This window comes from Ranitomeya imitator, chromosome 5 (assembly GCF_032444005.1).
Source record: "Ranitomeya imitator isolate aRanImi1 chromosome 5, aRanImi1.pri, whole genome shotgun sequence".
Lineage (NCBI taxonomy): Eukaryota > Metazoa > Chordata > Amphibia > Anura > Dendrobatidae > Ranitomeya > Ranitomeya imitator.
This window is the reverse complement of record NC_091286.1, coordinates 58,237,534-58,381,712: the sequence shown is the minus strand read 5'-3', so window position 1 is coordinate 58,381,712 and position 144,179 is coordinate 58,237,534. Positions and strand designations below refer to the sequence as shown.

Genomic DNA, 144,179 nt, shown 5'->3' with positions numbered 1-144,179 from the left:
GACTCCAGCTAGACAGCAGACATACCAATATTGCCAAACTGAGCGATACTACAGGTCCCAGCTGCTCAAATTTAAGTGGTCGGCTTCTGTTTCAAAACCCTCTATCGCAGAATGAATATGGCGGCGCCTGATGACAGAAGCAGGTGACACAGGAATGGGTCCAGGTATACACGTGACTCTGGTTGGCTGCAGTACCGATGATGTGAAGTCAGCTGTGGAGACAATAATATACACTACAAGCAGCAGCAGAAACTAAGCGCTGGACCCAAGGAGGGTGAGATACATAGTTATATACAGTGAGGGGTCCCTTGTTGATTATGTAAGTTTGCCCACTGACAAAGACATGAACAGTCTATAATTTTAAGGGTAGGTTAATTTTAACATTGAAAGATAGAATATCAAAAATAAAATCCAGAAAATCACATTGTATAAATTATATAAATTTATTTGCAGAGTGTTTTCAAGTTGCCCTTTCCTCAGTTCAAAATTTAATTAAGAAATGGCAGTTAACAGGAACAGTGGAGGTCAAGATAAGGTCTGGAAGACCAAGGAAAATATCAGTGAGAACTGCTCATAAGATTGCTAGAGAGGCAAATCAGAACCATTGCTTGACGGTTAAAGACCTTCAGAAAGATTTAGCAGACTCTGGAGTTGTGGTACATTGTTCTACTGTTCAGAGACACCTGCACAAATATGAGGAGTGCATTATACTATATGCAATATATGGGACCTGCATTATACTGTATTGAGGACTATCTGTCCCCAGCATTTTTCTTCTGCCGGTGTAAAGAAACTCGGGAACAAGCGTTAAATTACTTCAATATTGTCGATCACGCTCATTTAACGGCCTGAACTCAGCGCATGTAAACACAATCTACATGTTTCTGTGTGATGGTGCAATATGTGAGCATTTGGGCCCCACTTTAAACTTTTACCCAGGTCCCCACTTTATCTAAAACTGGCCCTGACATGCCCCAAAGAGACATCTGCGTGGATGAGTCCCTAATACATTTCAAGGGAAGGCTCAAATTCCAGCAATATCTGCCCAGTAGGAGGGCTAGGTACAGAATCAAGCTTTACAAACTGTGAGACTACCTCAGGGTGCACCCACAAGTTTAGGGTTTATGAAGGGAAGGACTCCCAGACTGAGCCCCCTGAATGCACCCTGTCCTGGGAGAGAGTGGGAAAATTGTGTGGAATTTGGTGCACCCACTGCTGGATCAAGGTTATCACCTCTATGGAGACAACTTTTATACCAGCGTCCCACTGTTCAAGTACCTCTCTGCGTGACCTACCACAGCCTGCGGTGCTGTTTGTAAAAGTCAGAGAGGCCTCCTTAAGATGCTAATTGGGCAGCTGTTCAGAAAGGGTGAGAGCAGAAACCAATATAGCGACAACATGCTGGTGGTCACATACAAGGACAAGAGGGATGTCCTTTTTTTGACCATCATACATGGTGTCGGCAGCACCCCCAAGACCCCAGGTACCTCTGCACAGGTCTGCAAACCGGACTGTGTACTGGGGTACAATAAGAACATGGTGGGAGTTAATCTCTCTGATCAAGTCCTCCAGCAGTACAGTGTCATGAGAAAAGCCAAGGTGTGGTACAAGAAGCTAGCCATGCACATCATACAGATGGTAATGTACAACGCTTTTGTGCTATCACGATGTGCAGGACAGACCTTTATGTTGTGCCTTCAGTTCTAGGAGGTAGTGATCAAGGCCCCAATCTTTGGGGGTCAAGAAGGAGCAGGCCACAGTATTTCCAGAAGTCAAGGTGCCTGTATCGTACCAGGCCGTCATTTCCTGGGTGAAGTCCGCAGAGTTTCCCATGAGTTTACAGTACAATGTAAACTTATGGGAAACCGAAAACGCTGTGCCCATGCTGCGGAAAAAAACGCGTGGAAACGCAGTGGTTTACATTCCGCAGCATGTCACTTCTTTCTGCGGATTCCGCAGCGGTTTTACACCTGCTCCATAATAGAAAACCGCAGGTGTAAAACCGCAGTAGAATCCGCACAAAAAACGCAGTAAATTGGCACTAAATCCGCGATAAATCTGCAGGAAAAACGCAGTGTTTCTGCGGAAAAATCTGCAGTGGACCATTCTACGTGTGCACATACCCTTATACACATGTTCAGGAAAAATCGCACTACAAATTTTGCCAGTCATATTTTCCTGTTACCCTTGTGAAAATAAAAAAATTTGTATCTAAAGTTAAATTTTAGTGAAAAAACGTTAAATGTTAATTTTTTCCTTTCACACTCCATTAATTCCTGTAAAGCATCTGAACGGTTAATAAACTTCTTGAATTTAATTTTGAGCACCTTGAGGGGTGCAGTTTTTAGAGTGGTGCCACTTTTGGGTATTTTTTGTCATATAGGCCCTTCAAAGTCACTTCAAATGTGATGTGGTCCTTAAAAAAAATGGTTTTGTAAATTTTGTTGTAAAAACGAGAACTCGCTGGTCAACTTTTAACCCTTATAACTTCCAAACAAAAATTTATTTATTTTTTTTAAATTGTGCAGATGTAAAGTAGACATGTGGGAAATGTTATTTATTAACTATTTTGTGTGACATATCTCTCTGATTTAAGGGCCTAAAAATTATAAAGTTTGAAAATTGCTAAATTTTCTACATTTTTGCCAAATTTCCATTTTTTTTACACAAATCAACGCAAGTCATATTGAAGAAATATGTTACAAAAAAATAATCACAAAATCAGCGGGATCGTTAATCCTGCTCTTCTGTTCGGGTCATAGTGACCCGAACAGACTTTTGCGGCCCTGTAGATTTTTTTCTGTAAGTCTATAAAACTTGAGACTCCTTGACTTTTCCTCATTTGGGGGGACCTACCTATGAGTATTTTTTTTTTTCGCTTACTTTTTGCTACACGCAAAAAGTTACACTTGTTTTGTTCGGATCATAGTGACCCAACATCGTTTTTTACAGCTGTGAGGCCATATTTTCAGTGAAATAAAGGAGTTATATCCTCAGTTGGGTCTATTTATTGCATCTACTATTGTATATAAATTGATTTATTTCCTAAATTATTTCAATGGGGTCGTACACGCGCTCTACCGGGGGTATGCATTGAGATCTGCGCACCATAAAAATGGCTTTATATTGATTATTTTTGGTGCGCAGTCTATTCTAAAATGTAGAGTGCATCCAGAGAGATCACTAGGTGTGCACTACACGTGTATATTATGCGCAGAAAGGACTGCTCAGAACGTGCTGTCTAAGACATTTTTTTTTTTGTAAAGCTGAGCTGTAAAGTCTTGCAAATAATTTTTTTTTTGCTAAGTAAGTCTGTCTTCCTGGCTTATCTGCTTGTTTTCAGAAGGGTTCTTATCTTCTCTGCTCTTATCAGTACACATATGCTAGCCCAGACATGTTACCTTTCAGTTTCTTTGGAGAGCAGCTGTGTACATACCTCTGTTCCAGGATATCTCTGTTCCAGGCAGTATCTTTGTTTTCTACAGGTATGTTGCTTATTATGCTTTTACTAATCAATTCTATTGATAGATTGTATATTGTAAAGGAATACTTTTATTTTATTTTATTACATGTAATTAGTGTTACTACTGTGTGATACACTGCTCTACACTTAGCATGATAGATTGCTGGATATTGAGCACTGGTATGCTTTGATGTAGTATAGAAGCTCTTATTGTTTTTGAAGCTGTTTTTTTTCTCAGACTTTATTATTATTGTTTACTTACAAAGGGTTTTTTTATTACAAAATATGTGTAGTTTTCTATTTTCGTTTTGCTCATTGATCTGTTTTTTCAGAATAAAAACAAAAAAAAAAGATTTCTAGTTCATTTTTCTTGTTTTTTTACTACCAAACATGTTCACAAACAGTCTAGTAAGCAAAAAGTATTAAAAAAATGGAGTTAGAGTGTCTAAAATCAAGGTTTAATAAGCCGGGTCATAGTGACCCGGAACACTACAAGTGTATAGTAAATGCGAACAAAACAGCAGGGTTAAAGTGTTCCAGAGTTCTTACCACATAAAGTGACACTGGTCAGAATTGTAAAAATTGGCCTGGTCATTAACATGCAAACAGCCTTAGGGAGTAAAGGGGTTAAAATGTAAAAAATGAAAATAAATGTATTTTTTTGCCTAAAATACAAAGGAAATGTGTCATCTTTAACTGTATGCCTTTTAGAGATCATTTCTTCAACTTGCTTAACCCCTTAACGTCCAATGATGGATAGAGTCCGTCATTGGATGCCTCCCCTCATTTTGTGCGGGCTCAGCGCCGGAGCCCGCACCTTTTCCGGCACATGACAGCTGATATGATCAGCTGACATGTGCCCCTAACAGCCGCAGGTAGAATCGTGATCCAACTGCAGCCGTCAAACTCTGACAGCAGCACTTAACATGCACACGCAGTAAGTGTGTCATTACCTCTTTCCATAGGCGCCCGTGTCACATGACCGTGGGTCGCCGATGGGTCAGCATTACAACTAGAAGTCTCCTGGAGACCTCTATGGTTGTCACTGTAAGTTTGCTATGAGCTTCACCTGGTGGTCGGCAAGTATGTAATTCTACTACATATAGGTGATCTGATCATCGCCTGTATGTAGCAGAGCCGACTGAGTTATGGCAGCTTCTAGCCTCCCATGGATACTATTGAAGCTTGCCAAAAGTAAAAAGAGTTTATAAAAATATAAAAAAAATAAAAGTTCAAATCACCCCCTTTTGCCCCATTTAAAATAAAACAATTGAAAATTGAGAATCACCGGATCTATCAATAAAAAAAGGTTTAACCCGATCGCTAAACGGCGTAGCGAGAAAAAAGTAAAAACGCCAGAATTAAATTTTTTTTGGTTGCCACGACATTGCATTAAAATACAATAACGGACGATCAAAAGAACATATCTGCACCAAAATGATATCATTAAAAACATCAGCTCAGCGTGCAAAAAATAAGTCCTCACCCGACCCCAGATTGCAAAAATGGAGATGCTACGGGTATCGGAAAATGGGACAATTTTGTTTTGTTTTTTTTTACAAAGTTTGGAATTCTTTTTCACCACTTAGATAAAAAAGAACCTAGACATGTTTGGTGTCTATGAACTCGTAATGATCCGGAAAATCAAAATGGCAGGTCAGTTTTAGCATTTAGTGGACCTAGTAAAAAAAGGCAAACAAAAAACCAGTGTGGGATTGCACTTTTTTTTGCAATTTCACTGTACTTGGAATTTTTTTCCCGTTTTCGAGTACAAGACATGGTAAAACCAATGGTGTCGTTCAAAAGTACAACTTGTTCTGCAAATAACAAGGCCTCAAATGGCCACTTTGACCAAAAATTTAAAAAGTTATAGCCGTGGGAAGAAGGGGAGCAAAAAATGGAATCGCAAAAACGGAAATACCCCCGGTCCTTAAGGTGTTAATAACAGTAATTGTGACCACTGGTGCCACTGTACATAGGTAGAGCATAGTCTGTATTTCTAAATTTGCAGCATGCTTATTCTTGTACCAATTTTCTCTATGGATTTTACTATACACAATGATTTGTAATGGAGTAGGGGGGATCTACAAGTAACACATGTGGAATTATAACCAAATTTGCAGCGAATATTTTCCACAATGTGTGAACATAGCGTTACTTCAGTCTTGGTTACCGATTACCTTCTGTTTATCCTTCTCAGACAACTCTCTTCTTTTCCTTCTCTTTTTCATATGGAATGTAATAAGCACAGTGACGCAAAACGGCAGAGTGACTTTTCAGGTTTGTGTAAGTGTCAATCACTGAAGCAATAAAAATGCCTTTCTAACAAGATAAAAACTAGGAAGGAAATTTCTGTGTGCCTTATCTCAGTAATCGCACCATTTATTGTCTGTTCATTCGTTAGGCCATTTCCAGGGTAAGTGCACATTATATATTCCCCGTGTTTAGAAGTCTTTGCAAACTTTGCAGGCTCTGAATTTGGAGCATAGGTGAAAGGCGGAGAAAGGTGCGGTCACTATTGGAAAGTTCCACCTATAAATGTCAATATGTGACATTAGCCTCAAGATAAAACTACTCTAGGAAGAATCGGAGACCGGGGAACCAGTAATAATGTTCACATTTATTCCCAGTCTTACTTTTCACATTTATACTGGTGTTTTATAATATGGGAATAGCATGAATCTGGCCTCGCGTATTTTTAATATTCTTGTGTACAATAAAAATAATCTTTACATAATAATAAAATTTGGTTCCCATTAAGTTTTGTTTTACAAATTAGTTAATTAAATTAATATAAGTGTGTGGGCCGGTGTCTTATATACAGGTAATGAGTCCGAACAGGTGCAATTAATACAGGTAATGAGTGCAGAGTAGGAGGCTTCTAACAGGTCTGTGAGAGCAAGAATTCTTTCTGGTTAGTCGGTGATCAAATACTGATTTCATGCAATAAAATGCTAATTAATTAAGTAATTTTCTGGTTTTTAATTTTAGATTTTGTCTCGCACAGTTGATATGTACCTATGATAAAAATTACAGACCTCTCCATTCTTTGTAGGTGGGAAAACTTTCGAAATCAGCAGTGTATTATTATTATTATCTATTATTATAGCGCCATTTATTCCATGGCGCTTTACATGTGAGGAGGGGTATACATAATAAAAACAAGTACAATAATCTTAAACAATACAAGTCATAACTGGTACAGGAGGAGAGAGGACCCTGCCCGCGAAGGCTCACAATCTACAAGGGATGGGTGAGGATACAGTAGGTGAGGGTAGAGATGGTCATGCAGCGGTTTGGTCGATCGGTGGTTACTGCAGGTTGTAGGCTTGTTGGAAGAGGTAAGTCTTCAGGCTCTTTTTGAAGGTTTCGATGGTAGGCGAGAGTCTGATATGTTGTGGTAGAGAGTTCCAGAGTAGGGGAGATGCACGAGAGAAATCTTGTATACGATTGTGGGAAGAGGAGATAAGAGGGGAGTAGAGAAGGAGATCTTGTGAGGATTGGAGGTTGCGTGCAGGAAAGTACCGGGAGACGAGGTCACAGATATATGGAGGAGACAGGTTGTGGATGGCTTTGTATGTCATGGTTAGGGTTTTGTACTGGAGTCTCTGGGCAATGGGGAGCCAGTGCAGGGATTGACAGAGGGGAGAGGCCGGGGAATAGTGGGGGGACAGGTGGATTAGTCGGGCAGCAGAGTTTAGAATAGATTGGAGGGGTGCCAGAGTGTTAGAGGGGAGGCCACAGAGCAGGAGGTTACAGTAGTCGAGGCGGGAGATGATGAGGGCATGGACTAGGGTTTTTGCAGATTCTTGATTTAGGAATGTACGGATCCGTGAAATATTTTTGAGTTGGAGGTGGCAGGAAGTGGAAAGGGCTTGGATATGTGGTTTGAAGGAGAGATCAGTGTCAAGGATTACCCCGAGGCAGCGGGCTTGTGGGACTGGGGAGAGTGTATCAAATACTTATTTTCCCCACTGTATATCTACATATAAAAATGTATTCAGGATGGGGGTGTCCCAGTCCATATCTTGCATCGGGGCCCATAAGACTCTAGTCTGCACCTTTAATTGAAAAGGAAGAGGATTTTATCATTCATGTAGTGAGTTCAGGGTTCGATCTTTACACTTGGATTTTGGTAATGATCTAGACATAGTCAGTCTTGTAGAAATTCTGCAGAGAATATAGGTAAATCTTCTGCTGATCAATGCCATCTTCTGCTTGTGTCCCCAAAAGTCCTGCACCCATTGTCAAGGGGTTGGGGCTTAGATATGATTGTGTCCCGCTGCAGACAGGGCACAGCAGGAACAGAACAGTGAGGAGGAGGAACATGGCTGATCTTATGATACAGAGAAGATTTCTTTAAATATTTCTAAGTTTTAATAGTAATAATAACACACAAGAAAGGATAAAAGAAAATAGAAAAAATAAGGGAGAAAGTACTGGAATATTTTTTGTGCATCTCCTGTGTTTACTATTCGTTTACAATATAGACTGAATAATCATGAGAAGTAATGAGGAAAAGTTTTTGTTTTGTTTTTTTCAAAAAAAAGTATCGCAAAAAATGTCCAAAAGCGACACTAACATTTCCTAAACTTGGCAAGGTCACAACCCCTAGATCAGGTGTACAGTCATTTCTGATTTCTACTTCCTAAATGTAGACCACTACAGAGCTTGTACATCTGCCATCAATGGGTAAGTTCATGGAAATAGGATCAAAGGTGCAAAGATTTTTGACAGTCGAGACTATATTCATTGTACAAGATTTTTGATTGCCAGTAGAGTTGTGAGTATATTGAAAAAATATATATTTTTGCCTCATTACCCTGATGAAGACCATAAGGGTGAAACATATTGGGAAGGCTCCTTCTCTATTTTAATAGCGATTTGCTCCTCTGGCCATTAGACAGTACAAAACAGGATGCAATCGCTGGTGATTAGATAATGGACGGCAGACCTTTTGCTTTACACTAGTTATACAAGTTGAGCCCATTAGAGTTGTACACCAGTGTAGCTGCAGATAGATCGATACATACGTATATTGCAAATGAATGTAATATACAACTAGTGCAACAATTTCACCACTAGGGATACATCTAAACATAGATAGGTCCAATAAGAAACAGAGTGTAATTTGAATGTGTACTTTAATATATGATTTGCATTAGTTCAATTTAACAATTAAAATCTATGTTTTAGTTATGATTGAATAAAATGTATAAATAAAGTATCTACATAAATACCTTAGGTCTCCAGTTTCCCTATCTAATATATAATTGCCTAGAATACTACTTCCTGCAATTTGTGCCAACTTCCGTGGCTTTGTCCGGAGCTAATGTCCGGAGCTAATGTCCGGAGCTAATGTCCGGAGCTAATGTCCGGAGCTAATGTGCGGAGCTAATGTCCGGAGCTAAAGTGCGGAGCTAATGTCCGGAGCTAATGTGCGGAGCTAATGTCCGGAGCTAATGTCCGGAGCTAATGTGCGGAGCTAATGTCCGGAGCTAATGTGCGGAGATAATGTCCGGAGCTAATGTCCGGAGCTAATGTCCGGAGCTAATGTCCGGAGCTAATGTCCGGAGCTAATGTGCGGAGCTAATGTCCGGAGCTAAAGTGCGGAGCTAATGTCCGGAGCTAATGTGCGGAGCTAATGTCCGGAGCTAATGTCCGGAGCTAATGTGCGGAGCTAATGTCCGGAGCTAATGTGCGGAGATAATGTCCGGAGCTAATGTCCGGAGCTAATGTCCGGAGCTAATGTCCGGAGATAAGTGACGTCAACAGTGTCCAGTGTCTGATTGGTTGCCGCCTGCTGCGAGCGACCAATCAGAAACGTGCCGTACTGTGACACACTCCGCCCACCATTTTGGTGTGATTTTTGAATTTTTACCTCACAGCAAGTTTCTACTGCGTGGAGGCGGGCCCAGTGACGTTGCTCTTCAAGCTCCTGCCGAATTTCGTCAAAAAAATGATAATACCATTTACCAAAACTATATATATTTAGTTGTGAAGTGGTTCAGTGACATTTTCACACCAATTTTGAACTTTTGTTTGGTGTTTTCTCCATATACTGCCTATTATTTTTGTTCTTTCTTACTATTATTTATTAATTGTATTATTCTTACATTTGAATAAATAAAGTATACAGTGGGGCAAAAAAGTATTTAGTCAGTCAGCAATAGTGCAAGTTCCACCACTTAAAAAGATGAGGGGCGTCTGTAATTTACATCATAGGTAGACCTCAACTATGGGAGACAAACTGAGAAAACAAAATCCAGAAAATCACATTGTCTGTTTTTTTATCATTTTATTTGCATATTATGGTGGAAAATAAGTATTTGGTCAGAAACAAACAATCAAGATTTCTGGCTCTCACAGACCTGTAACTTCTTCTTTAAGAGTCTCCTCTTTCCTCCACTCATTACCTGTAGTAATGGCACCTGTTTAAACTTGTTATCAGTATAAAAAGACACCTGTGCACACCCTCAAACGGTCTGACTCCAAACTCCACTATGGTGAAGACCAAAAAGCTGTCAAAGGACACCAGAAACAAAATTGTAGCCCTGCACCAGGCTGGGAAGACTGAATCTGCAATAGCCAACCAGCTTGGAGTGAAGAAATCAACAGTGGGAGCAATAATTAGAAAATGGAAGACATACAAGACCACTGATAATCTCCCTCGATCTGGGGCTCCGTGCAAAATCCCACCCCGTGGGGTCAGAATGATCACAAGAACGGTGAGCAAAAATCCCAGAACCACGCGGGGGGACCTAGTGAATGAACTGCAGAGAGCTGGGACCAATGTAACAAGGCCTACCATAAGTAACACACTACGCCACCATGGACTCTGATCCTGCAGTGCCAGACGTGTCCCACTGCTTAAGCCAGTACATGTCCGGGCCCATCTGAAGTTTGCTAGAGAGCATTTGGATGATCCAGAGGAGTTTTGGGAGAATGTCCTATGGTCTGATGAAACCAAACTGGAACTGTTTGGTAGAAACACAACTTGTCGTGTTTGGAGGAAAAAGAATACTGAGTTGCATCCATCAAACACCATACCTACTGTAAAGCATGGTGGTGGAAACATCATGCTTTGGGGCTGTTTCTCTGCAAAGGGGCCAGGACGACTGATCCTGGTACATGAAAGAATGAATGGGGCCATGTATCGTGAGATTTTGAGTGCAAACCTCCTTCTATCAGCAAGGGCATTGAAGATGAAACGTGGCTGGGTCTTTCAACATGACAATGATCCAAAGCACACCGCCAGGGCAACGAAGGAGTGGCTTCGTAAGAACCATTTCAAGGTCCTGGAGTGGCCTAGCCAGTCTCCAGATCTCAACCCTATAGAAAACCCTTGGAGGGAGTTGAAAGTCCGTGTTGCCAAGCGAAAAGCCAAAAACATCACTGCTCTAGAGGAGATCTGCATGGAGGAATGGGCCAACATACCAACAACAGTGTGTGGCAACCTTGTGAAGACTTACAGAAAACGTTTGACCTCTGTCATTGCCAACAAAGGATATATTACAAAGTATTGAGATGAAATTTTGTTTCTGACCAAATACTTATTTTCCACCATAATATGCAAATAAAATGTTAAAAAAACAGACAATGTGATTTTCTGGATTTTTTTTTCTCAGTTTGTCTCCCATAGTTGAGGTCTACCTATGATGTAAATTACAGACACCTCTCATCTTTTTAAGTGGTGGAACTTGCACTATTGCTGACTGACTAAATACTTTTTTGCCCCACTGTATATGGATTCTAGACTCCCGATTCTTTAGAATCGGGCTGCCATCTAGTTAATAATAATAATAATAATAATCTTTATTTTTTATATAGCGCTAACATATTCCGCAGCGCTTTACAGTTTGCACACATTATCATCATCGCGGTCCCCGTTGGAGCTCACAATCTAAATTCCCTATCAGTATGTCTTTTGGAACTTTTCCTATTTCAGATCTTGGGAATCGCTGCGTGTCTCAAAGGTCAGACCACAAGGGATCATCTAGCCATAGGACAAGGGATAACTACTTATTATTTTGAGAATCAGTATTATCAAAGTATTTTGATCAACCACCTAAGCCATCTATATGGGCACGTAGATCATAAGAAGCTGAATAAAATGATACCTTGATATCTGCACTTCGATGTCTTATTTCGGAGAATTCCACGTGTTGTCTTACATGTAAATGAGCTGTTAAGATCTACAGGTCGGATATAGATCTCCCCAAAAATCTGCCTACAGCTTATTTTAAATAATGCAGAGCATTATCAGTCATTCAAAATAAACTCTGGAGGCAGATTCTCAGTGAGATCTATGTCCGGCCCATAGATCTTAACTGCTCATTTACATATAAGAAAAATGTGGATTTCTCCGGAATAAAACATCAGATTGCAGATATCAAGGTATCATTTCATTCAGCTTCCTATGTCCTGCATGCACATATGGAGGGTTGATCCTACTGCCCTTTAATTAGTTATGTATTCTCATCGTGTATGAAAAAAGAAGCAGAAAAAAAAGTTTTCAGTGATGAGAAGCTATTAGTGATTACATTAGGAAACAACATTTTGGGGAATATTTACATGCTTTGGTCATATTGTGCTATTGCCCTGGCTTTTATAAACATTCTCTGACACAATTGTAGTATTTTACTGCAATCTTAGCGCAAAATGGAATATCAGCACAATGTAGGATTAGACCAATTGGAGCCAATTCATCAAAGTGTTTAAGTGATGTAAAACACTTTAAAAAGTGGCAACATTTTTGCACAGTGTGAAGTTGCACAAAAATTTGCAAATGTTGGCATTTCCAGTCCTGGCCATCTCTGCCTCAGTGGACGAAGCACGAGTGGGATGGTACGTGGCAGCACCCGCCTGGAAAATTAACTTACGGTTACTCCAGTCCCTGAATGGAATAGCATTTCTGTCGAGGCGCACACCACTGAGGAGATGTGCTGAATTAATTAAGGCTGTGTGCACACGCTGGGGTTTTTGCTGCGGATCCGCAGCGGATTTGACCGCTGCGGATCTGCAGCAGTTTTGCCAAAGTTTACAGTACCATGTAAACCTAAGGGAAAAAAAACCGCTGTGCACATGCTGCGGAAAATGCCGCGCGGAAACGCTGCGGATTATTTTCCGCAGCATGTCAATTGTTTGTGCGGATTCCACAGCGGTTTGCAACCAGCACCAATAGGAAAGTGCTGGTGAAAAACCGCAGAAGAATCCGCAGAAGAAACCGCAAGAAAATCCGCAGTGAAAAGCGCAGTGGTTTTGCACTGCAGATTTTCCAAATCCGCTGCGGAAAAATCCACAGGAAAATCCGCAGCGTGGGCACATACCCTAAGTGGCATGTGCAATTCCCCTTAGTTAAGGCTGGTGTGTACAATGCCAGTCTTAATTAATCTGGCCCTTGGACTTTGACGCTGATTAGTTATAGATATTAGCTTTATATTACATGGCTGATAATCTTTTTGTTTGAAGAACTGAACAAAGACTGAGCTTACAGGAGACAGAACAAAAGACTTCACCTAAGAAGCACCGTCAGGTTTTGTGGGCTTTTTTGGCTACAGGTACATTCTGAAAATGATTAAAATGGATAGTGTCCCAATTCTTTCTCATCTGGGTGCGAAGTGTCCGTGAACTAGTTTTCATCCCTAGTTGATGAAACCAAGTATAAAATCTAGTTCATATCGATGTCAATAGTCACACAGTACTCTTTCTGCAGCTTCAATGTTACTCTTCAGAGCTGGAAAAGATATATAATTGTAGTCTGGCAATAGTTTTAGGTTAGAAAAGTAACATTAAATAAAAATTGTACTTAAAAAAACCTTTTGATACATCAGAAATTAAAAACGATGGGGGTCTGGTTGTTGAGACTTCCTCCAATTGCTAAAATAAAGTAGCATAAGTGTTAAAGAGGTTGTTCACTACTTTACATTGATGGCCTATACTTAGGACAGGTCTTCAACGTCTGATCGGCTGGGGTCCGGCACCCGGCACACCCACCAGAAGGGGCTTGGTGCTGCACATCTGCCTCCTATTGATTTGTATAGGAGGCGGAAGCGTAGTACCCTGCAGCAGCCACAAGAAGATGGCTAGCTCCGCAAGTAAGTACTTCTAGCTGGCGCGGCCACCAATAACAGCTGATCAGCGGGGGTGCCGGTCCCCGGTTGATCAAACATTGATTACCTATCCTAAGGATACTCCATCAATGTAAAAGTAGTGGATGAGCTCTTTAAGTTTAGTGCTGTTCTCCCCCAACACTGGCTTCTCCCTGCCCGACTCATTTGTAAAAATGTGTGTACATTTAGTAAGATCTGTCAGCCACCTGGAGGGAGAATCTGGCAGGTTCTCCAAACTATGTTTTCTATAAAAAGCTGCAGTGGTTCAGAGATCACCATACCTAACGTTAGTCATGCAGCCAGGTTCTGATTCATGTTCATGGTTCGGGCAGCTTGAATCTAGTGACAGTTTCCCTTTAAAGGGAACCTGTCACCCCGAAAATCGCGGGTGAGGTAAGCCCACCGGCATCAGGGGCTTATCTACAGCATTCTGTAATGCTGTAGATAAGCCCCCGATGTTACCTGAAAGAGGAGAAAAAGACGTTATATTGTACTCACCCAGGGGCGGTCTCGCTGCTGGTCAGGTCGGATGGGCGTCTCCGGTCCGCTGCGGCGCCTCCCATCTTCATTACAAGACGTCCTCTTCTGATCTTCAGCCACGGCTCCGGCGCAGGCGTACTTTGCTCTGTCCTGTTGAGGGCAGACAAAGTACTGCAGTGCGCAGGCGCCGGGCCTCTGACCTTTCCGCCGCCTGCGCACTGCAGTACTTTGTCTGCCCTCAACAGGGCAGAGCAAAGTACGCCTGCGCCGGAGCCGTGGCTGAAGATCAGAAGAGGACGTTTTGTAATGAAGATGGGAGGCGCCGCAGCGGACCAGAGACGCCCATCCGACCTGACCAGCAGCGGGACCGCCCCTGGGTGAGTACAATATAACGTCTTTTTCTCCTCTTTCAGGTAACATCGGGGGCTTATCTACAGCATTACAGAATGCTGTAGATAAGCCCCTGATGCCGGTGGGCTTACCTCACCCGCGATTTTCGGGGTGACAGGTTCCCTTTAAAGCATAAGGGCTATGCACACTACTGTAGGCAGTCTGTAAGTAGATGTATGGAGCATCCATAAGCACTGTGTTTACCTCCTTTATATCAGAGATGATAACGTCTACATGCCTCTGTAAGGCTGATACTTGACTAGGGGTTCACAGTTCATAATCAAATGCATGCTTTCCTTATGGGAAAACCATCTTGACGTAAACTAGGGTCCACTGGGTGTCCATTTTGAGATCTCTTACGGAAGCTCAAGGCAGAGTTTTCCAACACAGATGTGATCAGTGTATAATACGTACACACATACTATAGGTGCAGTATGGTCATAGGCCCAGTAATAAAACAAATGATACATTCATAATCAGACAAATTAGATTCTCGGCACTAAAGACATATTCACGCTAAGGTTGGTCAAACTACAATTTATTTCTGCCATAACTTTTTTATTTTTCTGACCACATAGACATATGAAGGCTTGTTTTTGGTAGGATGAGTTGTACTTTTCTTTTTAACCAATAATTTTTAATTAAATTTTCAGAAAATTTTTGAACACACAAAGGGTCAAACAAAATCCATAAACACATGCAATAACAAAGTACAATAGGTACCTGTACACATGCTACGTATACTCATTAAAACATGACTTCTTCACCATCCAACAGTGACATCACGGGAACTCCCGGGTTAAAGCATGATGACATAATCCCAATAATGTAAGTTTCATAGGGCCAAATAAGGTTTTACATCTTCAGTGAAAAGTGGCTGACTTCTGGCTATCCAGCCATGGATCCCATATACCCTGAATTCTCTTTTTGGCTGAGATGGAATTCATATTGGCAGTGTATATTAACTTTCTCAATTACGGTACCTCTTTTATGGATGGCAAACTCATCCTCCTCCACCTAGCCGCCAGAGCTAACCTGGCTGCAATCATAATATGTGAGAAAGAACCTCTAAACACCTGCGGTACTTTATCTGTTCCAATATCTAAGACTCCCATATTGGACTCCAAAACCAATTGTACCCCAAGGACCGCTAGTATTAGATCACCAATATCTACCCAAAATTGAGCTATAACCGGACATGACCACCACATATGACCCAGTGACCCCCTTTTCCCACAACCTAACACACCTGAGATTGGTTAGGACCAAAATGAGCTAACTCTGCCGGACACTGGTACCACCTTAAGTGCACTTTTTTTAACTGTTCCAGGTGATTTAGGCAAGATGATACTCTTTGCACCTCTCCTAAATCCTCTATCTATGTCTCCAGGTCAAGGGTCTATGCCTAGCTCCCCCTCCCATTGAATCATATATGGTAATTTAGTATCAACAGCTGGTGTATTCAAAGCACTATATAAGATGGAAATCCCTCTAGATACCGACTCCGGTCTTTTAGATTTTTTTTTATTTTTCTGTCGACATAGACATATGAAGGCTTGTTTTTTGTAGGACGAGTTGTACTTTTCAATGACGCTATCCATTTATCTATAGCCTCCCCATAGTGTGCTGGAAAGAGTGAAAAAACATCCAAGTATGGAAAAAATTGCAAAAAAACAACAATTCTGACATTGTTTTTTGGGAATTTTTTTCACGGACTACATTGTATGGTAAAAATAACCAGTCTATATAATTCTACTCATCAGTACGATTGCTTGCCCAGTTTTTCTTCTTATTTTAATGGTGAAACAAAAATCAGAACTTTGTAATATATATATATATATATATATATATATATATTTTTTTTTTATATATATATATACAGTGGGGCAAAAAAGTATTTAGTCAGTCAGCAATAGTGCAAGTTCCACCACTTAAAAAGATGAGAGGCGTCTGTAATTTACATCATAGGTAGACCTCAACTATGGGAGACAAACTGAGAAAAAAAAATCCAGAAAATCACATTGTCTGTTTTTTTTATCATTTTTTTTGCATATTATGGTGGAAAATAAGTATTTGGTCAGAAACAAACAATCAAGATTTCTGGCTCTCACAGACCTGTAACTTCTTCTTTAAGAGTCTCCTCTTTCCTCCACTCATTACCTGTAGTAATGGCACCTGTTTAAACTTGTTATCAGTATAAAAAGACACCTGTGCACACCCTCAAACAGTCTGACTCCAAACTCCACTATGGTGAAGACCAAAGAGCTGTCAAAGGACACCAGAAACAAAATTGTAGCCCTGCACCAGGCTGGGAAGACTGAATCTGCAATAGCCAACCAGCTTGGAGTGAAGAAATCAACAGTGGGAGCAATAATTAGAAAATGGAAGACATACAAGACCACTGATAATCTCCCTCGATCTGGGGCTCCACGCAAAATCCCACCCCGTGGGGTCAGAATGATCACAAGAACGGTGAGCAAAAATCCAAGAACCATGCGGGGGGACCTAGTGAATGAACTGCAGAGAGCTGGAACCAATGTAACAAGGCCTACCATAAGTAACACACTACGCCACCATGGACTAAGATCCTGCAGTGCCAGACGTGTCCCACTGCTTAAGCCAGTACATGCCCGGGCCCATCTGAAGTTTGCTAGAGAGCATTTGGATGATCCAGAGGAGTTTTGGGAGAATGTCCTATGGTCTGATGAAACCAAACTGGAACTGTTTGGTAGAAACACAACTTGTCGTGTTTGGATGATAAAGAATACTGAGTTGTATCCATCAAACACCATACCTACTGTAAAGCATGGTGGTGGAAACATCATGCTTTGGGGCTGTTTCTCTGCAAAGGGGCCAGGACGACTGATCCGGGTACATAAAAGAATGAATGGGGCCATGTATCGTGAGATTTTGAGTGCAAACCTCTTTCCATCAGCAAGGGCATTGAAGATGAAACGTGGCTGGGTCTTTCAACATGACAATGATCCAAAGCACACCGCCAGGGCAACGAAGGAGTGGCTTCGTAAGAAGCATTTCAAGGTCCTGGAGTGGCCTAGCCAGTCTCCAGATCTCAACCCTATAGAAAACCTTTGGAGGGAGTTGAAAGTCCGTTTTGCCAAGCGAAAAGCCAAAAACATCACTGCTCTAGAGGAGATCTGCATGGAGGAATGGGCCAACATACCAACAACAGTGTGTGGCAACCTTGTGAAGACTTACAGAAAACGTTTGACCTCTGTCATTGCCAACAAAGGATATATTACAAAGTATTGAGATGAAATTTTGTTTCTGACCAAATACTTATTTTCCACCATAATATGCAAATAAAATGTTAAAAAAACAGACAATGTGATTTTCTGGATTTTTTTTCTCAGTTTGTCTCCCATAGTTGAGGTCTACCTATGATGTAAATTACAGACGCCTCTCATCTTTTTAAGTGGTGGAACTTGCACTATTGCTGACTGACTAAATACTTTTTTGCCCCACTGTATATATATATATATACAGTACAGACCAAAAGTTTGGACACACCTTCTCATGTAAACATTTTTCTGTATTTTCATGAATATAAAAATTGTACATTCACACTGAAGGCATCAAAACTATGAATTAACACATGTGGAATTATATAGCTAAAAAGTGTGAAACAACTGAAATTATGTCTTATATTCTAGGTTCTTCAAAGTAGCCACCTTTTGCTTTGATGACTGCTTTGCACACTCTTGGCATTCTCTTGATGAGCTTCAAGAGGTAGTCACCGGGAATGGTCTTCCAACAATCTTGAAGGAGTTCCCAGAGATGCTTAGCACTTGTTGGCCCTTTTGCCTTCACTCTGCGGTCCAGCTCACCCCAAACCATCTTGATTGGGTTCAGGTCTGGTGACTGTGGAGGTCAGGTCATCTGGCGTAGCACCCCATCACTCTCCTTCTTGGTCAAATAGCCCTTGCACAGCCTGGAGGTGTGTTTGGGGTCATTGTCCTGTTGAAAAATAAATGATGGTCCAACTAAACGCAAACCGGATGGAATAGCATGCCGCTGCAAGATGCTGTGGTATCCATGCTGTTTCAGTATGCCTTCAATTTTGAATAAATCCCCAACAGTGTCACCAGCAAAGCACCCCCACACCATCACACCTCCTCCTCCATGCTTCACGGTGGGAACCAGGCATGTAGAGTCCATCCGTTCACCTTTTCTGCGTCGCACAAAGACACGGTGGTTGGAACCAAAGATCTCAAATTTGGACTCATCAGACCAAAGCACAGATTTCCACTGGTCTAATGTCCATTCCTTGTGTTCTTTAACCAAAACAAGTCTCTTCTGCTTGTTGCCTGTCCTTAGCAGTGGTTTCCTAGCAGCTATTTTACCATGAAGGCCTGCTGCACAAAGTCTCCTCTTAACAGTTGCTGTAGAGATGTGTCTGCTGCTAGAACTCTGTGTGGCATTGACCTGGTCTCTAATCTGAGCTGCTGTTAACCTGCGATTTCTGAGGCTGGTGACTCGGGTAAACTTATCCTCAGAAGCAGAGGTGACTCTTGGTCTTCCTTTCCTGGTGCGGTCCTCATGTGAGGCAGTTTCTTTGTAGCGCTTGATAGTTTTTGCCACTGCACTTCAGGACACTCTCAAAGTTTTCCCAATTTTTTTGACTGACTGACCTTCATTTCTTAAAGTAATGATGGCCACTCGTTTTTCTTTACTTAGCTGCTTTTTTCTTGCCATAATACAAATTCTAACAGTCTATTCAGTAGGGCTATCAGCTGTGTATCCACCAGACTTCTGCACAACACAACTGATGGTCCCAACCCCATTTATATGGCAAGAAATCTCACTTATTAAACCTGACAGGGCACACCTGTGAAGTGAAAACCATTCCCGGTGACTACCTCTGGAAGCTCATCAAGAGAATGCCAAGAGTGTGCAAAGCAGTCATCAAAGCAAAAGGTGGCTACTTTGAAGAACCTAGAATATAAAACATAATTTCAGTTGTTTCACACTTTTTTGTTAAGTATATAATTCCACATGTGTTAATTCATAGTTTTGATGCCTTCAGTGTGAATGTACAATTTTCATAGTCATGAAAAGACAGAAAAATCTTTACATGAGAAGGTGTGTCCAAACTTTTAGTCTGTACTGTATATATAGATTGTATGCCATTTTCCCTGATCACTAACATTTTCTATTTTGGTAGGTGGAGCTGTGTGAGAGTTCCTTTTTTTGTTTTGCAGGGCAAGCCAACAAGTTTATTGATGCCATTTTTGGATAGATATGACATTTTGATTGCACCTTATTCCATCTTGCAGTGACCAAATAAAAAATGCAATTGATCAACGTCAAATCCTATTAATCAGTTCATGGCTATAGGACATGGGACATCCTGTGGATACGTCATAAATGTTTGTCACTGGGACAGTCATTGAATATTCACACGTTAAATTTTAAAATAGTTTTTCTTGTCTTCAACTGTCTGATACTTTTGGCTGTCTAATGTCTGCAAATGTGTCCCAAATCTGTAACATCTCTGACCCGCTACTACTTGAATCAAATTCACAGTCATCCGTGTACGTTTTGGATTTGATGCAAATCATACGCAAGTTGCAAAATTCCTTCAGTTTTTCTTTTCTTTTTTCTTTCTTTCTTTTTTCCTAATTCTTATATATATATACAGTATATACACAATGTGTTGCTTGAGTTGCTAGTTATTGAGTTGTGATAGCCATTGTAATGCAGTAGGGGGCGCTCACATAATTTACAAAGTACACGCAGGCTCCATGTTGTCCTCAGTTAAGGAGTTATTATAATCTCTCTTTGCAAGAGGGTAAAAAATAAAGGAAGCAGTGTGTATGCTACACAGTGCACTTCTCCCAAGAAAGACGTTCACTGGGAACCATCTTTTCCCAATCATGGGCCTCTTACAGATGAGCAGGCAGGTTTATAATCCGTATTTCATCTGTTTGTTGTTGTTTTTTTGGCAAGAAAAAATATGGTGCTAATGTAAATGTGTAAACCATTAGGGTTTTACGCAGTCATTTTTTTTTATTTCCATTTTGTAAAAATGCAGCATGAGCTACTTTCATCTGTTTTCTGGCTAGAATTTGCCCATTAAGTTCTATGGAGACTGCGTAAAGTACAGAAATGTCCGCATTCCATCAGTATTTGGATTAATTGCATCATTAGACAAATGGATCTTTGGCCAACAGGAAATAAAAGCAATGTGTGTAAAATACTGATCAAACTCTGGAAGAATACTGATCAATCCTGTTTAATAATACGTCCATTTGCCTGAAAAAGGTCATAGGCAGAAACAGTAATAGTTTAACAGAGTGTTCGGAAGGTTAAAAAGTATCCATGGGAGAGGGAAGAACTTTCCTATCACTGGGGTCCGACAGCCGTGGTCCCCACCGATCATAAGAAGTGGGGTTGTGAAGAGCTCCAGCGGAATAGAGCGGAGGTCGCGCATGCGCTCTACCTGTCTATTCACTCTAGACAGGTACGTGGCAATCTCCGGCACTACCATTAGGAATGGATGGAGTGGTAGTGGGCATGATTGGTCTCCGCTCCAGAGTTCTCGGATTGGTTTCTCGGGAATGATGGATGTCATGGCAGTCAGACTCACAGCAATTGGAAACTAATACCCTATCCCGTGGATAGGGGATAACCTTTAAGCTTGAGAACACCCCTTTAAATAAATAGTGGGGTATTTATTTTTATTGTTAATTAGTAGTGACAAAAATTCATGGAGTATCCATAGATTATACCAAAAATGTGTTATGAGCGAGGTCCGACAACTGGGACCCGACCAACGGGCATCACCTATCCACAGTGTAGGTGATAAATGAATGATCCGTGGGAGTCTGTGCAGTAGGACCCCCACCAATCATCAAAATGGGAGTCTTGTTACCTCTGTGTTAATATAGTGGTTATGCACATGTCTGACCATTGCTCCTTACACTATTATGGGAAGGTAATGTGCATGTGAGACCTGCACTCCCATAGATAGTGAATGGTAGTCGACCTTGTCTAGTACCGCTCAATTCACCCTGGGAACACATGACTATTGTTCCAACAGATGGACCCTCATGATCACAGTCGTGACCTATTATGAGGATAGTTTTATATAGACTAACCCTATCAAATGGTTACTTTCATGCTCAGAAATGGTTAAAATTGTAAAAACAAGCAAATTTGCAAAGGAATCCCGTTTTCAGTTTACAACGAATAGCTCACGCTACTGGCCATCTCTGCAGTGGCTGGTTTCCTCAACAAGGAGCGTACGCTGGTAAGTGCTGCTCAGAAGCTTGCAGGATCGCTGAATCCGGGTCGCTTCAGAACCCTTGTGCTGCTTCGTTGCCTCCACTAGAAACATTGGAAAGCACGTAGTTTGGAGCAAAGGCTCAACTATGCCACCGCCCTGAACTATCATCCTTCAGGAGTGCACAGTCCCCAGCAAACAGGAAGCTAGAGGTAGAGTGGCAGTGTGATCCTGGAGAACAAGCATGAGAAAGCCCTTTCAAAAGGGTTGTCCGGTAATTTATATCGATGGCTCATCTGAAGGACTCATTTACACGTCAGTTTTTTCATGTACAAGAAAAACGGAACAAATCTCATCCGTGATTTTCATCAGAGTGTCATCCGAGTTTTGTAGATTGGTCCAATTTTCATCACATTGTCTTGTGTGTGTGTTTATTACAGGTGCTTCTCACAAAATTAGAATATCATCAAAAAGTTAATTTATTTCAGTTTTACAATACAAAAAGAGAAACTATATATATTATATAGAGTCATTACAAACAGAGTGCTCTATTTCAAGTGTTTATTTCTGTTAATGTTGATGATTATGGCTTACACCAATGAAAACCCAAAAGTAAATATCTCAGTAAATTAGATTAATTAACATAAAACACCTGCAAAGGTTTCCTAAGCATTTAAAAAGGTCCCTTTGTCTGTTTCTGTAGGCTCCACAATCATGGGGAAGACTGCTGACTTGACAGATATCCAGAAGGCAGTCATTGACACACTCCACAAGGAGGGTAATCCACAAAAGGTCATTGCTAAAGAAGCTGGCTGTTCACAGAGTGGTGTATCCACGCATACTGTCATGCATCACAAAGAACCCAAGGCCCACTGCTCCTGCATATGGTCTCAAAATGGGTCAAAGGATCTCGGGACCTATTGGCATTCAGGGTACCTCTGGCTAGCGCATGTAGGGCTGTGCGGCCCTCCAAAGTAATGCCACCCCAGACCATAACTGACCCATTACCAGACTGGTCATGCTGGAGGATGTTGCAAGCAGCAGTGGAATATTCTCTATGGCGCTTTCAGACCCTGTCACATTTGTCACATGTGCTCAGTGAGAACATGCTCTCATCCGTGAAGAGCACAGGGCGCCAATGTTGAATTTGCCAATCTTGGTGTTTTCTGGTAAATGCCATGCTGTAAGCACAACACCCACACCCACCGACGGGCACAGCGACGATGATGTCATAAAGGACGTAGACATCCCGCGTCTGATTGGTCGAGGCCGCCCGGCCTCGACCAATCAGCAACGGGCACAGTATCGACATAGATGTCATAATGGTTGCCATGGCGACGATGATGTCATAAAGGTTGCCTCGACCAATCAGCGACGGGCACAGTCTGCCACGAATTCTGGAATCATCATTGTCCATATACTACTGGGAAATGCATATTCTAGAATAACCGATGTGTTAGAATCGGGCTACAATCTAGTATATATATATATATATATATATATATATATATATATATATATATATATACAGTGCACCCACACGCAGAAAACTGATATCTGAATGAGCTCCTAGGATGTCATCAATATCAGATCAGCAGGGGAGCGAAATGTCAATCAGCTTCTGCAATGCTGGACATATGTTCTCAATTTTGGAGCAGAACTACACAGCTCCGTCAACTGTATAGTGTCAGCAGCCATTTGATAAGGGTTGATGTGCAGTACCCAATCTGGCCACTTTGCAGATGATGGAGCTGTGTAATTCCACAATGGATAGGCCATCAATTAGAGATGAGCAGAATGATTTCCCCACTTCAGTCCAGCGTCCAAGTATGAAGTACATGGCGGCAAGAAGAGACCACTCACCTCTGCCATCAATATAAAGTTCTGTACAGCTTCATTGTCAAAAATAACTGCAGTTTCTGCGCTCTATAGCTCTCATTTATTACAATAATGCTCATTTGGATTTGATGTTTCCACCTTTTGTTTAGTCCAAATTAGACCGTTTTTGTTGAGATTTGTAACATCTAGAAATAATTATTTTTTCTTTGGAGCTGCCTTTCTTGGCTTCTGAAGACTTGACTGGGTCAACCTGCCGGAAATAGCAGAAGTGGCGCTCAGTCCCAGTGAGCCGAATCTCCACAAGTCTGAGATGAAGTCTCAGTAAGTCATTTAGTAGTTTTACTGTAGAATTTATCAGGAAGTCCGGGCGCTATTTATACATTCCTGGAGAACCCCTTTATTAATCAGAATATGATTCATACGTTTCCTCATTAAACAGGTCTCCGTCCATAAAGACTACTCTGGTGAATAAACATAACTAATAAATGTTAATCACAGCTATTAACTCATCTAGTCATTTTAGAAATTATGCCCAGGAGCCCTAAGGACCCAGACAATTTTAGATTTTAACAGGTTTTCCAACTGCAAAGAATCTTTAAATGTGTTTTAAATATACAAAAAAAAAAAAAAAAAAGAATGGTCTTTGGCTCAATCTGGAGCCATGACAAATTGATGGACCAACAATCTGTAGGAAGATTGATCTTGTGCAAGCCTAGATAGGTCCACCAGGGTTGGTCCATTGAGTTGCTGGTCTTCCTCTTTGCCTTGTTCCTTCTATTCTTCGCACCATGATGACCTTCTCCAGTGATTGCTCTCTTCGTATGATGTGTCCAAAGAAGGCAAGTCGTAACTTGGTGATCCTTGCTTCGAGTGACAATGATTTGTTCCAAAATTGATTTGTTTATTCTTCTTGCCTTCCATGGTATTGGTAACATCCTTCTCTAGTACATTTCAAAGTGTCGATTCTACTTCTGACTTGTTTCCTTATCGCCCAGGTTTCGCATTCGTATGTTACTACAGAAAAGACCAAACTATGTACGAGCCGTGTCTTCGTCGCTAATTCAAGATAAAGAGCTTAATAATATACTTTAATTTAAAAAAAAATACAAATCCAGATATAAGAGCCAGCCCTTTTTCTGTCTTGTGTTCACAAGAGGAGGACGCATTCTGTGTCGGCATGTGATCAATCAGTGCTATGTGTGGAGAGGGCTGGCTGACGGCTCAATTCAATAGCTAAACCTAAACCTTGTCTCTTTACAGTGGATGCAAAGAAAGAGGAGAATGGCTTAAGCTAGTGAAATGGACCAGCCAGGCCCCTTCAACCTTCATAGCAATCCCTATGGGGCCATTTTCTTGCAACACAAGTTGTAGAATCCCAAGGTAGGTATGCCTTCGCTTGTAATGGACAGTTCTGGCACCTTTCTTCAGCCCCATACTGACCATCAGCCTTGGCAATGCCGAAGCTGTGGCTGTAAGTGAAAAATGGATGTCTGCTTCCTTCTGCCAGGACTGTGATCTAGATTGATTGTGGTGGCAGAAAGTTAAATGATTGTCATTAGCGTTTTCTCTGATCCTGATAGTTAGGGATGGAGGGTGGATATCAATCACAAGGGCACAGCTTCTATGCCCCATGTAGTGACCGCCAATATACATGTACTTCAAGATGGGGGAAGGAGACCATTGCTCTGAAATAAGGGCAGGGGGATAATGATCTGAAACAATTTAAAGGGGTTATCCCACGAACACCATTTAATACCTATCCATGGACATATACAAGTACGATCAGGGGGGGTCTAACAGAAGAATGGGGGCATAGTGTACCCTGTGTGAAAGGAGGAGTACACATGCCTGATCAGAGAGAACTGTCCTGTCTCTCCGTCAGTCCCACAGAAGTGAATACATCAGTGGTCAGTGTCACTCATGTGAACTAACACTTCATTCATACAGGACTTTACATGGCTTGAAGAGAACCTGCCATTTCTCGCATTAATCAGCAACAGATTATTATGAATCACACCATCACTTCGTTATTCGATGCCTCTGGGGCCAGTAAATGATGCAGATTTATATATTCTGTTCACAAAACTGTAAGATTTCTTGGTGTTTAGGACATAGAAACGTAGACTGGAAGTGCATACATGGAAATAGTCTGCAAATGCTGCATCAACACATGTGGACATTTCTCAGCCATATAATTAGGAGGGAACACTTAATTAAAAGCAGGAATTGCTGAATGAAGCGGTCCTGCTATTGTTTATACAATGTACTCTGACTTTATAGTCTGATCCTTTGTGCCAAGTATAAGAAGAACGTTACGGCTCTCCGTCCCAATGGAGGATTGTCCGTCCATTGTGTGTCCCGTATTTGTATAATCAGCTAATAATACCACCCTTTAGGGCTCAGGCACAGGGCCGTATTATAGCACCATGCAAGGTCTCGGTGGTACAGAGATGTAATATACAGCTCCCTCTACATGACTGCTCCATAACTCCTGAAGGTATTCCTAGCATTTATAGTTACCACCTATCCACAGAATAGGCCTCTGCAGAATGGAAAAGTGGCCGCGCATGCCAGGGCTGTGGGGTCGGTAAGCCAAACCTCCAACTCCATGACACCGACTCCACCAAAATGGGCTCTGACTCCACAGCCCTGGTGCACGCGCCACCACTTATTTACATTGTATGGGACTGCCAGACACAGCCAAGCGATGCCTCTTTGGCGGTCCCTTATAGAGTGACGGAGCGGTGGTACACAAGTGCGTCCACCATTGGCGTTCCAGAGCTGCAGTCTTGGGAGCGGTCAGGATTTTTGCACAGACTTCACAATGTGATGAACTCTGATTTCTCCAAACTTTTTCTGCTACGAGTGCAAATCTTTAGATAAAATCTGCGGCAATTTTGTCAGATCTTAAAGGGAACCTGTCCTGTCCACAAACGCCTGCAGATACAGGTTTAATCTCCAGGTAAATAACATTACAACGCTGTCCGCTGACTTACTAAAATCGCGGCTACAGGGAGAAAATGAACTTTAGTCCACTGGGAGCCACTGCTGATTTGGACAATAATCCAAAGCTGATACTCAGATTTCTGCTGTGTGTGCACACCGATTAGTAGGGTGGGGTAATAAGAGCAAAAAGCACCCAGGATGGTGGAAACAGAAGTGAAGACTTTTAGCCCAACTTTACTGCACATACTGTAGATGTATATTAGTTCCTACTATTGGCATAGAGTAAGCAGCCGAACTCCCTGGTGTATCTTTTGCATCAAGGAAAATGTATTACTCACCTCTCTACAGAATTATCAATTTGGGCAACAACAGAATTTTCAGCCTGATGATCATAATAGGAGATAAACTTGAAACATACACACATTTTTCATGATGGGATAATGGCATGTAATCTAGACCAATCATTGTATGGTTCCTGCTGTACCTGCCTCACTGCACAAGTTTTAGACACTGTTTGCATTCAATTTGACAAGGAGGCATTGCTTACAGAAAAAAGGGATTGCATGATGGAAAGGTGCAAATTTTAAAAACGATGTGCCAATATTAAGTTAAATATTTGTTTACAAAACAATAGCTGGTGCGATGGTGTACACCTATTATCCCTGGCTCATTACCACCTCTCTCACTGGTCCTGTACTCCAGCCCTGTAGCCCCTGCTCTCTCCCCCTTCCTCAGCCTTGTACCTTGTCTCTCCCTTCTCTATTTCCCTGGCCCTGTTCTTTATTTTTTTATTATTATGATTTATTTATGTAGCACCATTGATTCCATGGTGCTGTACATGAGAAGGGGCTACATACAAGTTACAGATATCACTTACAGTAAACAAACTAACAATTACAGACTGATACCGAGGGGCGAGGACCCTGCCCTTGCGGGCTTACATTCTACAGGATTATGGGGAAGGAGACAATAGGTTGAGGGTTGCAGGAGCTCCGGTGTTGGTGGCAGGAGCTCCGGTGTTGGTGGCAGGAGCTCCGGTGTTGGTTCTCCATCTACTCCTGCACCCATACTCTCCCCTCTCCATTGCGGTGTACACCTGCTCTCCCATCTTCTACTGCATGCTCTCCCTTTCTCTCCTCCCCTAGGCCCACTCCCTGTCCCATTTCCAGCCCAGTTTCCCTTCTCTCCCATTCTTCCAGTCCTGTTTCCCCACTATCACCTTTCCCCGATCTTGTTCCCCAGCTCACCCTTTCCCAGCCCTGTCCCCCTGCTCTCTCCTCTCCCTGCTTTCTCCAGCTACATTCCCCTGTCCCCCTGCTCCCTTCTCTCTCCGGCTCTGTCCCCCTGATCTCTCCTCTAATATTTCCCTGCTCTCACCAGCCATATCCCCCTGCTCTCTCCTCTCCCCGGGCCTGTCCCACCTTTCCTAGGCCCTGTCCCCCTGCTCTTTTCGCTCCCTGTCCCTGCCCCCCTGCTCTCACAGTTCCCCTCTCCTATGCCCCCTTCTCCTTGTCCACCTGCTCTCCCTTCTCTGCAGCTCTTTCAACCCTGCACTCTCCTCACCCTGCTCACTCCTAGGCCCTGTTCTCCTGCTCTCACCAACCCTATCCCCCTGCTCTCCTCTCTCCCTGCTCACTCCTAGGCCCTGTCCCCCTCCTCTCCCCTCTACTGGCTCTCTCCTAAGACCTATCCCCCTTCTCTCCCCACCCCTATCCCCTTGCGCTCCCCGCTCTCTCCTAGGTCCTGTCCCCCTGGTCTCCTAGGCCCTGTCCCCCCTCTCTCTCCTAGGCCGTCCCCCTGCTCTTCCCTCTCCCCATATCCCCGTGCTCTCACCTCTCTCCTAGGCCCTCTCCCCCTTCTCTCCCCACCCCTATCTCCTATGCCATGTCCCCCTTCTCTCCCCACCCCTATCCCCCTGCTCTCCCCTAGGCCGTTCCTTCTCTCCCACCCCTATCCCCCTGCTCTCCCCTAGGCCCTGTCCCCCTTCTCTCCCCACCCCTATCCCCCTGCTCTCCCCTCTCTCTCCTAGGCCCTGTCCTCCTCTCCCCAGTCCTGTCCCCCTGCTCTCCCCTAGGCCCTGTCCTCCTTCTCTCCCCAGCTCTTTCCCCCTGCTCTCCCCTCTCCTAGGCTCTATCCTCCTTCTCTTCCCAGACCTTTCCCCCTGCTCACCCCACTCTCTCCTAGTCCCTGTCCCTTCTCTCCCCAGCTCTTTCCCCCTGCTCTCCCCTCTCTCCTAGGCCCTGTCATTCTCACCCCAGCTCTTTCCCCCTGCTCTCCCTCCTCTCTCCTAGGCCCCGTCCCCCCGCTCTCCCCAGTCCTGTCCCCCTGCACTCCCCTCTCTCCTAGGCCCTATCCTCCTTCTCTCCCCAGCTCTCCTAGGCCCTGCCCCCCTTCTCTCCCCAGCCCTTACCCCCTGCTCCCTTCTCTCCCCAGCCCTGCCCCCTTTCTCTCCCCAGCCCTTTTCCCCTTCTCTCCTAGGCCCTGTCCCCCTTCTCTCCCCACCCCTACTCTCCCCTAGGCCCTGTCCCCCTTCTCTCCCCACCCCTATCCCCCTGCTCTCCCCTCTCTCCTAGGCCCTGTCCTCCTCTCCCCAGCCTTTTCCCCCTGCTCTCCCCACTCTCTCCTAGGCCCTGTCCCCCTTCTCTCCCCAGCCCTTTCACCCTGCTCTCCCCTCTCTCCTAGGCCCTGTCCTCTTTATCTCCCCAGCTCTTTGCCCTGCTCTCCCTCCTAGGCCCCATCCCCCTGCTCTCCCCCTTCTCTCCTCAGTCCTGTCCTCCTGCTCTCCCCTAGGCCCTGTCCCCCTTCTCTCCCCAACCCTTACCCCCTGCTCCCCCTTCTCTCCCCAGCCCTTACCCCCTTCTCTCCCAAGCCCTGTCCCCCTTCTCTCAACGGCCCTGCCCCCCTCTCTATCTCCTAGGCCCTGTCCCCTTTCTCTCCCCAGCCCTGTCCCCCCTCCTAGGCCCTGTCCCCCCCTCCTAGGCCCTGTCCCCCCTCCTAGGCCCTGCCCCCCTTCTCCTCTCTCCCCAGCCCTTTCCCCCTGCTCTCCCCTCTCTCCCCAGCCCTGTCCCCTCTCTCTCCTAGGCCCTGTCCCCCTGCTCTCCCCAGCCCTGTCCCCCCTCCTCCTCCTAGGCCCTGTCCCTCCTCCTAGGCCCTGTCCCCCCTCCTCCTAGGCCCTGTCCCCCTGCTCTCTCCCCAGCCCTTTCCCCCTGTTCTCCCCAGCCCTGTCCCCCCTCCTCCTAGGCCCTGTCCCTCCTCCTAGGCCCTGTCCCCCTGCTCTCCCACCCCCTCCTAGGCCCTGTCCCCCTGCTCTCTCCCCAGCCCTTTCCCCCCGCTCTCCCCTCTCCCTCCCCCCGTGCGGTGTCTGCGCTCTTCCCTCCTCCCGTGTCCTCGCAGCTGCTTGTTGCTGGGGAGGGTGACGTCATCGCTTCCGCCCCACTTCCTCTCCGTCTCCCTCTCTCCTCCTCGTCCCTGCGGCGGGTGAGAGGCGCTCACACACACACAGGTCATAGTGACTGCGAGACCCGGAGCCAACATGGAGTAACAGGAGATGGGGCTCGGACGGGGCCACCACCAGCAGCCACACGGGCGGGGCGCAGCAGCCGCCTGCTTATAATAAGCCAGTCCCCGGGAGGTACACGCCGCCGCCGCTGCTGGTACACGGGAGGAGGGAGCACTACTGCACAAGCCGGGGGATAGCGAGCCACACACCGCCTGGGAAAGATGAGCAGCTCGGAGCCCCCCGAGGCGGGTACAAGGCGACGGTGATCGGGACAAGATGAGCGAGGAAGCCCCCCCTGAGGAGTAAGTGCCGGCCCCTGTCCGGGGGCTGCTGGGTGCACGGGGTGGGCTGGCAGCGGGCTCCCCTCCTGCATGGCTGCACTGCATGGCTGCAGATGTGGAGTTCAGAATGCGTGCAGCATGGCACAGTGTGCAGCCCGGGGGCATGCATCGGCCTGCAGAGCTGTGATCGTGCTGCAGATGGGATCTGTGGGCATGCTGAGCAGTCATGGTGGTGGGCATCAGATGACAACCTGTGGGTATGCTGGGAAGTCATGATGGTAGGCATCAGATGGCAACCTGTGGGTATGCTGAGCAGTCATGATGGGGGGCATCAGATGGCAACATGTGGGTATGCTGAGCAGTCATGATGGGGGGCATCAGATGACAACCTGAGGGTATGCTGGGCAGTCATGATGGTGGGCATCAGATGACAACCTGTGGGTATGCTGAGCAGTCATGATGGTGGGCATCAGATGGCAACCTGTGGGTATGCTGGGCAGTCATGATGGTGGGCATCAGATGACAACCTGAGGGTATGCTGGGCAGTCATGATGGTGGGCATCAGATGACAACCTGTGGGTATGCTGGGCAGTCATGATGGTGGGCATCAGATGGCAACCTGTGGGCATGCTGAGCAGTCATGATGGGGGGATCAGATGGCAACCTGTGGGTATGCTGGGCAGTCATGATGGTGGGCTTCAGATGGCAACCTGTGGGTATGCTGGGCAGTCATGATGGTGGGCTTCAGATGGCAACCTGTGGGTATGCTGAGCAGTCATGATGGGGGGCATCAGATGGCAACCTGTGGGTATGCTGAGCAGTCATGATGGGGGGCATCAGATGGCAACATGTGGGTATGCTGGGCAGTCATGATGGTGGGCATCAGATGACAACCTGAGGGTATGCTGGGCAGTCATGATGGTGGGCATCAGATGACAACCTGTGGGTATGCTGAGCAGTCATGATGGTGGGCATCAGATGGCAACCTGTGGGTATGCTGGGCAGTCATGATGGTGGGCATCAGATGACAACCTGAGGGTATGCTGGGCAGTCATGATGGTGGGCATCAGATGACAACCTGTGGGTATGCTGGGCAGTCATGATGGTGGGCATCAGATGGCAACCTGTGGGTATGCTGGGCAGTCATGATGGTGGGCATCAGATGGCAACCTGTGGGCATGCTGAGCAGTCATGATGGGGGGATCAGATGGCAACCTGTGGGTATGCTGGGCAGTCATGATGGTGGGCATCAGATGGCAACCTGTGGGTATACTGAGCAGTCATGGTGGTGGGCATCAGATGGCAACCTGTGGCAGCTTCTTGTGCTGCGCTCCTATGAGGAGCTCCTGTGCTGGAGACCAGGCTTGTGCCCAGACTATGGTGGCACAGTGCGGCAGAGCCATGGCGATGAACTGACCTGCCGATTACTGTCTGATTCTTATTAATGCTACAAAATTGGCGTTGGTGGCACATGAGCGACAGGTGAGCCCCACACTATAGACCATAGCCGTGCTCTGTAGGCATCGCCTATATGGACACAGACAATACATTTTTGCTATATTTTTATACAAACTGTGCCAACTGACATCCGCAATTGTACGCCAAAACTGGCCGAGCGCCTACATCTATTGGGGTCCCGTGTCAGTGCAGTGTATTGTAATTGTCCCCAATGGGGCACAGACCGACCGTATAAATCCTTTTACTCCAGGCTTGTTATATATAATATATATATCTCCAACAATTGCGCGGTTAGCAAGAATTCGCTTTTTTGTCACTGATCGAGCGATCTCATAAGTGGTTGAAGTTCTGCAAAAAAAAACTCCAAAAAACAAACCAGTGATTATTATAAGTCATGCAGACATTGACACTCATTTTGACGATCGTCAGTTTTTGTTTTTTTACATATATATCACGTGTAATAGGGTCCTTGTTGCATCAAGTATTGATGTGTGTTTACAGTGTGTGCAAGTGGAATGGACCTGTGCTGCTGCAGAACCTCCTATGAGACTTAAATACCAGTGTTACATTTTTTGACGAGTAGACATAACTTTGTATGTGCCATGTTTATAATCTGACCATGGTAGACTTGTCAGCATTGTTATATAATGTGACATGTGTGGGGTATACCTGGCAGGGCCGCTCTGCTGACTGCGGTGCACGGTCGGGTTGTGGGTCCAGCGGTGTTCATTCCTGTGCACCGTATTGATGTCATCTCCCCGACACCTAATAAGATGTCACTCGCTTGTTACCGGCATTATACCCGCTTGTATGCTTTTTATGGCTTTCGATATGCCCGACAGGTCTGCTTTATACACTGACATATATTGATGTCTCATTTAAGAAGCTGCCCCGTGTACTCTGCCAGGTAAGGGTTGATACTCTGTGCCGATCTTGGGGGTCCACAGTTATGGATGCGTTCCATTCATTGTTTGTGGATATGTGGCCGTATGTTGGAAAATAATCGCTGCCATTCATCATTTTGAAAAGTATGGGGGCGCAGTTACACATTATCCCCACGCCAAATGTACAAGTCTTATTATGAAAGCAAAACTATTCTGTGTCAGTAAGTCTGGGGCTACATGGCGGCTTGGCCTGCATAGTACAGCTGACTGGGGTCACGTTGCGACCTGCTGACATCAAAGTGTCCAACGGTTTGTTTTTGCGCCTTGCTTATCGCGGTGCCTTGCGAGTTGCAGTATCATCCACTTCACTTTAGCCGTGACATTCAGCGATCGTTGGTCGCTCGGATAAAGTCGCCATTGAGTTCCTGCTTAGAAACTGGGCGATGCCAAATGTCACAACCAGTACAGCCAGGTCCCATACAATTTGGCACTGCGTAACGAAGTGCCTACCTGGGTTCACTTCATGATGCGGCCATGTACTTTTATTTTTTATATAGGCTTTTATTGGTAGTTTGAAAAAATTCATGTGATTGTGTTTTTAAGCTTGAATTCCGGCATTTATGGTTCTAAAAAAAAAAAAACATAAGTTACGACAAATCTGCTCCAAAAACCCATAAAAAAATTAAATGTTTCAAAAAAATTCTACATTGCTCGGAGCTGATTGCGATTGTTTTGGTGCTAACACGTTCAGAAAAAGCCCAAATTCTCATGTATGAAGATGCCGTGGGAGCATTTGGTGTTCAGGGTTCTTGGAAAGCTGGGTGAGCGGTTGCGTGGGCCATGTTACCGGTCACCCTGTTTTTTAAGCACCCGTTTAAGGATTTTTATTTATACCAGTAGATGATTTAGTGACTTGTATATCCTGTGATTTTTTTTTTTTTTTTTTTCTGTGGGAAATCTAGTTCTGTATGATCTAGTTCTGTATCAGGTGTGGTAAATGCGACTTTACCTCAGGAAGTGAACTTAGACCAAACACAGAGCAAGCAGCCACCGCCATTCACAAAAAGATGTCAGATTAGAGCGGAGCTGCTGCTGGGTAATGGCCCGTGTGCAGAACTCTGCCATTAGTCATTGTTTCTGCTGGCATTGTCCTTCCTGTCCAGGCGCAGGACCTTGTGCTTGGGTTACCTGTAGGCCCTCCATTCAGGGCAAGCATTTGGTTACCGTGTAATTATGAGCCATTCATTGGGCTCGGTGCATGGAGAGCCCCTGAGGGGAGATATTGTGCGACTTGTCATTAATAAAATGTCTGTCCTCTTTTCTGATTGTTCTCGTGTGGAGTTCTTCTGGCCGGTGGAACAATGTTTATCATCACGATGTGCTTGGCCTTAGGCGCCTTATAGTGAGGGTTATTCGAGGCTGGAGAAATCCCTATGTGCCAGCAAATTTGCCACAGGTGCCGAAATGTAGTTTTTTGTTTTTTTTTCCTGATGTTTGGTTTGTCAATCTCTATTCTTTCACATAAAATTCTGCTTAAATAAATCCTCAAAGGGATTGTCCACCTTAGGGACGTGTGTGTGTATATATATAATATATATATACGGTGTGTGTATATATATATATATATATATATATATATATATATATATATATATATATATATATATATATATATATATATATATATATATATATATAATATCTGGTCGGAGCCCAGAAAAGGGCAGATTAGGCCTAATGCTGACGTTCGTGATGGCATCATACAAATATGTGTTAAACTGTAAAGCGCTGCGGAATATGTTGGAGCTGTATAAGGATTATTATTATTAACTAGATGGTGGCCCAATTCTAACGCATCGGGTATTCTAGAGTATGTACGGTATGTATGTATGTACCGTATATACTCGAGTATAAGCCGACCCGAGTATAAGCCGACCCCCCTAATTTTGCCACAAAAAACTGGGAAAACTTATTGACTCGAGTATAAGCCTAGGGTAGAAAATGCAGCATTTACCGGTGAATTTCAAAAATAAAAATAGATGCTCCATACCGTTCATTATTGCCCCATAGATGCTCCATATACAACTGTGCTATATAGAATGCTCTGCACCTTTGATTATGGCCCCATAAATGCTCCTTATAATGTTGTGCCATATATGCTCTGCACCTTTGATTATGGCCCCATAGGTGCTCCTTAGAATGCTGTGCCCCATATATGCTCTGCACCTTTATGGCCCCATAGGTGCTCCTTATAATGCTGTGCCCCATATATGCTCTGCACCTTTATGGCCCCATAGGTGCTCCTTAGAATGCTGCTGGTGCTGCCATAAAAAAAAAAAATCACATACTCACCTCTCTTCTCAGGACGCCGGCGCTTTCAATAATTACCTGCTCCTCGTGCGGCTCCGTCTCCAGCACTGACGCTCAGCAGAGGGCGCGCACCGACTACGTCACAGCGCCCTCTAACCTGAGCGTCACTGCTAGAGGACGCTGCAGACGGAGCCGGAACGAGGAGCAGGTAATTATAGCGCTGCGCTCCCCTTACCTGCTGCGGCGCGGTCCCTGCAGTCCCTGGCTTCTCCGCCGCTGCAGCTTCTTCCTGTAATTGAGCGGTCACATGGCACCGATCATTACAGCAATGAATATGCGGCTCCTCCCCTATGGGGGTGGAGCTGCCTATTCATTTCTGTAATGAGCGGTGCCATGTGACCGCTCAGTACAGGAAGAATCTGCAGCGCCGGAGAAGCCAGGGACTGCAGGGACCGCGCTGGGAGCAGGTAAGTATGACTACACAGCCCCCGCTCCCCCTCCCCTGCTGACACCCGGGTATATGACTCGAGTATAAGCCGAGAGGGGGACTTTCAGCCCAAAAAAATGGGCTGAAAATCTCGGCTTATACTCGAGTATATACGGTATATAGCAGCCACATAGTATATAGCACAGGCCACGTAGTATATAGGAGCCATGTAGTATATAGCAGACAAATACGACGTGGCCTGTGCTATATACTATGTGGCTGCTATATACAAACATACATGCATATTGTAGAATACCCGATGCATTAACACAGGCCACGCAATATATAACAGTGGCCACGCAGTATATAAAACAGCCCAAACCGTATATAACACAGCCCACGCAGTATATAGCAGCCACGCAGTATATAACACAGGCGACGTAGTATATAACACAGGCCACGTAATATGTAACACAGCCCACATAGCATCTAACACTGGCCAGGTAGTATATAGCAGCCACACGGTATATTACACAGCCCACGCAGTATATAACACTGGCCATGTAATATATAGCACTGCACACGCAGTATATAACACTGGCCACGTAATATATAACACAGCCCCCATAGCATCTAACACTGGCCAGGTAGTATATAACTGCCACACGGTATATTACACAGCCCACGTAGTATATAGCAGTGTGGGCACCATATCCCTGTTAAAAAAAATAAATAAAATAAAAAATAGTTATATACTCACCTGCCGGGATCCAATCCAGCGAGGCTCTGGCGCAGGCGATGAGCGCGCGGCTGCCACCATCTTCCGTTCCCAGGATGCATTGCGAAATTACCCACATGACTTAAGGTACCATCACATTAAGCAACGCTGCAGCGATCTAGACAACGATCCCGATCGCTGCAGCGTCGCTGGAGAGCTGTCACACAGACAGCTCTCCAGCGACCAACGATGCCGAAGTCACCTGGTAACCAGGGTAAACATCGGGGTACTAAGCGCAGGGCCGCGCTTAGTAACCCGATGTTTACCCTTGTTACCAGCGTAAACGTAAAAAAAAAAAACACTACATACTTACATTCCGGCGTCTGTCCTCTCCGGCACTCCGCTTCTCTGCACTAAGCGCCGGCCGGAAAGCAGAGCACAGCGGTGACGTCACCGCTGTGCTTTCCGGCCGCTGCGCTTACAAAGGGCAGAGAAGCAGAGCACCAGAGAGGACAGACGCCGGAATGTAAGTATGTAGTGTTTTTTTTTTTTTTACATTTACACTGGTAACCAGGGTAAACATCGGGTTACTAAGCGCGGCCCTGCGCTTAGTAACCCGATGTTTACCCTGGTTACCAGTGAAGACATCGCTGAATCGGTGTCACACACGCCGATTCAGCGATGTCTGCGGGGAGTCCAGCGACGAAATAAAGTTCTGGACTTTCTGCGCCGACCAACGATGGCACAGCAGGATCCAGATCGCTGCTGCCTGTCAAACTGAACGATATCGCTAGCCAGGACGCTGCAACGTCACGGATCGCTAGCGATATCGTTCAGTGTGAAGGTACCTTTAGCGGTCTCGCGGCATAACGCGGTCCGTTGCCGCTGGCATTAACCCTGTGTTAGGGGTGACCGGAGGGGAGTATGCGGGCGCTGGGCACTGACTGCGGGGAGTAGGGAGGGACTAATCGGACTGTGCCCGTCGCTGATTGGCCGCGGCAGCCATGACAGGCAGCTGGCGAGACCAATCAGTGAGGTGGGATTTCCGTTACGGAAGTTGAAGACAGAAAGACGGAAGTACCCCTTAGTACATGCAGTGTGATCTGATTTGCAAGGATATATACGTGACTCCTAAGGGATACAAAAAATCCCCGTCACACCGTCATAATGAAACTTTGTTAGAAGACACCGCACACTCTAGTGGTTACATATGCAAAAAAGTGTGTGTTTTTTGTTTTTTTTTATTAACAAAACATCAAATAGGAGCAAATAACAAATATATAGTAAGCTACAGTCATAATGTGCTGACTGACAGATTCTCAGTTCTCATTCTGCAGCCAGCAATGGACAGTGCAACACAGAAACTATAAAAGGCAAACTGGAACATTTAATATAAAAAAATATATATACGGTATTTCTCCCCCAAATATGTGCATTTACTTTAAAATAAATTGCCCTCTAAAAGTGGATGCCCTTCTATATTAGGGTTGAAGACTAGCACAAAGAAAATGTGTAGGGTTACCAAATATTTATTTATTTTACTCAATTATATAGCGCCATTAATTCCATAGCGCTTTACTAGCATTATTGGCACTGTCCCCATTGGGGCTCACAATCTAAGTTCCCTATCAGTATATGGAGTGTGGGAGGAAACCAGAGAACCCGGGGGAAACCCACACAAACACGGGGAGAACATATAAACTCCTTGCACATGTTGTTTGACCACTTATCTAGTTTTTTTTATTTTTTTTAAATATGCAATAGTATCCTGTGCGCGAACGCCCTGAAGCATACATTGGAGGTATGCATGCGCAAATCATCCAACAAGAGGTCCGAATGTAAAAGTATTGTATACAGCCTACCTGTAATATGAGTGTAGCAAAGTTTAGGAGAACCTTCGTGGCACCAGGCAGTGATGGAGTAAATCTTATTTGTACTACGTTGGTCACGTGAAATGCGTAATGACGCTTGTAGTGCGCCGAGCAATGATTTTAGAATTGCCACATCTGGATTAAACCTACATAGGCAGTCCACTGTCGATCTAATTTGGGGACTACCTGATGAGACCCCAATAGTTGCCTAAAAGGGAAACTGTCACATTTTTAATACATTCTAACTTTTCGAATCGGTGTTTTAGAGCTAAACTGAATGATAAATAGTTATTTATTCATAAGCTTCTCCACTTTAGGGGCTTAGGAGTCCAGTGGGCGGGCTCACGCAGTGGTTGGCTGTACAAGTGGGCTTATGCCAATCAATAAGTCTTTTGTTATTAAACAGTGCCAGTTTTAGGAAGAAGCCTTGAAATACAAAACCAGCTCCTTGGGCTATGTTCACATCTCATTTTTGCAGGGTAGATGGATGAAACAACTGGGTAATTTGGGTGTTGAATGTCAAGGGAGCTCCAACAAGAATCTCGCCTGGGACCGTTGTTTTTAGATATACGGTTAGGGCAGTACGAAACCTTCTACTGCTATTCCTATACATTGGAATACTCCCAACATAAAAATTCTAGAATAGCAAAATATCCATTAAGGATTGGTTTCCATACAGAGTGTGCACCTTTGGCATGTACGACAGCGTGCATCATTGCCTTGTAGTGTCTATATCTGCACCGCTACACTAGGTGTCCTCAGCCCAAACTTCATCAGTGCATATATATAGGAACTCTATTGCTATCAGTCAAGCCAAACTAGCCATGTTTTGTGAGTGGCCAGTTTGTCCCTTCTCCTACGTTTCCTTCTGCTTGGTCATTGAGGTTTAAATTGCATTTTTGACCGACTCCTGCTTCCATTTTTTTTTGCAAATAAGGACAAACCTAAAAAGTCCAGGAGAAAATCTTAATAGAAGTGGCAGTTTAGAAATCATTCTTGAGGTTCCGTTTAATATACTGTATATACTCGAGTATAAGCCGACCCCCCCCCCCCCCCAAAAAAAAAAAATTTTGCCACAAAAACTGGGAAAACTTATTGACTCGAGTATAAGCCTAGGGTGGAAAATGCAGCAGCTACTGGTGAATGTCAAAAATAAAAATAGATATCAATAAAAGTAAAATTAATTGAGACATCAGTAGGTTAAGTGTTTTTGAATATCCATATTGAATCAGGAGCCCCATATAATGCTCCATCCAGTTCATGATGGGCCCCATGAGATGCTCGATACAAAATACGCCCCATATAATGCTCCATATTAAAATATGCCCCATATAATGCTGCACAAAGGTTAATAATGGCCCCATAAGATGCTCAATAGAAACATTTGCCCCATACAATGCTGCATAAAGGTTGATGGTCCCATAAGATGCTCCACACATTATAGCCCCATACGATGCTCCACACATTGTGGCCCCATGAGATGCTCCACACATTGTGGCCCCATGAGATGCTCCACACATTGTGGCCCCATACGATGCTCCACACATTGTGGCCCCATACGATGCTCCACACATTTGCCCCATATGCTGTTGCTGCGATTAAAATTTTTAAAAAATCACATACTCACCTCTCTTCGCTCAGGCCCCCGGCACTTGCGATAGTCACCTTCCTCGTTCTACGTGCTGCTCTGTCTTCCATCCTCGGCACTGACTGTTCAGGCAGAGGGCGGCGCACACACTAATCGCGTCATTGTGCCCTCTGACCTGAACAGTAAGTGCAGAGGATGGAAGACAGAGCAGCACGTGGAACGAGGAAGGTGACTATCGCGCAATGCTCACCTCCCCCCGGTATACTCACCTGCTCCCGGCGCGGTCCCTGGCAGCGTCTCACTGTCAGATGGTCTCCGGGAGCCGGCGGCATCTTCCTGTGTTCAGCGGTCACGTACCACTCATTACAGTAATGAATATGCATCCATATTCATTACTTTAATGAGCGGTACCACGTGACCGCTGAACACAGGAAGAGCTGCCCGGAGACCATGGGACATGCAGGGACAGCGCCAGGAGCAGGTGAGTGTCACCGTGCCTCTCCCCCGCCGACCTCCCCCACCCCCACCCCCGCTGACAATGACTCGATTATAAGCCGAGAGGGTCACTCTCAACCCAAAAAAGTGGGCTGAAAATCTCAGCTTATACTCGAGTATATAAGGTAAGTTTTAGGGTGGCATATACCAAGCTGAGCAGCGAGTTACTGATGTTTGTTGTCCACATGAATTTGCAGCTAAAGCGCTAATTGGGATTTAAGTGTTTAAAAACTGCAGTAAAATTATATGGCACTCTACAGCAGTGTGTATGCGGGCTATCCATAGCCCATATGTAGTGGCCTTGTTGGGGCAAAGAAAATCGAAACGGCTATTATTTAACAAGGAATCACCTGATTTTGCAGGGGAACAGCTATTTCACCCATGAAACCATAAGACCGACTATTGCTCTGCGAAATTGAGTGATTATTTTACAAGCAAGTAAAAGTCTCCGTTTAGCCTTAGGACTCGCACTCCGCAGCGTAAATAAAGTCGGCCCAATGTTGTTCCTGAAAAGCAGGATGAGCGTCATGTGAGTACAATGCGATTTTTATCATCCGTATGCAACGCTTTTTTTTTTTCTCTGCAACAAATGACTCACCAGTCATTTACAGGACCATTTCCAGAATGTGAAAAATGGACAGTATACGGACTGTCCATGTGCCCTCTGTTCTTTTTCTCGCACCCATTGACTTGCATTGGTGAGTCTTGTCCTATATACGTGACCACTTGCTTCATATGACAATTTTTTTTTTGTCTTGTCCAGACTCCAGATGAGCACTAAATCAGTGATTAATGTTAGTCAGAGTGCAATCCGATCTTTTTATCGGATTGCACTCGTCCGATTTATGCTCAGATGAGTACGAGCCCTTAGGCACATAACTTGATCCCTATACAGACAGGAATTTCCTGACCTGCAGGGAAAGTTTTCATTTTTTGCTGCGGATTTTAAATTTTAAAGCGGCAGCATTTCTGCAACAGAATCTGCAGTGCTTTTTCACATGGGTTTTTTTGCCTTCCTCTGGATCAACATGTTAGGTTAGGCTATGGGTTGAACTAAATGGACTTAACGTCTTCCTTCAACCTTAATAACTTTGTTACTATGTTCACTATGGAAATTCCACTGTGGATAATTGTAATGGGGGAAGTACACTAGGGCCACGTTCACAGGTATTTGGTCAGTATTTTACATCAGTATCTGTAATCCAAAGCCAGGAGTGGGTGATAATTCTTTCCTGATTTTGGCTTACAAATACTGATGTAAAATACTGAATGTGTGAACATGGCCTAATGGTGGTTATATTGGTTGTCACCCAGATTTTACCAGGAAAACAACAAGAGAACACATCGAGGACTTCTATTGACTCCAATAACTTACACTGTTTGATCACCGAACAATCAAGCGTTTCATGGCAAGTAGCCAACAGGGTCGCAAGAAGCGTGTTGGGCAAAAACGGCGTAAAATAACTGCCCATGAATTGAGGAAAATCAAGCGTGAAGCTGCCAAGATGCCATTTGCCACCAGTTTTGCCATATTTCAGTGCTGCAACGTTACTGGAGTAACAAAAAGCACAAGGTGTGCGATACTCAGGGACATGGCCAAGGTAAGGAAGGCTGAAAAACGACCATAAAACGTCAGGACTGGGCCAAGAAATATCTTAAGACTGACTTTTCAAAGGTTTTATGGACTGATGAAATGAGAGCGACTCTTGATGGGCCAGATGGATGAGCCAGAGGCTGGATCAGTAAAGGGCAGAGAGCTCCACTCCGACTCAGACGCCAGCAAGGTGGAGGTGGGGTACTGGTATGGACTGGTATCATCAAAGATGAACTTGTGGGACCTTTTCGTGTTGAGTATAGAGCGAAGCTCAACTCCCAGACCTACTGCCAGTTTATGGAAGACAACTTCTTCAAGCAGTGGTACAGGAAGAAGTCGGTATCATTCAAGAAAAACATGATTTTCATTCAGGACAATGCTCCATCACATGCCTCCAACTACTCCACATCGTGGCTGGCCAGAAAAGGTCTCAAAGAAGAACAGATAATGACATGGCCCCCTTGTTCACCTGATCTGAACCCCATAGAGAACCTGTGGTCCCTCATAAAATGTGAGATCTACAGGGAGGGAAAACCGTCCACCTCTCGGAGCAGTGTCTGGGAGGCTGTGGTGGCTGCTTGGTTGTATACAGATCAAGCAACTGACAGAATCTATGGATGGAGGCTGCTGAGTGTCATCATAAAGAAAGGTGGCTATATTGGTCACTCATTTTTGTGGGTTTTGTTTTTTCATGTCAGAAATGTTTATTTCTAAATTTTGTGCAGTTATATTGGTTTACCTGGTGAAAATAAACAAGTGAGATGGGAATATATTTGGTTTTTATTAAGTTGCCTAATAATTCTTCACAGTAATAGTTACCTGCAGAAACAGATATCCTCCTAAGATAGCCAAATCTAAAAAAAAAACCTCCAACTTCCAAAAATATTAAGCTTTGATATTTGAGTCTTTTAGGTTGATTGAGAACATAGTTGTTGATCAATAATAAAAATAATCCTCTAAAATACAACTTGCCTAATAATTCTGCACACAGTGTAATTTTAGGTATAAATATTGAAATATTAGACATTTTAGTGAATGTGACAAGTGCCCTGGCATTCGGATGTGGGTGTTGCGTACAGCCCAGTGTCCGGGCACAGCTATGCGATCACATGGGAGACCTTGAATGAACATCTGGCAATAAAGTGGTTGGAGAAACCTCCCCCTCCATTTCCAGCTCTTTATATGGAAATGAACTATGCTAAACTTTGTAGGAAGTCAGAATTCCAGCCTCATCCTCGCGTTATGTTCATGCTGGCAAAAATACTACAATGTAGCCACAGACGCCCCTATATGTATTCATCAAGACGCTTGTGTGTGATACATTACTGGAGGGGGGCAAATTTGTTTTAGAAATCGGGGGCCTGTTACTTCTTATGGTGTGTGTGTTTGTTTTTTTGTTTGTTTTTTGTTTTGTTTTTTTACTAATTTTTTTTAAGTTGTTTCTTTAGCAATAGTCAGCATTGAAGATACCACTAGTGTTTTTTTCAAGCAAAGACACTGGCGTCTTCCTGGTGTCTTTTGAAATTGACTTGTCGTTGGGATAGAGCATCTTCATAGTGACGTCTTTCGAAACCAGAATCGGTTAAAATATGCTGAAAAGAAATAGAAATGGATATGTTCATTCATTTGAGGGTTCTCGGAGCGCTTTTTCAGGTGGGTTTCTGAACGGAATCCTCCTGGAATACCGTAAGTTGTGTGCACATACCCTTTATAAGAGATTCTTGCATTCGCCAAAAGTAATCTTTACAAATACCCTTTAAGGCCATGTTCACACCATCCTTTTTTCATGCGGAATCGCCGCGATTTTGCCGCTGCGGGTCCGCAGCTGTTTTCCATGCAGGGTACATTACAATGTACCCTATGGAAAACAGGAACTGCTGTGCCCACATTCCGGAAAATCGCGAAAAAAGCCGCACTGAATAGCCGCGGTAAAAAAGAAGTACCATGTCACTTCTTTTTGCGGAACTGCAGCGGTTCTGCACCCATAGACCTCCATTGTGAGGTCAAACCCGCAGTAAAACCCGCAGATGAAAAAATATCTGCGGGTTTTCTGCGATTTGTGGTGCTGAACCGCTGCAGTGTGGCCACCCCCCCATGCTCCGATAAAACCCCCCCACCCCCCCGTGCTCCCCCCCTTATACTTACCCGGCCTCCCGGTGTCCGTCCGGCCGTCTTCTCCCTGGGCGCCGCCATCTTGCAAAATGGCGGGCGCATGCGCAGTGCACCCATAGAAAACTGCATAAAAAAACGCATCAAAAAACGCACCAAAAAAGCACCAAAAAAAGGACCTGCGTTTTCTGCCAAGAGCTGTGGTTTTTAGTCCTGAAAAAAAAGGAGGGAAATCAGGAACGTGTGAACATAGCCTAAGGACTTCTTGGAAGAGCTTTGTCTTTCCTGAAATAGTTTTTAAGTTTTTTTTTTTAAAGTTTGTTGTTTTTTTTTGTGTTTGTTTTTTTGCATTCATTCGGTTGGATCATGCCTATTTTGTAGCATTTTCTGCCAGGAGCCGCTTCCAAGTAGTAGTGACATTCACTTTCTTTTCGCCAGCCAAGTGTTTTGCAAAGCCTGGGGTGTTTTAAAAGCCTGGTCATATGCACAGCAAGTTGTTTTTGCAGCGAAATGAAAAAGATAATTTTGAGCATTTTGTGAGTGCTTTTTCCAGCATTTTCGGAGAAGATCTGCCCCTTAGTGGTATGTACGCACAGCGGTGTGTTTCACAGCATTGGATTCTGCCTGGAACCACCTGAAATCGCGCTCAACTCCGCCACAAAAATGAAACACTGCACAGCAATATAAAGACGACATTGCTGTACCTGTTTCATCTTTTGCTACTTCTTTAGATCTCCTTCAGGGTTCGGACACCATTAGGTGATGAGAAGTAGCATGCGCATTCTTCGAGCGGCGTGTACTGTAGTGGAGGGTACGGAGAACAGACATCGGCGGCAAAGCAGCCAGCAACGCTCAGGAAAATGCTGGTGGTCTTTTTCCTGAAGTTGACGCTGTGGGGGAAAAAGACGTCATGCGCATGTGCCCTAAGAATACCAAGGTTGATTGTCTTATTAGCTGCAGAAACAGTTTTCATCCTGAAGTGTCCTGTGGGCAATCCCTTTGTTTGGGGTGTCTGCACTGATCGGTCCCCTTCTCTTTTCGGGGTTATGTCTTGAGTGTCCACCAAGGAGAATGCCAGAGGAGCTGGAGAGCGTGCCCTGATGCCAGGCCTGGGCACGTCACATTAAGAGAATGCCCCGACACTTGCAGTTGCATGGATTAAAGCTCGTTTTCCTTGGTCAAGCAATTTGGCTGGCCATCAGCCTCGATGCGTGAGGCTGATTTACCCCTGCCTATCCAGTGCTGTCGGCAGTTTTGAAGATATAAAACTACAGAGCGGTTGCATTTAAAGGGGTTGTCCATGCTGTCCGTCATATGAACATCATAGAGGTGTGAGTTACATGACGCCCAGGCCCTCCTCTAGACATTGCAGAAGTATAATCATGCCTTGCAGACGTTTCTGTGCCTGACATTTCCGCATATGTATTGGGTTGTTTCTTTCAGAAATGGCATCACTGGTTATTGGTTGTGTCCGCTTGAAGTTATTGGAGCCGAGATGTAAACCCGACGCAGTTTCTGAAAGAATGCAGCCCTGTTTTCCTAATCCTGAATACCCCTTTAAGGCACCCTAAAACTTAACATTGGGGCCTGCTGAAGTCTCGCTTTACCATACATATGTGCGCTTGGACGCCTTTTCTATGTGCCGATATGGGCAGTATTATGGATGTAATTATTCCTGTTCAACGATTTGACACGTGAATTGGCTCATTGGCCAGTGGAATCTGCATGGTCGTGTACAAGTGTTTTTAGGCCCAGTACACCGTCCGATCCATCCACGGTCACTCTGCAAGTAAGTCAGGTGTGAAGGGGGTGGCATACTGGACACTCTTATCAATGGCCACGGGATAAAATAAGATGTGACAAATGCAGTCACGGGGGCTGTCGTATACACTCGGGAGGGCGGTGCGTGGTATATGGCGACTGTAGTATACACTCGGGAGGGCGGTGCGTGGTATACGGCGACTGTAGTATACACTCGGGAGGGCGGTGCGCGGAATACGGCGGCTGTAGTATACACTCGGGAGGGCGGTGTGTGGTATACGGAGACTGTAGTATACACTCGGGAGGGCGGTGCGTGGTATATGGCGACTGTAGTATACACTCGGGAGGGCGGTGCGTGGTATACGGCGACTGTAGTATACACTCGGGAGGGCGGTGCGTGGTATACGGCGACTGTAGTATACACTCTGGAGGGCGGTGCGCGGTATACGGCAGCTGTAGTATACACTCGGGAGGGCGGTGCGCGGTATACCGCGACTGTAGTATACACTCGGGAGGGCGGTGTGCGGTATACGGTGACTGTAGTATACTCGGGAGGGCGGTGCGCGGTATACGGCGGCTGTAGTATACACTCGGGAGGGCGGTGCGCGGAATACGGCGGCTGTAGTATACACTCGGGAGGGCGGTGTGTGGTATACGGAGACTGTAGTATACACTCGGGAGGGCGGTGCGTGGTATATGGCGACTGTAGTATACACTCGGGAGGGCGGTGCGTGGTATACGGTGACTGTAGTATACACTCGGGAGGGCGGTGCGTGGTATACGGCGACTGTAGTATACACTCTGGAGGGCGGTGCGCGGTATACGGCAGCTGTAGTATACACTCGGGAGGGCGGTGCGCGGTATACCGTGACTGTAGTATACACTCGGGAGGGCGGTGTGCGGTATACGGTGACTGTAGTATACTCGGGAGGGCGGTGCGCGGTATACGGCGGCTGTAGTATACACTCGGGAGGGCGGTGCGTGGTATTTGGCGGCTGCAATATACACTCGGGAGGGCGGTGCGTGGTATACGGCGGCTGTAGTATACACTCGGGAGGGCGGTGCGTGGTATACGGCGGCTGTAGTATACACTCGGGAGGGCGGTGCGTGGTATTTGGCGGCTGCAATATACACTCAGGAGGGCGGTGTGTGGTATACGGCGGCTGTAGTATACACTCGGGAGGGCGGTGCGTGGTATTTGGCGGCTGCAATATACACTCAGGAGGGCGGTGTGTGGTATACGGCGGCTGTAGTATACACTCGGGAGGGCGGTGCGTGGTATTTGGCGGCTGCAATATACACTCAGGAGGGCGGTGTGTGGTATACGGCGGCTGTAGTATACACTCGGGAGGGCGGTGCGTGGTATTTGGCGGCTGCAATATACACTCAGGAGGGCGGTGTGTGGTATAAGGCGACTGTCACCCTTGTTTGTAAGCAGACAGCCTCCTCTGTGGTTTCTCACCCCCTCCCCCACCAGGCTCCATCTTTTTTCTTTATTGATTTGCATGCTGCACTTCTCATTCATAAAAACCCACGCACAACACAGGCAAAGAGGACACTGCAGACTCCGGGCCGCCTGCTCCTCCACCCGGCGCTGCCTTTGTCACGGTGACCATGTCCGTAGTGCGCACAGTCCGGGGTGAGGAGGAGGAGGCCGGCCGTGTGTGCAGCCGCAGCCCCGTATTTGTGAATAGAGCGGAGTCTCCCGGTCACATGACCGCGGCCATTCATGAATCCTGCGGCCTGCTCCCAGCCTGCACCGCGCAGTGTTATTGTCCTGTCTCGGCCGGGCACGTTGTATCCTGCGGGTGTCTGCAGCCTGCGACCGGTGCACTTACACACACACAGTGCTGCTGGCCGCAGCGACAAGACGCAGACGTGCAGTCAGGGCGCCCCCGGCTCTGCGTCTGGTCCTGGCTTCAGCCTCTTTCTGCAAATTCCATAGAAGAAAAAAAGTAAAATAAAACCACGTACACTCTTATGGCTGCGGTGTTGAACAAAAGAAATTAAAAATCTTGCAATTTTTTTTAAAGGTTTTTTTTTTTTACTATTTAATTCCCCATTTTTAATGCTTGTTAAAAAAAAAAAAAAAAAAAATTTTGCTGCTACTGACCACATATGGGAGTGAGCGCTGTTAGGCCAGTGGAAACGTTTGGTTCACCGGGTGAATTAATTTTTGTATTTTGCTATGTTCACAAGTTGCCCTTTTTTGCTGCTTTTTTATGCAAATTTTCAGCTGCATTTCACAGGACCAGCAAAGTCAATGAGATTTCAGAAATCGCGTGCAGTTTTTTTTTTTCCCCTGACTGTTTTTGCAAAATGCAGCAGGTCCCTTCTTTCAGCGTTTTTGTGTTTTTTGTTTTTTTCACCAATTGAAAGCAATGGGTAGTGCCAAAAACTCTGCACAAACCTGATGAAGTTGGATCAGATTATTCTTTTATGCACTAAACTTTATCGGCGTGCCCAAGAGACCATGTACCCTGAAAAAACGGCAGTAATGAAAATGCAGGAAAAACCGCATACGTGTGAACATGGCCTTAGGCTACATTCACACATTCAGTGTTTGCGGGTTTTTACCTCCAGTGTTTGTTCCAGTCCTGATTTTGGCTTACAATCAGAGGGAAAGTATAATAGAAACACATCACCTCTTCAGTATTTGTAAGATAAGACCAGGAGTGGGAGATAAATACTGACCAAATACTGAGCATGTGAACGTGGCCCTAGTCCTGTAATTACCACCAAATACAATGTACTAAATGACACCAGTTTAGATGCCAAAATGATGCAACCATATTAACGTACACTAAAACCACAATTTACAGAAGACAAAAAACCTTCATAAACCCCGAAAAAGGGCCGCATGCACAAGAGACAAATGTGGTAAGATGGGAAAACAGCATGATCAATCGTAATTAGTCAAATAGGTATGGATAGAAGTCATATAGACCTACATGAACAGCTAATGCTATTTATAGAATGGCCACTGGATAAAATAAGATGTGACAAATGCAGTCACCGCAGCTGTCGTATACACTCGGGAGGGCGGTGCGTGGTATACCTGCAGTGTGTCTTCAAGAAAATGGCGCCGGCAGTGTGTCTTCAAGAAAATGGCGCCGGAAAGCGCGGACTGCGCAGGCGCCGATTCCGGCAGCAGGACCAAGAAAATGGCGGCAGAAAGGAATCAGGTGGCGTAAATAACAAATTGCTGTGGTATGAAGTGTCACAGCTTCATGCCACAGCAATTTGTTACGCCATTCCTTTCCGCCCATTTTCTTCGTCCTCCTGCTGCCGGAATCAGCGCCTGCGCAGTCCGCGCTTTCCGGCGCCATTTTCTTGAAGACACACTCCGGCTCCTCTGCCTGTGACTGGTCAGAGGGCGGCGCCGGCGCGCATTAAGCGCGTCATCGCGCCCTCTGAACTGTCACAGCAGAGGAGCCGGGAGACTGAGCCGCACGCAGCGCTGGAACGGGGACAGGTGAATATACTTACCCTCCTGGCGGTCCCTGACTCTCCGGTGGAGATCGCGGTATGCGTTCAGTGCTTACGCATACCGCGATCTCCTGGGAGCATTACTCTGTGGGGGCCAGACTGCGCCGGCGCTTGCGCCTGCGCAGTCTATAAAGGCTTCGGACAGAGTGACGCTCCCAGCGTTATATTATAGATAATATTTTATTTATTTATTTTTACTAGAGTTTCTAAATCCCATTCATCCATAATGTCCAGTTGTGGATTTAGGGTGTGTGCACAGGGATCAGATACACTGTGGATTTCCTTCATATTTCACTTTTGGAAATGCATACATCATTTCCCCAATAAAGTTAGGAGTTTTTTTTTTTTTAATAATAATAATAATAATATTATTATTATTATTATTATTATTATTATTATTCAGATGTGGATTTGGCTGACTACTCCCTACAATTAGGCCTGTTTCACATCAAGTTTCTTTTATATGTGTGCTATCCATTATTTTTGTACAGAGATCATGATCATGGACCAACTGCAATAAATGTTCTGTTTTTTTTGTTGTTTTTTTTTTTTTTTTTACTTTTCTTTTTTTTTAACGCAATAAAGACATTTCCTCCTACGGCCATGTTGTGAATCAAACAAAAGCTTTTACACTACAAGGAAAAAAGGATGCATGAAACGGTCTCTCAGCTGCGTCCACAGGTTATCGTCACCCTCCGCACTGGAGTTTTCCAAAGTTTATGCCTAGATACTCGGCGTGACTGCTATACAGAAACCCCCATAAATCCCCCCCCAGCTGCAATGTGTGGCCATACAGCATCTGATCGGGGGCTTCGTCAGAGGTTTCCAGATGCGGTTTTGTTGTGTGCGAGTCTGTTCTTGTCGTGGACCGTCTTCGTGTCCTTTTCTAACCACTGGGGGGTTTTCGTGGTGCTGCACTCCATACGACCGCGGCAGTCCTCATTTCTACCCTTCCTCCTCCACTGACCTGTATTGACTCGCTTCACGTTATTGCTCGGCGTCCCCTATTTATAGTGAAATGCTCATAGCAGCCCACTGTCCTCCCCGCTATTTATACGAACAGTCTGGATCTTTCATAATTACAGGTTGGATACATACAGAAGCTTTGCTTTCACATGTGTTTGCACAGTTTATTCCTCCCGGGCCTCTTTTCACTGATTTCCACACCTACTATCACCTTCTGACAAGTTTCTTCAAGTTCTAGCTCCTGGGAAACACAATCTCCCGTATTTCAGTAGCTTTTTTGTCAAATCCCAGTGGAAGCGTGCAATTGTACACTGAGCGTCACGGGAAGACGTGGTGCTGCGGTGTAATAGCGCCTGTGTGCACCCCGGGGCACGGTGATTATGGCAAAACAGAGATTCGTTCCTGGTAGGTTATTTCTGTGTTTCATAAAAGTGACCAGTTTCAGTGCGTAAAGCCATAAATGAGGGTCTGCACATGGCTAAAGTTTTACAGACCCCTACTTTTATTCCGAAATCTGGTAATACTCCTTTTATAAGGGTTGTCCCGAAAACATGATTGATTACCTATCGTGTACATAGCTGATCGATTTTATGATTCATGGGGGGTCCAACCACTGGGACCCTCTCCGATCACCAGGACGTCCACTGCATAATTGAAGCAGTAGTGACTGCTGCTGATTCATTGTTTATAGGATCAGCGGTCCCAGATTTGCGCTATCGCTTTATTCACACAATGGACTTTGATCATCATGGGTCTGTAACTGGTCAGGGGCCTAGCGGATGTGTCCAACACCACCACTCCCCCCTTTTTAGGCCATGTGTCCACATGGTATAAATGCTCAATCTGTCTTTTTGTGCTGAACATTCGCCGCGTTAAAACCGTACAGACAAAGTCAGTGATTTGATGAAAATTTGCCGCCAGTGCGCTTTTATCCCTGTTAAAAAAAAAAAGTAATTAAAATAAAAAATAGGTATATACTCGCCCGCCGGGATCCAGCGTAGATCCAGCAAACCTCTGGCGATGCGCGCGTGGCTGCCGCTATCTTCCGCTCCCAGGATGCATTGCAAAATTACCCAGATGACTTAGCGAATCCGCTGCCTGTAAGTGCCGCCTGAAATTCCTGCACTGGATGCAGAAAGTCCGCAGATTTGATGATGGTTTAGGCATGACAATCCCACTAAAATCCTCATCAAATACTATGAACCCGTCATTAGTAGCTTTTTTATTGTCCAGTAAGCTACAATATTTTATATATGGCCTCTGTCTATTGTATTTGATGCCAGACGCGTATTATTTGTGGGTGGCATATTTATCGGCAAGCTGTGGATAGCGAAAACTGACCAAGTAGGCTCTGTTGGCCATCACGCTCTAGTAATATGATGACAGAAGTCAAAGGGTCCAAATGCTCAATCAAGGTCTTATCCCAATTTTTAAGTAATTAGTGGAAGATCATTCAGTGTTGTATGTTATTAGCAAAAGCCTCCAAAACATTAGACCTAAAGTTATCCAAACCTGCTAATATCGGCTGGATCTGATTACAATGTAATGAGTCTGGGGGCAAAGAAGGAGCTGGCCTGCTGACCTGTCCAAGTGTAGCTAAATATGGGGGAATCTGGACTGATGGTTGTTGGCCGAGCGACCATTTGACCAACAGCTATCTAATGTGCATGCGGGCCTTAAAGAGAATCTGTCAGTGGGATCAACCCTTTTAAGCCGGTTCTATAGGGATGCAGGCCATAGGAAGCTGACTAGAGTGACACATTGATATCTGCAATCTGATGTCTTATTTCAGAGAAGTCCACATTTTTCTTAATATGTAAATTACCTGTTAAGTTCTATACTCCAGATGTAGATCTCCCCGAGAATCTGCCTCCAGAGCTTATTTTAAATGTGTTACCAATATGAATATGTAGATCAGGAGAGCAGACTGTCAGTCATTACATGTCTCATACTAGTAACACCCCTTCTCATTTGAAATAAGCTCTGGAGGCAGATTCTCAGGGAGATCTAGGTCAGGTCCATAGATCACAACATATTAAGAAAAAAAGCTTGGAATTCTCTGGAATAAAACATCGGATCATGGATATCAAATTATCATTGTATTCAGCTTCCTAGGACCTACATGCCCAGGCTTATAAAGGTTGACCCTACGATTCCCTTTGTCCGGTTGTCCTGCTATGTCTGATAGTAGATACTTCTGCTTGGGTTACCTTAGAATACGTCATGGTGCTACAAGGTTTACACTTTTCCGTTGTCGGAGAAGTAGAAAGATTGCAGCGCTGAGGTTCAGGTACGCTACACAGACTTTCTACTGTCACACACTGTCTGCCCATCATCCCTATTTTTGAGTGCCTTCATATTCTGGCTTGCACCCACCTGTATGTAGCTCGATATAGAAGCCTTGACTTAGGCCACGTTCTCACGTTCTGTATTTGGTCAGGATTTTCCATCAGTATTTGTAAGCCAAAACCAGGAGTGGGTGATGGATACAGAAGTGGTGACGTGTTTCTCCTTTTATTGTTCCTCACCTGGTTTTGGTTTACGAGTACTGGTGTAAAATACTGCTGGGTTCGTAATAAGACTAGAGTCACACGATCTACAGAAAAGTACCAGTTTGGGTGTTGGTGTAGCAATGTGCCGAATTTTAGATAGAATTAGTATTCTGCTTGTATCCGGCTTTGCTTCCGGGCGTTGTGTTCTTTTCTCATTCGTGAATCGTCTGCTGATATCTAAGATGCATGTGAATGGCCACCGGATGGAAAGCTTCAGTCTTGATGATTATACAATCAGGTCAAAGAAATGATTGGAGTACAAAAGGGGGAGAGCGTCTGCCTGCGGCGTCCCGGGTCATGCCTCAGAGCAGTAATTGCTGACAGTCCTCGCCACACTGTATGGTCACAGTCTGGAAGTAGCAGACCTCTTACTTAAGGCAATCCTTACAAGAAAATCCTGTTTTCACCGTGCTGCTTGATACATTTACTTTTCAATTTCCTTATGGATCTGCACCACGTGAATCGCCACCTTCATCTTCATGCTGATTTTTAGGTCCAGATAGCTCTTTGTGGCTATCAGAACTCTGAATTTTGGCAAATGGTAAATTTTACCGGGGGAAAGCAGAAACTAGCCAGAGGCGTTATCCACTACTTGAACAACATTTCCTTCAACTCTGTAGTTTCCCATGTGAACTAAATAACCCTCCGGTATACTCCTCCGGTATACTCCTCCGGTATACTCCTCCGGTATACTCCTCCGGTATACTCCTCCGCTGCATCCAGAGATGTTGGCTCCAGGTTTCCCGTCACTCGCGTGACCTTGTCTACAGCACTAAGGGTGTCTCACGAATGCTGGAGGACCTAGCACTGATACTGTTTTTTGTTTTTTTTATTTTATATGGGGAACTACAGCATTTAATAAGGGGGTGTCCAAGTAGCTGATAATTGATTAAATCCTGGAATGGATGCCACAAAACAAATACTAGGTGTCCAAGTGTTACATGTGACCCAACTTTGGCTCATAGCATTGGAGTTCCTCTTAGAGGTCCTATCTGACCTCCTTAAAGGGGTTGACTCAGGTTCTTTGATAAAATTGCAAATTTTGTCATTTACTTATTAAAAATCCTCTCTACAGGGCAAAACTATTTTTTTTTTTGTATTTTATTGTGTTGTTTGCCAGATCACTGGAGTGCACTGTTAGGTTCTGATCCAGCCACCTTCAGTGTCCCTGCACTTCTTTGCTTTAGAGGCAAAGCCTTTTCTGTGAGTGGCATCGGAGGAGAGGGCACAGTTCGGACCAGCAGTGCAACAATGCCGCCGGGGCAAACTATCAATCACTCAGGAGTGCACTGACCCCCAGGAAGAAAACAGCCAGGAGGCAGGGGAGCTGTGTGCTCCTGCAGAAATCCTAATAAGATACATGGAGAAGAATTGAAATAATGTAACTTTTTTTTTTTTTTATTAATTAATCATTACAGCCTGGGTTATAAGTGTCTGGAAAACAGAGATCCCTCTGTCTGCCATTTGAATGGAGCAGTGGTGGTAACTTCTGCAACTCTGCCCTAGGTATAATCTATGTGACTGGCAGAGATGACCGAGTGCTGAGTTATGGGAAGAGGGTTGGACCCCCATGCTCATGTTTTGTGGGGGTCCTAGACCTCAGTGGGGGACAAAAAAAAACCCTCACCTAGTATCGGTTCATGGTGGCTCCAGTGTTGATTGCATATAGTGGTACAACAGCTAAAATGTGTAAAACCTGCCTCAGTCTTGAGTGTAGGAAATCTGTAAACTCAGAATTTCTAAAGTCGCTGACTTCTGCCTGGTAAACAATTGTTTGTGCCCGGGACGTTAATGACATCTGTGCAGAATTACATCTACTTAAAGAAAACCCCGTCATTTTGCAGAGTATTTAATTTCTGCCAGAGGTTGGTTCTAATCTCGCAGACACCGTAATTAAGTGGGACGTGAAAAACACAGGAAATGAAATCACTTAAAATACAAAGCAATTTTTTTTTTTTAAAGTTTTTCCTCCCCTCAGGGATCACATATAATTATCTTGTGATCGATAGATAAGCCTTATTGCTTCCTGACAGACTTTGTCCTGCTGAAATGCAGGATGCTGTGTTAAGCATGGCGACAATAATCAGAGGAATGTGCTCCGGCTGGGTTTAGTCTCTGCTTAGTCTGGATTCACATTCAGCAGTTTGTTTTTTTTTACTATGTATGTATGTATGTATGTATATGTGTGTGTGTGTAATATATATATATTAGTGTGTGTGTAGTGTATGTATTTTATAATTTTGTTTTTTATTAATTTCTAGGTATAGTTTAGGTAACTTATCCTACAGAATATATTGGTGTTAATTCATGTTTTGTATTATTATTAATGCACTAATTACTATAGAATTTAGGTGTAAGATCTGATAAACGAAAAAAGGTACCAATAGAGAATTTCTGAAACTTTTTGGCTGCCTGTCCTCCAGTAATTTGCTTATTGCGGCCGTAGCAATAAAGGTGATGACTGCAGATTGTCTAATCATGACTGTGTGCAAGGTGCACACCATCAGGATTCCCCTGTATTTCCAGTTCGAACAGGCATTCACTTGAATGCTAGTATGTCATATCCGGTCATATACTAGTTTCTTATCTCGGGGATTTTACTGGGAGAAGAAGATGAGCCAGTCAACATATAACCATGAGTTTGCAAATCTTATACCTGCCGTAAACGAGCTGCCAACTGTCCAGAAATACCCGGACAGTCCGTAATTTTTTTTTTTTTATGCTGGAGAGATTGTACAGATTCTTAGAACTGTAGTTATCACACTTTTAGACTGCCGTCGCACGTTCAGTATTTGGTCAGTATTTTACTTCAGTATTTGTAAGCCAAAACCAGGAGTGGGTGATAAATGCAGAAGTGGTGCATATGTTTCTATTATATTTTTCCTCTAGTTGTTCCACTCCTGGTTTTCTCTTACAAATTCTGAGGTAAAATACTGACCAAATACTGAACGTGTGAGGCTGCCGAAAGTTCTGTCATATTTTTTTTTATGCTGTCCAGAAAAATAAAAAAATAAAGTTGGTGACCCTTGCCTTAGCATGACCGTTAGCTCATGGAGGGGAATCCTGATATTGCACACTACAGTTACTGAAAGTGACTAGACATACTGTCCAAAGACATACTGATAGGGAATTTAGATTGTGAGCCCCAACGGGGACAGTGATGATAATGTGTGCAACCTGTAAAGCGCTGCGGAATATGTTAGCGCTATATAAAAATAAAGATTATTATTATTATTATTAGATAAACATAATTAAAGGGGTTTCTGGGCTTAACATAGATTTGAGCTGTTTTTGTTTTCTCACTGCAGAATTCTTATTCTATTGTCCATAGACTATTACCGGGGCAGCCATCTTACCCCGTGTACTGTTAACAGCGTTCATGGATGAGCTTTACAGCACCCACTTGGACAATTTAAAAGAAATCTGTGAGCAGATTTTTGCTGCTTCATCTGAAAGCAGCCTGATGTAGGCAAAGAAAAGCTGAATCTAACGATGTACCACTTAGATTACTGGGTGCAGCCGTTCTCCCACAATCAGAGCTTTTAGATTTGGCAGTGCAGCAGAGCTGAGAAAGCTAACCCCGCCCACACCAGGCTCTCCATATACAATGTCCATAGACAGTGAGGCACCTATCGCAGGAGGGGGCGGAGTCCGAAAAGGAGGTCACAGCAATGATAAGCTCCTGGTCCTAAAATAATCATGGCAGGCAAACAAAACCTGCAGCCTGATGAGAGGCATCTCTGAAATCTTTGGTTTAACCTCTAAAGCATGAGATCTTCAGCTTACATAGCAAAAACCTACTGACTGACTCCCTTTAACATCTGGAGTTTTTCAATGACTTTTTGGGGAAAGTATGCTCTGGGATCTGTGTAGAGGTTATTGTGCAGGAAGATGGGAGAGGAGGTAAACCATGACGTTACCTATGGTGAATCCTTTATCTACTGTAGGTTCTGTCAATGCAATCCTGTCTAATAGTGAGACTGCTGAAAAGTGATCTCTACAGAACAGGAAGTGTCAGTTTCTTATGATGTTGGGTGGCCAAAGTGAAAACTGCAAGGCTTCAGGACTTTTTGGCACGTGACATTATTTTTAGGGTCTTTCCACACAGGATGCCAATAGATCGGCAGCATATCCATGATAAAACATGTGTGAAGTGCATAAGAATTTGTTGCATTTCTTTCACACTTCACCTTCTGCATTGCAAAGGTTAAAATCTGCAGCGAATAAATTGACATTTTGCGGATTTAAAACTTTTATCCTGTCAATTTATGCAGCACATGGATGAGATTAGGTAAAATTTTCATCTACTATGCTGGGACGCTTGAAAAAAAAATGAAGTATACAAGTGTGTGAAAAAATGTTACTTTTTCACACCAGGCCCTGTAGGTTTGGATTTCTTTTTCCCTTAATAATAAAGACCTTCGTTTAAAAACTGCAGTTTGTGATTACTTGTGTTATCTTTGTCTAATATTTACATTTGTTTGGTGATCTGAAACATTTAAAGGTACCGTCACATTTAGCGACGCTGCAGCGATCTAGACAACAATCCTGATCGCTGCAGCGTCGTTGTGTGGTCGCTGGAGAGCTGTCACACAGACAGCTCTCCAGCGACCAACGATCCCGAAGTCCCCTGGTAACCAGGGTAAACATCGGGTTACTAAGCGCAGGGCCGCGCTTAGTAACCCGATGTTTACCCTGGTTACCAGCGTAAACGTAAAAAAAACACTACATACTTACATTCCGGTGTCTGTCCTCCGGCGCTCTGCTTTCCTGCACTGTCAGCGCCGGCCAGCCGTAAAGCAGATTACAGCGGTGACGTCACCGCTGTGCTTTACGGCTGGCCGGCGCTCACAGCCAGTGCAGGAAAGCACAGCGCCGGGGGACAGACACCGGAATGTAAGTATGTAGTGTTTTTTTTTTTTTTTTTTTTTTAACGCTTCCACTGGTAACCAGGGTAAACATCGGGTTACTAAGCGCGGCCCTGCGCTTAGTAACCCGATGTTTACCCTGGTTACCAGTGAAGACATCGCTGAATCGGCATCACACGCCGATTCAGCGATGTCTGCGGGAGATCCAGCGACGAAATAAAGTGCTGGACTTTCTGCTCCGACCAACGATGGCACAGCAGGATCCTGATCACTGCTGCCTGTCAAACTGAACGATATCGCTATCCAGGACGCTGCAACGTCACGGATCGCTAGCGATATCGTTCAGTGTGACGGTACCTTTAGTGTGACAAACATGCAAAAGAAAAGGAAATCAACCACTGTATCTCCCCCTAGTGAACATAAGGCTTAGGCTATGTGCACACGTTGCGGATTTGACGCTGCAGATTGGCAGCAGTTTTCCTTGCGGTTTACAGTACCATGTAAACCTATGGAAAACCAAATCCGCAGTGCACATGGTGTGGAAAATTCAGCGCGGAAACGCTGACGTTTCTTTTCCGTAGCATGTCAATTCTTTGTGCGGATTCCGCAGCGGTTTACAGCTGCTCCATTATTGGAATCCGCACAAAAACCTCAGTTAATCCGCAGGGAAAAAGGCTGGAATTTGCGCAGAAAAATCCGCACCCTCAAGAGTGCAACATCAGACCAACTCCATCTTTTCCAGCCTGCACTAGCTGCTGGATGCCAATGTTCTTGCAAATTTTCAGCGAATTGAGATTTTTAGGACTTGATCAGTCATGTTTTCTCAAGCATCAGTCACGATGTCTAGGTCCAGTTTTGAGTTCCTTTTTAAAGGGGTTATACCATAAATAACATTTATTATCCATGCACAGACAAAGGTCTGACTAAAGCTGGCGAGCAAATGATCGTTCACCTCATCGCCGTACACACAGGAATTTTCAGCTCATCCGAGCGCTCCTGTGTTCTCTATGGGAAAGCTGCTGGGGCCCCTGGCTGCGGCTTATCTCACAGAAAACGAAAGAATCTGCCTTTGGAATCAATAATTTGTCTGGGGGTAATCGGGAGGCCTCCATACCCAGTACACAGTTGGCCAATCCTGCTAATATCAAGTGCAGATGACTTTATCCTAATATGTGTGGGAGCCTTAAAGGGGTTTTCCATTTTTGGAGACCATCTTTTCCTTAGATGGTGGTAGGTTTTGTTTTTTTTTTTTTTTTCACCATCCTCGGGTCCAGCACTGAGTCTCCACCACCGCTCCCGGTGTCAGTGTCTGCTACGTTGACATCACATGGATGGCAGTGCCGCCCAGCTCCGGTGCATGTCTTCTGCCTCATGGCATCTTCTACGCTCTGCGACACATTCTAGTGCTCACACGACATCATTAGAATGTGGGTCAGTGCCAAAAATGTCATGAGTTGGAGAAGACGGCGACCAGAGGAAGGAGACACGCGACCATAGAAGACCACCAGATTTTTTTTTGTGATGCGCACAAAGCAATTTGAGCAAATCCTATTTGTTTGTTTTTTTCTATAATCAGGGGCGATGTTTTTGTTTTTTTTTTTGCCTCAAACAGATTTCTCAACGTCTGACCACTATGACTTCAGCGTCCAAACGTCCCTTGTGAATGGATCGGTGGTGATCATGTGCACTATCGCATTAAGTCACACCAATGTGATCACATGCACACAATCACAATGGGACTTTGGACCCCCATTGTCATGAGCGATGATGGTCCCAGTGGCCAGACCCTTAGTGAATCTCGACATACGGTATCCTATTGATTGATGATAAATGTGGTTTATGGAGACCTCTTTACGTTGGCCTTAGGCTTGTACATAGTCTTTACTGGCTTGCTTCTAGTAAGAACTGCCAGAAATGGAATTGGTGCCTAGTCGTAAAGTCAAAAGCCCAGTTATCACCATTGTTTTTTTTTTTTCCCTCACAGTTTAGGTAAATGTTAGTATTGATGACTAATATGTACATATGATTAATTTTCAGAAACAAATGTAGTAGTTCATGGTCTCTGATGGAGTGAGTGGATGATCATGCAGTATATGATCGCGCAGAGTCTCCCAAAGCCTGGGCTGCTTTGATGTCCATAGCCCCTAATGCGGTCTATCTACAGCCATGGGTGGTCCTAATGGGCAAGTGACATTTAGCTGAGAACAGTGGTAATCTCGGCCTCTAAAGGTACCTTCACACTGATCAACTTTCCATCGATCACGACCAGCGATACGACCTGGCCGTGATTGTTGGAAAGTCACACAGACAGCTCTCCAGCGACCAACGATGCCGAAGTCCCCGGGTAACCAGGGTAAACATCGGGTTACTAAGCGCAGGGCCGCGCATAGTAACCCGATGTTTACCCTGGTTACCATTGTAAATGTAAAAAAAAAAACAGTACATACTCACATTCCTGAGACTGTGAGCGCCGGCCGGCAGTAAAGCAGAGCACAGCGGTGACGTCACCGCTGTGCTTTACGGCCGGCGCTCACAGTCAGTGCAGGGAAGCTGACGGCGAGGGACGTGACAGACACCGGAATGTGAGTATGTAGTGATTTTTATTTATTTTTTTTACATTTACAATGGTAACCAGGGTAAGTATCGGGTTACTAAGCGCGGCCCTGCGCTTAGAAACCCGATATTTACCCTGGTTACCAGTGAACACATCGCTGGATCGGTGTCACACACGCTGATCCAGCGATGTTAGCGGGTGATCCAGCGACGAAATAAAGTTCTGGCTTTCTAGCTCCGACCAGCGATGTCACAGCAGGATCCAGATCGCTGCGTGCCAAACACAACGAGATCGCTATCCAGGACGCTGCAACGTCACGGATCACTATTGTTATCGTTCAAAAGTTGCTGAGTGTGACGATACCTTAATGTGAAGGCCCAGAATAGAGGCTTCTGCTCTTCGGAATTGTTTCCAATGGTCCAAAGGTTTCTTAGAATTGCTTACAAAATTTTGACGCTACTTTCAATCATAGCGTTAATGGTTAAACAGGGTGTATGGTGTGCAGCAATGTTTAGTATGAAAGAAAGAATCTTCCAGGGAAGTTTTATGATTCATCCTGCGCTGATTGTGAAGGAGGCGACTGGAAGTCTCTGTATCCTTGGGAGAATGATTGGGTTTCTTCGTAACAGACTATGAGCAGGAGACGGGGTGTAAAATATTGTACTTTTTCAGTTTATCAATATTTAAAGGGATTGTCCAACTAAGAAAAATATTGACGTTAAATGTGCTTAAAGGGGATACTGGTAACTTATCCTTAGTGTCAAGTCGGTGGTAGTGCGAGCGCTCAATCTAAAATGATTGGGTCACCTTTCAGATCTGAACCATTTTAGAAAGTTGCAGAACTCAATCTGCAGCTTCACTCCATGGTTTAGTGTTTTGGGGTCCTGGCAGACTCGTTCTTGATTTGTCCGACATATGACAACATTTTCTGTGTGACCTTAGTGGTCAAGCAGCCTCCTTTACACACTGTGTGTGTATATATATATATATATATATATATATATATATATATATATATATATATATATATATATATATATATATATATATATATATATTTATTTTTTTTTTTTTTTTTTTTCAGGTATAAGATCTTTCTAATAATGTATACAGCTTGTAATGACAAATCTGGTAATAAAGTCCACTTTAAATGGTTTGTCTAGCTAGAAAACAAGTAACTAGTTAATCTGAATAAATTTTGTTTTTCAAACAAAATTTATTCACATTAAGGCTACGTTCAGATTTGCGTTGTGCGCCGCTGCGTCGGCGACGTAATGCACAACGCAAATAAAAACGCACGCAAAAACGCTGCGTTTTGCGACGCATGCGTCCTTTTTTGCCGAAATTTGGACGCAAGAAAAATGCAACTTGTTGCATTTTCTGCGCCCAACGCTTGCGGCAAAAAAAACGCATGCGTCGCACAACGCATGTCCATGCGCCCCCCATGTTCCCCACGTCGGGAAACGCTAATGTGAACGTTGCCTAACTAGTTACTTGTTTTCTAGCTAGACAAACCATTTAAAGTGGACTTTATTACCAGATTTGTCATTACAAGCTGTATACATTATTAGAAAGATCTTTATACCTGATGAGACTTGTGTACTTACTCTGACAATCCAGGTCATAATGGTTGAATAATACAGATATGTAAAGGAGTCTAATTTGCTCCTGAGTCCAAGTGTATTCAGTCTCCGGCCGCCCATCCTGACAGCCGCAGCTTGTACTGAGCAGTGTGAGATCTCGACAGCAGGAGGGACACTGAGGAGTTATAAAGGATTATACAGCCTTTCTGATATGTTTGGGTGTATTTCTTTAAGTATGTACACCTGCTTCATCAAGACTGACATCTGCTTAGTAATGTATGCAGTTTTCATTGCGACAGGTCTGTTTTTAAGACACTTGAAAAGGTATTTGTTCATTGACAAACAAAGTTGGTTGCTGGAAACCAATTCTGGCTACCACTTGTGCAATTTGGCTATATTCCATTTATGGTACTGCTGCGACCTGAAATTTCTGTAGGTGGCCAAAAAATATTGGCAGGTCTGATTCCCGTTTGAAGTTATGGGATTTTGACGTTCTGGATTACCCACGTGAAGTGCTTTCATCTGCGACTCCTGTCGCCATGAAGAGACCTAAAAAATTAGCGGAGGTCATATACTATCACTTTATTTGTAAACCCCTTTAGAGTCTGGGATTTGTTTCGGTTGTCACGTCAGATTTCGGCAAAATTCTGCAGCTAACAAATTACTTTTTTTTTCTATTTTTTTTTTATCTTATTTATTTTTATGTTTTTATCCCAAAGCAAAAAATAGTTTAGTTCAGAAACCCAGCACATGTGTTTTTGATTTAAGAATCCCCTAAAGATATGTCTTTGAAGTGAGGAAATGTCGGGGCAGCGTGATTATTATTGCATGTGGTGTACAACCTTGAGAGCAGATGAAGCTCTGCTCCGCCTCTGTCTCAGCCTGCAAAATGCGGACGGTCACGGAAATAGGGGTAAAGCTTGAAATCTATAGAATGGTTACCACTAACTTTTTATTTGATGTAGTGACTGATAAGCTTATATTATGGAACGGTTGGCACATGTAATACAGAATATAGAGGTAAAGGATTTTCCCGGGATTTTACATTTATAGCCTATTTTTAGGATGCGCTGGGGAAATCCTGGGATTTTGCCTCCCATACTGCAAACCCAACCTAGCCGCAGCTTGCATGTCAGTGAAGGCGGTAGGGTCCGGTACTGCTGCCCCCTCATTTTGCCGAGTTGACATCAGTGTAGAGCGGCGGCTATAACCGCACCCCCTACACCGACTGACGGCTCACCGCCCGTGACAGCCGCTGCCCTGGCTCCACCCCCATGACTGGAACCTGAATGCAGCCAGGGGAAAGAAAGTTTTTCCTCCCTGCAGCGGGGGTCTAAGTGCGGCCACCGAGCAGGATCAGGATGCTTCTAACCCCATATCTGCAGGTTATTAGAGTTTTTTTTCATGTGGCAGGTTCCCTTTAAGCAGTTAAATATTGATATTTAATGGTTAATCAGAGCATTTTTACTTTTATAGCGCCATCATATTCCACAGTACTTTACATACATTATCATCGCTGTTCCCATTGGGGCTCACAATCTAGATTCCCTATCAGTATGTCTTTGGAGTATGGGGGGAACATACAAACCGCTTGCCGATGGACTTGGTGGGATTTGAACCCAGGGCCCCAGTGCTGCAAAGCAACATTGCTAACCACTGAGCCACCGTGCTGCTCTAATCTTTACAGGGAACCGGTCACTCGGCTTGGGAACTACTAAACCTTTTCAGAAATTGGCTACTAAAATAGGGATTGAAATATCAATTACCCCAAGTGACTCCCGACGGCTTTTGTGGCTGATGAAGCAGAGTGCTATCCCCTTGCTTCAGTGCACATGTGCCCAATGGCGCAGGACAAGAGTCCCTGACTTTTCTAGGACCATTTCTACAGTCTTTACCTATTTTGATAATGGTGGGACTATAACACAGAAGTCTACACCCTATGTTTGCATCTATAGTTATGTTCGACCATCTACTGAAGGGTCGGAGCTTCTTTGATATGGGGTGGGGGGGAGCTAATTGTGATATGTTGGGACAGTCTTGGTGTATAGCTTGCGGCCAGTGGCTCCCGTCCCCCTTTTGGTTGTATTACAGCTGGTGGCACAATACTGATTATTACTTGTATCATTTCCCTAGGGCACATAATTGCACCTTGGGAGAAGCACAAAACACAGGTGGTAGATGGGTTTGTGAAATTGGCTATTATTAGGGTTCCCATAAGACAGTGCAGACATAGCATGGCGGTTTCTCTCCTCTATGTCGTGGCGCCCTTTTGCCTCCTTGTAGGCTTTGGATCCTTGCTTTTCATAAAGCAGCAAGAAGTTATTAGGATGAAACCCGTCTAACGTGTTAATTTGTAACCCACCCAAAAGTGATAAAAATAAGCTTCCCGCTCTTCCTGTTTTCATGGCTTGCCTATTTCCTCCACATTACGTCTTTTTTTCAGTATTGCTGCTTTTGTAGACAATAAGGACATGAGAAATCCTTCCGGCCAATGTTGTTCTTAAAATATCTCCCCTTGAACCTGCGGCTGGAACATCCCCCTGGTCCTATATCGCCCAGATAACACTGAACATCAGAGAACGGCTCCAAATCTGACCACGGTTCAGTGGCGGCTTTGTATTGAGATAAACCACCTGGATAGGCATCTCCGCGAGCACATGCTTGACAAAGCAGGAAAGATGACTTGTGTAATTACGTCACATAAGCTTTGAGGGTTTCTTAGAATTTTTAGCAAAATATTGTCTCCGAGGATCACTTCTATGGATCATTGTAGAAGGTCCATACTTTCAGCCATGGAACCCAAGAGTTGAACCTCGAAAATGCATCTCGTGTTTACACCAGCTGGTAATTGGGAATGGGCGTCCTTGTAGATACCGTTCAGCCTGTTTAAATGGGTGTGTACAGGGTCGATTGTGACTTGTAGGATCGCTACTTCCAAAGGTGGCGCTGTAGAGTTCAAGTCCTCTTGGTCTCTGAAGAGGCAATTTGCATATTAAATTTCCCAGAGAAACATTGCACGGCAAATAAGCCTCCTTACCTTGGCATGCCAAAGCTGGTATGTCACTCCACAGGGAGAAATGTTACCCCTTAGACCCGGTCCACATCCTCTCACCTAGCCAAATTAGTTCTCATGCTTTGCACTGACGAGGGCCAACAGCCCGAAACACCGTGTATGCGAATTGAGATTCTGATTTGGCTTTTATCCGAAGTCCTATTGCAAGGCTCGTTAAATGGTCGATTGTAACTTGTAGGATCGCTACTTGCTATAGAGTTCAAGTCCTCTATATAGACAATTTGCATATACAGTTGTGATTGCAATTTTGGGTAAGAGATAAGGAGTTAATGGGGTTATTCCATCTGGGACATTTATGGCATATAAGCTCCAAAATAGGTACCATCTTTCCCAACCAATAATGAGCATGTACAACACAAAACCACTAAGCAGTTCTGTGGGAGACCCCTTATATCCTGCTTATATGCATGAATATTCACATATGCATGAATATTCACAATGCTGCACTAGTTGAACCCACAACCATTTTGGCAGTTTTAAGAAAGTCATTTGTCCTGGCCATCAACAGAAACGACAAAGCGGGACTACGAGAAGAAAAAAAGCAGTTATAATAAATACTGTCAAACACCTTGAATTAGCATATCACCCTTGTATCGTTCAGGAAAGTATTCATTGTAGTAGGCTACAATGGCTGCCGTCTGCGGTTGGAAGCTCTGCCAGCTCCCTTTTATATATAGGAATTTGTGGTCCATGTGGATATTCTGATCTAATGCTGGAAATGCCACCGGTCGTGGCTTGCACTGATGTCCTCCCTGTTTTAATGCTGAGGAGCTGCTGTGACCTGATGATGATGATGATTTATACCATGCGATTTTTCAGGTCACAACAGCCACAAAAGTAAAATTGTAGTTAGGTTGTACCGGTCTGTGTCCTGGATGTAACAATCTGCTCACGTCAGGCTTACGACTTGGCTGACAAAATAGTTTTAGGCCCAGATCGTCATATAATTTTTTGTAGTAGGGTTCATCGGGGTCTAAGGGATGACATCTCTCCTTGTAGAGAGTGAAATGCCAGTGTAGGGAGACTTTTTTATAGATCAAGCAATCCTAAAAGTCAATATCGACTTTATCAGGTTTTGACACATGACTTAGGCTGGAAGCCAAACCAGATAGTCTATTTTCAAACACATGTTTCAGGAGGTTTGCCCTTCCTCAGCGCAAAACAAGAAATCGAATTGGACTCGAAGTGCTCTGGCTTGAGTCTGAGGGGTAAATTTGCATATTTATTATATTCATAAATTTGCTATCCCGATTTTGATTGTACTGGTTTCATGACTTGCGTTTAGAACAGACTGACCCCCATGATATGACTGATTAAAAAAAACAATAACCAAGATGAACCCTATTTACTTATCTAAAGGGATAGAGTAGCCCTTTGTGCCAAAAATAACTTGATCCTTGATAGGACAGTAACATACAGGCCCAATGCAAATGTGAACATAGGTGCAAAATTCTTGTTCAATATTTTAAAAAAAAAACACAAAAAAAAACGTTGTTAAATAGCCCCGAGGTTCTTCAGAAATGGGCCATACTCTTCTACCAGATCCGTATCGCTTCCCCATTCTGCTGCCTGCTTCCTCGGATGACTGGTGGCATCTAGTGACTACTGCAGCCAATCAGGGGCTGTGGACAGTGACTGATCATCCAATTTGTATGAAGACCCCCCCCCCAGTCTACCTTAACAAAGAAAGGTTGGTCAGCTGGATGTCGACATGCCCCACCATTTTGTTATAAGGAGCGGTGAGCTGTCGTCAGACGTGTCCCCCCTCTCTTCCTACAGAACATGCACGCATGTATGGGGGATCAGGACAGATGGTTCATGGCCGACCTACTTGTAAAGCCGTCATGGACCTCGTGCACGGCCAGCCTTGGAGAGTTGTACACAGGGCAATACAAGGTTGACAGATTACTGTTCTATAGGGGAAGTATGTCCATTTTAGATCTGTTTACACAGGATCCTTATTATGAGAATACAGTTTTTTTTTTTCTTTTGTATCCTTTTGTGGTCCCTTTTCCATGGAGCACCATAGGCCTACAGTGACCATGTCCATCTACATAAGAGCAGATAATCCAGGCTGGTGATGAATCGTTCACATGCCACTCTTTGTTGCTTGAGGATGTAGAATTGCAGGGAGGAAGCCATATTCTCAGACATGTTCCAATACTGCTGTAACCTCGTTGATGTCTCCTGCTGTGAAATCCATCCCAGTGACACTACTGGTACCACAATTCTCACTGGAGGCCGTTGTTTTTCACGGGGTCTCCCTGTAGATATTAATAGTTGCTCCATCGTTACTCTTTCTGGAATGTTATGTATATCCTAGAAACCTCCATCCTCACCCCCCACTCCGCTACCACTTTTTTATGACTTTTGGGTCTTTTGTATTCACTTTTCAAAACACCATTATCTCCATAATCCTGCTAATCCTCCGGATTTATTGCTGTATCTCTGTAGCAAGCCGTTTCGTGCAGCCTGACATGCAAGAACCTGAACACCGTTCCAGCCATCAGGCAGCTTTTGTAGACTCGTACACTTTGTCACATTGTGTGCTTACTATAGGTTTCACCTTTGTGATGAAATTTTCATTACTTTACCCCCACCCCTACGTCTGAGAAGAAAAAAAAACACCTGTAAAAATCGCTGTCAAAAGTATAACACAAATTGTGCTACATATAAAAAACAAAAAACAAAAAAAAAAACAATTTATAAATATGAGCAGCATGATGTAGGGGCAGAGACCCTGATTCCAGCGATATATGTCACTTACTGTGTAGCTTGTCAAACTTTTTCTAAAAGCACTGTTCTATCAGCAGGAGATTAGCACTGGAGGACTAGTTAACCTGCTGCCAGGTAGTCCAACCCCGCCTCCCACTACTGATTGGCAGCTTTCTGCCTATGCAGAGTGTACGCAGGAAGCTGCCAATCAGTGATGTTGGGTGGTATTGTACAGATATCCGCATTAAGAGAACTGCTTCTTTAAAACAAAACTACAACACACATTAAAGTAAGTGACCAATCACTGGAATTGGGGTCTCTGTCCCTACATTATTCTGCTTTCAGATGAGGGAGAGAAAAAACCTAGTGACAGATTCCTTACATAAGGCCTCTGACGTTCTTGACATATCCACAGCATATGCAGTATATGCCATGAATGTCTAAAAGATGCGATTCCAACATTTGGGACTTGCTCTGATTTGAAGAATAGGGTCCCATCTTGCGGCTGTGAATGGCGAAGTGCCTGACTCTCCATTAATTTCAATGGGAGTTCTGAAAAGATTGCGGGATTGTGATTGGAGCGCGTTGCCTTATCCTTCTCCTATGGATGCTATTGCAGGAGCTGGTTAAGAAAAATGAATATGGACTAAATATATTCTGGATTTTATTCCAAGCAGCTGGAACATATATCTCGAGTGGTGGTTTGTTTTTTTGTTTGTTTTTTTTTTTCTCGGTAATTACGTCTCATCAGGACGGCGTTCTGCGCACCTGCTACAATTGTTGGTGAGCTGGCTTTTTTTTTTTTTTTTCCACATTGGTTTCTGAAAATAGTCGAGTAAGCGTGCGCGTCTGGTTCTTTTTGGATCTCTGATAGAATTAATGGAAGAGCAACACTCATACAGACACCTCTCCAGGCGCAGTGACAAGATGGGACCCTGTTCAGCCAGAACTTTCCCTTTAAACTCTATTTACACAGGACAATGGATCAGCAGAACAAACGTCTGTTCTCAATTATTGCGCTTGTTGTTGTTGTTTGCGGACATAGAAATGATCACATCCCTTTGTGCTGCTGACAATAATGTAACTTGTATGGACGGACCGATCACAAGTATGAGCCCCTTCTGCCTTTCGAGCATTGCCATGTAGGGCTGTGTGCACACGTTGCTGATTTTTCGCTATAAAACCGCTAAAAACGCATACATTATGCATCCCATCATTTAGAATGCATTCCGCAATTTTTGTGCACATGATGCGTTTTTCCACTGTAAAAAAACGCAGCATATTCATTAATTTTGCGGATTCTTTTTGGGATTTCCCACTATATCATTGCATTGGGAAATCTCCAGAAAAAAGCGCAAAAAACACTCAAAAAAAGTGAAAAAAACGCATGCGGATTTCTTGCAGAAAATGTCCTGTTTTGCTCAGGAAATTTCTGCAAGAATTCCTGAACGTGTGCACATAGCCTAAAAGTAAGCAAACGCCGACTGACTCTCGTTAGGGGCAATTGGTGCAGAATCCAACCAGAGGAGCAGCACTTTTAGACCTAATACTATCTAATAGACCTGACAGAATAACAAATCTGCAGGTGGTCGGGCATCTAGGAAATAGCGACCACAATATTGTACAGTTTCACCTGTCTTTCACTAGGGGGACTTGTCAGGGAGTCAGAAAAACACTGAACTTTAGGAAGGCAAAGTTTGACCAGCTTAGAGATGCCCTTAATCTGGTAGACTGGGACAATATCCTCAGAAATAAGAATACAGATAATAAATGGGAAATGTTTAAGAACATCCTAAATAGGCAGTGTAAGTGGTTTATACCTTGTGGGAATAAAAGGACTAGAAATAGGAAAAACCCAATGTGGCTAAACAAAGAAGTAAGACAGGCAATTAACAGTAAAAAGAAAGCATTTGCACTACTAAAGCAGGATGGCACCATTGAAGCTCTAAAAAACTATAGGGAGAAAAATACTTTATCTAAAAAACTAATTAAAGCTGCCAAAAAGGAAACAGAGAAGCACATTGCTAAGGAGAGTAAAACTAATCCCAAACTGTTCTTCAACTATATCAATAGTAAAAGAATAAAAACTGAAAATGTAGGCCCCTTAAAAAATAGTGAGGAAAGAATGGTTGTAAATGACGAGGAAAAAGCTAACATATTAAACACCTTCTTCTCCACGGTATTCACGGTGGAAAATGAAATGCTAGGTGAAATCCCAAGAAACAATGAAAACCCTATATTAAGGGTCACCAATCTAACCCAAGAAGAGGTGCGAAACCGGCTAAATAAGATTAAAATAGATAAATCTCCGGGTCCGGATGGCATACACCCACGAGTACTAAGAGAACTAAGTAATGTAATAGATAAACCATTATTTCTTATTTTTAGGGACTCTATAGCGACAGGGTCTGTTCCGCAGGATTGGCGCATAGCAAATGTGGTGCCAATATTCAAAAAGGGCTCTAAAAGTGAACCTGGAAATTATAGGCCAGTAAGTCTAACCTCTATTGTTGGTAAAATATTTGAAGGGTTTCTGAGGGATGTTATTCTGGATTATCTCAATGAGAATAACTGTTTAACTCCATATCAGCATGGGTTTATGAGAAATCGCTCCTGTCAAACCAATCTAATCAGTTTTTATGAAGAGGTAAGCTATAGGCTGGACCACGGTGAGTCATTGGACGTGGTATAGCTCGATTTTTCCAAAGCGTTTGATACCGTGCCGCACAAGAGGTTGGTACACAAAATGAGAATGCTTGGTCTGGGGGAAATTGTGTGTAAATGGGTTAGTAACTGGCTTAGTGATAGAAAGCAGAGGGTGGTTATAAATGGTATAGTCTCTAACTGGGTCGCTGTGACCAGTGGGGTACCGCAGGGGTCAGTATTGGGACCTGTTCTCTTCAACATATTCATTAATGATCTGGTAGAAGATCATTATGATATATGATGATATCGATATTTGCAGATGATACAAAACTATGTAAAGCAGTTAATACAAGAGAAGATAGTATTCTGCTACAGATGGATCTGGATAAGTTGGAAACTTGGGCTCAAAGGTGGCAGATGCGGTTTAACAATGATAAATGTAAGGTTATACACATGGGAAGAAGGAATCAATGTCACCATTACACACTGAATGGGAAACCACTGGGTAAATCTGACAGGGAGAAGGACTTGGGGATCCTAGTTAATGATAAACTTACCTGGAGCAGCTGCCAAGGCAAACAGGATCATGGGGTGCATTAAAAGAGGTCTGGATACACATGATGAGAGCATTATACTGCCTCTGTACAAATCCCTAGTTAGACCGCACATGGAGTACTGTGTCCAGTTTTGGGCACCGGTGCTCAGGAAGGATATAATGGAACTAGAGAGAGTACAAAGGAGGGCAACAAAATTAATTAAGGGGATGGGAGAACTACAATACCCAGATAGATTAGCGAAATTAGGATTATTTAGTCTAGAAAAAAGACGACTGAGGGGCGATCTAATAACCATGTATAAGTATATAAGGGGACAATACAAATATCTCGCTGAGGATCTGTTTATACCAAGGAAGGTGACGGGCACAAGGGGGCATTCTTTGCGTCTGGAGGAGAGAAGGTTTTTCCACCAACATAGAAGAGGATTCTTTACTGTTAGGGCAGTGAGAATCTGGAATTGCTTGCCTGAGGAGGTGGTGATGGCGAACTCAGTCGAGGGGTTCAAGAGAGGCCTGGATGTCTTCCTGGAGCAGAACAATATTGTATCATACAATTATTAGGTTCTGTAGAAGGACGTAGATCTGGGGATTTATTATGATGGAATATAGGCTGAACTGGATGGACAAATGTCTTTTTTCGGCCTTACTAACTATGTTACTATGTAACTGAAGGAACTTTAGAGTTTGCCTGAATTTAACAGCACTATGATATCTGATTTCCTTAAATTGGAGGATTTTTCCATACACCCTTATTTTTTTCTTGTTTCTTATTTTCTTTTTTTTCTTCTTTATCTCTCCCTGACCTTTCTCTCCATGCTGTAAACATCGCTGTCTTTCTACTTTTTAATGTCTAAACATGTCTGTCCTTTCAGCTCTGACAGGTATTTTTTTTTATGTGGCTAATCCTTCTAGACAGGTTATTTTAACCCTTGCCCTGACAGAATAGACCTGGTGTTTTCTGTATTTGTGGCTTAATATAGAAACCTTCATTGGGGGAAATAATAGCATAACGCAGCTGTCACCTGTCTGGTTTGTTGTTGTTTTACCCCCTTTAAGTACCCTGACATACAAGTATAGCAGTGTCAGGTTGCACGTGTTGAGTTCGCTCCATACAGGGCCAGCGCCGCCTGTAATATAGAGCCGGAACCTGCAACTAACAGCAGAGACTGGAGCTACCTCCGATCGCTGCTGGTTATCCATTTAGATGCTGAGCGGAGTTTAAATGCTTCAGTTACCAGTCTACCCATCAAAGTTTTTGTTTTTTTTCTCTTAATAATCTACAGTACCAGACAAGTGTGGCCACGCTTGTTCATGCAATGGTTTTCCTTGTTTTTATTGGAATGTGCACACATTGTAGATTCACACCTAAGGCGGCAAAACCTCAAAGAAACACAAAAGGAATATAGGAGTAAAGAAACAAGTGAAATAAAGCCAAATTGTGTTAAATCTTGGATCACTCAAAGTACCCTCCTTTTATACTGATGACCGCTTTACTCACCCTTGGCATTTATAAGTAGTCCTCTAGAATGGCTTCCAACAGTCTTGAAGATGTTCTCAGTGGTGCTGAGCACTTGTTAGCTGCTCTGGGGTCCAACTCATTCCTAGCCATCTCAATTGGGTTAGGTCAGGTTTTTGTGTTCCATGTCTTCTGACCGTCTCAATCCCTCTTCATCTTGATCACAAAGCCCTTATATAACCTGGAGGTGTTTTGTCCTATTGCAACACAAATGATGGTCCCAAACTCTATGGACTGTAGTCATTTCAGAATGCTGGGGTAGCCATGTGGGCTAAAGGTACCTTCACACTGAACAACTTTACAACGAGAACGACAACGATCCGTGACATTGCAGCGTCCTGGATAGCGATCTCGTTGTGTTTGACACGCAGCAGAGATCAGGATCCTGCTGTGACATCGCTGGTCGTCGCTGAAAGTCCGGAACTTTATTTGGTCGTCAGGTCGGCGTGATTCGTCATGTTTGACAGCAAAAGCAACGATGCCTGCAATGGTTTTCAATGGAGCAAACAACCAGTGAGAACGATAAGTACGTCACCTAAACAGCGACGCTGCAGTGATCGGCTCGTTGTCTATATCGCTGCAGCGTCGCTAAATGTGACGGTACCTTTAGGGTACCGTCACACAGTGCCATTTTGATCGCTACGACGGTACGATTTGTGACGTTCCAGCGATATCCATACGATATCGCTGTGTCTGACACGCAGCAGCGATCAGGGATCCTGCTGAGAATCGTACGTCGTAGCAGATCGTTTGGAACATTCTTTCGTCACTGGATCTCCCGCTGTCATCGCTAGATCGGTGTGTGTGACACCGATCTAGCGATGCGTTTGCTTGTAACCAGGGTAAACATCGGGTTACTAAGCGCAAGGCCGCGCTTAGTAACCCGATGTTTACCCTGGTTACCAGCGTAAATGTAAAAAAAAAAAAAAAACAGTACATACTTACATTCCGGTGTCCGTCAGGTCCCTTGCCGTCTGCTTCCCGCACTCACTGACTGCCGGCCGTAAAGTGAAAGCAGAGCACAGCGGTGACGTCACCGCTGTGCTCTGCTTTCACTTTACTGCCAGCAGTCAGTGAGTGCGGGAAGCAGACGGCAAGGGACAGACACCGGAATGTAAGTATGTACTGTTTTTTTTTTTTGGTTTTTTTTACGCTGGTAACCAGGGTAAACATCGGGTTACTAAGCGCGGTCCTGCACTTAGTAACCCGATGTTTACCCTGGTTACCCGGGGACCTCGGCATTGTTGGTCGCTGGAGAGCTGTCTGTGTGACAGCTCTCCAGCGACCACACTACGACTTACCAACGATCACGGCCAGGTCGTATCGCTGGTCGTGATCGTTGGTAAATCGTATAGTGTGACGGTACCCTTAGTGTGTCTTCAATTTTGAATACAATCAACAGTGTTATCAGCAGAGCACCCTCACGCTATCACATCTCCATGTTTCACAGTGGACCCCACACACAGATACAATTCTCATAAAACAAAGGCAGTTGGTACCAAAAACCTCACATTTTATCTCCTCAGACCACAGTACAGATTTCTGTTTCATCTATTGTCCAGTTCTTATTTTGCTCTGCCCAAATAATTATATTCTTCTTTTCGGTTCTCAGTTGTGGCTTTTTTTTTTTGCCATAATTTGACCATAAAAGCCTGCTTTGGTGGTTGATGTTGAGATGTGTCTGCTACTTGTCGGTGCATCATTTATGAAGGCTGTTATGGGAGGTTTTGTCAATTTGCAAATTCTGGTAACTCTGAGGAACTTCTCCTCTGCAGCAGAAGTAATTCTTGGTCTTCTTTTCTTGGAGTGGTCACAATGACAGCCAGTTTCATTATAGTGATCAATGGTTTTCATGACTGCACTACAGGCTCTAGTAATTTTCTAGATCGACAGACTTTCATGTTTTGAATTAATAGATTGTCACGTATCTTAGTTGAGTGGGGCTTAGAACAGTTGTGGATTGGGGCTCAGCGCTATACGGACCTATGTGCCAACACTGCATCCGCTAAACGCACTTAATGATCACAAACCCCTTCTGAAGGCCGGTGATTTCACAGATTACAGATGTCCACTACCTGGGCAAAAAAAAAAAGGCTTGTACTCCCCTCCTGTGCTGGCGCCGTTCCAGCGGTGACGACACCTGCTATTTCCAGGGCTCCCATGCGGTTGTTGTGACAACGGCGTCCAATCAGTGCTGGTGCCACTGTCCCCACCTTCTGACAAATTGAGAATGAAGAGGAAGTCCGAGATCGGCTGCAGCCTGGACTTCATCTTCATGTTCAACTTGACAAAAGGCGGAGACAGTGCCGCCAGCGCTGATTGGACGCCGGTGTCACAACAACTGCACGGGAGCCCTGGGGATGGCAGGTGTCATCACCGATGGAACAGCGCCAGCATGAAAGGGGAGCATCATTTTTTATTTTATCGGGGCTAAACATTTAGATCAAGAATTTGTTGTCCTAGTAGTGGATAACCCATTTAACCCTTGCTGAGGCATACCTGGAAGCTATTCCAGGTGACTGAACTTGACCGATGAAGCTGCTTAAGAGAATGCTAAGGGGGGGTGTAAAGCGAAAAGGAGGGGACTTTGGGGAATGAAGAATTTAACACCTAAGCAAACGTTTGACATTTTTTCATTTAGAAAGTGGCACACATTCCCAGTGGGTATTGCAGCGTAGCACAATTGCTCTTGGTGATACTGTGCATATCTCGTGTTTGCATTGCAGGTGCCCTGCTGCCTCCATGCTTCTCATAGGCTACGTTCACATTAGCGTTGCGCCGCCGTGCGTCGGCGGCGCGACGCACGCTAAAACGCGCAAAAACGCGCGCGTTTTGCGACGCGTGCGTCGTTTTCCGACAAAAATCGGACGCACAGAAAATGCTACATGTAGCGTTTTCTTGCGTCCGACGCTAGCGTCGGAAACGACGCACGTGGCGAAAAACGCCACCAAAACGACGCACGCGTCCCCTATGTTAAACATAGGGGCGCGTCGCCGCTGCGTCGCCGGCGCAACAGCGACGCACATTGGCGGAACGCCAATGTGAACGTAGCCATACTGTGCAGCTGTAAGGGTATGTGCACACGATGCAGATTTAGTGCAGAATTGGTGCAGAACTGCAGCAGATTTTTCTGCTGCAGAAACGCTGCAGATCTGCACTGTGATTTACAGTACAATGTAAATCAATGTGAAAAGAAAAAAGCTGTGCACATGGTGCAGAAAAATCTGCGCAGAAACGCTGCAGATTTCAAAGAAGTGCACGTCGCTTCTTTTGTTCAGTTCTGCAGCGTTTCTGCGCAGATTTTTCTGCACCATGTGCACAGCTTTTTTCTTTTCTCATTGATTTACATTGTACTGCACAGAAACTGCACAGAAACTGCATAGAATCTACACAGAAACTGCACAGAAACTGCACAGAAACTGCACAGAAACTGCACAGAAACTGCACAGAAACTGCACAGAAACTGCACAGAAACTGCACAGAAACTGCACAGAAACTGCATCAAATCTGCAGATGCAGATTTAGTGCAGAAAATTCTGCACCACATTTCCTACGTGTGCACATAGCCTAAGGCTACTTTCACACTTCTGTCTTCTGACGGCCGTCACAATGCGTCGTTTTGGAGAAAAAAACGCATCCTGCAAATTTGCCCCGCAGGATGCGGTTTTTCTCCATAGACTTGCATTAGCGACGCATTACGACGTATGGCCACACAGATGCGTCGTGTTTTGGCGGACCGTTGGCACAAAAAACGTTCCATGTAACTTTTTTTTTTGTGCGCCGCGTCCGACATTTTCGACCGCGCATGCGCTGCCGGAACTCCGCCCCCTTCTCCCCGGACTGCAGAATGGGCAGCAGATGCGTTGAAAAACTGCATCCGCTGCTCACGTCGTGCAGTTATTTTCACAACGTCCGTCGGTACGTCGGCCCAACGCATTGCGACGGGCCCGTACCGACGGAAGTGTGAAAGTAGCCTAAGATAGCAAGTATGGAGGATGCAGTAACTGATTGTACACAGACAAATGGTGGTAGGGATTTATTAAACAGAAACTCCACGCAGGGAGAAAACGGAGGGACAATATTCCCTAATACAGTAAATGGCTAATGGGGTTAAATTAAAGAAACAAGAACAAAGAAAACAGACAATTCAATTAATAATTACTGATCATTCAGACGCCAGTCACGGCCGAACTCCTGTCTGCGACTGGGGCCGCTTAGATTGCGTCACAGTGGGAGCCACTCACAGTCTTGAGGAAGATGGTGTAATATCTCCTGACGTTGGTCGTGTCCTGACGTGGGTCTTGGGTCTAGTAGATGAGGAGATGAAGGGGGAAACGTCCTTATCCTCAGCGGGTAGTGTCCCAACACTACGGAGACCTGCAGCACTGCGCAAACTGTTTACAACGGGCAGCCCAGTCCGCTTTGTCGTCTCATTTGTTTTTCTAATTCCTGTTCACAGACCTTGTCTCTCACGGTCAGTGCTGTCAGCGAGGGCGGCTGTGGCAGCGTTCTCGGCGAGGGCAGCGGGAACAACGGCGGTACTCTGTCGGTAGTCTCCTGTCCAAGCGCTTTTCCATCCCAGGCTCTGCTCTACTCTGCCCAGTCGCCTCACAGCTGATCTTACCTCACAGGCATCTCGCGCGCTCGACGTTCCCGCCCAAACTGTTTGAATCCTCTTGTGCGAACGTTCTCGAGTGCAGGGAGCGGTGCCGCACTTTAAGCTTTCCCCCCTGTAATTTAGGTGACAGCCCTACGGTTCCGGACCCGTTACTGAGGAGACATGCCTAATTGGTTTCTTCCCCTTACACAGCAATCTGCTTCCCTTTCAGAAATGCAGCCTGTATTCTGCTGCCGGATGGGAACTAGTTTGGCCACATAACTGTCCTAATTGTTAATCTAAGGCTACTTTCACACTAGCGTTTTTTTGTAATCCGTCGTTTTGGGCAAAAAATGGATCCCGCAGATGTGCCCGCAGGATGCGTTTTTTACCCATAGACTTGTATTAGCGACGGATCGCAACGGATGGCCACACGTCGCGTCCGTCGTGCAACAGATCTGTCGTGTTTTCAAGGGAACGTTTTTTCGTACGTTGCGTCCGCCATTTTCTACTGCGCATGCGCGGCCGGAACTCCGCTGCCTCCTCCCTGGATTTCAGAATGATCCGTTGGCGACTACAGCGTTCTGTATTCTTGTTTTACTGCTCAGTGGAGCAATGGCGGAGCCGGACCCCCTGTTACATCCCTATGGGGGAGGCTTCATGGTGCGCTCTGCACACATTGGCCCTCATTATACAGTCTGTATGTTCTTTGCAGCTTTTTACCGCTCTCGGGCCGGGTGACATTTCTGTGCACGCCTTCGGCAATGTTGTTGAGCAGCTGCTTCTACAAAACACTTTTACTATTTGTAATCCTTAATTTCCTGCCGCTCTCAACGGAGGAGTGTCTGTGTACAAAAAAAAAAATCAAAAAACCTCCTTTGTGTGTGCAGGGTGCGGAAATATAGTGGCAAACACTTGATAGGGGACTGGCCCATAAAAGTAGTCATGCTAGTTTTCTGGACGAAACTTGGTATATGTTCACTTGGAGGATTTGGGGTTTTTTTTAATATGGATTTTAAAGCGGATTGTTCTCCAAACTCCTCATGAAAGATTACTTCAGATACTCTAAAAATTATTATTCATTTCAATGGGAAAATATGCCTCTGTTATTTAGCACATTTTCCCCCCAAAATCAGCACACTATGCAAGATCTTGAATGGTAGGGCTTGTCCGATAGTCCGGCTTGGCTGTGCCTTAAAATTAACATATTCTTTTTCCAGCGCAGGCCACACCGCCTCTGTAAGCAAAGCCTGCTCCATTCAGAAGTGAGAGGACTGCTGCAGCCTGTGATTAGCTGCAGCGGTCAGGTGACTAGAAGAAGGCATCATCAGAGCAACGTCTGATTTTATTTCAGTCTGTGTTCAGTTTCTCTGTTTTCATTCAGTTCTGGCCCGTGTACAGCGCTGTGATCGGGATTGTATCCTCTAGCTGCGTTTCAGCAATGAACACATGACGGGGAAGCATCGCTGCTAGAAAAATCCTCAGCGCTGTGTGCTTTGCTGTAGTGCACCCGTCCACCTTACAGAATGTACTTATTACGCGTGTGTGGCCTTATAACACGCCATTACCTAAATATAATAAAGGGAACTCCTCTGCTCATGTTCGTCCTGCAAAATAACACGTGGATAACGCGTTCGAGTGCTATGAGATGTTTTATCGGATAGCACTCGGCCCAAGATTATACTATGGGGCATTGCAAATCTGCAATTTTTTTTTCCCCTCATGACGATTCGGATCACGCGCACCCATACAAGTCTATGGGTGCATGTGACTTCTCTGACTGCACTCTGATGTCATTCAAGTGCAGTCAGACATTCAGGGACACAGATAATGGAGAAATGGCCCGTCTCTCACATGAGAAGACATACACTTGTATGATCCCGATCTTGGGCTACTGTCTCACAATGAGGTTTTGTTGAGCAAAATAAATTACTTGCATTTAAAAAAAAAAAACGCAGTGTAAAAAAAAAAAGAGAAAAAAAGCTCACCGAAAAACTTATCATGGGAACATAGTAAGTGAGAAGTGGGCTCTATGCAAGCACTGGTAGCACTTGGGGTACTTTTTGAAGACTTTTAATACAAAAGATGCAATTTGGTTATTTAATTTTAATTACATATATGTGTTTATGACGCAGTAGAGCTCATCGGTGACTTTGGTAAACCGGCCACATGTGTGCGTTAACTTATGCTACGTTCACATTTGCGTTGTTGGGCGCAGCGTCGTCGACGCAACCCACAACGCATGTACACAACGCAGCGTTTTTTGACGCATGCGTTGTCATAAAATAGTAAAGTTATGGAATTTTGGCGCAGGGAAAACGCTACAAGTCGCTTCGTCCGCGCCCTGTCTGGTGCGTCAAAATGACGCATGCATTGTAAAACGCATTACAACGCATACCAGTGCATGTCCATGCGCCCCCCCATGTTAAAGATAGGGCCGCATGACGCATGCGTCGGTATCCATCGACGACGCTGCGCCCAACAACGCAAATGTGAACATAGCGTTGCAATAACAGATGATTACAGGGGATACTCCGCACCCTAAGGCTATGTGCACAAGTTCCGGATTTCTTGCAGAAATTTCCTGAGCAAAACAGGACATTTTCTGCAAGAAATCCGCATGCGTTTTTGGTGCAGTTTTTTTGCAGATTTTTCCGGAGGTTCCCAATGCAATATTATAGTGGGAAATCCGCAAAATTAATGAACATGCGGCATTTTTTACCGCAATGCATTTTTTTCGCAGAAAAAAAAAAACGCATCATGTGCACAAAAATTGCAGAATGCATTCTAAATGATGGGATGCTTAATGTATGCGTTTTTATTGCGAAAAAAACGCGAAAAATCTGCAACTTGTGCACACAGCCTTAGGGTCACATTACGTTAGTGCAACCCGTTTAGCGCTAGCGGGTTGCGCTAACGCAATGTTTTTAATGGGGCCGCGTCCTGGGGTCGCGGTAACGTCCCCGCTCTCGCAGATCCCCGATCTGCGAGAGCGGGGAACGGACCGCGGGCGCGCCTCGGACGCTGCGAGCCAGGAAACACCGGCGCGTTCCCATTGCCGTGAATGGGCGCGCTAACGGACGCATTGCACGGCGTTAATTTCGCCGTGCAACGCTGTCCGTTAAGCGCATTCCCATAACGCAATGGGAAATTTAGTTTGGGATGAGTTTGTCCGTTCCTATAATTTCCAGTTGCGCTGCATCGTCGCCATTGCTGGGGACTGGGATTACCTCTACTTTGCATGGTGTAACTATTCACATCCGTATACATTGTATTTGCTCCCGTTACTAATTTTGCACTTTCTTTCCCCTCTTTCACAGTGACAACTACATAGTGCGTGTGAAGGCTGTGGTTATGAGCAGAGATGACTCTAGCGGGGGTTGGTTACCACATGAAGGCGGTGGAATTAGTCGGGTTGGAGTCTCAAAAGTGTACCCAGAAGGCACCGGAAGAAGTGACTTTCTTATTCATGGGGAACGAATAAAAGATAAACTGGTAATGGAAACTTTTTTTTTCGTTCTTGAATCTTCCCATTCAGAAGTGGCCTTTATCTATAGGACTGCTGCGTTCACCAAATGCTGTGTTATTTTTGTTGTGCTTTTTTTTTTTTTTTTTTTTTGTTCCTCCTTCCATAGTTTGTCTGTGTCCAAATCAAACATAGTTATAGATTTTTGGCACAAACGTGCTCCCTGGCTACAGTTGTATCCTGTTCAGGGAGCATAGCAGAGCTGTTTCATAACACTCCATTGTGCATGATAATAGAAATGTTCGGGTTAAAGGCGCGGAAGGTAAAATAAAACGGTGTGTTAAGTAACCATCCAGGAGGACGTAAGCCATTTAATTACAACATTGTTTCTGAGTTGGCGACGACTCAACGATTGAGCTCGGGACGACTTTTTTCTTCTCTCCTGACCCTGCAAGTAAACTTTGCATCACCACTTCTGGAGGAGAACGATCAGCTCTGCTGACATACACGGTGTAATAAATACTGGCATTCCCCATGCAGTAACGCAACATTGTGCCGTTCCTCTGTTACTCCTCCTGGAAGCGTAAGAATAACCGGACACTTGGGTGTCACCATTCCCTCTTCTGTACAGTCTGATACTGACTGTTCTGATGGGCAGCCCAACTGGTAAGACCCAGGTATTAATTAATAAATTCTAGGATGTGTTATAGAGGCACGGTACAATGGAGCATTACAAGAAAAGATGATCCAAAATTGGTACATTATGGAGACTATAAGTCTTGTTTCCAAAATAGACATTTGCAAAGAACTGACTGCTCCTCTGTAAAGAATGCGTATGTGATGTAGTATAGATGCATTCAAATATTTGCCAATCTCGGTCTTCTCCCGGTTTACAGATTCGTTCCACTCCTGTTTTGGGACACCTGAGGGGTCATTGTTGGCCTCACAGACTTGCACTGTGAAATTGACTTCTGGTCTACACACCGCTCGGTGTGATCTGGAGTCGTGTGATCCAGAAGAGGAGCGGATCGGCGCTGGAAACCGGGGAAGGTGGCGTTTTGGTATTTTAAAGGGAACCTGCCAGGTGATTCATGCTGCCCAAACCTCTGGCAGTATAAATCGCATCTGGGAATATTATGCTCCGAAACGCTCTGGTGTTTCAAAGAAAATTTACTTTGAGGATCCAGCAGGGAATTATAGCTGAAGAAAAGACCTAGTCCAGCTCTGATCTCGGCCTATGGTCCCCGGCTGGATCTTCCAGGTGTATTATCTCTGAAACACCAAAGCATCCCAGAGTATTATATACCTGGCTGCAATCAGGATGTGGTCCATGATGACCAAGTTTTGGGCAGCATGAGTAGTCTGACAGGTTCCCCTTAAAGGGGTTGTCTGGGACTTTAACACTGCTGAGCTATCTGTAGGATAGGTAATCAATGTCTGATTGGTGGGATGTGATACCAGGTGCCCCCGCCAATCAGCTGTTCCCGGTGGACAGCTCCGTCGCCTTTATAGTGGCTGTGGCCGGGTACTGCACATTCACCCCCTATTGATTTGAATAGGGGGCAGCATCCGGCTGCGGCCGCTGTACAGTTAATGGAGCTGTGCAGTTTCGGCAGACACCATTACCCGCTGATTGGAGGGGATGCGAGGAGACTTGGGGAGGGTGAAGCACAGGCAGCATTATGGTGGCGTGGTGACCTGTAACCTCCCGTAGTCCCTTTATCCTCAGTGCTACTTTCTCTGTCAGTAATAAGATGGGTCAGTTTAGTGCTCCCAAGCCTATATTTCCATGCCTTTCCGCACAAATGTGGGAAGAAGCAGTGAATAAGTGTTCTGCAGTAAAACATGGACACTTTGAATCTGCAGCAGATCTCCATGAATAATCCTCTCGGCACTGGTGCAGATTTCAGTCTGTGTGTAATGACGAGGGTAATATTCGCCCGCTGTCTGCCGCAGATTACTGCATGTCCATACAAGCCCTCTGATCTGTGTGGATATTTTCCATGCCCGTAGTGCGGATCCACTACCAACACAAGGACTGCTAAACCAGAACAGGATGTTTAACCTCTGCCAGATAAATGCCGCGCATAGCTCTGCTGCAGGCTCCTTCTAGTTTCTTAGATTGTACTAGTAATTCAGCCTGCATAACTCGCTCCCTGAATCCGGCCCATTCACACCTTTCTCATCTCCCCAATCCCATTGTTTTTGCTCTCCTGTCTGCCTTTAGGTGGTAATCCTGAAACAATGCAGTAGCTATTAGACATGACGTCATGTATAGGGATTGTAGACACGAGAAGATGGAAGACTTGCTGAACTCTGTCTACATTGTACAGTTCTCTCCAGTCCTATCTATACCACCAATAACATTTTTGAGATTACAAAACATTTTGCAGCAGATTTAATTTAGCATAGAGCTTCTGCACTGAGGTTGTTCCAAACATCTTGGAGACCTAACCACAGATCTTTGGTAGATTGTGCAAATCCTTCTGTCTCTTCATATAATCCCAGACAGACTGGATGATGATTCGATCAGGGCTCTGTGGGGGCCATATCGTCACTTCCAGGGCTCCTGGTTTTTTTTAAAGGGAACCTGTCACCAGTTTTTGGATGATGAATCCTGCCTATGTCCTTTAAGATCATAAGAATAGGGTTCCTGCAACCCCTTTATATCCTCAGATGTGCCCCTGCATACCCCAGAAAGTGTTTTATAGTTGTATATACAGTCATGGCCAAAAGTATTGACACCCCTGCAATTCTGTCAGATAATACTCATTTTCTTCCTGAAAATGATTGCAAACACAAATTATTTGGTATTATTATCTTCATTTAATTTGTCTTAAATGAAAAAAACACAAAAAGAATTGTCCTAAAGCCAAATTGGATATAATTCCACACCAAACATAAAAGAGGGGGTGGATAAAAGTATTAGCACTGTTCAAAAAATCATGTGATGCTTCTCTAATTTGTGTAATTAACAGCACCTGTAACTTACTTGTGGCACCTAACAGGTGTTGGCAATAACTAAATCACACTTGCAGCCAGTTGACATGGATTAAAGTTGACTCAACCTCTGTCCTGTGTCCTTGTGTGTACCACATTGAGCATGAAGAAAAGAAAGAAGACCAAAGAACTGTCTGAGGACTTGAGAAACCAAATTATGAGGAAGCATGAGCAATCTCAAGGCTACAAGTCCATCTCCAAAGACCTGAATGTTCCTGTGTCTACCGTGCGCAGTGTCATCAAGAAGTTTAAAGCCCATGGCACTGTGGCTAACCTCCCTAGATGTGGACAGAAAAGAAAAATTGACAAGAGATTTCAACACAAGATTGTGCGGATGTTGGATAAAGAACCTCGACTAACATCCAAACAAGTTCAAGCTGCCCTGCAGTCCGAGGGTACAACAGTGTCAACCCGTACTATCCGTCGGCGTCTGAATGAAAAGGGACTGTATGGTAGGAGAACCAGGAAGACCCCACTTCTTACCCCGAGACATAAAAAAGCCAGGCTGGATTTTGCCAAAACTTACCTGAAAAAGCCTAAAACGTTTTGGAAGAATGTTCTCTGGTCAGATGAGACAAAAGTAGAGCTTCTTGGGCAAAGGCATCAACATAGAGTTTACAGGAGCAAAAAAAGGCATTCAAAGAAAAGAACACGGTCCCTACAGTCCAACATGGCGGAGGTTCCCTGATATTTTGGGGTTGCTTTGCTGCCTCTGGCACTGGACTGCTTGACCGTGTGCATGGCATTATGAAGTCTGAAGACTACCAACAAGTTTTGCAGCATAATGTAGGGCCCAGTGTGAGAAAGCTGGGTCTCCCTCAGAGGTCATGGGTCTTCCAGCAGGACAATGACCCAAAACACACTTCAAAAAGCACTAGAAAATGGTTTGATAGAAAGCACTGGAGACTTCTAAGGTTGCTAGCAATGAGTCCAGACCTGAATCCCATAGAACACCTGTGGAGAGATCTAAAAATGGCAGTTTGGAGAAGGCACCCTTCAAATATCAGGGACCTGGAGCAGTTTGCCAAAGAAGAATGGTCTAAAATTCCAGCAGAGCATTGTAAGAAACTCATTGATGGTTACCGGAAGCGGTTGATCGCAGTTATTTTGGCTATAGGTTGTGCAACCAAGTATTAGGCTGAGGGTGCCAATACTTTTGTCTGGCCCATTTTTGGAGTTTTGTGTGAAATGATCAATGGTTTGCTTTTTGCTTCATTCTCTTTTGTTTTTTTTCATTTAAGACAAATTAAATGAAGATAATAATACCAAATAATTTGTGTCTGCAATCATTTTCAGGAAGAAACTGAGTATTATCTGACAGAATTGCAGGGGTGTCAATACTTTTGACCATGACTGTATGTAAATTGCTTGCTTTGGTCTGATGGGCGTCTCATAAAATAAAAATAAAAAACTTTACCTTTTCAATGATTTGAAAGTTTTCTTACTTTGCAGCAGTTTTTTCCACACCAGCCTAAAACTTTTGCACAATACTGTGTGTATATAATATGTTTATATTATAACAAGAGTAATTCTTAATGTTTGCCCTATATGTTTTAATTCTCCGTTGGGAACATCTGTGCACATTGCCATTGACTGATTACAATGGGGGAGGGGAACATTCGACACCTTTAGACTCCTTTCACCTTCAGATTGCACATACGAGGAGTGACACACTCAAATATCGAAGAAAAGATTAATTTCGGGGTTTTTTTTTAAACATACCAGTGGAGATATGGCGTATATATGAGGGGAGTGATACATGGGGGAGTGTTAATGGCTATTGTCACTAAGGGATAATTGATTCTATATTAAAAAAAAGTAAATGGGCAAAAAAAAAAATACTGTACATAAAAATATGCAAACTTTATTAGTACACATGTGATGAGATAAGTCAAGGTGAAAAACAAAGTGAGTCATCCAAGAGAAAGGTGAAACCAGGTAAAAGGAGATGAGAAAAAGTAATAGTCATTCCAAGTCTGAAATATCAACAACTATGTTAAAAAATAAAGTAATGTTCACTATAAGGATATCCAAAGTAGAAGATAAGTGGTCAAGGCATGCAAGCAAAGCAAATTATCATGATATGGCCAAAATGTCTTAGATAAAAACAAAAAAGTTGCATGGGTGGTCCCCGCTGTTGCCCCTCTTGGGTCCGGTATGTGGATGAGACAGTGATTCTCTATGGGTCGGGCCATGTGCTCATACACACAGAGCAGATCATGAAACGTCTCTAACTCTTCAGGTTGTCTGTAGTTCCAGCAGAAGCCCAAATCTGCATAGTATAAATGTATTTTACTCCCCCAGTTTGGTGGAATCTGTTGGGTCATATAGTGTCACTAAAGAGAATACTTGGCTCTGTAGGTCGTGGAGACACAGGTTTGTGCATCCCTGAGTGGCCCCCAAAGTGACGTGCCAGGGAAAACTGCTAATGAGTCTGGATATGTGTTGGGGGGCCGGTCGGCTTGGCACATTCGATATCCAGGATGGCACATCGCTTTGGCTACTTTCACACTAGCGTCGGATTTGGCCCGTCGCATTGCGTCGGGCCGAGATTCCGACGCTAGCGTTTGATGCGCCGCACAACGGGTGCAGCGGATGCATTTCTCCGGGCGCATCCGCTGCCCCATTGTGAGGTGCGGGGAGGAAGTTCCGGCCGCGCATGCGCGGTTGGAAAAAGCGGTCCGTCGGCAGCAAAAAACGTTACATTTAACGTTTTTTGCTCCCGGCGGTCCGCCACAACACGGCGCAACCGTCGCTCGACGGTTGCGATGTGTGTCAATACGTCGCAATGCGTCGGTAATGTTACTCTATGGGGCAAAAACGCATCCTGCAAACAACTTTGCAGGATGCGTTTTTTCCCCTAAACAACGCATTGCGACGTATTAAAAAAAAAAAAAACCGCCAGTGTGAAAGTAGCTTTTGCAGCTTTTCAGGTATTCATGAAATTGTTCCTCTTTGACCTAAACGTACCCCACAGGTAATTAGATTCTATCCACTTTATATTTGGGGTACAACCACACCTGTCAGAATGCTACAGATTCAAGCTTTGTATTGCAAAGGATGTAATCCACCGTGAAAATTCACATCATAAACTGACACGCTGCAAGTTGCAAATGCACAGCATAGGTCCGTTGTGGATTTTTCTACATGTGGATGAGAGTTCTTAAAACTTCCATTTCCTGCAATACGTAAATCGGCTTTGCAAAATTGGCTGTGTTAGTCCTTTGTGGACGTATGTGTGCATGACTGAACATGTGGTTTGTCGTGATGAGCGAATGTGGCCGGATAAGGTGTTATCTGAGCATGCTCGGTTGCTAACCGAGTGTCTTCAGGGTGCTCGAATACTATGTTCGAGTTCCCACGGCTTCTCGACAGACGCAGTACATGCAGGGATTGCCTAAGAAACATGCAGCTGCTGGGACTCGAACATATTTTTTGAGCACACCGAAGACATTCGTTCGCTCATCACTAGTGGTTTGAAATTTCTTTTACTCGCTTATATTGCAACATCATCTTCCAAAGCACTTTACAGACCTGATAATCTCTGCCCCCATCGGGGATCACCATATAAACTCACTATTAGTATGTCTTCTGATGTATGGAGCAATATGGCATATAGTTTCCATATATAGCTCATAGATCATTGAATAAAAACTTATGTTCTTTAGGATCTCAACTATATAGGAAAGCCAATAAAAATAATTCTATCTCCGTGGATGTCCCTCTTAAGTCATAGGCCAATAGGGAAGATTGTGCGCTTTCAGGGTATGTTCTGTGAGCACGCGCCCCATAAATAACTACCCACAAGGGCACAAGGTGAACCGGGGTTTATGTCCAGATCGGGTTCAGTACAATCCTATCATTGGATCTATGCTCTGACCAGTAATGACCATTGGTGCGGTATACGGGGTGATCGGGCGGAGATCTGCACCATAAATGACTTCATTCCTGGACGGTCATAGAACAGGATGCGACACTAATAAAGCATTATTATACAGTCGTCTTGGTTACACAACGTGCCGTGCGACACGTGCGCCCTGCGAGATCCGTGTCAGCACTTTGTACATAGTTTGTGTGTGTGTTTAGCAGTATAATAGAAAAACATCTCTGCTAAGTAGAAGGGCTAAAGTATAATTCTGCCTTCAGGATTATTCATGTGTCAGAACGTAACCGGAATATTACACACCCTAGGTGTGGGCTGCTGTTGAACCCTAAGGGCGAGTGATTTTGACTTGCCACACCCCACCTATAATATCCTTTATTTGGTAACCTATAGCTGAAGCAAGTATTTTTCTTGCCTGTAGCAATTCCTTGCTGCTGTGTGTTGTTCCTTTCTTACTCTGTCATGTACTATGATTGTTCTGCAGTGCTGAACTTCTTTTCACCGGAGAGCCCCATTCTTACCTGTCTGCAGGCTGATCACTGACCGCTGCCATCTGCATTGATCTACAAAACAGGGAGTTTTTATCCCTGTTACAAACTGGAGCCTGACTGCCGTTCCATTCATTCTCTATGGGGCTACTGGAAACGCCACAGCGTAGCGCTCGGAAGCCCCATAGGGAATAAATGGAGTGGCGGTGGAGCATGCCTTGTTCTGAAGGTCCCACCGATCAATAAGTTATCAACTATCCTGTGAATTGATTGCTTGTGTTCTCTGCACAGTCATTTTAAGACAAGGGGTGCCCTTACCAAGGGACCAATCATTATCATCATGCAGTGTTTTTTTTTCTATCCCTTGAATAGGGTTTCTCCCTTCCCCTGCCAAGAAACCTTCACATTTTAAAGCTGCCCATGCAGACACATGGGAGGAAATCTGTGGCTGTGAACCACCAAAAACATGTTGACCCCACAATAGTTTGACAAGATGCCCATAAAAACAAAAAGTTTGAAAAAGATGCCTGGAGGAAAAAAAAAGTTGTAGAGGAGCCCAATGAGCCACCATTCCTCTTACCCATTGTCAATGACTAGGCGTATAGACAGTAGAGCTGAGCAATTCATGTTGTCCTGGTCTGGCACCCAATGCAGTCCGCTATGGCAGCTGGTCTTCATGATGCTTCACGCGTCGTAATGACTTGGATCACGCTGCATAGTGAGGCCTATTAAGTGACGGAGACGCACAGGGTTGTGGGCCGAGCACTCCCAACTGTAGACCGGCTGGCACAGAGAACTGGATTGTGGACGCCCGATAAGGCCGCATGAATAGAAGTGCTCATCTGTATTAAACCACTATTCCACCCAACCCCCAGCTCTGGCATGTGGTAGTAAGCCATTGCCTACAGTGGCATCTTGTACTCGGCGGAATTAAAGGACTGGGCATGTTGAAATTCCGCATGCCTCATCCTTCCTGTGACCTCACCTGTCAAAAGGAAGATGATTCAAGTCCTCCAGTATTAGCCAGTATGGACGACCACCCTCTAGTATATAAGGGAAACATAAGTCATCTCGCATACCAAGATGGTGAATTATGACAAGCAAGACTTTTACCAAAACTGTAAAAGTGGCCGTTATGGTCTACTGTTAATGTTATGGAATGTCCATCTTGAACCGTGAACTACCTTTTCTATGATTGTCAATATGTCTTTCTAAATGATGGTGCTTCATTATTCTGTTCCCAGACGTACAGATAAAGGCAAACACGAGGGTTAGGAGAGAAGGATAAAGTGATGGCAGATTATAGTGCTTGGTCATTACTGTTTTTAATACAGTGTATTTGATAGAAATCTCCGGCGTCCTCTCACCATTGTGTCCTGCACCGAGGAGGCTGTGATATCGGTGAGTGACCAATTCCCCACCCAACTCTCACCGATGGACAGCCATAACTATATACATAGCATGAGGAGATGGGGGAAATCGGTCAAGGAGAGACGGTCAGACATGAAAACAAGGACTTGGCTTGCTCTTTTAAAGTATGTTGTTGTTGTTTTGTTTGTTTTTTAAACTACTATAAGGCTTCCTTTTATTATTGGGGTATCTGTCACTGCGGTAGGCTTCCTGGCTCACAAATGGGGCAACATAAACCTGATTACACATTTCCTTTTTAAAGTGTTATGATCCTTTTTTTGTATAGAAGAAAAATCTAAAACAAATAATGTAATGATGAGTACCACTAACATGCTCTGTAGATCAGTAGGGGGTCTATGTCCGGAGACCCCATGTTAGGTCAAAAGACCTTCTCAGCTTGATGGGTAGAAGCACTGGGTGTCTTCCTGACTACGCATACAGTAGTGTAAGGACTCGGTAAAAAGTGTTAGAAGCCTGGACACAGAGTGGAGTACGGGCTCATGGCTTTCCATTGAGCAAAACATTTTAAATGATGTCTTGTTAAAATGATGTTTCCTTCTCAAGAGTGCTGGGCTTTTTAATTCTGTGTACTGCTGGTTGCCAGCCATCTCGGAGACGGACGATCTTCTAGACAAGGAGCACCCAAGCTGTATTGCCATTAGCCAATCGCTTGCAAGTAGAGATGAACGAACCGAAATGTAAAAGTTCGGGGTTCGTACCGGTCAGAATGTGTCCAGTTCTAAATGCAGAACACGAACTTACTCAAGAACTCAGAACATTGCAATGGACTTCCGAGAAAAGCCCGTTGGGAGGAGAGATTTTTCCCAGCTCAAGATTTTGGGTCCCTATTGTTTTCAATTGGGTTCTGGTACCGGAACCGAACTTTGAAATAAAGTTTGGGTTGGGTACGAGAACCCGACTTCCACAGGCCCACTCATCCCTACTTGCAAGCTGTGCTCTGACCCGTCCAACATCAGAGATACTGCTATCCACTCATACTGCAGAGCTGCCTGTGTCTCCAGCTATGGAGTGTGCACAGTTCGGGCCGACGGCTCAGTCATGCAGCTGGCTCGAGCTGACAGTCTTCAGGAGCGCAGTGCCACCTTCCTCTTGATTACCCCCGGGAGCTGTCTGCTCCTGGTGATATCTCTTAACCTCGGTTGTACACGTAGCATCCACGGTCTCCGCACACACCGCCATGTCCAGACATGAACTTGACATAATTGAGTTTTAGTCCAAAAATACATCATTAGTGTAGTCACAGGAATAGAGCATAAAATCTTCTTTATTGACGAAAAACTCATTTTCACAGAGTAACAGACTTACTCGCTTTTAATCATGGTGACCATTTATTTTAACATTTTGTAATTTTTTTAATAACACACTTTAAGTACAACACCATTTTCCCCTTTCCTCCATTTCTCTGTAATATGTAATGCGCCTAATGATTATTCTCTGAGATATATATATTATATTTTTTTTTTTAAATCCTATTCCGTCCATGGAGCCTTAATACAGCTCTGCAAGGGGTCATAAAACTGCCATTTGCACAGGGATGAAGGTCCGCAAATATTTTGATTCCGCTTTTTGGGGGATTTGTTTTCTTTGGGTTTGTTTTGTGAGGCGTCCGTTTTATCTTATTGCCTTCTCTTGCTTTGTTGGCCTCCACCATTTTCAGAGTGCTAGGCAGCTGCTTAGAAGAACCCATGGCTGCTGTTTTTTGGCGCCAGGTTAGAGTACACTGGGTCTTTATAAAACTGGGAAATTTGTATGACCTGGCCTTTCCTAATGATAGTGAACAAGCCATAACCCTAACTTGCTAATTAATGTCTAAAACCTTGGTCAAAGTTTTCTGAGCACACAAATCTCCAAGAGTGCCCAAACATTTGCATCGGCCCATTCATTTTCCTTTTTGCAACTTTTAAAATGTAAAAATTGACCTTTTTTGCCTAAAATACAAAGGAAATGTGTCATCTTTAACTTTAGGCCTTTTGGAGATCATTTCATGTTCAAAACTTTAGGCCTTTTGGAGATCATTTCATGTTCAACTTGCTTAACAGTAGTTTTGACCAGAGGAGCCCAGTTGTTTATATGCCACTGTACATGTAAGGAGATTAAAGAGTACTAAGTTTTTAATCATGTATTTATTTTATTAAAGAAACTTTGCAAATCACTTTATTTGAAGATTTGTCTTCATTCCTTTTTCAAAATAAATAAACTGCATGTAATTGGCTTCACAACCTTCCTGCCTTTCCCCGTCTGTTTGCTTGCTTTTAGCCAAATTGATATCAGAGCGAACTCATTTGGAGTACACATGATTGCACTGAAAGCGTCAGCTCAACTCCTGTGTCTCACTAACTCTGGGGATCGGCTTCTGCAGGAAACTGTTCTGATGAGCATAACACTAATAGGAGGAGACTGGTGCTGATACCTTCACTGCCATCATCTGTACTCCAAATCAGCAGGTTCTGATATCAATGCAGGTAAATGCAGGGCAATAGACGGGGAAGCCACTTGTGTGCAATTTGTTTTTGTCTTCCTCCCCAATTAAAGTAATTTTCAAGGTTATCTAAATTTCCATGCTGGATAAAATGTATTAAAAATGTGTATATGTGCGTATGTACAGTGCACAAGTTTGCACACACCTTCTCATTTAAAGATTTTTTTTTTTTAAATGATTTTTCTGTATTTTCATGTACATTCACACTAAAGGCATCAAAACTATGAATTAACACGTGTGGAATTATATACTAAACAAAAAAGTGTGAAACAACTGAAATTAACAGTATGTCTTATATTCTAGGTTCTGCAAAGTAGCCACCTTTTCCTTTGATGACTGCTTTGCACACTCTTGGCATTCTCTTGATGAGCTTCAAGAGGTAGTCACCGGGAATGGTTTTCACTTCACAGGTGTGCCCTGTCAGGTTTAATAAGTGGGATTTCTTGCCTTATAAATGGTGTTGGGACCATCAGTTGTGTTGAGCAGAAGTCTGGTGGATACGCAGCTGATAGTCCTACTGAATAGACTGTTAGCTGATTTTTTCTTGCCATAATACAAATTCTAAGTTAAGAAAAACGAGTGGCCATCATTACTTTAAGAAATGAAGGACAGTCAGTCCGAAAAATTGAGAAAACTTTGAAAGTGTCCCCAAGTGCAGCGGCAAAAACCATCAAGTGCTACAAAGAAATTGGCTCACATGAGGACCGTCCCAGGAAAGGAAGACCAAGAGTCACCTCTGCTTCTGAGAATAAGTTTATTTGAGTCACCAGCCTGAGAAATCACAGGTTAACAGCAGCTCAGATTAGAGACCAGGTCAATGCCACACAGAGTTCTAGCAGCAGACACATCTCTACAACAACTGTTAAGAGGAGACTTTGTGCAGCAGGCCTTCATGGTAAAATAGCTGCTAGGAAACCACTGCTAAGGACAGGCAACAAGTAGAAGAGACTTGTTTGGGCTAAAGAATACAAGGAATGGACATTAGACCAGTGGAAATCTGTGCTTTGGTCTGATGAGTCCAAATTTGAGATCTTTGGTTCCAACCACCGTGTCTTTGTACGATGCAGAAAAGGTGAACGGATGGACTCTACATGCCTGGTTCCCACCGTGAAGCATGGAGGAGGAGGTGTGATGGTGTGGGGGTGCTTTTCTGGTGACAATGTTGGGGATTTATTCAAAATTGAAGGCATACTGAACCAGCATGGCTACCACAGCATCTTGCAGCGGCATGCTATTCCATCCGATGTGAGTTTAGTTGGACCATCATTTATTTTTCAACAGGACAATGACCCCAAACACACCACCAGGCTGTGTAAGGGCTATTTGACCCAGAAGGAGAGTGATGCGGTGCTACGCCAGATGACCTGACCTCCACCGTCATCATACCTGAACCCAATCGAGATGGTTTGGGGTGAGCTGGACCGCAGAGTGAAGGCAAAAGGGCTAACAAGTGCTAAGCATCTCTGGGAACTCCTTCAAGATTGTTGGAAGACCATTCCTGGTGACTACCTCTGGAAGCTCATCAAGAGAATGCCAAGAGTGTGCAAAGCAGTCATCAAAGCAAAAGGTGGCTACTTTGAAGAACCTAGAATATAAGACATAATTTCAGTTGTTTCACACTTTTTTGTTAAGTATATAATTCCACATGTGTTAATTCATAGTTTTGATGCCTTCTGTGTGAATGCACAATTTTCATAGTCATGAGAATACTGAAAAATCTTTAAATGAGAAGGGGTGTCCAAACTTTTGGTCTGTACTGTACAGATCCGCAATGCTTAATTTCCCCTGTGGTGGCGCTACAGGCAAATGATACACTTTTTGCCTGGTTTTCCCATAAATTACCGCTAATTGCAGGCGGATACTTTATGATCCCCTTATCAAGTAGACCCTTCTAACAATATGGCATTGAATTAAAAAAAAAAAAAAGATAATGCCTTTAAACATCATCGTTCTATAGATTTTTATATTCTAATTCTCTGTTCGGTTACTAAGTTCGTTAATCTTTTTTCCAGCCTGTTCTTATTGACGTGCTTCTTTGTTTTTGCTGCTAGGTGTTGCTGGAATGCTACTTAAAGAAGGACTTGGTGTATCAGAAGGCAACCCCAACTTTCCACCACTGGTCTGTTGACGACAGAAGGTTTGGTCTCACCTTTCAGAGTCCCGCTGATGCACGAGCCTTTGACAGAGGAGTACGGAAGGCAATTGAAGACCTCACAGAAGGTAAATGTAACTTAAGACCTGCATTCCTGCTATTCTTTGCCTTGGGGTGTGGAGCTCGCATGAGCCGTCACATTCCGCAGTTCCTTTTCTTTCTTTTTTTTTTTTTTAATGCTGGAGATCCCATAATAACCCTGAAGCTGGATGAGCCTTTTTTTTTTTTTTTTTTTTTTTTTTTTTTTTCAATTTGTCCTAAGTCGTGTACATACATTTATGACGAAGGGCTTGAGTAAACACAAATCCCTAAAAAACTGGAGGTCAACCAGGGCCAATTCATCTTTTCTGGTGCCAGCACTGAGTAGTACTACAATTTTTTCCTGGAAGTATACCTCCTTTATGGAAGTACACAAGCTCGTATGTTTATGCAGGCAGATTTCCCACCCAAGCAAGCACCATTCAATGATGTCATGTCAACCTGCGCTCATGGTTTACTGATTACCATGATCATTCTTTCCTCCATATCTTTTGCATTTAGTCAGTAGTCCATCCCTAGTTTATGGTTATGATATCTCTAATGTAGGTTCCCTGCCCATAGTAATATACTTGCCAGCCACCATCTTCAGCTCTTCCTGAAGAGTGGTGTACATCAATCTCTGTGGAGAGGGGAGAAAGAATGTACTCTCTCCGAGAGGGCAGAGAAAACCAGCTATAGATGAGGAGGAAATAAGCGCAGGTTTGAAGTTGTGCTGATAGATAAGCCAATGAAGACAGCAGTCTCCTGGATACATACTGACCTCGTTTCCAGCCCATAAACGGTGTATGAAGTGGAATAGCACAGACTCCTATTGAAGAGCTTTACTACTATGTTAAACCAATAAGTTTACTCCTATTTTTTTTTTTTTTTTAAATCTATTTACCTTTAGGCATAAGTCCATAACACAGCGTTATGGCTACTGAGTTTGCACAGAAACCTGGTGCCTCCACTTTTATTTAGGTGGCTGGAGGGATTCTGCAGGCTGCACCATAACGAATGCTGTACTTTCTGTGGAAGTGAATATGTAGACACAAATTTCCATATGGAAAAAGCCTGTAAGTGTTCATTACAGAAAGGGATTCGCTACCCGACCCGGATCAACGTTTGCATTAAACATTTCAGGAAACTTTATATATTAGACTTTTCCCAGTGAAGCCCTTAAAGTGGTTTTCCAGGTTCCGTGTTAAAGTCTGCATTCACTCTATGTAACTGCAGACTTGAGTCCTTACAGTGCACCCACTGCGCACTGTTTGCATACATGCAGTCACATGCCGACTAGATGTGCCCGACCTCGCTCAGGTCACTTATATTGAGTGAGGTCTCGCATGTCTAGTCGGAATGCTCTTATTCTGGTGATCAGTGCGGTCCCCACAGATGATTTTTTTTAACCAGTTGACTGTCAATGAGTTTTCTGCACAAAAAATAGAAACCCCTGTAGTATATTTGATACTTTTTATGCCTTCTCTTACATGGATATTGGTTTTTCTTACTATAGCTACACCTCTGTCCCATAATCAAGTACTTGCATGCCAATCATTACAACAAGGCTGATGATTACTTTTACAAACACTTTGATTTTTCCTTTTTTTTTTTTTTTTCTTCAGATCATTTGCTTTGTTCTTTTTTTACTGTTTAGAAAAGAGGCCAAGGACTTGTGCCTATGAATGCATTTCCTTCCTATTAACAGTCCTGTGTATCTTGCTTAGTGTTACATCAAATGTGGACTTTTAGTCTTCTTTTTCCTTTGCATTCACTACTATTCTGTGGATCCTTCATAAGAACACAATCAATGTTCCAGACCAAACTGTTGTGTGGGTCCATACCTGCTGTAGATTATTAATACTCCACAATGGTGCACATGTAGTACAAGTTCAATCCAGTTATCACTTGTGTATATTTTACGTGTATGCCCTATTACTGTACAACGTGACTCTCGGGGTTTTTGACCTGTCCATATATATTTCTGCCCTTTTTTTTAAGGGGTTTCCTATATAAGTGATGTTAGTTAATGATTTCTCTATTAGTCCTTTACGAAAGGGGGTGTTCCCGGCAACCTTCTGCGGTGGGGCTGGCTGCAGTTTCCTGCCCAACTGGATGACCGGGACCACCAAACTGTCAGGGTATGTTCCCACGATCAGGAAGTAGCAGCGCTTTGGACGCAGCGTATGATCGCAGCATTGTAATCACGCAGGTGAATCCGCATGTGGTCACTGAACCTCCGAGAGCCCCTACTGCGCAGGTGCAGGTCCCCGAGGTCAGACCCTTAGTGATTATGAAGTGATATCATAGCAGTATTCCATTTATTACCAAGGTGGAAACACCCCATTCAGTTGACTATGCTGGTTATATCAGTTGCCACTTTTTTGAGAGGGCAAAGAGGACGGGTATATTTGTTAAATGAAATCCTTAGTATGTGCTATTTATTTTTTTACTACATGGGCTGGAGATTTGATGTGCATTTTTACCTGCAGCCAAATCCCCGCTGTGTTGGGTGGAGATTTTGTTCCACCGCAGGTCAACTTACAAGTGGAGAATATCCACACCGCAAAGAGGAGGTTTTCTAATTCCTCATCTCCTCAGCTCTGTGCTTTTTACTCCGATATCGCAGTATTGATATTACTGTAAATTGCACCTAATGACAGCGAATGCACAAATCTGTAGACAACCGGCAAAAATCCCAACTTGCTGGATTTCAACTCGACCACATTTGGCCAACGTGGTAAAGATAAAACGACTGTAATGTTACTCCATTAAAGTCGCCATGTACATAGACTAAGAAGTAAATGTTTTCAACACACCTACAACAAGCGATGAATGTAGAAGAATCCGGAAATAAGGCAGGTTAGAAATCTTATGGGCCAAAGTGAATTTCCTTGTGGTGTTTGTTCTTGTTCACACAGTTTCCGTTTCTGTATTTCGGGTTACTTTTGTATACTGGGCTATATGCCATAACTTGCCCTGCAGGTATCAGATTGCTAAAAAATACTGTTTGTAGTTCTATATATACCACACCCTAGTTTAGTAACGAAAACGTTTGTTCCTTAAAGTATAACCGTCGGTTTAGTTTTTATTTCATAAATCAATAGTACACATGAACATAAGCAACTTTGCAATAGATCTTATCAGATAAATCTGCTTCTTTCTCTGCTGGGATTGATCTAAATTCTGAGGTAAAATCTGTATTCCGTGAAGACAGACTTTCCCATTACTGAGAGAGAATTGTATCCGTAGCAACAGCCATCTCCGATCTCAGTAATGGGAAAGTCTGTCTTCATAGAATACAGATTTTACCTCAGAATTTAAATCAATTCTGGCAGAGAAAGAAGCAGATTTATCTGATAAGATCTATTACTGTGTATTATTGATTTATGAAATAATTTAAGACCATTACGCTTTTAAGTCATTTTACATATTAAATTATTACAAGGTGTGAAGAGTGTTTTTGGTTACAGCTTGAACATTTTTTTTCCCCCCCATTGAAAAGTCATTTATTTTTAATCCTTTTTTTTTTAAGGATCCACCACTTCATCTTCCACGATCCATAATGAAGCTGAACTTGGAGACGATGACGTTTTTGCAGTAAGTACGGTAATTACCAGGATTTAAATTCATTTTTGTTATCAAAGGAACACTAAACCTACATTTTATAAAGGTACAGCCTATAACTAAAAAAGCCTTCTGATATCATTCACATATGTAAGGCTACTTTCACACTAGCGTCGGTACGGGGCCGTCGCGCTGCGTCAGCCCGACGTACCGACGCATACTGTGCAAGCGCCGCACAACGGGGACAGCGGATGCATTTTTCCAGCGCATCCGCTGCCCCATTGTGCGTTGCGGGGAGGTGGGGGTGGAGTTCCGGCCGTGCATGCGCGGTCGGAAATGGCGGACATAATGCAGCAAAAAACGTTACATGCCGACGGTCCGCCACAACACGACGCAACCGTCGCACGACGGTTGCGACGTGTGGCAACGCGTCGCTAATGTTAGTCAATGGAGAAAAAACGCATCCTGCAAGCAATTTTGCAGGATGCGTGTTTTCACCAAAACGACGCATTGCGACGTGCAGTGCACAACGCTAGTGTGAAAGTAGCCTAAGTAAGTTTTTGAAGTCCCCAGAATAAAGATCTGTGCATTAAAAGCCATCATTATTGGGGAGGGCAGACATTTTTGTGACCTACATTTTAAAATTGCTTGGCCACTGGCCTAGCCTTCTCTTAGTGGTTCTTGTTTTGCGGTTATTGAACAGCGTTACCAATTGTTCACAATCTTTTTCCATAGCCCGTAGTTGGCACTTTCAAAACCAGAGCACTCTGTCCGGCTGAACATGTGTGTTTAAAGGGGTTGTCCAACCCTGTGATATGTTTTGAAAACCCTCTTACATTGGTGTAAAATGGCAATAGTTCACCTCACCCCAGAAAAGTGACCTCTGCAACCAATCTCCAGGTCGTTGCGGCGACACATCAGTGCACCTGAAGTCAGCGTCGCTGCTGCTGATTATGGAATTCAGCTGTAAAATACGTCAACACGTCATCCATTGGGTCGGGTGATCGATGGGGGAGTGACCAGGAATTAGTGACTGTTACTGATTTCCTTATTTTACACCATAGTAAGCCATACGTTTTATGATCATTGAGCTGTAAAACCCTTTTCAGGCTATTTTCCCACCATGAGTACTTAAGGAGTTTGTGATGTTGCAGATTTTCTGCACCATTTCCTCACTTATGTCAATTTTTGTCTCTAGTATGTCACGTTTTAAATAAAGCTGCGTGTTTTTGATACTTCCTGGTATTTGGTTTTCACAAAATGTTGACAGTCACGTGCGAACTGCTTGCGTTGTTAGTGCGTTCCTGCTGCAGACTTGTTCTAATACGCATGTTTGTTTTTACCTGCAGATTTTCCACATCTAATGCAGTCTTATAGGGAAAATCCACACATAAAACTCAGCGCACTTGCACTTTTTGTACAGTAAAAGTACGCAGCGTCAACAACTCATTGTTTCACCTTTTATGAAGGATTAACCAGACATCCTGACATGAATTCTTAAAGGGTATCTGTCAGTAGGATAAACCCTCCTAAGCCATCTATATGGGCATGCAGGTCATAGGAAGCTGAATGAAATGACACCATGATATCTGCTATCCGATGTCTTATTCCAGAGAAATCCATGGTTTTCTTATGTGAATCAGCTGGTAAGATCTATGGATGGGGGCATAGATCTCCCCAAGAATCTGTCTCCAGAGCTTATATTAAATGAAAGGAGGCGTTATCAGTGTTTAGACATGTAGATCAGGAGAGCAGACTGTCAGTCGCATTACATGTCTCACACTGGTAATACCTTTAGCAATCACAATAATCTCTGGAGGCAGATCCTTATATAGATCAGTGTCCAGCCCATAGCCCGGAATAGATCATCTACATATAAGAAAAATGTGGATTTCTCTGGAATAAGACACCTGATTGCAGATATCAAGGTATCATTTTATTCAGCTTTCTATGACCTGCATGCCCATATAGATGGCTTAGGAGGGTTGATCCTACTGACAGGTTCCCTTTGAGTACTGATCGGTTTGCTATCTCTTGGATTGGAGCTTTTTCTGAGGGAACACTATCCACGTAAATAGCCTTTATAGTCAGCCTGGAATCCTTTGCACATTTGGTAACTCCACAGTAGATGAAAAAGCTTCTGCCTGTAAAGCCGCATCACATTCCCCTCCACCGTAGTAGATGAATCATTGAAAAGCTGAAGTGAACATGATCTTAATGGTCAGATCAACCAAGGTCAAGGCAATACAAGGGAGGAGCGTATTATCTGTATTGTTGAATCAGTGAGTCATCCGCTTCCTTCTCCATGTAACACCCTTTCTTCCTCCGCAGGCATATCAAATACACTTGAAAGGATAGAGCCAGACTACTGCATAGCTAACCAATAATTCATTAGCAAGTGCATGGCAGGCAGGCTGCAGCAAGGGCGGGGGTCCTGGAGTGGTGGTACTGAGAGGTGCGGGTCAGAGGGTCCTTTCAGGATCCTAGCCCTCGCTGACCACATTCTTTCAGCAGTTGGCATTCTCTTCCCATCTGTTCTTTTGTCCCAGTTTTAAAAGACAAACAACAGCAGGCTGGGTTAAAAGGTGACTTCCTCTGCTCCAGAGTTAAGCTATCATTAGCAGCTGCTTCCCAGCTACCTGCCAGATTGATTTATGGGACCCTATAGGGGAGGGAATGGAGTGCTCTCCTTCTAGGTCTGCGCTGCCTCCACAGTTCTCAGCCCCTCTGAATTCTACCACTCCCAGCTCTGACGTGTAAACCGGCACTTTACTAGTTTTATACGTTCTCCATCGTAGTCGGCCATTATTATTTCATTTTGAAGCTACCGCCTCACCAACACCGGAGCTACCGCCTCACCAACACCGGAGCTCCTGCAACCCTCAACCTACTGTCTCCTTCCCCATATTCCTGTAGAATGTAAGCCCGCAAGGGCAGGGTCCTCGCCCCTCTGTATCAGTCCGTCATTGTTAGTTTGTTTACTGTATGTGATATTTGTAACTTGTATGTCACCCCTCCTCATGTACAGCACCATGGAATCAATGGTGCTATATAAATAAATAATAATAATAATAATTTTGGAGAGAGCGTTTGAGAAAGATCCAGATGTTTGTAATAAATTCTAACGCTAGAACCGCTAGCGATCCTTTGTGAACCTTGCAAAAATAAGTGTTTAATCTCCCAGCAGCGCCCCCGCAGGGGAAATGAAGCATTGCCTAAAGTCCATTCAAATTTAAGTGGCTTGTGTAATGCAGTATGCTGTTCATGCAAGTTTTTTGAGCATTTTTTTTTTTTCTTTCCAACAATGGTATGAAAACCTCGCCATAGGAAGCAAAGAAATATGTCACTTCTTTGAGGAGGACTCCTCCAACCTTGACATTTTGAAATCAAAAGGTCACAAAATGCAGTTTGGTAAAAAAAAAAAAAAAAATCTCTTCCAAGCCACTTAAAAAAAAAAAAAAAAAAAAAAAAAAAAAAAAATTTCTTCAGGAAACGCTGCTTATTTTTATTTATTTTTTCCGGAAGGTTTCCATTTTAAGTTGGCTCGTATTGAGAAATTGATCAGCTTTTTTCCAGCTTTAGAAGCTCCACATGCTCATACCCAGAAGACCCTCATAAACGGCACCCATGGTCACTGGTTTGACTGACCGTCTAATTTATATGGGGTCCTCATTAGGCCTCTTTCACACTTCCGTTTTTTACAATCAGTCACAAACCATCAAAATGTTGAAAAGACGGATCCTGTGCAGATTGTAAAAAATGGATCCACTGGATCCTTTTTTTTTTTTTTTTTTTTTTAACGGATCTGTAGAGTTTTCCAAGCGATCTGTAGCATCACTTGAAAACTGATTGACAGGTTGGTCACGCTTGTCAAACATAGTGTGACCAACTTTTGATGTGAGGCATCAATAGTAAAAAGATATAATGTTAAAAATAAAAAAATAAAAAAATCTTGATGTTATGACCTTCCAGCGTCCCTTGCAGCCTTTCTGATTCTCGCGTTCCCAGTAATGCCTTGCGAAATTACCCGATGACGTAGCGGTCTCTCGAGACCGTACGTCATCACAGGTCATTCTCGCAATGCATTACTGGGAACGGGAGCATCGGGGACGACGGAAGGTGAGAATATCAATATTTTTTTGATTATTTTTAACATTATAACTTTTTACTATTGATGCTGCATAGGCAGCATCAATAGTAAAAAGAGAGAGCGAGAGAGAATTTCCTTGACTGGAAATTCTTCCACGCATGCTCGGTTTCAAAAGACGGAACCCGTAGCTGGATTCTTGCTTTTGACAAACAGCGACAGCCGGCCAATGACGGACGGTGCAGGATCCGTCGCTGCTCGATATTCCGACGCGCACAAAAAACATTTCCATCTGCGTTGTGTCCGCCCAACGGACAGCGGTTTTACGATGGATCCAGTGCACGACGAATGAAACGGAAGGCCATCTGTCACAATCCGCCGCTAATACAAGTCTATGAGGAAAAAACGGATCCAGCAGAAAGATTTTTCGTGTATAGGAAAGGCAGTGGTGATGGCTAATGGCCCAATAATGGCTCAGGTGATTGGTTAGTTGGATGATATACAAAGTGTGTGGGAGACGTCTAGGGTAGGCGAAATGGGTTTTCTAAACTGGAAACCCATTTAATGATCATATTATTTAATCCTTGTGTACTAGAAAGTGGAATAAATTATCTAAAGGTGAGCCTCGCGTTTATCGATGGTCTTTAGATACATGCTATCTGGTCCAGTTGACCATTCATCAAACATCATCATATGGTGGCTTGGTAGTTAGCACTATTGCTATGAAACGCTGGGGTCCTGGATTCAAATCCCACCAAAGACAACATCTGCAAGGAGTTTAAGTTCCCCTTGTAATTGTCTGGATTTCCTCCACGTTCTTCGTTTCCCCCCCCCTCCCCCACTACAAACAAAAACACACTGATGGGGAATTTTAGATTGTGACCGATTATGTTGATGTCTGTAAAGTGCTGCAGAATATGTTGGTGCTGTATGAGCAAGCATAATAATTAAGCAAGCATTATAAATGCTAGGACATTGATGAGGAAAAGCACCTGCCCCATCTCCACAACCCCAACCTTAGCCCATCCACAGGACATATTGGAATCTGGTAATTATATTAGCTTGGCTTACCAATTAGTTAAACTTAAAGTAGGCTTTTGTTGTTTTCTTTTTGTTTGTTTCTTTTAATAAATTTCCCATTTGTCCAACCATATCTGCAGCCCTTCCCGCAGATCTTCCTTTTACATTTATAGTGAATGATGATGCTGCTGGTGGTAGTGGTTCTTGATTCTTCATTGTAGTCAGTGGTTGTGAGGATCCCACCAGACATCCTTCTCGGAACGTCCTTTACATCTCCAGCTTCGCTCCTGGATTTGTGAGATTTCAGCCCTATTGTCTTTCTCTGCTAAAGCTGATGAAGCAACTCACTGTTCTGTGTCTCTGGAGTCTTTGAAGCAGAAGGCTCAATGAATAGGGTAGTGTTTCCTTATGCAAACAGCATAAAAAGTAAACTTGCAGTGGGGCCGAGCTGGCCTTTTTGTGTGTGTGTCAGGCCAGGATTTCGTTCAAGTCACGCACAAAATCTTTAGAGTAATGGCCACCTAAAATTGGATGTACTCAATCTATACAGCACCGCCTTACGCTGCCGAAAGATATTTTTGCTTGTTTGCAAGACTCATAGTTTTCCTCCGTTAGACCATTAGCCATTTTGTATGGTGGATCCTACACTAAAGGAATAGCGTATGAGGCATGAGGTATACTGTGCTTCTATTTTATCATTGGTTGGCCTCAACTTTATTTTGACAGTGAGCCAGGCTTCCAGCTCAGGCAGAAGTTGTCTTCAGTGACCGGTCTGCAAAAATGTTATGGTCTATTCATTTCTTTTAAATGGGGTGTCCACTACTTTAGCATTGATGATCTATCCTTCGGGTAGGTCATCAATGTCTGATCAGTCGGGATCTGACACCCAGCACTCCCGCCAATCAGCTGTTATTGGTGGCAGCGGCTGCCGGCCTGAGGTGCTCATTTACCGAGCTGCTTAGTCTTCTGGTAGTGGCCGCCGCAGGGTACTGCATATCCACCTCTTATTCAAATCGATAGGAGGCGGAAGGAAGTGTAGTACCCTGCTGTGGCCACTGCCAGAAGATAGCAGCTTCGCAAGAGAGTATTTCTGGCCTCCGACCCCAATAACAGCTGATCAGAGAGGATGCTGGATGTCGGACCCCAACCGATCAGACATTGATGACTTCTCCTAAGGATAGGTTATCAATGCTAAAGTAACATAGTAACATAGTTAGTAAGGCCGAAAAAAGACATTTGTCCATCCAGTTCAGCCTATATTCCATCATAATAAATCCCCAGATCTACGTCCTTCTACAGAACCTAATTGTATGATACAATATTGTTCTGCTCCAGGAACCTTCAGAAGTAATGAACAACCTTTTAAAGGGATTATCCAGCTAAAGAAAAAGTCTGAAAAAAGTTATATATGCTTAGATGAGTACGTTTATGCTATTTAATAATATTGTTCACATCTGAAAGGTGCCCCGATCTTCAGTTATAAGCTCCAGGCCCTTCAAGCCCTTTTCCAATTTGTATGCAACACAGGACATTTTCCACGTTCACATGTGGCTGTAGCGCTGTGTGAAGGGGGCTGGCTGCTCATTTCAATAGCTAGCCAGCCTTATCCTATGTCTGTGTTGTTTTAAAGAAAAAAAAATCAGCCTTGTAGGTGCTAACAACCTACCTGGTTTACCGAGCAGTGGCTCAGAGAGGTCATTGAGCACTCCTGCCGGCTATTCAGCTGCTGTTTGACAGCAGAGCAGCTCTTCCTTTTCCAGGCTGCTCTGTTGACAGGGCATGACTGCATTGGCAGCGTGGAGCTGGCTGTCAATCTGCATGATATCGGCAGTCGCACCCCTTCAAAAGAGCAGAGTGGAATAGAAGCCGCTGCTCTGTCAACGTGATGTCAGCAGAAGCAGCTTAATCGCCAGCAGGAGCGGTCTTTGACCACTCTGTACCGGCAGAGATCGGCAGCTGGCACAAAGGCAGGTTGTTGGCAACTAAATGCCTGTTAGTTCTTAGGTCCATTTTTAAAAGAAAAATAAAATAAAAAAATATAACTAGACCCAGTAACCTCTTTAAGCCGATCTCTTAATAGAGAAGAGCTTGTAGCTAAAGATTGTGGCACCTTTCAGACCTTAACTATATTAGCAAGTAGCATAACTTAGTCATTTAAAGCAAATCTGTAACCAGATTCCATTATAAAAACTCCTCGCATTAAGAAATAGCTTTTGGATTGGCCGTATAACCCAAATATTAAGATGAGTAATTTGAGGACCACCAAAGCTTAAGAACTCATGAATCTGTGTATTCAGTCTCCGCCCACTCAGCCTGTCTTGACAGCTGCAGCTTGTACTGAGCAGTATGCAATCTCTGCAGGAAAGAGGGACACTGAGGAGCTGTCAATCAAGCAACGTGTGCAGAGATGGAATTTCACCTTTTATGAAGTATTAAATAGCCATCCTGACATGAATTCTTAAAGGGAATCTGTCAATAAGATCCAGCCTCCTAATCATGCTACCTTGAGATCTGATGCCTTGTTCCAGAGAGATCCACCTTTAGCTTAATGTGTAAGGCTATGTTCACATTTGCGTTTGCGTCTGCAGCGTATCGTCCGCAAACGCAAAAAAAAGCATGTGTTTCTTTATCTGCATCAGCTTACGCATGACGGGAAAAGAACCTCAGCGTTTTCATGCTTTTTTACATGCGTTTGCGCTTTTTATGCGCATGCGTTTGATATTTCCAGGAGGGCGTGACTCAATGGGCGTCCCTAAATCAGTTTCTGGACATGCGCAGTCCGAAGTACGCAAGCGCATCGAACGCATGTGTGCACAAAGACATGCGTACGCATGCGTTCCATAGACGGTAATACGTTTTTTTAAACGCACTCATCCGCATGCGCATGCCTGCGCATATTTGACGGAAATTTGCTGCCTTAAAATTTGCAACATGGTGCGTTAGGCACGCCCCACGAAAGAACGCATGCGTAAGCAAATGTGGCCGATCGCATGCACCTGCGTCTACAATGTTAAAGATAGGAAATCAAGATGTATGCGGATGTATGTGTCAGAAACGCTGCGGACACAACCGCAAAAGAGAAACCAGCCTAAATGAGCTGTTAAGATCTGTAGGCCAGATGTGATTCTGCCTCCAGGGCTTTTTTTTTTTTTTTTTTTTTTAAATCGTCGGTTACCGGTGTTAAAACATGTTATGGCTGACCATTTGCTCTCATGATCTCACTTCAGAGCTGCGTGTGATTAAAACTTACCGTACACAAACACTTTATCATTACAGGCATATTTGCAGCTCTCGTCTCACCCCTCCACCCACACTGGCTGCCTGTGAGATAGAAGCTGAAGCATGCAGAGGGCATCGGTCACTGCAAATGTGTTTGTAACGTGACAAAGTTCAGTTCTGCAATACTGTGTTAGTTATAATCAGGCACAGCTCTGCACTGAGATCAGGAGTGTCCTGTCAGTCATTCTCAGGGAAATCCAATTCCGGCCCATAGATCTTAACAGCTCATTTACATATTGAGAAAGAAGTGAATTTCTCTGGAGTAAGACAACAGATTGCAGATATCAAGGTATCATTTTATTTAACTCTCTATGAACCGCATTTTACCGCAATCACATTTAATTTTTTTTTTTTTTTTGTTAGCATGACATCCTTTTAAAATGTCCTCAGTGTAGATGAGCTGAACTTTTTAGCAGCCTTGCCCTTTGTAACATACCCATTTTCCAATTACATACCACAGTGTTTAGCATACGTGAATAATTGTCATACTCTAAGCCCAGGTTATTTGTAGTCTGTGCAGAAGGATTTCCTGAAGGTGCAGGAAATTATACAGGATCAACAGTCCTGCGAAGCAGGAAAGGGTGTCATCCAGTCCATTTTTTGCAGCAAGAGCCGGTTAAGTTGGTGGATTCCAGGAAGAGACAATGCAATCTGCTGTCAGGATTATGTTTTCCAGAAGACTTACCGTATTTTATTTACTCAGTGCTAGCTGCACACGGTTCTTTATGGAGGGAAAATAAAAATGTAATCCAATACAGCAAAGAAAACACAGGTGGGACTGCATAGCTAGGACAGAATAAAGAGCTACTTGTATCGCCTCCTAAAATGCAACTTTACACCTGTCCATGAGGGTGCAACACTCCTGCTGGTTATCCATTATGTCAATACACTGTCATGGCACCATTACCTGGCTTATTCTGTATAGAATAGGCTGTACAGGGTTGGCTTGTTTGCTTACACCGGACTAAAAGAAAAAGGGCAGCAGTATTATTGCTGGTATTTTATAGCATTTATGTGGAAGGATTTTCCAGCCTAAAAAGTTATCGCCTATCTTACTGCTGGGGTCACCACCAAACGCCACATTGGGAAAAATGTCCTCCTCTGGTCAGGAAGAGCTGAATGTGTCAGACATGCAAACTGAACCATTAAAGTCTGACACTGAACGTGGCCCTTGGCTATTTTCATGCGTTTCATAGACTTGATTAGAGTAGAAGAGCAAATGTGCTGCTCCGCTCAGCTCCTCCCAGGAAAACGGAGGGGAAAATCCTCTTGTATTGTTCCAGTGCAACTAAAAGAAATGGAGCAACTTTCTTTAAATACTGTTGGATTAAAAAATATACCACCATTTGCATATGCAGCTCCTATGTAGACTCCATGTTTTCATGGATATAGACTCGAAATAAAGCCTGTGCCAAATTTTCTTTATAGGAGCAGCGGATACCTGAGTTTTATAATGTGCAACATTGAGGCTTCCTTGCGGATCATGATGGGTCCTAACGGATCATCCAATCAATGTGCCATATATATTGACCTAAACCTCTATTAATCAGGGCCAAATACACAATCTGTCTTGCCAAAGCCGCTGTTGACTGGATTGTATAAAGTACTATTTCTTGGGCGTTACAAATTTGATAAAATATTGTAATATCAAAATGTCCATTGTGACAGCAGACTGCTAAACTAACCTACAAAGTAGTCCGCCTGCCCCCCCCCCCCCCCCGCTTGTTTACGACCCTGCATCTCCCGCCAATGACCTCAGATGGTATCCACATCACCTGCTCCAGCAGGCGACACTTGTTATGTGACTTGTCTTTGTTTCTATTAACTCTGTTACCAAACATCCTGTTTTCTCCAACAGCTTTTTTTTTTATTCCTTTTTATATTATTCCAGTTTGTGCTGTTTTGGCTTTAGCAGCTGCAGTTTTCTAAAAATGACCCAAGTCTATGTCCAGGAGGATTACAGAAAGGCGCCCTGATTTCTAAAAAGAAATATGCTCATAGGCCCCAGAATAAAAGTATAAGAGGCCCTAACACATAGAAGATAGTTGGCGTTTATGTACCCACTAAAATTTCACCCCAATTTATCCGCAAGAAGATCCCATTAGCATTGTGTTCTGCATTCTCCATGACGTAGTTTGGCTGTATCGGAATTTAGCTGAAAAAAATATAATGTTACAGCTATTCTCCTTTCCATTATTTCATTATTTTTTAACTTCTTTACGTGTGTGTATGTATGTGTATGTATATGTATATATATATATATATATATATATATATATATATATATATATATATATATATATATATATATATAATGTACAGTGCCTACAAGTAGTATCCTAGCCCCTGCATATTTAGCAGGTTTAATAAGATGCAAATAAGTTAGAGCCTTCAAACAAGAGCAGGATTTATTAACAGATGCATAAATCTTACAAACCAAAAAGTTTTGTTGCTCAGTTAAATTTTTATAAATTTTAAACATAAAATTGTGGGTCAATTATTATTCAACCCCTAGGTTTAATATTTTGTGGAATAACCTTTGTTTGCAATTACAGCTAATAATCGTCTTTTATAAGACCTGATCAGGCCGGCACAGGTCTCTGGAGTTATCTTGTCCCACTCCTCCATGCAGATCTTCTCCAAGTTATCTAGGTTCTTTGGGTGTCTCATGTGGACTTTAATCTTGAGCTCCTTCCACAAGTTTTCAATTGGGTTAAGGTCAGGAGACTGACTAGGCCACTGCAACACCTTGATTTTTGGCCTCTTGAACCAGGCCTTAGTTTTCTTAGCTGTGTGCTTTGGGTCGTTGTCTTGTTGGAAGATGAAATGACGACCCATCTTAAGATCCTTGATGGAGGAGCGGAGGTTCTTGACCAAAATCTCCAGGTAGGCCGTGCTATCCATCTTCCCATGGATGCGGACCAGATGGCCAGGCCCCTTGGCTGAGAAACAGCCCCACAGCATGATGCTGCCACCACCATGCTTGACTGTAGGGATGGTATTCTTGGGGTCGTATGCAGTGCCATCCAGTCTCCAAACGTCACGTGTGTGGTTGGCACCAAAGATCTCGATCTTGGTCTCATCAGACCAGAGAACCTTGAACCAGTCAGTCTCAGAGTCCTCCAAGTGATCATGAGCAAACTGTAGACGAGCCTTGACATGACGCTTTGAAAGTGAAGGTACCTTACGGGCTCATCTGGAACGGAGACCATTGCGGTGGAGTACGTTACTTATGGTATTGACTGAAACCAATGTCCCCACTGCCATGAGATCTTCCCGGAGCACCTTCCTTGTTGTCCTTGGGTTAGCCTTGACTCTTCGGACAAGCCTGGCCTCGGCACGGGAGGAAACTTTCAAAAGCTGTCCAGGCTGTAGAAGGCTAACAGTAGTTCCATAAGCCTTCCACTTCCGGATGATGCTCCCAACAGTGGAGACAGGTAGGCCCAACTCCTTGGAAAGGGTTTTGTACCCCTTGCCAGCCTTGTGACCCTCCACGATCTTGTCTCTGATGGCCTTGGAATGCTCCTTTGTCTTTCCCATGTTGACCATGTATGAGTGCTGTTCACAAGTTTGGGGAGGGTCTTAAATAGTCAGAAAAGGCTGGAAAAAGAGATAATTAATCCAAACATGTGAATCTCATTGTTCTTTGTGCCTGAACTACTTCTTAATACTTTAGGGGAACCAAACAGAATTCTGGTGGGTTGAGGGGTTGAATAATAAATGACCCTCTGAAAAGACTTTTCACAATTGAAAAAAAATAAATAAACAAAGAAATAACATTCTTTTTTGCTGCAGTGCATTTCACACTTCCAGGCTGATCTACAGTCCAAATGTCACAATGCCAAGTTAATTCCAAATGTGTAAACCTGCTAAAGCTGCAGGGGGTTGAATACTACTTGTAGGCACTGCATGTGTATGTATGTATATATATATAATATATATATATATATATATATATATATATATATATATATATATATATAATACATATACACACACACACGCACTATGGACAAAAGTATTGGGCACAATGTCTTTGAACTTCATGTCCCCAAATGCTAATAACCTGCAGATATAATATGTAGGATAATAGTGTTGCAGAGCGGTATGGCCGCCCTACTAAAAGTGCAGTTTCTGGTAAAAGAAATTAGTTATTCCTCCCTGGAGCCACTGGCTATTAGTCATAGTGTCGTGCCCTGAGCACAGTGAGTGGTGGTTGTAAGCACACCCCAGCACTGTGATTGACAGCTCCCTTTGTAGCACATCTGTCTGTAATTGCTCTGGTCGTGCCTGACTGAAAGCCAGGAGGTCCTGGGAGGAATAAAGTTATTTTTTCCCAGTAGCCGAGCTTTCAGTGCGGTGGCTGGATAGCAATATAACCTGCAGATTAACCCTTTATCTTCAAGTTAACAGGTTCCCTTTAATCATTAATTTCAGGTTTATCATTCATTTGCATGGCCCCCGGTGTATAACATTTGACCCATCACCATGTCTTCACTAACATTTGTGACTGCCTCATTCCAAAAGGCTCACTGATACCAGTGCAGTCCTTTTTAATATGAGCCCTATTATAACGCGCCAGTTTGGGGACCCCCTACTTGTCTGTTCCCCATGACTGTGCCCCAGTGTCAAAGCAAAGTCCATAAAGCCATGGTTGGGGAGAGATTGGTGTGGAAGAACATAGTTGGCTGCATTGAGCCTTGACCTCAACCCCAACAATCAACTTTGGATGAACTAGAATAGAGATTGTGGGCCCAGCCATCTCCCCCAACATCATTGTCTGACCTAACAAATGCTCTTCCGGATGAATGGGCAAAAAAAGTCTCACACCTATAAAATCTTGTAGAAAGTCTTCCCAAGTGAGTGAAAGCTGTTGGGGTACGTCTCCACGGGCCGTATTGTCGGCGCTTTGGACGGAGTGGAAACCCCGCTCCATCCAAAGCGCCGCCCCTCCTGTATGCGCGGTGATTCCGGATGTGTTCATCGATATCGTCGCACCCTATACATAGGACTGTGTTATTTACCTTGCGGAATCAGAGCGTCGTTGCAAGGTAAACAGACATGCTGCAGTCTAAAAAAGATGTGCCGCATGTCCGGAAACGCAGGGCCGCCGGATGCGTGTTCGCACGCATAGTGGAGACGGGATTTCATAAAATCCCCTCCACAATGCTGTAACATATAGACGCTGCGTCTCTACGCAGCGTTCAATCCGCAGCTAATCCGGATGTAATCCGGCCCGAGGAAACATACCTTTATAGTGATCGATCCCATATCGATGGCTATGGATGTAGAATGGGAGGTCATAGAAGCTTCTGTAGGTGTAATATGAAGGAATATAAGTGTATAGAAGTATATAAGGCTCTGGTCATAGAAGCTGCTGTAGGTGTAATATGGAGGTATATAAGTGTATAGAAGTATATAAGGCTCTGGTCATGGAAGCTTCTGTAGGTGTAATATGGAGGTATATAAGTGTATAGAAGTATATAAGGCTCTGGTCATGGAAGCTTCTGTAGGTGTAATGTTGCCCGCAGCAACGAGAACTCCGTTTTCCTTTCTTAAAGGCCTTGTGTAAAATTGAAGCTTTTTTTTTTAAATTATTACTATTATTAGTTGCTATTGGCAACTAAGCTTTTATTTGACCATTTTCATAAATCTGTCCTATAATGAAGACCTCATTTGCCTATTTTGCATATAGTTTGACCTTTTTTATTTACGACCGGTATCTCAATTTTTTTGTGCCATAAATTTTAGATTTTTTGTTTGTTTTTGTGGAAAACTAGTTATAGCTGTCCCTCCCCAACAACTAATCTATTCATGTATATCTTTTATTGCTGAAAATTCTAGCATGAGACCAACTAGGCCAAAGTAGAATTGTTAGTGACATCGGACGTCCTTGGCAGGTTGACGTTCACCGGTGCAGGCAATCGGGCGACATTGGTGACTCCTCTTGTCTTATATAGAGTACTGATGGGTCGATACATGCCATACTTTATATAAAAGTCGAGGATCACATTATATTTGCTAACATACACATTCAGAGCAACAATGATCACAGATCGGTCTTCTGATTTCGGCGAAGATTGCAGGAAAATCTGCGCTCTTAAGGTCACCGTTAAAAGATTGGATTCTTCCGTTGTGAAGGTGACACTTTGCACAGGCCCTGCATACAGTTACTGTGAGCAGTGGATGCTGGCCCGGTGACAGCGGGATGATTGACAACTTCCTGTTAGCAGATTAGACCTGCTTTTCAGTGCGCGGAGCGGCAGAGCGGCAGCGGCCAGAGAGGGAGTAGAAGAGCTATAGGAATGCCGGAATCTCTCTTCTAAGTACATATTGCATCATTGTATCAAGCAGCAGTGTGCACTTTGGCCCACAGAACTAAACTGCACTCCCCAGTTGTGTGGAAAGACGCTCAGACACCTGGATCTTGGAGAATGGTGCGCCTCTCTCTCCCCGGACGTGGAACATTACTCTGCGCTATGTGTTTTTGGCTCGTCGGAAACTATTTCTGCAAATAACTAGGCGTTTGGGGGGATGCAGATGTTGCAATATTCCGACTTTGTAGGGTGTATCCAGAAGCGGACATGGCATTGGTGCAACACAAGGGCCCAAGAAGTCACAGGGTCATTTCTACCTCCAAAGCAGATGCGACTACTGTGCATTGTGATGAGCTATCGGACGGCAAATGGCCCACCATATACTGTTCTTGCACAGGGGCACCTTTCTGTTTGTCCGTCACTGGGTATAACAATAGGGGGGGACAGAGATTGGAGCCACACCTGGGTAACTAGATTACAAAAAGCCCCTCTGCTTCATTGGAGGAGACCAATGCTATAAAGTGAGGCATGATCGAGTGCCCTCTAGGCTGGGTTGGCAAAAACCGCTCTTGGCTTTATGATTTTTCGTCAAACACATTAAAAGAAATCATCCTCCAAAAGTCCAGGTCAAGCAGATAGGTGGTGGTCAACCACACTACCCACTATGTGCCACAAATACCACTGGAAAATGCAGCCTAAGGCCATGTTCACACGTTCCTGATTTCCCTGCTGTTTTTTCTGCACTAAAAACCGCAGCTCTTGGCAGAAAACGCAGGTGCGGTTTTTGGTGCGTTTTTTGATGCGTTTTTTTATGTGGTTTTTAGTGCGGTTTTTTATGCAGTTTTCTCTGCAGAGTCTGTGTGTTTTCTGGGAAGTTTTTTTTAGGGTTAAAATGGCTGAAAATACCCTACCCCTAACGCTAACCCTAGTTCTAACTGTAGTGGGGGGGGGGAATTCTTTATTTTATTATTGTTACTACCTATGGGGGTGATAAAGGGGGGGGGTCATTTACTTTTTTTTTTATTTTGATCACTGTGAGGTTATCGCAGTGATCAAAATGTGCCTGGAACGAATCTGCCGGCCGGCAGATTCGGCGGGCGCACTGCGTATGCGCCCGCCATTTTGGAAGATGGCGGCGCCCAGGGAGAAGACGGACGGACGGACACCGGGAGGCCCGGTAAGTATAAGGGGGGAGATGAGGGCACGGGGGGGGGGGCTTCGGAGCACGGGGGGGGTGGCATCGGAGCATGGGGGGGTGGGATTGGGGCACGGGGGGACAGCCACACTCCGCCCACGCACTTCCTGCTGCAGCGGTTCTGCACCACAAACCGCCGAAAACCCGCAGATATTTTTTTCGTCTGCGGGTTTTACTGCGGGTTTGACCCTCACAATGGAGGTCTATGGGTGCAGAACCGCTGCAGTTCCGCACAAAGAAGTGACATGGTCCTTCTTTTTTACCGCAGCTATTCAGCGCGGCTTTTTTAGTGAATTTCCGCAACGTGGGCACAGTGGTTCCTGTTTTCCATAGGGTACATTGTACTGTACCCTGCATGGAAAACAGCTGCGGACCCGCAGCGGCAAAATCGCGGCGGTTCCGCAGTAAAAAACGCATTGTGTGAACATGGCCTAAGGGTATGTGCACACGTTCAGGTTCTTTGCGGTTTTTTTCACGATAAAAAGGCATTTGAAAACGCCTACATATGCATCCTATCATTTAGAATGCATTCTGCAATTTTTGTGCACATAATGCGTTTTTTTGCGGAAAAAAACGCATTGCGGTAAAAAAAAGCAGCATGTTCATTAATTTTGTGGATTTTCGGCGTTTTTCCCGCTATTCTATGCATTTGGAAAAAACGCAAGACAAAAACTTATCAAAAACGCGCAAAAAACGCATCAAAACCGAAAAAAAAAAAATGCATGCGGATTTCTGGCAGAAATGTCAGGTTTTTGTCAGGAAAAAGTCTGCCACAAATCCTGACGTGTGCACATATCCTTATGGGACATGCAGACGAGTGCTATCCATCCATGGTAGTATTCATACACATGTTCTTTTATGGGGCGGTGCACATGCCTGACTATTACTTATTTCATTTTTTTTCTCCTAAAAGAGGAATAAGCTTCTGTCAAATACATCTGGCAGCACTTTATCTCCCACAGGAGCAAAAGATTGTGCTTGCTGAAATCTGACATGCCCAATACTTTTTCCCCATATAGCTGCCATTGGGGGGAGATTTGTGACAGTTCCCTAGATATTCGTATGCAGGTCCAAAAAAAACGAGCTGCCTGCCCGCGGGTTTGGATGGCTTACATTTTAAGGGAATGGGCTTTTGCCGTAAAGCCTGTTTTGCCTGCACAGACATGAAATGCAGGATAGACTCCAGTATGACCGAAGCGCGGTACGGGGTATTATGTTCCAGGGAGAGACGCTTTGGTGGTGAGTAATGTAATTCCCATTGGGCTAGTGAGCTGGCAGTCTGGTTCACAGCACTGTGCATATTAAAATATCTTGTGTTCCACTTGGCATTGTTGAGTAAAACTATTTCCTCTGGTTTAAAATCGGAGTGCGAGTATATTTTAAGCATTTCGGGTTGCATCAGCTGTTGCTTTCTATTTTAAGGTTTGCCAAGTGAAAATACAGGGTAGTGATCTCAACCCTCCATAAGTGACCACTGGCAGACCTTAAAATACCACCTCTGCTTGCAGTGTGGGAAATGCCTGTGTCGAGAAGCTTTTAGAAGTCGCCACAGATTTGTTTTTATATCGTTCTGAAGGACATTGAGTCCTTTAGTCTCGTAACTACTGCTAACTAATAATTTGCCGCTGATCTTTTTAGACTGTTTTTTGAAAAAAGATCCTCATAAAGGAGCTGCTTTTCCTCCTCCTTTTTCTTTCTTTTTTTTTTTTTTTCTTCTACATATCGATGTAGTATAATTAAAGTATAGTCTAGATATGGGAAGTTTCAGGGAGAGACTGTTGTCTTACAGCATTAGGGTCCTGGATCCTGAATGGCATCTGTTCATTCTTCTTGTGATTGTAGGAGTTTCCGTCTGGTACTGTGGTTTCCGTCTACACACAAAAATTACAATTTACAGTCAGTGTCGACCATTTAACAAGCCACGTGACTTGGGATAATAGCCAAAACCAGAATCTCAATTTGCAGACACTGTGTTCCGGGGTACTGCCCCTCGTCAGTGCACAGTGTGAGATCTGGTTTGCCTGGGTGAGAACCGTCTGACTGGGATCCAAGGGGTATCATTTCTTCTTGTAGAGAGTCACATGTCAAGCTTTTGGGCTACTTCCTACAGGTGGCATTAGAGTTCTAGTGCTCTTCCTCTCTGAAGAGACAATTTGCATATTTCCTAGAGGAGCGTTGCGGCTTAAAAGTCTCCTCAGCATGCTTGACATGTCACTCTCCGCAAGGAGAAACAATACCCCTTGTAATTTTATTCACATCTTCATATTGATAATCATGACAGCATGTGCAAATCCCCAACGCGTTTCATTCTTAGAGTAGGTCTTGTTTATAGCATGCCATGAAGATGTGAATAAAGTTACAAAAAATTGCAGGATGACTACATATTTTGGGGGATTAAAAGTGATCACCTGTCCACATAATAATTGATAATTATTTGGTGATCAGTTTGGGTTCAACCTCTGTGAGCTGCACTGATCCTATGGACAGAGCTCTGAAATTCTGAAATTGCCTGAATACTTTTGATCTAGTACAAGAACATTAGCTGGGAATTTTAGAAAGTTTTGGAAGGTTTGCAGAGAAATATGTAATATAAAACTATATAGCTGTACATCAGAAAAAAAATTATAGATTATTATTTAGATCCATTAGACCCCATGAGGCTGGTGTACTTACTTTAAATAGCCATGTCAGAATGTCAGCATGTTAAAATGAGCATTTTAAGAGTCCATGAAAGATCTCAGGAGTCCCTAGTGTATTCAGTCTTCGCCCACCCAGCCTGAGTGACAGCTGCAGGTTATCCTGAGCAGTGTGAGATTTGTGATGTGATCTGGTTAGATCCAGAAACAGACAAACAGACAAAACGGGTAGCGTACGGACAGCACAATGACCAATGCAAGTCAACATGGTAGTATGCAAGTCAACGTGGTGGCTCGCATGAACGTTTCACACACCACCAACGATCTGCATGTAAAAAATGAATACATTTCAGCTTGGACTCCTTTGCTCTGAATTGTAAGTCACTCACTCATTAGTCTATTGGGGTGCAAAAAAAAATCACGGCTATCCTCTGCATGTCATTCGTCTACAACTATAAAGATCGGAAACTGGATTTTTCTTGTATTAAACTAGTCATGTAAAAAATAGATACCATACGGATGGACAAGACGGACATTAAAAATGGACACAGATGGCATACAGATGTCAACATGGATTAAAAATTGTCTTTTATTTCCGGACATAACAGATGATTTTTGCATCTGCTCATGTAAACCTAGCTTTAAGTGGGATATTTTAGGTAAATCTGGAATGGGAAAACTGCCTGCCCTAAAAGCAACACAAAATCGCAGTAGTAAAAAATACTGCAAGTTAAATGGCCACAATTCCATGTATAAACATGCCGCGATCTGGTCATCACGTTATACTGAGGTCTGTAAGTATAACGAGGGGTGTACTTGCTGGCAGCTGAATCCCAAATTGCAGGATATTTTGGCTCATTCAGGTTATTTTCGATAATCCCGTTCCTTGTTTACCAGGACCTCAGCTATCATTATGAGAGGGGGTGGACGCTTCCTGGTCTCTGCTGGTGGCCAGAGCCTCAGATCTTCTTATAGATGGTAGCGTTTTTCTTTTTTGTAAATGCAGGCAGTGATTCATAGTTTGCAAGCTGCAGATGTCTACCCCAACGTCTGTTCTCCTTGCTCTTTGATAAATGCTGGAATGTGAATGCGTTTTCAATGACTGGCATCTTGAAACTCATTATCACTCATTTTACAATTGCAGAAATGCCTGCTGGCTGCGAATGGGGGTCAAGCATGTGTGGAATTGCTGATATTAGATGGGCAGTTCTGCTGTTCAGAAGTAGTGGTCTTCAGCCTATGGTTATATGACCTTTAATGACTACTTCAAAGAACGTGGGGCTCCACAGAGGACATCTCGCCCCTTCTCCATCAAATGCAGTCAGTTCACCTCTGTACTTTAATTTATCATTTTTTTACAGGCGTATAGGCTCTCAAAGTCTTCCCATTATTCCCCATCACTAGTAATAATGATTGAACTTTTTAAATACATTCTTAAATTTTATTTTTGAAAGATTTTCACCTCACATCTCCAGTGATCTTGTGCCTTGTTAATTTCATCCACTAATATTTATTTAACTAACCAAGCTAATCCTTTGGATTCTCTAGTGGGAACAGGTTATGACCCACAAACAATACCCACTTGGCCGGTGAGCTTTAGTGGAGGCAGGGTTGTGGAGTCAGAGCCCATTTTGGTGGAGTCGGTGTCATGGAAATTGAGGAGTCCGAGTCAGAGGTTTGGCTTACCGACTCTTACCGACTGTGATAACAGATAACTGATTCCATTTGTCTGGTCCTAAAACAGAGCAAACTGAATGTATAAATGGACACGTGAGCTTAACCTTATATGATTGCCAGCCGAACCACCACCATTACTCAAAACCTTCTCAGACACATGTATGCTCAGCCAAGTGTGCACATGTGAAAAATGGATAGAGGAGGAAATAAACAACCCTGAGTCTGTTCTGACTGTGGGTTATCTGTCTGGGGTATGTTAAAATCCAGAGTTTGGGCAGCCCTACACACATTAGATGGTCCATAAAATCGGCAAACTGACGTTCACCCAAAGTGTTTGGGCAGTCGTAAGGACTACTATGCAGCAGCCATAAAAAGGAGATCCTGTGTTGTCAAAAATGGTCAAATATCTGATTATCTTGTAACGCTACTTTATTCTAATATGTGGTTGATACCTTTTTATGCTTTTTCAAATTTGATGTGGTCTGTGATGTTCTTGGATGTCTGTCTTCCATGGATGATCTTCTGGTTACTCCTCATTTCTCACCGCGGTCTATAAATCTACTTGACCATTACTATAGATATTATTGTTATTATTATTACTCATTTTTATAGCGCCATTTATTCCATGGTACTTTACATATGAATAAAGGGGCATACTTAGGGTACCATTACACTATACGATTTACCAACGATCACGATCAGCGATACGACCTGGCCGTGATCGTTGGTAAGTCGTAGTGTGGTCGCTGGAGAGCTGTCACACAGACAGCTCTCCAGCGACCAACGATGCCGAGGTCCCCGGGTAACCAGGGTAAACATCGGGTTACTAAGCGCAGGGCCGCGCTTAGTAACCCGATGTTTACCCTGGTTACCAGCGTAAAAAAAAAAAAACATTACATACTTACATTCCGGTGTCTGTCCCTTGCCGTCTGCTTCCCGCACTGACTGACTGCCGGCCGTAAAGTGAAAGCACAGCACAGCGCGCTGTGCTCTGCTTTCACTTTACGGCCGGCAGTCAGTCAGTGCGGGAAGCAGACGGCAAGGGACAGACACCGGAATGTAAGTATGTAATGTTTGGGGTTTTTTTACATTTATGATGGTAACCAGCATAAACATCGGGTTACTAAGCGCGGCCCTGCGCTTAGTAACCCGATGTTTACCCTGGTTACAAGCGAACGCATCGCTGGATCGGTGTCACACACACCGATCCAGCGATGACAGCGGGAGATCCAGTGATGAAAGAAAGTTCCAAACGATCTGCTACGACGTGCGATTCTCAGCAGGGTCCCTGATCGCTGCTGCGTGTCAGACACAGCGATATCGTATGGATATCGCTGGAACGTCACGGATCGTACCGTCGTAGCGACAAAAGTGCCACTGTGAGACGGTACCCTTAGACAAGTACAATCAACATGAGCAATAGAATGCAAACACAAGTACAGAAGGAGAGGAGACCCTGCCAGCTAGAGCTCACAGTCTGCAGGGGGTGGGTGAGGATACACTAGGAGAGGGTAGAACTGGTTGTGTGGCGGTTCAGTAGACTGAGGATCACTGCAGGTTGTAGGCTTGTTGGAAGAGGTGAGTCTTTAGGTTCCTTTTGAAAGTTTCCATGGTAGGCGAAAGTCTGATGTGTTGTGGAGAGTTCCAGAGTATGGGGGAAACACGGGAGAAGTCTTGTATGCGGTTGTGGGAAGAAGAGATAAGACGGAAGTAGAGAAGGAGCTCTTGAGAGGATCGAAGGTTACGTGTAGGTAAGTACTGGGCGAACGTGTCACAGATGTATGGAGGAGACAGGTTGTGGATGGCTTTGAATGTCATAGTTAGGATTTTGAACTTGAGCCTCTGGACAATAGGAATCCAGTGAAGGGCTTAGCAGAGAGGAGAGGCTGGGGAATAACTGGGAGACAGGTGGATTAGACGGACAGCAGAGTTTAGGATAGATTGGAGTGGTTCAAGATTGCTGGAGGGGAGGCCAGAGAGCAGGAGGTTGCAATAGTAAAGGCTGGAGATGATGAGGGAGTGCACAAGCGTTTTTTGCAGTTTCTCGGTCAAGGAATGAATAGATCCAGGAAATGTTTTTGAGTTGGAGTCGGCAGGAGGAGGCAAGGGCTTGGATATGTGGCTTGAAAGAGAGGGCAGAGTCGAGGATTACCCCAAGGCACTGAGCATGCGTGACCGGGGAAAGTGAGTAGACCTTTATGGATAGGTCTGGTGGAGGGGTAGATTGAGATGGGGGGGAAAGGTGATAAATTGTTTTGTCCATGTTCAGTTTTAGAAAGGGAGTAGAAAAGAAAGATGAAATAGCGGACAGACATTGTGGGATTTTGGTCAGTAAGGAGGTGAGGTCAGGTCCAGATAGGTAGATCTGTGTGTCATCGGCGTAGAGATGATACTGCAGACCCTGGGATTCTATGAGCTGTCCAGGCCAAAGGTGTAGATGGAGAAGAGCAGGGGCCCTAGAACTGAGTCTTGGGAACACCGACAGACGGGGGGCGGGGTGAGGAGGTGGTGTGGGAGGAGGAGACACTGAATGTCCGGTCTGTTAGATATAATGAGATCCAGGATAGGGCCAAATCTGTAATGCCAAGAGATGACCGAATCTGTAGCAAGAGGGAATGGTCCACAGTGTCAAAGGCAGAAGACTGGTCAAGGAGGAGGAGGACAGAGTAGTGTCGCTTGCTCTTGGCGGTTAGTAGGTCATTGGTGACTTTAGTTAGGGCAGTTTCAGTTGAGTGATGCAGTCGGAAGCCATATTGTAACCGGTCAAAGAGGGAGTAGGAGGAGAGGTTAAAGGGAACCTGTCACCCCGTTTTTTGAGATTGAGCTATAAATACTGTTAAATAGGGCCTGCGCTGTGTGTTCCTATAGTGTATGTAGTGTACCCCGATTCCCTATGTATGCTGAGAAATAACTTACCAAAGTCGCCGTTTTCGCCTGTCAATCAGGCTGGTCAGGTCGGGAGGGCGTGGTGACATCGCTGGTTCTTCCTCAGCTTTACGTTGGTGGCGTAGTGGTGAACAAGCAGCGCGCGATCTGCGCTGTAATCCCTTGCATCGGTGGGGGCGGCCATCTTCCTGGGGCCGCGCGTGCGCAGATCGAGTGCTCTGCTGCACGGGGCTTCAGGAAAATGGCCGCGGGATGCCGCGCGTGCGCATTAGAGATCGCGGCGGCCATTTTCCCAAAGCCGAGTTTGCATCTCGGCTTTGGGAAAATGGCCGCCGCGATCTCTAATGCGCACGCGCGGCATCCCGCGGCCATTTTCCTGAAGCCCCGTGCAGCAGAGCACTCGATCTGCGCACGCGCGGCCCCAGGAAGATGGCCGCCCCCACCGACGAAAGGGATGACAGCGCAGATCGCGCGCTGCTTGTTCACCACTACGCCACCAACGTAAAGCTGAGGAAGAACCAGCGATGTCACCACGCCCTCCCGACCTGACCAGCCTGATTGACAGGCGAAAACGGCGACTTTGGTAAGTTATTTCTCAGTATACATGGGGAATCGGGGTACACTACATACACTGTAGGAACACACAGCGCAGGCCCTATTTAACAGTATTTATAGCTCAATCTCAAAAAACGGGGTGACAGGTTCCCTTTAATGATGGACTTGTTGTTCCAGTAGTTTTGAGGCATAACGGAGAAGGGATATTAGGTGATAGCTAGACACAGAGGATGGGTCGAGGGAGGGCTTTTTGAGGATGGGTATGATTGAGGCATGTTTGAAGGATGAGGGGAAGACACCATTTGCAAGTGAAAGGTTGAAGAGATGTGTTAGGATTGGGATGAAGACTGTGGCGAGGTTAGGGATGAGGTGGGACGGGAGCGGGTCAAGCGTGCATATTTGACTGTCAGCATAAGTTTTGGCTACAAGATCAAAACTGTTTTGGAAGCTAATGTGTTAAAATTGCCGAGCACTATAAAATGTTTCTGGCCTAAAAATGTAGTTTTTTTCTTTTCTTTTTTTTTTTACACTTTCAGACTGGTACAGATAGTTCCTCCAACTCGTCACAGAAAAGAGAGGCACCAGTGAGGACCATCTCATCTCCTATGATGGGTGGAGGTTGTCGATACAGCACATTGAGTCACATTGATTTCTACAGCCCCGAACACTATCCTCCAGAACAAGTAAGTTTCCCATTCCTAATTAAATATATATAGAACCATAGGGCATTATGAATGTTTTGGTAACAGTCCACCTTCAACACAAGTTTTATGATTCTTCTACTTCATCTTAAATAAAGCAACCCAGGGCTGTGAAGTGTGAGTTGGTGTCCCTTTTGGTGGAGTTGGTATAAAATGGACAAACTCCTAAAATATATAATACATTGGGTACAGTAGTACAATACAGGATGTGTAAAAAAAATTTCATAAGAATTTGGGAAAGTTATGAAATGTCCTTTAAATGTCTGTTCTGTTCCTGATCTAAGGATCTCTTCTTTTAGTTGAGATGAATCCAGATTTGTAGGTCTCCATGGTAACAGACTACAAACAGATGCACTGTAGTCTGATCCTACCTTCTGTGCAGCCGTGGGAGATTATAAAATTGAATAGATGGCAATGTGACTGCAAGATCACACCATATATTTTATCTTCTACCATGGTGACAGTGTCTACATTAAGGTTATAGACACCGCTATAATGCATTTAATACTTTGTAATTGAGGGGAAAAAAGCTCTAACACACCAGACAATGTCCAGATTCCTGACCATGGTGTCTCTCCTTCAGTCATTACCTAGGCCACCTCGACATGTCAGCTTTCCAGATGACGACGATGAGATTGTTCGCATCAACCCAAGGGAAAGAAACTGGCTCACCGGTTATGAGGATTACCGCCAGGCACCAGTCCAACGCAAATACCTGGAAACTGAGAACGCGGACTCATACGTTCGGTTTGCCAAAAACGAATCCTCGAAACACGACTACAACTATCCTTACGTAGACCACACAGACTTTGGAACGTGCAAGGACCTTAAAGGCCCTGTTATAAATACACAGCCTAGCCGATGTAAGTCCAGGAGAAAAGAGGGTGAAAGGTCCAGATGTGTATATTGCAGAGACATGTTTAACCATGATGAGAACGGCCGGGGAAAATGTCAGGATGCTCCAGACTCTGTCCGAAACTGCATCCGCCGCGTCAGCTGCATGGGATTCGCAGACTGTGTCCTTTACCACTGCATGTCTGACTCAGAAGGGGAATACACAGATGCTTGTTCATGTGATACCAGTGATGAAAAGTTTTGCCTCCGTTGGATGCTGCTCGTCCCCTTGTCAATCATTGCTCCTGGCATGTGCTGTTACCTCCCACTAAGAGCTTGCTATAACTGTGGTGTCATGTGTGGGTGCTGTGGTGGCAAACACAAAGCGGTGGGGTGACCGAGCGCAAGATCGGGACATTCTAATGTGTTTCCGGTAGCTGTTTGCTAGGAAGCATTTTGGCACCAAACACTCCCAACAATTTTGGGTGCCAGGGGCCCAAGCTTCTAAACCGGCTGCACCGAGCCTCAAAAATTTCAGTGGAGGCTCCTAGCGAACTCGCTTTGAGCTTGAAAAGCTGCATTACTAAACACGTAGCGGGAGCTAAGCTGTTTGAATGGAATGCGGACATGTTAATTCTGTCAAGCCATTTTGGCAGTGTAACGTCACCTGTAAATAGTCTTGGCACTTCCAGAGATGTGGTATCCAAATGCCATATGTGAGAGGGGAGGATTGCAGAGTCCTGGAAGGAAAATGGTTAATGTTGAACTGATGAATATTTTAGTCTGCAGCCAGGTATTCTGTGCTTACAACCGACAGTAACTGGAGTTCCATCTTGCAGTATTGCTATTTCTCTCTTATGCCAAAACCAATTTATTTATGCATATGTATTATTTGATGTCCTTTGCCATTTCCGTTTTTTCCCCCCGGTACTTTACCTTAATTTAAAATCCCAGATTTTTTCATTGTATGCAGGATGTGTTGGTGAATTGGAAGAACCAAAACTCTTTTAAAGGGAACCGGTCAGGCCAATTTTACTAATCAAATTAGTGGTCTCTTTGTTTCTTTTGTAACCAGATGTGCCAGGTCTGAGCAATCAATCCTTGAAGCCACGTGTAGATTTGCCTGGATGTGCATTGGGGGTGTCCCCCCCCCCCCCCCATATTGGCGGTATGTCAGTGCATCATCACACCACCAATGCGCTTCTAAACCAATTTGCTGTTGACTTACCGTGAATTCTCACCACATCGCATTACTGCAAAACGTGTGGACTGGGACCCATACAGTCACACCACTAGATGTACTAGTAAAATCATCCTTACCGGTTCCTTTTCTTTTTAGGGGTTTTCTGGGATTTTGTAAACCCTGACCACGAATAGGGAATGTTAAGAAATAAAGAAATGACCATTATTTTGTTGAATGGGGATCCATCATTCGTCTGCCCCGCATCAGTCCTTCAGTAATCATATGTTGTGCTTCATGCTCCTCACCCCTGCAGCCAATCGCTGGCTTTGGCTTTCACATGTCGTTCATGCAATCTTCACCGCTGAGGTCAAAGAATGATGTACAGCTTGTGTTTAGTGATGAGCGAACGTGCTCAAAAAAGATGTTCGAGTCCCCACGGCTGCATGTCTCACGGCTGTTTGATGGCCGCAACACATGCATGGATTGCCTAACAAACATGCTGCAAGACATGCAGCCTCGGGAACACATGTTTCGGGCACACTGAAGTCACTCGGTTAGCACATGAGCATGCTCCGATAACACCTTATCCGAGCACGTTCGCTCATTACTACGTTTGATCACTCCGGGACAACCGGAGCGGCAGGGAGTTCAGCATTCCCTATGTTTTGGCCAAATTTTGTAAAATCCTGGAAAACCGCTCTTAATTATTTAGAGGTTTTGGATATATTTGGTGTTGTCATACACAGAATTTGTAGTTCCTTTCCTGTAACTATTAGTAATTATTTCCCCTCTTTATAGTCTCATAACCATGGTGACTACATAAGGGGTTTTCTTATGGTTCAACCAAAACTTGTGTTTTATTTTTTTGTTTTTTTTTCTAGTTTATTTTGGAAAGGGAATGGAATATGCTAATAATTTTCTAAACCAGTTGTCCATTTATTTTCTTTTTATTATTATTATTTTGTCCTATTCCATTTGTTTGCAATCTGTATAGGGTCTGTGTGTCTTTCCACCTTTTTTTTTTTTTCCTACCAGACACTACAATTTCAATATAGTAGTATAAGTTATGTTGCAGAAAGTTAAAATGGCAGCTGCATTAAAAAAAAAAAAAGCTATTGTAGATAAAACATGTATTCTGCAGTTTGTATAATAATAGACTTTTCTCATCCCTCCCCTCCCCCCACACTTCCTGAAGACTCGTGAGGCGGACCAGAATTAAGGAAGAACCTTTGCTGGTGTAGCCAAATTACTTGTTCTTATATTAAGAGAATGTGTTACTGTTCACAGTCCTTTATGTAAAAAAAAATGTACTTATATCAACGGTCTTTAACAGCTTAAATATTACTTTCTGCTTTTTCTACAGTTTGGAATTTTCCTTTTGCATTTCTTTTTACCTCTCCTTCCTATACACTATGGGGAAGATTTATGATAAAGAGGATCTGGCGTGTAGCGGCCAATCAAATCTCTGCTTTCTTTTAATCTGCCTTAGATTAATGAAAGCTGGAGCCTCGTTGGCTGCCGTTGGCTCCAATTTCCACTTGCGACCGCCATTTTTATGCACCTCGCCTTCTGTTATTCTAGCGCTCTTCTTTGTATTATCTAGTAATACGCCACAAAGAGGTGTCGACGGCACAAGGTGCCTTTTTTTTTTTTAAATAATATCCAGTCTATTTTAACGGGAGTTTTCCCCCCATTCTTAGTTCCAAACTTTTCTACTCTAGACGAGCTTCTTTTAGTTTAAGACACTAACTTGTAAATAATTGCCTTACGATAATGGTCCAGCATACGATGATACAGTGGGTTTGCTTTGCACTGCTCCTGGGTTTTTGCTGCAAGATTTTATACTAAGACTTTTTTCCTGGCTTTCCGGGTTTACCTTTGGCCCTGACATTATGGCGCGGTATAGCACTTTTATAATCTGCCTTGGGTTGCATGGTGGCCTGACCCCTGAGAATGGTTCGATCGTGAAGGAGTATGGTGAGGGCGTACCGAGCTGTCTGCTCTATCGCCATAGTCTTCTCCTTAAATAATGGAGAGGGTTTGGAGAAAGAATATGTCCTCTTCGTCAATGTTCTCACCTACATGGACCGGAGGTTCTAGGGTGATTTTAAGGGCGTGCCTTCATTCTACTGAGACATGATGGTTGGGACCACACCAACTGCCATCGCCATTTCCCAGAGATTTGGAAATCTGACCTGCGAGCCAAGTACAGAACCATCGGCTCCTACTTTCTACTAATTGACGGGAGTCCTCGTTCATGTCTTGTCTCAATGATCACAAAAAATCGGAGGCACGTGTTAAAGAATCCCCAAAGGGAGACTCTTATTTTGCTGAGGTCATTGTGCTGCAGTTCACGTGTGATTTTCCTGTGCACTTGGCCAGAACCTGTTGGTAACAGTTAAACTTTAAGGCTGGTGGCTACACAGCAACTTTGGGGCACGATGTGGTAGATTGCCACATTGCAATGTAGTAAGTGATTGCAGTCACGTTGCAACGCTCATGTCGCTGGATTTCTTGTGACATGTGCCCTACGCCAACTTGAAGGGTCAACAGTCTTGTTGCGATGTGCTGCAATCTTTGACCTTATGTGGCACCAAAGTTGCCATGTTGTCACAGACTAAACCAGTAGCCGCCTTCTACATGCTCTTATTAATTTTTAAGAAAGATCAGGAGTCAATAGTCTAAAGCACCGAGTCCATAAATGACACATTTTTATTACCTTGTGGCCAACAAATGCAATTTTTGACATTTTGAAGCCCCTCAATTTCTTCTTAGATTTCCAACTGTGATTTCCGTGTGCAGCCGGTATACAGGACACATAACTTCGGTTCCACAATGTAAGTGCCAGATTTTGCTATAAAAGAACAGGTTAGACAATGCAGTGGATCAAATGGGCATACTTCGGCTAATATTGTGGACCATAAACGCGTAGATATGGTCAGCAATTTTTAGAACTCCCTGTGGAAATATGGCCGCGTTGTTAATATCCTTTTGAACACTAACATTGCTGGCCGGGGCCGAGCACCTCCGATGGCGCTGACGTTCCACCCGCAGACAGACCTTCCAATCTGTTGGCATCTTTTGCAATTTAAAGGGACACTAAACCTAGCCTGGACTTATTGCACATTTTTATTCAGTCTCTAAGTTAAGGGGAAAGCTGACTGCAATGACATTTAACAGGCTCAATGAAGACCAGAAAAGTATCTGCCCCCATCATCACTATACTTAGACCTTTACGTTCATGGGGCTTGTATGTTAATCTTCCAATTTTACGTTTACTGCCTAGTGATGAGTGAGTGTACTCAGCTGCCGCGATGAAAACTAAATCTTCGAGCAGTCATAAATACTCGGAGGTCACCCGAGCAACGAGTACACTCGCTCATCACTATTACTGCCCCCTTTTTAATTGTGGGGCGAGATTTCTTCAGTGCAGCAAATTCCGCGATCTGGGCAACTTATGGCTCTCCAGCTATTTAGTAACTACAAATACCAGCAGGTCCTGCCCGACTGCCAGGATACCGCAATGATGGTGAGCTGTGCACAATTATCTGGAGTGAATACTGTCCATAAGGGTGAGAACAATGGCGCACACAGACTAATGTTGTTGTGATTTAACCTATGTCAGTCCGATCTCTTTGAGGCCTGTATATAACGGACACGGGAGGGTAAAAAAAAGTGTTTTTTTTTTTTGTTTGTTTGTTTTTTGTTTTGTTTTTTTTAAATGAAATGAAATTATATTGCAAGATTAGCCAAATAATTTTTGTATCTTGAAAGCATAACTATACCTATAAATCTATATAAATCTATATATCGTGAGACGGCTCTAGCTTACTAGCATAGTACAATCTGAATATTACGAGGCAGCTGGGGACTGGCTTCCTAAAGTTGGCATTTCTGTTCCTGCCATAAACTTCTCTTTGCAGTAAATTGCCAGCGGGTGCATGCCTTTCCCCATCCTCTGATTGCACATTGACATTATTCTTAAAGAGATTTTCTTTTTTTTATGCCAAGTAGATTTGATTTCCCATAAGAAAGATCTGTATTATCAGAGGTTCGTTTTAATCCATTTGTCACTGACTGCAGTATGTTGCTTTGATGTTTTTGTTTTGTAGTTTTAGTTTTGCAAAATCTGAAATGTGATTGCCTTGATGTTTTGTTTTTAGGCTAGGGTTACATGTCGACATTAGAAGGAAAAGAATGCAGCACTCACCCACGGTCTTCATGAAACAAAAGTGTGTCCTTTATTCAGCGATAACCGCTTTACAGGACATAACGCGGCATCGGCAGGAGAGTGTTAGGGAGCGGGAGTGAGGAGAGACCGGACGACGGCCGTTTCGTGCTACGGCGCTTCTACGGGTCCATGAGCGCGAAACGGTCGTCGTCCGGTCTCTCTTCACTCCCGCTCCCTAACACTCTCCTGCCGATGCCGCGTTATGTCCTGTAAAGCTGTTATCGCTGAATGAAGGACACATTTTTGTTTCATGAAGACCGTGGGTGAGTGCTGCATTCTTTTCCTGCTCATGTTATGATATTGGACTATTTCTTGCATATGCATAGCACCTCCCCTCATTCATGTGGAGACTTCACTCGTCCTGCCTAATAGATCACAGTTGCGGAGTTTCCATCGCTTGTCAGCGTGTTTCAGTGCTGGTCACCTATTTGTTCTTGTTGGAGAAGTGAATTCTTACATGTCGACATTGGTTACACCAGCCAATATATTTGTGCAACTAACCATTCCGTATTTTAGAATTGCGATTTCACTGTAGTAAAAAAAAAAAAAAAAAAGCCAAATCACAGACGGGTTGCACGCATGTCACACGTGACTTCCAATAAAGTCTCTAGGGTGAATAAATTTTGTAACCCCATCGACAATCATTAAATGCGATCTAGCAATGGAACACCATGGTCTTCATGCCATCCTAGCCTAAATTTAAGTAACTTGTGCCTCCAGCAGTTGAACTCCATTACCCAACACAACCATGGTGCCTGGCTGGGGCTTAGCGTACACCTAAAACCTCTCCGGAAATACCTGTTTAGCAAATACTTATATTCTGCCGCAGTTCTGGTTATTGCTTCCGAAAATATATCCATGAATTGCCATTCAATAAAGATGAGCAAAAAGGCTCACACTACCCTGGTCCGGCATCCACTCCGGTACTCCTCCTTGGCAGCAGGACCATGGCAGCGCAAACGTTCTCAGCCAACACTCGAATGTCGGCATCCGGCACTCTACTGGGGTAGTGTAACCCTATCGGAGTCTGTAGGGAATTTTAGGGGGGATACGGTAATGGTTTATTCGTACATTTCCAGGAGAAATAACTGAGACACAACGTAGAGGTTTAAGAAGAAGACACTCCAAAAATATTTCACCGGGACACACGAATATTTCCAAATCTGTTCAGAGCTTCTCAATCCTCTTTTACACTTTCACTGCCAGAATGATCAGCTTTATAACTCCATCTCGAAATGCAAATTTCCTCTTGGAGAAGGAACCTACGAATGTTAGAAGATACATTTCCGATGGGGAGTCTTATTTCCTACCCCGCGATATCAGGCAAATTTTTAAATGTCACTGTGGAGTCCTGACCTAAACGCTGGAGTTACGTAGGATTAAGGGCAAACTTCTGTTTTCAAAAACAGCGCCACTCTCATCCATAAGGGCGGTGATGGAATTGCAGCCCAGACTCGACCAATCGATAACGGTGGTGCTGTTTTTGGGAGAAGAGAGAATTTTCTGATCTCGTACAACCCCATTAATTTAAGGGGAATAACACTAAGCCAGTTGGGTTTGTCTGTACGCCTCTTCATATCTCCGTTGAAATGATTTGTTCTGACTAGACCTCTTCTACAGACAGTGTAAGGAAAGCTGTGCTGATCATATGGCAGTGATGGTGCCACAAGGCTTACCGGAAGGGGTAGGCTATCTTTTGCACTACAGTTGTCACAGTTTCCCTCTACTTCTGCCAGTTACCCGTTGCCTATCCTCGGCTCAGGCTGTGTTTCCATTTCCATTTGTAATTTTGTCTTCCTGATCCTTTTTGATTAGCGGAATAATGGAAATAAAATCTTATCGGACCCAGTTATTGCCTTTTTTCCCCTAAAATGCCTTCATTATGTATCTATACTGTCTATTTTCCATTTTTTTGGACAAACCCTAAAAAATACGCTTTTTTTTTTTTGCTTTTTTTTTTTTTAACATTAATCTAAAGGAAACCGAGGAGCCTTTAGTAAAAATGAATCCAGTCAAAATAGAATAAAAGTCGGTTGATGACAAAGTAATGGGTTTTGTTCCTTCCTTTTTTAAGCTGAACTGGATCCATTATTACAAACTGATCCCAAATGGAAATGTGAATATAGCCTTATTTTAAAGGGGTTGTCCGGTTAAAAAAAATGTGCTTAAAATATTAAGGTATACGACGTAAAGGGAATCTGTCAGCAGTTTTTTTTGCCATGGAATCAGAGAGCAGCATGATGTAGGACAGGGGTGTCAAACTGCATTCCTCGAGGGCTACAAACAGGTCATGTTTTCAGGATTTCCTTGTACTGCACATGTGATAATTTAATCACCTACACAAATAATGAGTTGGTGATTAAATTATCACCTGTGCAGTACAAGGAAATCCTGAAAACATGACCTGTTTGCAGCCCTTGAGGAATGCAGTTTGACACCCCTGATGTAGGAGCAGAGAACTTGATTCCAGCGATGTGTCACTTACTGGGCTGCTTGGTGCCGTTTTGATATAATCCCGGTTTTCTCTTCTGTAGATGTAGCAGTGCTATGACTGCTGAGCTGTGTACAACTCAGCCCCCACCACTGATTGGCAGCTTGCAGGTATCAATTCACCAATCAGTGGTGGGGATGGGATTAAACAAATTATCTGGACTACCTGGTACTGGACACCTGAGTCCTCTAGTGATAATTTCCTGCTGATAAAACACTTGTATTGAAACTATAGCAAGTGACACATCTCTGGAATCGGACTCTGTCCCTTCATCATGCTGCTCTCAGATTAAATAGCAAAAGCCTGCTGACAGATTCCCTTTAATAATATACTTATCCATTGTGCCCAGTTCTTCAGATAAGCTATATGGACCCTGGCAGCTCCGCTGCTGTGTATGAAGTAGGATGGATGATTGTCCTATCAGACAGAAAAGGACCATGGAAATGAGTCGGAGAGGAGGGGGGCGGCTTAGGTGTTGAATTTGGCCAACTTCCCACACCCCATTAATAACGTGCTGGCACAAAAAAATATTTTTTCTCTATCAAACTGATTGTTAGGGATACGTAGAGATGAGCTTTTAAGTTCGAGGTTCGTTACGGACAGTTAGTGTCCGGTGCTAAAACACCGAACACGGACTTCTCCTGGAAGTCCGTTGCAATGTTTGGAGTTCCGAGGAATGTCCATTAGAGAGAGAGAGAATTTTATTTTTTTTCCAGATCTAAAGTTTGGGTCTCCATTGTTTTTAAATGGGTTCTGGTATAAGTTCTTGTATCCGAACTGAAATTTGGGCTAAAGTTCGCGTTTGATACCAGAACCTCAATGAGTGGAGTTGCCCTTCTACATTAATGTGGGATTTAATTAGTCATTTCCCTTTCTTTTTTTTTCTTCAAGCTTTTTGCAGAACTTAAAAAAAAAAAAAAAAAATTGTGACTCATAATATCTTTGAATCCATTTCATCTGCTTTATTGCACCTTTCAGAACCATTTGATTTGTATCTGTGGTAAGGGATTAACCAGTTTCATTCACAGTTGGTGTCTTGAACATGCTTTTTTGGGGGGCGGGTGGTGGTAGGGGTTATGTTTTTGTTTTGTTTTTTTATTTTCTCCTTCAGCTATTGCTTACATTAACAAATGAAAGTGCCTAAAGTATATTCACTATGTATCTGTATTCTTAAGAAAAAAAAAAAAAGTCAAACCTGTTGTAGTAATTTTATATGCCTTTTTACCTCTGTGCAAGAAAAAAAAGTGAAAAAAATGAAAACAAAAAAAGCAAACAAAAATCTATACAAGTGTAATGATGTACATTTTTAGTTAACTTTTTTTTAATTGTTTCTAATATGTATGATCAACATAGTTACTGCTTTACCATGTAAATATAAATACATAATATGACAAATGTTTGTCTTAAGTTTTTATTGACAAATCTCAAGTTTGGTGACTATTAAGTTTATGTACAAATGTATAGTAATTTTAGGTGCCTCTTCTATTGGCAACGTGTATTGAAGTTGCAATAAAGTGTAAGCACTCCAACCGAAATGATGTTTCTTTGATTTTCAGTACGTCCACATGCCATTGAGAGAGGCTCATTTTCTGGGTGTAGTAAGGAGATACAGACATGGATGATCCATTCAAAGAAGCCTTTTGAGAAATCATAATTAAATGCCAAGTCGAATCCGCAATGTGTGGATTCTAACCATGAGATTACCATTTTTCACAATTACCTGCTTATCTACCTTTTTGGTATTGACACACTATGTAGATCTAATAAAATTATGGGGTTGTGCCACTAGAGACATTTATGGTGTTTTCATAGGACATTACAAAAATGTCTCTCAGATGTTGATCCCTTCAAGAATGCGTTTCGGGCCATGTGTGACCTTTTTACCTGCTCAAGTAAATGGAGAGAGAACTGCGCATGCTCGGCCACTTTTCGATTCCCAATCGCGCAAGATGGAGGTTTAGGCAGAGTTGCAGACCCCATCACTTGGGCTGAGATGAGAATACCCCTTTTAAAGGTTTAATGGGCTGTCAACATCAATATATAGACCCCGATTCATTAAGGCTGGCATTCTGTAAGTCGGCGTTATTGAAGGGAGCGCTAGAGAAAGGAGTGCCAAATTCACTGAAGCATGCACCTCCATGAATTTGGCACATTCTTCAACCTCTATGTACCACCGCCAGAAATGTGCACCACCTCTGTCCCTTAAATTAGGATGAAAATGCCAGGCTTACTTGGTCATCCCCTGTCCTGGCTGAGCTCTGTCCATTTTTCAAAAATTTGGTGAATCTGGTTGGGACTAGCGTAAAAAAATAATTGCCAAAAGGTGCACATTTTTCTCAAGTTGAACAAAAAAACTTCCAATACTTTAAGATGTTATACACCAGAATTCTAGCAAAAACTGCCTTATGATTTGTGGCCATAGACTGCTTGTTTTGTTACCAGGTGTATACATTCCTCAAGTATGAAAGTGTAACACCAAGAAGGATTCCTGGAGATATGGAAATCACAGGATTGGATAGCTTTGTTAATGATATGGCAAAGGTGGAAACAAAATGTATTCAATGTATGACCTCCCGGCACTTACACACCTTGGCATGCTATCAGTGAGGTTTTTCGTGGGGTTTCCAGTACTTTTATATTGATAGACTATTTTTAGGATAGGTCATCCTATATCAGATCGGTAGTGGTGTGAAATCCAGCACCCCTACTGATCAACTGTTCTCAATGCCGGCAACAGCCAGATGTCACCAGTTGCGAAACAGGTAATATTTGGCAATGGTGTCATAGCTGCAGCAGTCCAGTCCCCGGCCGCTGCTTTTATATAATTGACAAAATTGTGCTGTGAAGCTCCACAGCTGGCACTAGGAACACCTGATTCCCATGGGAGTCAGATGTTGGACCCCAACAAAAGTTATGTTGATGACCTATACTAAGGATAGGTCAATATAAAAGTACTGGTTGAGGAATGTTCTGCCATGCTGAATGCACTTGGGCATGCAAATCAGAAAGATCTGTTGCTTGCTGCTCCCTTTGCAATTGCCGACCAAAGAGGTAATGAATGTGCTTCATGGTAGACAAGTCTGGAGATGAGATGCTGTAGGCCTTGGCAGCACATTTAGGCCATGCAGAAGCCCAAGCAACATGTGGCCTGGTGGTGTTCTGTTGAAAAACAGCTCCTGGAGCACTTTGGAGGAATGTCAGTACCACTGATCCCATGACCAAATCAATGTAATGCTGCACTATTAGTGTACCTGGAATGAAGAATAAAGGGGTCCTGCTACTGTGTATTACACCACCCCACACCATAATCCTGGAAGTAGAACCAGTTTGACAATACCTCTTCAAGGCCTCTTCATTTCATTGCTCAGTCTCCCGACAGATACATGCATTTTGGCGGAAAAAAAAAAAACAGTTCCAAAAGGTGGAAACCCCGTTCAAGCTTTTGGAGCCTATTTTTGTAGTAGTTTCCTTCCAGCTGAAATTGTGAACACAAACTACCTAGGCACAATTAAAGGAAATGTGGACAGGTAATAGAGCTGGAGTGGCTGAGTCTTTAGCTCTACCATATCAATTTCAAATGTTGAACGGACCGGCCATGTAAAGGTATTGCTGGATTTGTCTTTCAAAGAGCTACATGCACATATAAATAATAATAATTTTTATTTATATAGCGCCAACATATTCCGCAGCGCTTTACAAATTATAGAGGGGACTTGTACAGACAATAGACATTACAGCATAACAGAAATACAGTTCAAAACAGATACCAGGAGGAGTGAGGGCCCTGCTCGCAAGCTTACAAACTATGAGGAAAAGGGGAGACACGAGAGGTGGATGGTAACAATTTCTTTAGTTATTCGGACCGGCCATAGTGTAAGGCTCAGGTGTTCATGTAAAGCTGCATGAACCAGTTAACTGCCTAAGTATGTAACAGTACAGACACAAAGGGCTATTAACTGCATAAAGTGAATGAGAACATGATGCGAGGGACCTGGTTTTTTTTTATTTTTTTATTTATATAAATAGGCCACACAGGGATCGTTAGGTTAATGCATTGAGGCGGTAGGCCAGTCTGAACAAGTGAGTTTTTAGGGTACGCTTAAAACTGTGGGGATTGGGGATTAATCGTATTAACCTAGGTAGTGCATTCCAAAGAATCGGCGCAGCACGTGTAAAGTCTTGGAGACGGGAGTGGGAGGTTCTGATTATTGAGGATGCTAACCTGAGGTCATTAGCGGAGCGGAGGGCACGGGTAGGGTGGTAGACTGAGACCAGAGAGGAGATGTAGGGTGGTGCAGAGCCATGGAGTGCAATAGTTTTGAGTGTGACATCCTGCTGACACATTCACTTTAAGTATATATAGTAGTAATCCCACTATTGCTTGGTCTTGTGCATGTATAATTCTATACTAGATGGTGGCCCGATTCTAACGCATCGGGTATTCTAGAATATGCATGTCCACGTAGTATATTGCCCAGCGACGTAGTATATTGCCCAGCCACGTAGTATATTCCCCAGTCACGTAGCATATTGCCCAGCCACGTAGTATATTGCCCAGCCACGTAGTATATTGCCCAGCCACGTAGTATATTGCCCAGCCACGTAGTATATTGGCCAGTCACATAGTGTATTGGCCAGTTACGTAGTATATTGCCCAGCGACGTAGTTTATTGCCCAGTCACGTAGTATATTGCCCAGCCACGTAGTATATTGCCCAGTCACGTAGTATATTGCCTAGCCCACACAGTATATTGCCCAGCCACGTAGTATATTGCCCAGTCACGTAGTATATTGCCTAGCCCACATAGTATATTGCCCAGCCCACGTAGTATATTGCCCAGCGATGTAGTATATTGCCCAGCCCACGTAGTATATTGCCCAGCCCACGTAGTATATTGCCCAGCCACATGGTATATAGCAGAGCCACGTAGTATATTACCCAGTGACGTAGTATATTGCCCAGTCACGTAGTATATTGCCCAGTCACGTAGTATATTGCCCATGAAAGATGAGCTTGGCACACAGTGGGATGCAGTGAAAAATATTTTAATGAGAAGAGTACATACAGAGTGACGTATCGGTCAAACATTGACCTTCATCAATGTACCTCTCAAAAGACCACAGAATAAAGTGGGTCACTATGGTGATCATAAGTAGAAACCCTGCCAGCTGCAGAGAGATGGAAGAGAGGATGGACGGCACAGGTGATGTCACTTCCGGTTTGGCATTTCCGGTAGCGCGTCCCATGTGCAGCGCTCTCTCTTCTTAAGGCTGCATCAGAGCACCTCTGTCACTCCCTGGACTAGCGGCGGAAACTGCGTCCGTTCCTACCTCTGGCACCTGTGCCGTCCATCCTCTCTTCCATCTCTCTGCAGCTGGCAGGGTTTCTACTTATGATCACCATAGTGACCCACTTTATTCTGTGGTCTTTTGAGAGGTACATTGATGAAGGTCAATGTTTGACCGAAACGTCACTCTGTATGTACTCTTCTCATTAAAATCTTTTTCACTGCATCCCACTGAGTGTGTGCCAAGCTTATCTTTCATATTATATGGTTTGGGCGCCTACTTGAGCACCACTGTACTAAAGCTGTGCCTACGGCTATCTACTTATGTAGTATATTGCCCAGGCACGTAGTATATTGCCCAGGCACGTATATTGCACAGCGATAGAGTATACAGCACAGAGCCACGTAGTATAGAGACTTAAAAAAACAAAACAAAACAAAAAAAACATATACTCCCCTTCCGAAGGCCCGTTGAAGTCCTGCTATACTTACCATCCGCTGCCTTTCCCGCTCCTCGCGACGCTCCAGGGACCGCTCCATTGCAAGCTGCAGCTTTCGGTCCCAGGGCTGGTGTGAGCAGGACCTGTGATGACGTCGCGGTCACATGACCGTAACGTCACGGCAGTCCTTGTTGCACACCAGCCCTGGGACCGGAAGCTGCCGCTTGCAATGGAGCGGTCCCGGGAGTGTCGCGAGGAGCAGGAAAGGCGGCGGAGGGTGAGTATAGCAGGGTTTTTGGTTTTTTTTATTATTTTTAACATGACATATTTTTACTATTGATGCTGCATAGGCAGCATCAATAGTAAATAGTTGGGGACACACAGGGTTAATAGCAGCTGTAACGGAGTGCGTTATATCGCGGGCCGTTACCGCTGCCATTAACCCTGTGTGAGTGGAGGGGATTATGGAGCGGGCGCCGGGCAGTGAGTGCAGGGGAGTAGGGGAGGGACTAATCGGACTGTGCCCGTCGCTGATTGGTCGCGGCAGCCATGACAGGCAGCTGCCGAGAACAATCAGTGAATGAATAACTGACAGAAGGACAGACAGACAGACGGAAGTGACCATTAGACAATTATATAGTAAATACAACAACCTAATCCAAAGATGACTGCAGTGGCTTGCCTTCATTGCTCAAATATTTAGATTTTCTTGGCCGCATTCATGTTTCCTTCAATGGCAAACACATGACTATGAGAAATAAGATTCTCTGGTCTGTTGAGACGAAGATAGACCTTTTGGTGATAATTAGTGATGAGCCAGTATACTCGTTGCTCGGGGTTTTTCCAAGCACGCTCGGATGGTCTCCGAGTATTTGTGACTGCTTGGAGATTTAGTTTTTGTTGACTCAGCTGCATGATTTACAGCTACTAGCCAGCCTGGGTACATGTGGGGGTTGCCTGGTTGCTAGGGAATCCCCACATGTAATCAAGCTGTCTAGTAGCCGCAAATCATGCAGCTGCGGCAAGGAAAACTAAATCTCTGAGCAGTCACTAATACTCGGAGACCACCCAAGTAACAAGTATACTCACTCATCACTAGTGATAATTCTAAGCGGTATGTGTGGAGAAACACAGGCACTGCTCATCACCTGCAAAATACAATCCCAACAGTGAAACATGGTGGTGGCAGCATCATGCTATGGGGGTGTTTTTCAGCTGCAGGGACAGGACGACTGGTTGTCATTGAAGGAAACATGAATGCTGCCAAGTACAGAGAAATCCTGGATGAAAACCTCTTCCAGAGTGCTCTGGACCTCAGACTTGGCCGAAGGTTCACCTTCCACCAAGACAATGACCCTACGCACACAGCTAAAATAACAAAGGAGTGGCTTCAGAACAACTCTGTGACCATTCTTGACTGGCCCAGCCAGAGCCCTGACCTAAACTCAATTGAGCATTTCTGGAGAGACCTGAAGATGGCTGTCTACCAACGTTCACCATCCATCCTGGCGGAACTGGAGAGCATCTGCAAGAAAGAAAGGCAGAGGGATCCCCAAATCCAGGTGTGAAAAACTTCATGCATCATTCCCAAGAAGATTCATGGCTGTACTAGCTCAAAAGGTTCTTCTACTCAATATTGAGCAAAGAGTCTGCATACTTATGATCCTGTGATATTTCAGTTTTTCTTTTTCAATAAATTTTCAAAAATTTGTACATTTGTTTTTTTTCAGTCAAGATGGGGTGCAGAGTGTACATTAATAAGAAAAAAATGAACTTTTTTTTTTGAATTTACCAAATGGCTGCAATGAAACAGACTGAATACTTTCCGTACACACTGTATATACATACAGTGCCTACAAGTAGTATTCAATCAACCCCCTGCAGATTTAGCAGGTTTACACATTTGGAATTAACTTGGCATTGTGACATTTGGACTGTAGATCAGCCTGGAAGTGTGAAATGCACTGCAGCAAAAAAGAATGTTATTTCTTTGTTTTTGTTTTTTTAAATTGTGAAAAGTCTTTTCAGAGGGTCATTTATTATTCAACCCCTCAACCCACCAGAATTCTGTTTGGTTCCCCTAAAGTATTAAGAAGTAGTTCAGGCACAAAGAACAATGAGCTTCACATGTTTGGATTAATTATCTCTATTAAGACCCTCCCCAAACTTGTGAACAGCACTCATACATGGTCAACATGGGAAAGACAAAGGAGCATTCCAAGGCCATCAGAGACAAGATCGTGGAGGGTCACAAGGCTGGCAAGGGGTACAAAACCCTTTCCAAGGAGTTGGGCCTACCTGTCTCCACTGTTGGGAGCATCATCCGGAAGTGGAAGGCTTATGGAACTACTGTTAGCCTTCCATGGCCTGGACAGCCTTTGAAAGTTTCCTCCCGTGCCGAGGCCAAGCTTGTCCGAAGAGTCAAGGCTAACCCAAGGACAACAAGGACAACAAGGAAGGAGCTCCGGGAAGATCTCATGGCAGTGGGGACATTGGTTTCAGTCAATACCATAAGTAACGTACTCCACCGCAATGGTCTCCGTTCCAGACGATCCCGTAAGGTACCTTTACTTTCAAAGCGTCATGTCAAGGCTCGTCTACAGTTTGCTCATGATCACTTGGAGGACTCTGAGACTGACTGGTTCAAGGTTCTCTGGTCTGATGAGACCAAGATCGAGATCTTTGGTGCCAACCACACACGTGACGTTTGGAGACTGGATGGCACTGCATACGACCCCAAGAATACCATCCCTACAGTCAAGCATGGTGGTGGCAGCATCATGCTGTGGGGCTGTTTCTCAGCCAAGGGGCCTGGCCATCTGGTCCGCATCCATGGGAAGATGGATAGCATGGCCTACCTGGAGATTTTGGCCAAGAACCTCCGCTCCTCCATCAAGGATCTTAAGATGGGTCGTCATTTCATCTTCCAACAAGACAACGACCCAAAGCACACAGCTAAGAAAACCAAGGCCTGGTTCAAGAGGCAAAAAATCAAGGTGTTGCAGTGGCCTAGTCAGTCTCCTGACCTTAACCCAATTGAAAACTTGTGGAAGGAGCTCAAGATTAAAGTCCACATGAGACACCCAAAGAACCTAGATAACTTGGAGAAGATCTGCATGGAGGAGTGGGCCAAGATAACTCCAGAGACCTGTGCCGGTCTGATCAGGTCTTATAAAAGACGATTATTAGCTGTAATTGCAAACAAAGGTTATTCCACAAAATATTAAACCTAGGGGTTGAATAATAATTGACCTACACTTTTATGTTTAAAATTTATAAAAATTTAACTGAGCAACAAAACTTTTTGGTTTGTAAGATTTATGCATCTATTAATAAATCCTGCTCTTGTTTGAAGTTTGAAGGCTCTAACTTATTTGCATCTTATTAAACCTGCTAAATCTGCAGGGGGTTGAATACTACTTGTAGGCACTGTATACTAGATGGTGGCCAGATTCTAACGCATCGGGTATTCTAGAATAGGTATGTAGTTTATTTATGAAGATTTTAGAATAATTCAATGAATACACAGAATTCGGCTGGCCGGGCGCGTCCAATTAGCGAAGCGTGGTTCAAATCCCATGCAAATTCACGGCCGGAGTGCGCCTGTTGCTGATTCTTTGTGGCCGGCCACGTAGTATATAACAGCTCACGTAGTGTATATTGAACAGCCCACGCAGTATATTGCACAGCCATATAGTATATTGCACCACTCACGTATATTGCACAGCCCACGTAGTATATAGCAGCCCACATAGCATATAACACAGCCATGTAGTATATAACACAGCCCATGCAGTATATAACAGCCAAGTAGTATATTGCACAGTCCACATTGTATATTGCACAGCCCACGCAGTATATAACACCGCGATGTAGCATATAACTTCCCACGTAGTGTATAACAGCCACGTAGTATATTGCACAGCTCACGTATATCGCACAGCCCACATAGTATATTGCACAGCCACGTAGTATATAGCAGCCCACATAGCATATATAACAGCCCACGTAGTGTATAACACAGCCCACGTAGTATATTGAACAGCCCACGTAGTATATTGCACAGCCACATAGTATATAGCACAGCGATGTAGTATATAACAGCCCACGTAGTGTATAACACAGCCACGTATATTGCACAGCCCACAGTATATAGCACAGCAAAGTAGTATATAACAGCCCACGTAGTGTATAACACAGCCACGTAGTATGTAGCACAGCTCACGTAGTATATTGCACAGCCACATAGTATATTGCACAGCCCACGCAGTATATAGCACAGCGACGTAGTATATAACAGCCCATGCAGTATATAACACTGCCACGTAGTCCCACATAGTATATAGCACAGCCAAGTAGTATATTGCACAGTCCATGTACTATATTGCACAGTCCACGTAGCATATTGCACAGGCCAGGTAGCATATTGCACAGTCCATGAAGTGTATAACACAGCTACGTACTATATTGCACAGCCCACATAGTATATTACACATCCCACATAGTATATAGCACAGTGACGTAATATATAACAGCCCACGCAGTATATAACAGCCCACGTAGTGTATAACACAGCCACGTAGTTTATTGCACAGCCACGTAATATATTACATAGCCCACATAGTATATTGTACAGTCGACGTAGTATATAACACAGTCCACGTAGTCCCACGTAGTATATAGCACAGCCAAGTAGTATATTGCACAGTCCACATAGTATATAGCACAGCCACGTAGTGTATTGCACAGCCGATGCAATATATTGCAGAGCCAACGCAGTATATAACAGCCCACGCAGTATATAGCACAGGCCACGCAGTATATTACACAGCCCACGTAGTATATAGCACAGCCACTTATATTGCAGTGACGCGGGATTTCCGTGACAGAAAGACAGACAGAAAGAAGGAAGTGACCCTTAGACAATTATATAGTAGATATTGCAACTTCTTGTAAATATGAAATGTATATTCTACACAATTTTGTTTTTTCCTAATCAGTCACATAGTATACATTGTACTATAGTAATACCAATCTCGTGCAATAAAGCATCGAAACATGGGTCCACACTTATTAATAATAATGGTGTATTTTGCAACAATTAAAGTTCTGGTGAGATTTACAGCTAATTTATAAAAAAAATTGCCTAATCGGGTGCATGTGCAATTGTCTGGACTGTTACAACTGTACATTTGTGCCTTTTTCAACCTTTGCCTTTTATAAATGAGTCTCAAAGTGCATTTACATTTACAACTTGACCATTCCCACCTTTCTTCATTATGTTCAATAAAAAAATCTGGAATTTATCTTAACTATAATTTTCATATGAAAAAAATAAATGTTCTGGTAATATTGTCTTATTACGGCCGGAATTATTAACCTGTAAACACACGGGAAGGAATCTGCAAACATTCTCAAATGCTAGAGGCAGAAAAAGATCTCTATGTATCAGTTTTGCATTTTTCGATTATGCAGGTTGTCGCCATTATAGATCACGCTAGTTCACCAAAATATGGTCCAGCAAATAATTGAAGAGTAAACTGTAAAGTAATAGAGAAACGTGTAATTTTGGTGAAAATCTCTCTCCTTCACAAAGTATGATTCCACCAACCTTGTTATTTGATCCCTGTATTTCCTGTGCGACTGTTTTATATATTGGCTGGAAACTGATGAGATTTGCACACCCAATATATACTACACAAGGAGCTACACCACAGTCATGTAGTGACGTCCGAGCAATCAGTTCTGAGCGCTTCTATTTCTTGACCAATATAAAGTACAAGATGGATCCATCCGAACCAGATAACAATCCTCAATTCAGCGAGAGCTGAGCACTTTTCCACATTTCTTCAACTTCTTGCAGATTGGGCTAAAGAAAAAAGCGTATTACTGTATGTCAGTCATGTTGCTTTTTTTGCTGCAAAGTGACGATTTCATGCGACAAAACACTAAGATAAGAGATATGACGTCAACTCACCTACCGATGATTACACAAGTCACCCCATGTGGTTATAGAGGTCTGTAGATGAAGCCACTTCTTTTCTAGTGCTTTATCCCACCAGAACCTTTCCAATCTCACCTGGTCTACTTTATGCCTAGTTATCCACTATGTCTGTGACAGTGGATCACCACTGATTCCTAGAAGTAATGGCTCCATGGAGAGATCTTTAGCAGTGATGAGTGAATGTGCTTGGGTAAGGTGTTATCTATCAGACCATGCTCGTGTGCTAACCGAGTGACTTTGGCGTGCTCGAAAAATAAGTCCCCGCAGCAGCATGTCTTGTGGCTGTTCGACAGCATCAACACATGCAGGGATTGTCTAACAAACAGGAAATCCCTGCATGTGTTACAGCTGTCGAAAAGCCGCAGGGACTCGAGCATATTTTTCGAGCACGCTGAAGTCACTCGGTTAGCACCGGAGCATGCTCAGATAGCACGTTCGCTCATCACTAATCTTTCCTACTGCTACTGTAAATCTGACACATCAAATGGACACTGCTCAAAAAAATATAGGGAACAATTAAACAACAGAATATAACTCCAAGTATGGTAAATCAAACTTCTGTGAAATCAAACTGTCCTCTAAAGGTACCTTCACACATAACGATATTGTTAACGATATCGTTGCTATTTGTGACGTAGCAACGATATCGTTAATGAAATCGTTATGTGTGACAGCGACCAACGATCAGGCCCCTGCTGGGAGATCGTTGGTCGCTGAAGAAAGTCCAGAACTTTATTTCGTCGCTGGACTCCTGCTGACATCGCTGGATCGGCGTGTGTGACACCGATCCAGCGATGTCTTCACTGGTAACCAGGGTAAACATCGGGTTACTAAGCGCGGCCCTGCGCTTAGTTACCCGATATTTACCCTGGTTACCGGCATCGTTGGTCGCTGGAGAGCTGTCTGTGTGACAGCTCTCCAGCGACCAAACAGCGACGCTGCAGCGATCCGGATCGTTGTCGGTATCGCTGCAGCGTCGCTTAATGTGAAGGGGCCTTTAGGAAGCAACACTGTTTGACAATCAATTTCACATGCTGTTGTGCAAATGGAATAGACAACAGATGGAAATTATTGTCAATTAACAAGACACCCTCAGTAAAGGAGTGGTTCTGCAGGTGGGGACCATAGACCACATCTCAGTTCCAATGTTTTCTGGCAGATGTTTTGGTCACTTTTGAATGTTGCTTGTGCTTTCACACTCGTGGTAGCATGAGACGGACTCTACAACCCACACAAGTGGCTCAGTTAGTGCAGCTCATCCAGGATGGCACATCAATGCGAGCTGTGGCAAGAAGGTTTGCTGTGTCTGTCAGCATAGTGTCCAGAGGCTGTAGGCGCTACCAGGAGACAGGCCAGTACACCAGGAGATGTGGAGGGGGCCGTAGGAGGGCAACAACCCAGCAGCAGGATCGCTACCTGAACCAAGCAAAGAGGAACAAGATGGGCATTACCAGAGCCCTGCAAAATGACCTCAAGCAGGCCACAAATGTGCATGTGTCTGCACAAACGGTTAGAAAATGACTCCATGAGGATGGTCTGAGTGCCGGACGTCCACATATGAGGGTTGTGCTCACAGCCCAAAACCGTGCAGAACGCTTGTCATTTACCACAGAACACCAGGATTGGCAAATTCACCACTGGCGCCCTGTGCTCTTTACAGATGAAAGCAGGTTCACACTGAGCACATGTGACAGACGTGACAGAGTCTAGAGATGTCGTGGAGAGCGATCTGCTGCCTGCAACATCCTTCAGCATGATCGGTTTGGCAGTGGGTCTTTAATGGTGTGGGGTGACATTTCTTTGGAGGGCTGCACAGCCCTCCATGTGCTCACCAGAGGTAGCCTGACTGCCATTAGGTACCCTCAGACCCCTTGTGAGACCATATGCTGGTGCGATTGGCCCTGGGTTCCTCCTAATGCAGGACAATGCCAGACCTCATGTGACTGGAGTTTGTCAGCAGTTCCTGCAAGATGAAGGCATAGAAGCTATGGACTGGCCCGCCTGTTCCCCAGACCTGAATCTGATTGAGCACATGCATGGTGCACCACAGACTGTCCAGGAGTTGGCGGATGCTTTAGTGCAGGTCTGGGAGGAGATCCCTCAGGAGACCATCCACCGCCTCATCAGGAGCATGCCCAGGCGTTGTAGGGAGATCATACGGGCACGTAGAGGCCACACACACTACTGAGCATCATTTCCTTGTCTTGAGGCATTTCCACTGAAGTTGGATCAGCCTATAACTTCATTTTCCACTTGATTTTGACCTTCATTCCAACTCCAGACCTCCA

At 44.0% G+C, this 144,179-nt stretch overlaps 1 protein-coding gene across 1 annotated transcript; it reads left to right on the top strand.

Annotated features, from left to right (window-relative positions):
• Positions 1-29,872: 29,872 nt before the first annotated feature.
• Positions 29,873-124,798, top strand: SPRED2 (sprouty related EVH1 domain containing 2). Its single transcript, XM_069768722.1, has 6 exons — positions 29,873-30,274; positions 79,904-80,078; positions 93,382-93,550; positions 97,036-97,100; positions 121,256-121,402; positions 122,004-124,798. Exons 1-6 carry the CDS (start codon positions 30,249-30,251, stop codon positions 122,649-122,651), a joined length of 1,230 nt encoding a protein of 409 aa, XP_069624823.1. The 5' UTR covers positions 29,873-30,248; the 3' UTR covers positions 122,652-124,798.
• Positions 124,799-144,179: the final 19,381 nt, after the last annotated feature.

What these genes read in the sequence shown, in the direction of transcription:
- SPRED2 (XM_069768722.1), top strand. Translation starts at nt 30,249, where the DNA reads ATGAGCGAGGAAGCCCCCCCTGAGGA. An exon ending in AATTGAAGACCTCACAGAAG is followed by an intron (nt 93,551 to 97,035) that starts GTAAATGTAACT and finishes TTTTTTTTTAAG; the next exon opens with GATCCACCACTTCATCTTCC. An exon ending in AACACTATCCTCCAGAACAA is followed by an intron (nt 121,403 to 122,003) that starts GTAAGTTTCCCA and finishes TCTCTCCTTCAG; the next exon opens with TCATTACCTAGGCCACCTCG.